General features: G+C 38.0%; 2 protein-coding genes and 3 non-coding genes across 5 annotated transcripts; 2 read left to right on the top strand and 3 right to left on the bottom strand.

Moving 5' to 3' along the window:
* The first annotated feature begins 7,963 nt into the window (after positions 1 to 7,963).
* On the top strand, positions 7,964 to 8,071 carry LOC148552809 (small nucleolar RNA R71). Its single transcript, XR_015893183.1, has one exon. It is a non-coding gene; the product is annotated as a small nucleolar RNA R71 (small nucleolar RNA).
* A 48,902-nt stretch (positions 8,072 to 56,973) lies between these two features.
* LOC107607326 (uncharacterized) lies at positions 56,974 to 57,345 on the bottom strand. Its single transcript, XM_016309294.1, has one exon. The coding sequence runs from the start codon at positions 57,343 to 57,345 to the stop codon at positions 56,974 to 56,976; it is 372 nt and encodes a 123-aa protein (XP_016164780.1).
* An 8,207-nt stretch (positions 57,346 to 65,552) lies between these two features.
* LOC107607327 (uncharacterized) lies at positions 65,553 to 135,461 on the bottom strand. Its single transcript, XM_016309295.2, has 2 exons — positions 134,972 to 135,461; positions 65,553 to 66,400 (listed from the first exon to the last, which is right to left on the bottom strand). Exons 1-2 carry the CDS (start codon positions 135,459 to 135,461, stop codon positions 65,553 to 65,555), a joined length of 1,338 nt encoding a protein of 445 aa, XP_016164781.2.
* LOC148552808 (small nucleolar RNA R71) lies at positions 101,061 to 101,164 on the top strand. The gene has a single exon (XR_015893615.1). It is a non-coding gene; the product is annotated as a small nucleolar RNA R71 (small nucleolar RNA).
* LOC148552807 (small nucleolar RNA R71) lies at positions 115,291 to 115,398 on the bottom strand. Its single transcript, XR_015893276.1, has one exon. It is a non-coding gene; the product is annotated as a small nucleolar RNA R71 (small nucleolar RNA).
* Positions 135,462 to 144,179: the final 8,718 nt, after the last annotated feature.

The raw sequence follows: 144,179 nt of genomic DNA, 5'->3' as shown, positions 1-144,179 counted from the left end.
GTTCTGTATGCCCACAGAGCATCATCCAGACTTCTTGCCCAATCCCTTCTACGGGTACTTACAGTACGTTCCAGGATTCGTTTTAGTTCTCTATTTGAGACTTCGGTCTGCCCATTTGTCTATGGATGATATGGAGTTGCCACTTTATGGTTAATTCCATATTGGACCAGAGCAGAGTTAAGCTGTTTATTACAGAAATGAGTGCCTCCAATACTGATCAGTATCCTAGGGACACCGAACCTGCTGAAGATATGCTTCTGGAGGAACTTCATCACTGTCTTAGTATCATTAGTGGATGTTGCAATTGCCTCTACCTATTTAGATACATAGTCTACTGCCACCAGAATATAAGTATTTGAGTATGATGGTGGGAATGGCCCCATGAAGTCATTACCGCATACATCAAACAACTCAATCTCTAAGATCCCTTGCTGAGGCATGGCATAACCGTGAGGCAGATTACCAGCTCTCTGGCAGCTGTCATAGTTACGTACAAACTCTCGGGAGTCTCTATAGAGGGTAGGCTAGTGGAAGCCGCATTGGAGAACCTTGGTGGCTGTTCGCTCACCTCCGAAATGTCCTCCATATTGTGATCCATGGCAATGCCATAGGATCTTCTGTGCCTCTTCCCTAGGCATACATCTATGGATTACTCCGTTTGCACACCTTTTAAAGAGATATGATTCATCCCACAAGTAGTACTTTGCATCAGAAATCAATTTTTTTGTTTGCTGCTTACTGTACTCTTTGGGTGTGAATCTCATAGCTTTATAGTTTGCAATGTCTGCAAACCACGGTACTTCCTGAATGGCAAAGAGTTCCTCATCTGGGAAGGTTTCAAAGATCTCAGTAGGAGGTAGGGACGCTCCTGCTATTGGTTCTATCCGGGACAGGTGATCAGCTACTTGGTTCTCTGTCCCTTTTCTGTCTCTTATTTCTATATCAAACTCTTGCAGAAGCAACACCCATCTTATGAGTCTAGATTTTGAATCCTGCTTTGTGAGGAGATATTTTAGAGCAGCATGGTCAGTGTACACAATCACTTTTGATCCTACTAAATAAGATCTGAACTTATTAATGGCATAAACTACTGCAAGCAACTCCTTTTCTGTGGTTGTGTAATTCTTCTGTGCATTATTTAAAACACGGCTAGCATAATAAATGACATGCAGAAGCTTGTTATGCCTCTGTCCCAATACTGCACCAATGGCATGATCACTGGCATCACACATTAGTTCGAATGGTAATGTCCAGTCTAGTGCAGAAATGACTGGTGCTGTGACCAGCTTAGCTTTCAGAGTCTCAAAAGCTTGCAAACACTCTGTGTCAAAGACAAATGGCGTGTCAGCAGCTAGCAAATTGCTCAGAGGTTTTGCAATTTTTGAAAAATCTTTTATAAACTTTCTATAGAATCCTGCATGCCCCAGAAAGCTTCTGATTGCCTTAACAATGGCAGGTGGTGGTAATTTTTCAATTACCTCTACCTTAGCTTGATCCATCTCTATTCCATTGTTCGAAATTTTGTGCCCAAGGACAATTCCTTCAGTCACCATGAAGTGACATTTCTCCCATTTTAAAACCAGGTTGGTCTCTTGGCACCTTTTCAGAATAAGTGCTAGATGATCAAGATAGGAGCTGAATGAGTCTCCAAATACTGAGAAGTCATCCATAAAGACTTCCAGAAATTTCTCTACCATATCAGAGAAGATAGAGAGCATGCACCTCTAAAAGGTTGCAGGTGCATTACACAGACCAAATGGCATCCTTCTGTAGGCAAATACTCCAGATAGACATGTGAATGCTGTTTTCTCTTGGTCCTGAGGATCTACTGCAATTTGGTTGTAACCTGAATAACCATCCAAAAAGCAATAGTATCCATGGCCTGCTAGTCTCTCTAGCATCTGGTCAATGAATGATAAAGGAAAATGATCCTTCCTGGTGGCTGTATTGAGCCTTCTGTAGTTAATACACATACGCCATCCTGTAACTGTTCTTGTAGGTACCAGTTCATTCTTTTCATTATGAACCACTGTCATGCCTCCCTTCTTAGGAATAACGTGGACAGGGCTCACCCAGAGGCTATCAGAAATAGGATAAATAAGCCCATCCTCTAGTAACTTAGTGACCTCTTTCTGCACCACCTCCTTCATGGCTGGATTTAGCCGCCTCTGTGGTTGAACCACTGGCTTAGCATCATCCTCCAATAGGATCTTGTGCTTGCATCTGGCTGGGCTAATACCCTTAAGATCACTTATGGATGGTGCATGAAATTGTGATGTCCAGGCTCAAACAATCCTTGGCAACGTGAGCAACTTGGTACGCGTAATCGTGATTACACTTTGATTATGTAAAATTCATGGCTCTTTCTTTCCCTGGCAATGGCGCCAAGAACATGGTGCCAATACCATAGTTCACAACTTCGATACAACTAACCAGCAAGTGCACTGGGTCGTCCAAGTAATACCTTACGTGAGTAAGGGTCGAATCCCACGGAGATTGTTGGTATGAAGCAAGCTATGGTCACCTTGCAAATCTCAGTTAGGCAGATATAAATTGATAATGATGTTTTCGAATAATAAATAATAGAATAGGGATAGAGGTACTTATGTAAATCATTGGTAGGAATTTCAGATAAGCGAATGGAGATGCTTTTCGTTCCTCTGAACCTCTGCTTTCCTGCTATCTTCATCCAGTCAGTCTTACTCCTTTCCATGGCTGGCTTTATGTGATACATCACCACTGTCAATGGCTACTTTCGGTCATCTCACGGGAAAATGATCCAATGCCCTGTCACGGCACGGCTAATCGTCTGGAGGCATCACCCTTGCCAATGGCTTCATCTTATCCTCTCAGTGAATAATATGCTCACGCATCCTGTCACGGCACGGCTATTCATCTGTCGGTTCTCGATCATGCTAGAATAGGATTTACTATCCTTTTGTGTCTGTCACTAACGCCCTGCAATCGCGAGTTTGGAGCTCGTCACAGTCATTCAATCATTGAATCCTACTCGGAATACCACAGACAAGGTTTAGACTTTTCGGATTCTCTTGAATGCCGCCATCATTCTAGCTTACGCCACAAAGATTCCCGTTAGGAGATCTAAGAGATATTCATTCTAGCTTATTTCATGTAGAACAGAAGTGTTTGTCAGGCACGCATTCATAAGGGAGAAGGATGATGAGCGTCACACATAATCATCACCTTCATCACGTTCTTGGGTGCGAATGAATATCTTAGAAGCGAAATAAGATGAATTGAATAGAAAACAGAAGTACTTTGCATTAATCTTTGAGGAACAGCAGAGCTCCACACCTTAATCAATGGAGTGTAGAAACTCTACCGTTGAAAATACATAAGTGAAAGGTCCAGGCGTGGCCGAGATGGCCAGCCCCCAAAATGTGATCAAAGGATCATAAGGTAATCCAAAGATGTCAAATACAATAGTAAGAGGTCCTATTTATAATAAACTAGCTACTAGGGTTTACATGAGTAAGTAATTGATGCATAAATCCACTTCCGGGGCCCACTTGGTGTGTGCTTGGGCTGGGCTTGAGTGTTGCACGTGTAGAGGTCCTTCTTGGAGTTGAACGCCAGTTTTTGTGCCAGTTTGGGCGTTCAACTCTGGTTTTGGCTCCTTTTTTGGCGCTGGACGCCAGATTTGGGTAAAAAGCTGGCGTTGAACGCCAGTTTATGTCATCTATTCTTGGCCAAAGTATAGACTATTATATATTGCTGGAAAGCCCTGGATGTCTACTTTCCAACGCAATTGGAAGCGCGCCATTTTGAGTTCTGTAGCTCCAGAAAATCCACTTTGAGTGCAGGGAGGTCAGAATCCAACAGCATCAGCAGTCCTTCTACAACCTCTGAATCTGATTTTTGCTCAGGTCCCTCAATTTCAGCCAGAAAATACCTGAAATCACAGAAAAACACACAAACTCATAGTAAAGTCCAGAAATGTGAATTTAACATAAAATCTATTAAAAACATCCCTAAAAGTAACTAGATTCTACTAAAAATATACTAAAAACAATGCCAAAAAGCGTATAAATTATCCGCTCATCACAACTCCAAACTTAAATTGTTGCTTGTCCCCAAGCAACTAAAAATCAAAATAGGATAAAAAGAATAGAATATACTATAAATTCCAAACTATCAATGAAACATAGCTTCAATCATATGAGCGGGACTTATAGCTTTTTGCCTCTTGAATAGTTTTGGCATCTCACTTTATCCATGGAGGTTCAGAATGATTGGCATCTATAGGAACTCAGAGTTCAGATAGTGTTATTGATTCTCCTAGTTCAGTATGATGATTCTTGAACACAACTATTTTATGAGTCTTGGCTGTGGCCCTAAGCACTTTGTTTTCCAGTATTACCACCGGATACATAAATACCACAGACACATAACTGGGTGAACCTTTTCAGATTGTGACTCAGCTTTGCTAAAGTCCCCAATTAGAGGTGTCCAGGGTTTCTAAGCACACTCTTTTTTTGCTTTGGACCTTGACTTTAACTGCTCAGTCTCAAGTTTTCACTTGACACCTTCACGCCACAAGCACATGGTTAGGGACAGCTTGGTTTAGCCGCTTAGACCAGGATTTTATTCCTTTAGGCCCTCCTATCCACTGATGCTCAAAGCCTTGGGATCCTTTTTATTTGCCCTTGCCTTTTGGTTTTAAGGGTTATTGGCTTTTTGCTCTTGCCTCTTGGTTTTAAGAGCTTTTGGCTTTTTCTGCTTGCTTTTTCTTTTTCTTTCTATTTTTTTTCGCCTTTTTTTTCTGCAAGCTTTGTTCATTGCTGCTTTTTCTTGCTTCAAGAATCATTTTTATGATTTTTCAGATTATCAAATAACATGTCTCCTAGTCATCATTCTTTCAAGAGCCAACATATTTAACATTCTTAAACAACAACTTTAAAAGACATATGCACTGTTCAAGCATACATTCAGAAAACAAGAAGCATTGTCACCACATCAATATAATTAAGCTAAGTTCAAGGATAAATTCGAAACTCATGTACTTCTTGTTCTTTTGAATTAAAACATTTTTCATTTAAGAGAGGTGATGGATTCATAGGACATTCATAACTTTAAGACATAGTTACTAACTACTAATGATCATGTGATGAAGACACAAACATAGATAAGCACATAACATAGAAAACGAAAAACAGAGAAAGTAAGAGCAAGGAATGAATCCACCTTAGTGATGGTGGCGTTTCCTTCTTGAGGAACCAATGATGTCCTTGAGCTCTTCTATGTCTCTTCCTTGTCTTTGTTGCTCCTCCTTCATTGCTTTTAGATCTTCTCTGATTTCATAAAAGATGATGGAGTGCTCTTGATGTTCCACCCTTAGTTGCTTCCAATAATTGTGTGGAAGAAATTGTATCCCTTGAGGTATCTCAGGGATCTCTTGATTTGCAGTCAAATGTTCTACCACTGAGCTATAGACCCTTGATGGAAGCTTTTGTCTTCCCTTTCCTCTTTTTAGAGGTTTCTCTGGCCTTAGGTGCCATCAATGGTTATGAAAAAAAAACAAAAAAGCTATGCTTTTACCACACCAAACTTAAAATGTTGCTCGCCCTCGAGCAAAAGAAGAAAGAATATAAGAAGAAGAAGAAGATATGGAGGAGATGGATGGAGGTGTGTATTCGGCCATATGGGTGGGATTGGGTGGGAGATAGTTGTTGAATTTTGAAGGTAGTGGGTGTATGGATGTGAGTAGTAGATGAAAAACAGAAGGGATGATCATGAATGGGAAGAGAGATGATGAGGTAGGTGGGGATCCTGTGGGGTCCACAGATCCTGAGATGATCTTGTGGGGTCCACAGATCCTGAGATGATCCTGTGGGGTCCACAGATCCTGAGGTGTCAAGGCATTTACATCCCTACACCAATTTAGGCATGTAAAATGCCCGTGTACACAACTCTGGGCGTTCAGCGCCAGGTTGGTGGCCATTTTGGGCGTTCAACGCCCATTTGCTGCCATTTCTGGCGTTGAACGCCAGAACCATGCTTGTTCTGGGCGTTCAGCGCCAGGGTGTTGCCCTTTTTGGGCGTTCAGCGCCAGAACCATGCTCTGTTCTGGCGTTGAACGCCAGGCAGATGCTCCTCCAGGGTGTGATTTTTCTTCTGCTGTTTTTGACTCTGTTTTCAATTTTTATATTTATTTTGTGACTCCACTTGATCATGAACCTAAGAAAACATGAAAAACAAGAATAATAGAGTTAGATAAATAAACATTGGGTTGCCTCCCAACAAGCGCTTCTTTAATGTCAATAGCTTGACAGTGGGCTCTCATGGAGCCTTACAGATGTTCAGAGCATTGTTGAAACTCTCCAACACCAAACTTAGAGTTTGGATATGGGAGTTCAACACCAAACTTAGAGTTTGACTGTGGGGGCTCTGGTTGACTCTGCTTTGAGAGAAGCTTTTTCTGCTTCCTCTCCATGGTTGCAGAGGGAGATCCTTGAGTTTTAAACATAAGGGAGTCCTCATTCCATTGAAGGACTATTTCACCTCTGTCAACATCAATCATAGCTCTTGCTATGGCCAGGAAAGGTCTTCCTAGGATGATGGATTCATCCTCTTCCTTTCCATTATCCAGGACTATGAAATCAGCAGGGATGTAAAGGCCTTCAACCTTTACTAACACGTCCTCTACTTGTCCATAAGCCTGTTTTCTTGAACTATCTGCCATCTCTAATGAGATTTTAGCAGCTTGCACCCCATAGATTCCCAGTTTCTCTATTACAGAGAGGGGCATGAGGTTTATTCCTGAACCAAGGTCACACAGAGCCTTAAAGAGCATGGTGCCTATGGTACAAGGTATTATGAACTTTCCAGGATCCTGTCTCTTCTGAGGCAATGTCAGTTGATCCAGATCACTTAGTTCATTGATGAACAAGGGAGGTTCAACTTTCCAAGTATCAATGCCAAATAATTTGGCATTCAGCTTCATGATTGCACCAAGAAACTTGGCAGTTTTCTCTTCAGTAACATCCTCATTCTCTTCAGAAGAGGAATACTCATCAGAGCTCATGAAGGGCATAAGGAGGTTCAATGGAATCTTTATGGTCTCTAGATGAGCCTCAGAGTCCTTTGGTTCCTCAGAGGGAAGCTCCTTATTGATCACTGGACGTCCCAGGAGGTCTTCCTCCTTGGGATTTGTGTCTTCCTCTCCCTCTTTGGGTTCGGCCATGGTGCTTATGTCAATGGCCTTGCACTCTCCTTTTGGGTTCTCTTCTGTATTGCTTGGGAGAGTACTGGGAGGGATTTCAGTGATCCTTTTACTCAGCTGGCCCACTTGTGCTTCCAAATTTCTAATGGAAGACCTTGTTTCATTCATGAAGCTCATAGTGGCCTTGGATAGATCAGAGACTAGATTTGCTAAATTAGAAGCATTTTGTTCAGAGTTCTCTGTCTGTTGCTGAGTGGATGATGGAAAAGGTTTATTATTGTTAAACCTGTTTCTTCCACCATTATTAAAGCCTTGTTGAGGCTTTTGATCCTTCCATGAGAAATTTGGATGATTTCTCCATGATGAGTTATAGGTGTTTCCATAAGGTTCACCTAAGTAATTCACCTCTGCTATTGTAGGGTTCTCAGGATCATAAGCTTCTTCTTCATAAGAAGCCTCTTGAGTACTGTTGGATGCAGCTTGCATTCCATGCAGACTCTGAGAGATCATATTGACTTGCTGAGTCAATATTTTATTCTGAGCCAATATGGCATTCAGAGTATCAACTTCAAGAACTCCCTTCTTCATAGGCGTCCCATTATTCACAGGATTCCTTTCAGAAGTGTACATGAACTGGTTATTAGCAACCATGTCAATGAGTTCTTGAGCTTCTGCAGGCGTTTTCTTTAGGTGAATGGATCCACCTGCAGAGGTATCCAATGACATCTTTGATAGCTCAGATAAACCATCATAGAATATGTCCAGGATGGTCCATTCTGAAAGCATGTCAGAAGGACACTTTTTGGTCAACTGTTTGTATCTTTCCCAAGCTTCATAGAGGGATTCACCTTCTTTCTGTCTGAAGGTTTGAACATCAGCTCTAAGCTTGCTCATCTTTTGAGGAGGAAAGTACTTGGCTAAGAAAGCCGTGACCAGCTTATCCCAAGAGTTTAGGCTGTCTTTGGGTTGAGAATCCAACCATAATCTAGCTCTGTCTCTTACAGCAAAAGGGAAAAGCATGAGCCTGTAGACTTCAGGATCTACTCCATTAGTCTTTACAGTATCACATATCTGCAAGAATTCAGTTAAGAATTGAAAAGGATCTTCAGATGGAAGTCCATGAAACTTGCAGTTCTGCTGCATCAGAGAAACTAATTGAGGTTTCAGCTCAAAGTTGTTTGCTCCAATGGCAGGAATGGAGATGCTTCTTCCATGTAGATTGGAATTAGGTGCAGTAAAGTCACCAAGCATCTTCCTTACATTATTATTATTTTCGGCTGCCATCTCCTCTTCCTGTTCGAAAATTTCTGAAAGGTTATCTCTGGATTGTTGTATTTTAGCTTCTCTTAATTTTCTCTTCAGAGTCCTTTTAGGTTCTGGATCTGCTTCCACAAGAATGTTCTTATCCTTGCTCCTGCTCATATGACAAAGAAGAAGGCACAGAAAAATAATAATAATAATAGAGATCCTTTATACCACAGTATAGGGATCCCTGTGTGAGTAGAAGAAGATGGGGAGACAAAGAATGTAATATAATGGAAGAAACACAACTGTGAGGATGGCAGAGATGTGAGATGAGATGTTAGGATATGAATGAATAAATAGAATAAGATGGGGGAGGGAAGTGAATTTTCGAAAACAATTTTTGAAAAAGAGTTAGTGATTTTCGAAAATAGTTTTTGAAAAAGGTTAGTATTTTTTTCGAAAAATTTTTAAAATCAAAAATAAAAATAATTAGTTAATAAAAAAGAAATTTTTGAAAAAGAGGGAAGATATTTTCGAAAATTAGAGAGAGAGAGAGAGTGAGTTAGGTAGTTTTGAAAAAGTTAAGAAACAAACAAAAAGTTAGTTAGTTAGTTGAAACAAATTTGAAAAGATAAGAAGTTGGGAAGTTAGAGAAGATATTTTGAAATCAAATTTTGAAAAAGATAAGATAAGAAGATATTTTTGAAAAGATATGATAGAAATTAGTTTTTGAAAAAGATTTGAATTTTTAAAATCACAATTAATGACTTGATTCACAAGAAATCACAAGATATGATGCTAGAACTTAAAGTTTGAATCTTTCTTAACAAGTAAGTAACAAACTTGAAATTTTTGAATCAAAACATTAATTGTTTATGTTATTTTCGAAAATTTGATATAAAAATAAGAAAAAGATTTTTGAAAAATATTTTTGGAATTTTCGAAAATAACTAAGAAATTTGAAAAAGATTTGATTTTTGAAAAAAGATTTTGAAAAAGATAAGATTTTCAAATTGAAAATTTAATTTGACTCATAAGAAACAACTTGATTTTAAAAACTTTTGAAAAAGTCAATCCAAATTTTCGAATTTGATGAGAGAAAAAGGGAAAGATATTTTTTTTGATTTTTTGAATTTTTATGATGAGAGAGAAAAACAAGAAAAATGATGCAATGCATGGCAATTTTAGATCAAAACTATGAATGTGTGCAAGAATGCTATGAATGTCAAGATGAACACCAAGAACACCGTGAATATCATGATGAACATCAAGAACATATTTTTGAAAAATTTTATATGCAGAGAAAACATGCAAGACACCAAACTTAGAAATCTTTCATGTTTAGACTCTAATAAATAAAAAATGTACATGTAAAACAAGAAAAGACACAAAACAAGGAAAACATCAAGATCAAACAAGAAGACTGACAAAGAACAACTTGAAGATCATGAAGAACACTATGAATGTATGAAATTTTCGAAAAATGCAAGATGCAGATGCAATTGACACCAAACTTATAACACGACACATGACTCAAGCAAGAGACACAAAAATATTTTTGATTTTTATGATTTTCTAATTTTTTTTGTATTTTTATTTTTATTATTTTTTTTTCAAAAATTATTTTGAAAAATAAAAATAAGGATTCCAAAATCTTTAATATGAATTCCAGGAATCTTGTCATGTTAGTCTTAAAGCTCCAATCAAAGGGTCAGGCATGGCTTAATAGCCAGCCAAGCTTTAATAAAAATATGAGTGTAATTCAGACATGACAAGCCTGACATACCCTATCCAGAAGGATTGGGCATGACTCCACTGAGGTGATTAGCCAATCCCAAAGCAGTTTGGGTATGGCTTTACAGCCAGATAGGCTTCAACATACTTCATGAATCACTAGAATTCATTCTTAAAAATTTTGAAGCCATAGAATAATTTATTTTTGAAAACATTATTTTTAGTAAAAAATTTTTTTTTTCGAAAACAAAAGAAAAATTTTTTTTTTGAAAGATTTTTGAAAAATTTTTGAAAAGAAAACAAAAAGAAAATTACCTAATCTGAGCAACAGGATGAACCGTCAGTTGTCCAAACTCAAACAATCCCTGGCAACAGCGCCAAAAACTTGGTGCACAAAATTGTGATGTCCAGGCTCAAACAATCCCTGGCAACGTGAGCAACTTGGTACGCGTAATCGTGATTACACTTTGATTATGTAAAATTCATGGCTCTTTCTTTCCCTGGCAATGGCGCCAAGAACATGGTGCCAATACCATGGTTCACAACTTCGATACAACTAACCAGCAAGTGCACTGGGTCGTCCAAGTAATACCTTACGTGAGTAAGGGTCGAATCCCACGGAGATTGTTGGTATGAAGCAAGCTATGGTCACCTTGCAAATCTCAGTTAGGCAGATATAAATTGATAATGATGTTTTCGAATAATAAATAATAGAATAGGGATAGAGGTACTTATGTAAATCATTGGTAGGAATTTCAGATAAGCGAATGGAGATGCTTTTCGTTCCTCTGAACCTCTGCTTTCCTGCAATCTTCATCCAGTCAGTCTTACTCCTTTCCATGGCTGGCTTTATGTGATACATCACCACTGTCAATGGCTACTTTCGGTCATCTCACGGGAAAATGATCCAATGCCCTGTCACGGCACGGCTAATCGTCTGGAGGCATCACCCTTGCTAATGGCTTTATCTTATCCTCTCAGTGAATAATATGCTCACGCACCCTGTCACGGCACGGCTATTCATCTGTCGGTTCTCGATCATGCTGGAATAGGATTTACTATCCTTTTGCGTCTGTCACTAACGCCCTGCAATCGCGAGTTTGGAGCTCGTCACAGTCATTCAATCATTGGATCCTACTCGGAATACCACAGACAAGGTTTAGACTTTCCGAATTCTCTTGAATGCCGCCATCATTCTAGCTTACGCCACGAAGATTCCGGTTAGGAGATCTAAGAGATATTCATTCTAGCTTATTTCATGTAGAACAGAAGTGTTTGTCAGGCACGCGTTCATAAGGGAGAAGGATGATGAGCGTCACACATAATCATCACCTTCATCACGTTCTTGGGTGCGAATGGATATCTTAGAAGCGAAATAAGATGAATTGAATAGAAAACAGAAGTACTTTGCATTAATCTTTGAGGAACAGCAGAGCTCCACACCTTAATCAATGGAGTGTAGAAACTCTACCGTTGAAAATACATAAGTGAAAGGTCCAGGCGTGGCTGAGATGGCCAGCCCCCAAAATGTGATCAAAGGATCATAAGGTAATCCAAAGATGTCAAATACAATAGTAAGAGGTCCTATTTATAATAAACTAGCTACTAGGGTTTACATGAGTAAGTAATTGATGCATAAATCCACTTTCGGGGCCCACTTGGTGTGTGCTTGGGCTGGGCTTGAGTGTTGCACGTGTAGAGGTCCTTCTTGGAGTTGAACGCCAGTTTTTGTGCTAGTTTGGGCGTTCAACTCTGGTTTTGGCTCCTTTTCTGGCGCTGGACGCCAGATTTGGGTAAAAAGCTGGCGTTGAACGCCAGTTTACGTCATCTATTCTTGGTCAAAGTATGAACTATTATATATTGCTGGAAAGCCCTGGATGTCTACTTTCCAACGCAATTAAAAGCGCGCCATTTTGAGTTCTGTAGCTCCAAAAAATTCACTTTGACTGCAGGGAGGTCAGAATCCAACAGCATCAGCAGTCCTTCTTCAACCTCTGAATCTGATTTTTGCTCAGGTCCCTCAATTTCAGCCAGAAAATACCTGAAATCACAGAAAAATACACAAACTCATAGTAAAGTTCAGAAATGTAAATTTAACATAAAATCTATTAAAAACATCCCTAAAAGTAACTAGATTCTACTAAAAATATACTAAAAACAATGCCAAAAGTGTATAAATTATCCGCTCATCAATGGACCACCCAAGAGCTGTCTTATGTGTCCTTAGCACCTGAATTAATGCTTTCTCTTCTTGTGGCTTTAAAGCAGAGCTTATGATCACGGGAAAAGTGTCATCTTCTCCCAGAAATGTATATTTCAAGGATGGTGGTAGTGGTTTGATCTCGGGTTTAGGAGGCTTCTCCTCTTCCTGAGGAGTTTTCAGAGGTTCTTCTGTTTTCTCTGGTTCCTCCAGATCAGGTTGAACATCTTTGAAAATGTCCTCTAGCTCTGATTCGAGACTCTCAGTCATATTGACCTCTTCCATCAGGGAGTCAATAATATCAGCGCTCAGGCAGTCTTTTGATGTGTCTAGATGCTGCATAGCTTTGACAGTATTCAACTTAAACTCATCCTCATTGACTCTCAGGGTTATCTCCCCTTTTTGGACATCAATGAGGGTTCGTCCAGTTTCTAAGAAAGGTCTTCCTAGAATGAGAGTTGCACTCTTGTGCTCCTCCATTTCCAGCACTACAAAGTCAGAAGGAAAGGCAAATAGCCCAACCTTGACAATCATGTCCTCAATTACGCCTGATGGAATTTTAATGGAGCCATCAGCAAGTTGGAGGCATATCCGGGTTGGTTTAACTTCATCAGTCAAACCAAGCTTTTTGATAGTGGATGCAGGTATTAGGTTGATACTTGCCCCAAGATCACGTATCGCTGTCTTGGTACAAGCATCCTCTAATGTGCATGGTATCATAAAGCTTCCAGGATCTTTAAGCTTCTCTGGTAAGCTTTTCAGAATGACTGCACTGTATTTTTTAGTGAGGAAAACTTTTTTAGTTTCTCTCCAATCCTTCTTATGACTTAAGATATCTTTCATGAACTTAGCATAAGAGGGTATTTGCTCAAGTGCCTATGCAAACGGAATGTTTATTTCAAGAGTCCTGAGATAGTCTACAAAGCGGGCAAATTGTTTATCCTGTTCCGCTTGGCGGAGTTTCTGAGGATAAGGCATCTTGGCTTTATATTCTTCAACCTTAGTTGCTGCAGGTTTACTTCCTACAGAAGTGGTTGGAAAAGCCTGCCTAAGGGGGTTGTTGTCAGCACTTGCAGGTGTCTGATCCCCCATTGGCATTTGAACGCCAAAATTGGGTGCTTTTTGGGCGTTTAACGCCAGATTGCCACCCTTTTCTAGTGTTTGGACGCCAGAATTGGCCATCCACTGGGCGTTTAACGCCAGTTTTTCACACTTTTCTGGCGTTTGAACGCTAGAATCATTCCTCTCTGGGCTCTTACTATCCTTAGAGGGATTTTGGACAGTGGTTTGGTCATCCTCTGTCAGTTGTTCCTTTCTTGGCTTTCTGCTGCCTTGAGTTGAGATATTCAATGTCTTCCCACTCCTTAAATGAACAGCTTGGCACTCTTCTGTTATCTGTTTAGATAACTGTTGTCTTATTTGATCTAATTGTGCTTCCATATTTTTGTTAGCATTTTTAGTGTCTTGTAGCATCTCTTTAAATTCTGCTAACTGTTTTGTTATAAAAAGCAATTGCTAATTGAGTTCAGCAACTTGTTCTGGAGGACTAAGTTCAGTGGATACTGTTTTAGCCTCTTCTTTCATGGAGGACTCACTACTTAAGTACAGATGCTGATTTCTAGCAACTGTATCAATGAGCTCTTAAGCCTCTTCAATTGTCTTTCTCATGTGTATAGATCCACCAGCTGAGTGGTCTAGAGACATCTGGGCCTTTTCTGTAAGCCCGTAGTAGAAGATATCTAACTGTACCCATTCTGAAAATATTTCAGAGGGACATTTTCTTAGCATCCCTCTGTACCTCTCCCAGGAATTATAAAGAGATTCATTATCCTCTTGTTTAAAGCCTTGGATATCTAGCCTTAGCTGTGTCATCTTTTTTGGAGGAAAAGATTGATTCAGGAATTTGTCTGATAACTGTTTTTATGTTCTTATACTTGCTGTGGGTTGGTTATTTAACCACCTCTTAGCTTGATCTTTTACAGCAAATGGAAACAGTAATAATCTGTAGACATCCTGATCTACTTTCTTATCACGTACTGTGTCAGCAATTTATAAGAACTATGCTAGAAACTCAGTAGGTTCTTCCTGTGGAAGCTAGAATACTGGCAATTTTGCTACACCATGATAATGAGCTGAGGGTTTAGCTCAAAACTGCTGGCTCTGATGGGAGGTATACAGATACTACTCCCATATGAAGCCGTAGTGGGGTTAGCATATGACCCTAGAGTCTTTCTGGACTGTTCATTTCCACTTAGGTCCATGATGGAAAAAAGGAGATGATGGGATTGTAAATAGAAATTTTATTTTATATAATTAAGGACAAACTGAATTTAAAAGAGAATAAAATAAAATACTTGGAAAATAGAATATAAGTTTCGAAAACTAAAAGGAAAAGAAATAAAAAAAATTCAAATACTAAAATGATTACTTAATTAAAAGGATTTGAAAAATTTTGGATATGATTTTCCAAAATTGAATAGAGAGAAAGTGGTTAGGAAGTTTTGAAAAAGATATGTCTTAAAATTAAAGATACTTGTAAGAGAATAAATAAAAGAAAAGATTTGAAAAAGATGTGATTTTAAAATTTGAAATTAGAAAAGATAAGATAAGTTAGGTAAGAGTAGATAAGTTTTTAAATTAAAAAGTTTTGAAATTTAAATTTTAAATTTGAAAATTGAATTTTGAAATTTGAAATTTGAAATTTAAAATTTGAATTTTGAATTTTGAATTTTGAAAAAGTCAACAATATAAGATAAAGATTTGAAAAAGATTTAAATTTTGAAAAGGTTTAATTTTTAAAATTTTAAATTTTAAATTTTGAAATTTGAATTTTGAATTTTGGAATTTAATTGAAATTTGAAATTTGAATTTGAAATAAGATAAGATATGATTTTGAAAAAGATATGATTTTTGAAAAAGATTTGAATTTTGAAATTTAAAACTAAGATAAGATAAGATAAAAATTTTAAAATAAAAATCTGAATTTTTAAATGCAAATTTCGAAAATTCAATTAAAATAAAGAGGAAAGATATTTTTTTAAATTTAATGAGGAAAGAGAAAAACAATAAAATAACACCAAACTTAGAATTTTTAGATCAAAACAAAGAAAACAAACAAGAAAACTTTGAATGTCAAGATGAACACCAAGAACACTTTGAAGATCAAGATGAACACCAAGAACAAATTTTGGAAATTTTTAAGAAAATAAAAACACAAAGGACACCAAACTTAAAAATTTTTATACTTTGGACACTAATAATTCGAAAATTCACAAGAAAAACAAGGAAAGACACAAAACAAGAAAAACTAAAGATTAAATAAGGAAAATAAACAAGAACAACTTGAAGATCAATGAAGAACACAATGCATATATTTTCGAAAATTAAAGAAAAATTAAAACATGCAATTGACACCAAACTTAAAGTATGAAACTAAACTCAAACAGAAAACTCAATTATTACTTTATTGGTTTTTTTTATCTATTTATTAAAAATTTTCAAAAAAAAATCTAGAAAAAGAAAACAAGGATTTTAAAATTTTAACAAAAACAATAATAGAAGACTCAATTTTAGTGACTCTAAACCAAAAAGATAAATTTTTTCTAATCTAAGCAACAAAATAAACCGTCAGTTGTCCAAACTCGAACAATCCTCGGCAACAGCGCCAAAAACTTGGTGCATGAAATTGTGATTACACTTTTCACAACTCCGCACAACTAACCAGCAAGTGCACTGTGTCGTCCAAGTAATACCTTACGTGAGTAAGGGTTGATCCCACGGAGATTGTCGGCTTGAAGCAAGCTATGGTTATCTTGTAAATCTTAGTCAGGAGATTAGTGATCAATATGATTTTTGTTTATGAAAAGTAAATAGCATGAATTAAATGTTACTTGTGATTAAGTGACGAGGAACAGGTTGAGGTTCCGGAGATGCTCTGTCATCTGAATATCTGCTTTCCTACTGTCTTCTTCTCCAAACACGCAAGGCTTCCTTCAATGGCAAGCTGTATGATCCTCTCGGATGAAAACTACTAGGTGCGATCTCTGCACGGCTAATCAACTGTCGGATTTCTCGTCTCGGATGAAAAATACCATGTACAGCTACCGCACGGCTAATCATCTATCGGTTCTCACTAGCGTCAGAATAGGACCCTTATCCTTTTGCACATTGTGACTGCGCCCAACATTCGTGAGTTTGAAGCTCATCACAGTCATCCCTTCTCAGATCCTACTCAGAATACCACAGATAAGGTTTATACTTTTCAGATCCTAGAAATGCTGCCAATTGGTTCTAGCCTCTACCACGAAGGTTCTAATCTCATAGACTCGGTCCGTGGATCATAGACCCAAGAGATACGCACTCAAGCTGTCGCCCAATGACTACGTTGATCTCAGATAGAATGGGAGTGGTTTTCAGGCACGCGTTCATAGAATTGAGAATAATGATGAGTGTCACGGATTATCAGATTTTCTATATTGAAGTACGAATGAGTATCTTAGAATAGAATCAAGCATGATTGAATTGAAAACAGTAGTAATTGCATTAATCTATTGAAACACAACAGAGCTCCTCACCCCCACCTATGGGGTTTGGAGACTCATGCCATAAAAGATACAATATGAAGTGTAAAAATGTCATGAGTTACAAAATGAATCCCTAAAAGTAGTTTTTATACTAGACTAGTAACTTAGGGTTATAGAAAATGAGTAACTAGGTGTAGATAGTGCAGAATTCTACTTTCGGGACCCACTTGGTGAGTGTTTGGGCTGAGCTTTCAAGCTTACACGTGCATATGCCTCAAGTTGGAGTTAAATGCCACCCTGGGTGCCAAAATGGGCGTTTAATGCCAAGAAATGTGCCAGTTCTGGTGTTTTACACCAGAAAGTTTTTGGCTGGCTTTTAATGCCAGTTTGGGCCATCAAATCTCAGGCAAAGTATGAACTATTATATATTTCTGGAAAGCCCAAGATGTCTACTTTCCAACGCAATTGAGAGGGTGCCAATTGGGCTTCTGTAGCTCCAGAAAATCTACTTCGAGTGCAGGAGGGTCAGAATCTAACAGCATCTGCAGTCCTTTCTCAGCCTCTGAATCAGATTTTTGCTCAGGTCCCTCAATTTCAGCCAGAAAATACCTGAAATTACAGAAAAACACACAAACTCATAGTAAAGTCCAGAATTATGATTTTTTAATAAAAATTAATAAAAATATAATAAAAAGTAAATAAAACATACTAAAAACTAACTAGAAACAATGTCAAAAATGGTATAAATTATCCGCTCATTAGATGCCTTGGCATCTTTAGTGATTTTTACATAACTTTTTAAGTAGTTTTCTTATATTTAATTTGAAGTTTTTATGTTTTAAATGAAGGTTTCATAGCTAATCATATATTTAGATTTTTAGAATTATTGAGAATTTAGGATTATTCTTTAAAGAAATAAGGTGAAGAGAAGCAAATAAGGAAGGCACAAAGTGAACTCTCAGAAAAATAGGCACCAAACACCCAGGATTTTATCGAAAAGGGTGTTGGAGAACAAAGGTTGGCGCCTAGTGCCAGAAAGAGGGCGCCAACGCCGTCGAGGGAACAAACAAGGCTGGTGCCGAACTTGAGAAGGTGTCGCCCAGTGCCAGAAATTCCACTACATGGGCACCTAATGCCTATGCTTGGTGCCCAACATCAAAGATCATTCCACTTCCCAAGGGTCTAAAATGCATTGGCATCTAGTGCCAAATGCCCAAGTCCAGCGCCAACACCCCAAGTTAAGCACCAGTGTCCTAAGTTCAACACCCAGAACATCAAGTTAGCCGCCTACATTCCAAGTACAGCGTCAAGCCCAAAATTCTCTTCCAGAAAGTTTTAATTTGGCCCAAACTTTTCATATTTAAATGATTAATTATTGGTTTCTTCTTCTAGAAGATAAGAGTTAGTTTAGTTCAATTTAAATTATTGTTTTACATATCTTATTCTTCTAGAAAAGAGTTAGTTTGATTTAAATTTAAATTATTATTTTAGTTATCTTATTCTTCGAGAAGATAATATTAGTTTTAGATTCGAAACTTAGGTTAGGAATTAAGGATACAATAAGCGAGAGATGGTTCACGAGGGAACCATCCAGTGTCTCATTCATTAGTTTTACTTTATTTTTCTATTTATAATGTGTCACTAATCCTCTTTCATTAGGGTTTGTGATGCCTAGACACCTTTAGTAGTTTTTATATTTATTTTTGTATTAGTTTTCTTAGGTTTTATCAAAATTTTTATATTTTTAATGAAGTTTTTATAACTAATCATAAATTTAGAGTTGTTTTAGAATTATTGTGGATTTTCAGGTTATATTTTCAAGAAAACTTACAACTAAAGAGTAAATTACAAATGTTGTCAATCCTTACCTTTTCATACTCAAGTGATCATAAATTAAGTTACAGAGGTCCAAGTGAGACAGTTCTAATGGCATTAGAAAGCTAATATCCAGAACTTTAGAATGATACGCATATGTCTATGGTAGACGTTTTAGTTTGAGCTACGGACGATCAACATCTTTTGGTTCTGAAAATCAGTGCCCAAACCACCAAAAACTTGAAGCCCAAGCCCATTCCTCCTTCCAGGAAGTTCTAAAATTCAATCGAAAGATTCAAGATTCAAATGATTAGTTGGAATTAACTTTTTTTAGATGGATAAGATTTGGTTTTTAAGATTTATTTCTAGATTAGATTTGAATCATTGTTAAGATTTGATTTGAATTTAAATAGGTAGTTATCTTATTTTTCTTAAAGATAATATTAGATTTAGTTTTTAAATTTAAATTCTAGATAGAACTTAGGATATAAATAAGTGAACAAGATTCACAAGGAAGCCAGCCGGGGGTGGAAGATCTTTGGATCCCTCATGCATCTCTCTTCTTCTTCTTTTTCATTGTTCTTTATGAGTTATCAACTCTTCTATCAAAGGGTTAGGAGCTCTGTTCATGTTTCTATGGATTATTAATCTAAGTTTTTTTATTTTAAAGTATTGTATTAATTTATTTCATGATTAAGTTATTCGTTCTTCATCCTTAAAGGATTACTAATATCGAAAGGTATGCTAATCTCGTTTTCAATTTGTTTATTTCTTCGACAGAAATAATATCCCAATTATGCTTGAAAACTCTTTCACGTGACTTTTTGAATTCGAGTAGACATAGTGTTTCAATTAGTGTGAGACAATACATGATTTTCAATCACTCTAATTTTGAATACGTGACATATAATTCGAATTAGATAATTTTTGGAAATTGTGTTTTCTCATAAGATTCAATCAGACAGGACTAGCTTTGATACATGACATATAATCTGACCTAAGAACTACTTTTGAGTCTTATGAATAACTGAATCGGATTTGTACTTAACCTCTTTGATGAGCGGATATTTTATATGCTTTTTGGCATCATTTTCATATTGTTTTAGTTATGTTTTGTTTTAGTTTTATTATGTTTTCATAGGTTTTAGTGCTAAATTCACATTTTTGGATTCTACTTTGAGTTGTGTTTTCTGGTGATTTTAGGTAATTTCTGGCTAAAATTGAGGAGCTTTGGCAAAGTTTGATTCAGAGGCAAGGAAAGCATAGCAGATGCTGTCAGATTCTGACCTCCGTGCACTGAAACGAGGATGGATTTTCACACCTCTAGTCTAGTTTGTCATACTTTTTGTACTTCTTAGTTATTAGATTAGTATTTAAAGGAGAAGATCACCCATTTTTAGGGGGACTAGATCTTCTAACTCATCTTTACCTTTTTCACGTTTTACATTACTTTCTGTAAAGCATGAGCAACTAAACCTCCTAAGTTAGGGTTAGGAGCTCTACTGATTCTCATGGATTAATAATATTACTGTTCTATCTCAACACATGTTTGATTCCATTTTCTTGTGCATTTTTGTTCTTCATCTCATGAATTGAGGATGACCTGTGACAATCATCCTTGTTCTACATGGGTTCCGTGTGAGTCCTGACCCAGATAGCATTGAACCACAGCTAGAGAGTGCACTGCAGATTCCAAGAGCGTGCCTGGGCGACTTTGGATATGTGACATATAATCCTGTTGACCGTGGGTTACTGAGGTTTCTGTGGCATTAAGGATAGAGTATGAGAAGCAGCGTTCCCTTATTCGGAAGATCCGACCTTGTCTGTGGCATTTTGAGTAGGATCGCGAAGGGAAGTGGATTGCTTAGGTCTTCACCTTCGACTATAGTGGGATGCCATGAGTTAACTTGATAAGGATGCTACATGAGTTTCTCGGATATGGTGGACTGCTATGGTTTAGAAGAGACTAACTTGATAAGGATGCTACATGAGTTAGTCAATTACGGCAGCCATTGAATGAGTCATTCGTTGTTGAAGTAAACAGTAAGAGAAGTTAATCCGGAAAGAATACGCATCTCCGAAGCCTTAACTAAATATCCATCACTATTTTTACACTAATCTAGTATTTCGTTCTTTACTATTTTGTTTATGCTTTCAAATAAACAACCATCTTTTCTAATCGCCTGACTAAGATCTACAAGATAGCCATTGCTTGTTCAATCTGAAAATCTCCGTGGGATTTGACCCTCACTCGCCTGAGGTATTACTTGGACGACCCAGTGCACTTGCCGGTTCAGTTGTGTGGAGTTCAATTTTGTGCACCACTCTTCATTTAATTGATTGATCAAGATATTGGCGATTGGTTAATAGAGGAGAAACTGAGGAACCAAGACATTGAAAATCAGTTAATTAAGGTTCGCCGTGAAAAGATCTCTGCATGCTTTAGAATAGGTAAACAATGTTTGATTTTCCTACGGCTTAAACATCTCCGAAGCCTTTGACACTCCCCATCCTTGATTTTTTCTTAATTGTTTAATCCTTCTCCCATTTATACACTACAATCTAAACTGCTAATCTTTTATTCCATAATCTAATTTTCTCTTTCCAAAGTTTGATTAGATCTAATTAGAGATTTAATTAGACGTTTCTTGCCTCAATCCGTTAATTCTTGTGGGAACGATATCCACTCACCATGGTATTAATTGAACGATCTGGTGCACTTACCAGTATTCTTGAGCTTCAATTTTTGCTCACCAGTTAGGAGCTCTGTTTAATTTTTATGGATTGGTAATTTTAATTGTTCATTTTATTTTGATTAATACATTGATACTTTTTCAAGAATCGAGTTTCATTCTTCATCTTAATGGTTAGAAGTATTGAAAAAATGTTCTAATTCTATTTTGGATCTCTTTATTCTATTGAAAAAGTTAATATCGGGATTAGCTTGAACCTCTTGCTCATAATTTTTCAAACTGACTAAGGATAGCTTTTGAAAAGTTGTACAACGTTAAATCGAAATTGTGCTTAACCTCTTTTTCTTAATTAATTGACCGAGAAATTGGTGATTAAATAAGATAAAGAGAAATTGAATTGCCAAGGAATTGAAGTTTGATTATATGTGATTTTTCGTGAAATTATCTTGCATGAATCAAAGTAAATAAACATGAACGTTACCTTTTCTAGAAATTAGACATCTCCGAAACCTTAACATCTCATTCCACTGTTTATTTCTCTAACTATATCATAAGCATTCATTCATACCAAATACTCTACTTTACTCTTACTCTTTCAGGATTCACATCCTTCCTCCTGCAAAGGTTTAGTTGATCTAAGTAGAAGATTCGATTAGAAGTTGCTTGCTCAATCCTTTAATCCTTGTGGGAACGCTATCCACTCACCGTGATATTTCTTGAAGAGATTTGGTGCACTTGCCAAGATTAGTGCCATCATGTTTTGGCCTATCATCCTCCTACAGATCCCAGCCAGATCTTATAGCACCGCAAGTTACTAAGATGTTGATTTATCCTCATGGCATGACTGGGTAAACATTAAACTTCTTAAATTCTTATATTCTATTTATATTTAGTTCCCATTTAATGTATATTTTTGAACAAGTGTAAATTATCCCATCATAGATTTGTACTGGATAGTAACGCTTGTACACATGAGTGTATAAGTATTATCAAATTGCTCTACGACCACCCTTGTCCTAGTTACAAGAAGGTTCTCGCTGAGGTAAGAAGGAGATGGTTTGAAAAGTTGGTGGTAAGTTAGTTATTCAACGTTAATTATTTTTCAATTATGGTTTTGATTACTTTTCCCTCATTTTTTAACCATCTATTATTTCACTGTGCAGGATAAATTCACGTTAGAGGACATGCGGATGAGGAGGGACTACTTGATAGTGTGGCTTTGACCCAACATTAAGAAGGCTCGAGAGAGAATAGAAAAGTTAACATCATAACTACAGTCTCATCCAAATCATTCCTGCTAGTAGTTGAGCAAACCACTTGAAAATCCTTCAAGTTCTTAATCGAATTCTCTCTCGGTGAACTATGGTGCTTAGGGAGCAAATTTATCAGCCCGGTCTTGAGCTTAAAATTCTCATCTAAGTTGGGGTAGCACACATGTAGTGGCTGGAGAGTAATATCCAAAGCTCCCATCTCCTTGAAAGTGATTCTTCTAGGTGTGGCCATGTCATCATTACCTATATCACTCAAAGAAGCGTCAGACGTACCAATAGAAGAGTATAAAGTTTCTTCATTGAATGTGGAGTTGGAGTCACAATTAGAAGGCTATGGTGAATCGGAGTCCTTGCCAAGAGGCACCGACTCACTATTCGCAAAAGCAAATCAACACTGAGCTTGCCTAATATGTCAAAGTTCTTTCAATTTCTGGATCAGAAGGGGCTAAACTTAGATCTGGTAGTGATCACGACTGATGGGGGGCAGAAGCTGGTGAATTAAAAATTATTAAAATGGTTACGTTGCAAGTATAGTTCTTAACTCACTGAAAATCTACCTATCAATTTAAAAGTATGTCACAGAGAATTTCAATTAAAATTACTGGGAGTTTTAAGTCCCAGGTCGTCTCCCAACGAGTTGCAGAAAAGTGTGCTATCTTATTAATCAGATGTTCCAAGAAGTTGAGCTAAGTAAATTGGGATGTAAATTGAGGAAATTTAAATAATATGAATAAAAGCCTTGACTGGGAGTTGATTGGTTGGAATTTCTACTATTGATGGTGCGATTGTAAGATTAATTTATAATTAATGGTTATTCTGTTTGGTTATCCTTTACTAGGTAAGGGAAAGTCAAACAAGTTGGAATGCCAGATCTGTTCACAAGTTGCAACCCACTTAGTTCAAAGGGATTGGCATCAGTGACAGGATAGCAATCCAACATTCAACCCAATTACAAATTTTCTTTCAATCCTTCCAACTCAAGAGTTCCTTTTAATCAACTCCCCATCAAGTAAGGAAACTACTCACGCATTATAAATAAAAAATCCATAGCACATGAAAGGGAATTAAAAGAAGACATGATTATTGGAATTGAAATTGAATTAAAAAGAAATAATCCTTGCATTAAATAATTATAAAGGTATCTGAATGACAAAATTGAACAAAACAAAGAACATGGAAGAATAAAACCAAGTTAAGAAAACAAACTAGAATGATGAAGTCTTGATGAGGAAATAACTCTTCTCAATGTTCTAATGCTAAGACCAATTGAAAAATAAAAATTCTAAAAACTAGAGAGAAAAACCTAAGAGAGTGAAAAACTAGATCTAAAACTACTGAATGAATGTGTGTGTTATTTCTGCATATTCTTTGACTCTAGTCTGCTATTCCGGGCAGAAAACTGGGCCGAAATAAGGTCCAAAATCGCCCCCAGCGAATTCTGTAGATTATGCAGATCGCACATGTCACGCGATCGCGTCATCCATGCGGACGCGTCGCTTGCGCTTTTTCCTCTCCACGCGTTCGCGTCGTCCACGCTACCGCGTCGCTTGCACTTTCCAATCCGTGCGGCCGTGTCACTGCGATTTGCGTTCCTTCGCGCGGTCGCGTGAGCCATGTGATCGCGTCACTTCTCGCTGGTTATCTCCTCAAATTCTTGTGTTCCTTCCATTTTTGCTAGCTTCCTCTCCAATCTCCATCTCATTCATGCCCTATAAAGCCTGAAACACTTGACACACAGATCACGGCATCGAATAGAATAAAAGAGAATTAAAATTAAATAATTAAAGTCTCTAGGAAGCAATTTTCAAACATGTACTAAATTTAGGAAGGAAATCTAAATGCATGCTAAATTGATGAATAAGCGGGTAAGGATCATGACAAAACCACACAATTAAACACAATATAAACTATAAAATAGTGGTTTATCAACCTCCCCACACTTAAACATTAGCATGTCCTCATGCTAAATTGAAGGAGACAAGGAAATAAGTATGAACATGTAGAAACTCATGAAATGCAATGCAATCCTACATATATAAATAAATGCAACTATATGATTATTGTCCACTTGATCAAAAGTAAATAAGCCCTTCAAAATAATTACAAATCAAATTCCACTAATTCTATCATTTTACAATAAAACCGATAAAAGTGCAAGAAGATAGCTTATGAAAGCAGGAAACATGAAAATTCAAGCATTGAACCCTCACTGATACTGTATGTACGCTCTAATCTCTAGTGTATAGGGTGATCACTCTATCCTTCTCTAATCATGCTTTCTAACTTTTGTTCTTCTCCTAACCAATCAACAACAATTAATATATCAATGCAAACATCATGAGGTCTTTTCAAGGTTGTAATGGGGCTAAGGTATAGGTAGGGATGTATATTTGGTCAAGTGAGCTAATAAATTGAATCTTTAATTAACCCAAGCTCTAACATAACTTGTGTACACTTAATGTAATCTTTAAAGTTCATACCTAGCTACCCAGAATTCCCTTTTTCAACACATACTCATATTTCAACTTTGTATTTTAATTCTATCATATGTGCACTGATCTTTGAATTTTGAATTTAACATTGGGGTAATTTTGTCCCCTTATTTATTGATTTTTCATTTTTTTTTGAATAAATAAAGCTTATCAATGCACATAGATTTTTTTTCATTCTTATATTTTCACATGAGTAGGTGTCCAAATTCCCCTTAAATTTTTATGACATATTCCCTTAACAACTTTTGTTCCCATAATTTCCCATACTTAACTAGAACACATAATTCTATCTTAAGCTAACCAAAGATTCAATTTGGGATATGCAATTGTTTTTTAGCTTAAGGTTAGTAATGCGGTAAAATATAGAACAAATGGGAATTAAAGGCTCAAAGTGGTTAACAAGGATAATTGAAAAGGGTAGGCTTGATTTGGATAAGTAAGTTTAAACAAATAATGGCCTCAATCATGTGCAAGCATGTAAATATAAGAAATATTGGACATATAAGATAAAACAAAATCTAGATTACAATCATAGAGAAGTAAACACACAAGAATAAAATAATTATGGTTAAATAATGTAACCATTCATAAAGGCTCAAATCTTCCACAGGTTGTGTGTTCTTTAACTCAAATATCATGTTCCAAATACAACTCAAGCAAATTTATCATAAGAATTTTTTTTGAAAAATTAGTGAAATTTTTTTCCAAAGATAGATTTTAAAAGAAACTTATTGTCTTTTCAATCAAGTAGAACATGCATGCAACTATCCTAACCTATGCAATTTATTCTATTCTATAAAGGAAAGAAAAATCTAACTAAAAAATATCCTAATTATTGGTGCTAGAGAAGAGAATTTACCTCCGGAAGTCAGGTACTGACCGACCTCCCCACACTTAAGGCTCTGCACCGTCCTCGGTGCCATCTGTCAGAAACAGGGGTGGGCTGGTAGCAGTATCTCCATCATCGGGACCGTCATGGCTCCCTGTGCTAGTAAAGGAAGTGGAGTCCGGGGTGTCTGAGTCTCTGAAGCGTCCCTTGAGTAGCTCCTTGAGGTGTTTGAATCGGCGTTCGTTACGGCGCTCTCTCATCTTTGCTTTCTGTTCTTGACGATCCAACCGTTCGATTATCTGCTGGAGTAATTTCTCAGTTGTAGATGCTTGTGGCGTTGAAGAAGGATTATCTTCAACTGGAGCAGTAGGAAGGCTTGTAGTGGCTGCTGAGAGTCTGAGGTATTTCCCGTTAGGGACATATTGATCATCCCGTGGAAGCATGGCTTTGGTGTTCCCAGCTCTGTAGGAGACTCCGGCTGCTGAGACAAGATCTGAGACCAAGGAGGGGAAAGGTAAGTTGCCCGCAATTTATACGTGTTCCATAGCATTCCGGATATGTCTTGAGAGATTCAGAGGTTGGTCTGTAAGGATGCACCATAGTAGAACAGCCATGTCTGCAGTGAAAGAGGACTCATGAGTGCTCGGAAAGACGTAATGGGACATGATCTGTGCCCATACGCGAGCCTCCAAGGTAAGTGCTGAAGCTAAGATTCCCTTAGGGCGGGTACGGTGGTAACCGTAGATCCAACGGCTGCTAGGTAATGCAATGACTCCGAGAACGGAGTCCCAGTCGAATTGGTATCTCTGGCACTGAAGGGCGGCTTCTTGAAAAGCGTTCATTCCTGCTGGAATAGGGGGAAGACTCAGAGCTTGCTGAATGGCCTCTTCTGTGATGGGAACTTGCTTCTGCCGGACATAAACAGACTGCAGGGTCGGTATGTAGAAGTTGGAGTAGAACTCAACTATCCAAGAAAGATTGACCTGCCTTGGCTGTTTCCGTAGGAAACCCCATTGTCTTTGCTCAATTTGCGGCTCAACAAAGGTGGCAATATTGGACGGGAGGATAAGAAGGTATTCATTGTTATAGTTCCTTTCTGTCAGGATAGGGAACATCTGCTCACAGTAGCGATTGGAAAATCGCGCAGCGTCCTTTGCTGGAAAGGCTTTCTCCTTTTCGTCAACCTTTATTATCCTGTTGACTCATTTTGTTGAGGGATTGACTGCGGTTGAAGAAGGCTCTACCACTAATGCTCTTTTAGTTCCTCTTCTTGCTGGTGGTCTGGAAGTTACTTTCTCCTTTCCTTTCTTGGTGGCCATCCTGAAAGAAGGGAAGAGAAAGAAAATTAAATTTAAAGAGAGATACAGCAAGGAAGGAAACGGAAAAGAGGGTGAATGATGCACAGTAAAATGTAGATGACATTAACACATGCTCTCGAGTACATATGAAAAGCCATCAATGGGAAATAGCTAGTGCATAAAAAGATAAGTGAATGTAAGGTGTTTATTGGCATGCTGGCAAAGGGCATGAGTAGCATAGACCAAGCATTACTTTGTAACAAACCATCACATTTGTATTGACAATTGAATTTAATTAATAAAATAATAAGGGAAAATTGTGAAAAGCAAGCATTGAATAGTATAGTAACATAGAGAAGTGCATAATGCCACATGGGCTTTTTCACAAACACATAGCATGCATGGTGAATAGAGTATAGAAAATATGAAGATGAACATGCAAGCAATCCCTTAAATGGGAGAAAAATAATTGTCAAATAATTTGCAATAATCCACAAGCATATAATGAGGGATGATGACTCAAAAGGTGTCTAACACCATGTAAAGAAAAGAAAAGAAGAAGAAAAAATAAAAATTTGAAAAGAAAAAGAAAAGAAAAAGAAAATAATAATATATACATAATATAATAAGAATGATAGAAAAGAGAAGAAGGAAGAAGAAGGTAAAACCTTGTTAATGATGGTGAGAGAGATAGAGAGTGAAAGGTGAGATAGAAAGGGGAAGGGGGAAGGAAGAAAGAAGGAGGGAAAAGAAAAATTAGGATTTGGAGGAGAAGAAGATAAGATATGTGGCAATTTTAGGTGGAGCTGTGCGGCGCATGCGACGCGGCTGCGTGGGGCACGCGTTCGCGTGGTTGCGCTCCAGGTAAGGTGACGCGATCGCGTCGGTCACGCGGTCGCGTGACCTATGTTGCGCTGCTGGCGCGAGTGCAGCCTCGCTCCAGCACAACTCTCTGTTCGATTCATTTTAATTGCCAAAATTGGGTGATGCGATCGCGTGGGTCACGCGATTGCATGAGTGTGCGTTATAAATGGGTGACGCGACCGCGTCAGCGACGTGGTCGCGTGACAAGGATTGTGCTTCCAGCACCAATCCAGCATCACTCTCGCACAGAATGCGACTGTGCACCCTTTTACGTTGAAAACTCAGGGCACGCGGCCGCGTGGGGCACGCGGTGATTTCCATGCGACGCGGTCGCGTCAGGGACGCGGTCGCGTGGGTCGATTTGTGCCATTGGCACGCCTCCAGCGCTGCTCCTGCGTAACTTTCTATTCATTTTTATTTTTTCTTTACTCCCCCTACCACGTGGACGCGTCGCTGGTGCGATCGCGTCGCGCGGCAAAATTTTTTTTTTTTAAGGAAAGATAAAGACATGTAATTGAAAGAGAACGAAAGCACTAATAAAGAGAAGAGTTATTAAAGAAGAAAAACTAAAAGTGAAGAAAAGAACGATCATACCGCGGTGGGTTGTCTCCCACCAAGCACTTTGCTTTTACGTCCGTAAGTTGGACGCTCCAATAGCTCAATCTGCTGCGATGTGGGGGTCTTCCAAGCGGAAGATCTCAAGCTCCTTATTTTTCTGCACCTTCTCACCATGGTATAGCTTCAGGCGTTGTCCATTAACCTTAATAAGTTCAGAGCTTGAAGGATGGCGTAGGTGATAAACTCCGTACGGTTCAGCCTTCTCTATTCTGTATGGACCTTCCCATTTTGATCTCAACTTACCGGGCATGAGCCTCAGTCGAGATTTGTAAAGGAGAACAAAATCTCCAGGTTGGAACTCTCTCTTCTTGATGTTTTGATCATGCACAGCTTTCATCTTTTCCTTGTATATTCTGGAGTTCTCATAAGCTTCCAGGAGAAGGTTCTCCAGTTCCTGCAGTTGCAACTTTCTTTCAGCTCCAGCATTCTCAATTCCCATGTTGCACTCCTTAACTTCCCAGAAGGCTCTGTGTTCTATTTCAACTGGGAGATGACAAGCTTTTCCATAAACCAAGCGGAAGGGACTCATCCCAATGGGTGTCTTGTATGCTGTTCTGTATGCCCACAGTGCATCTTGTAGTCTGGTGCTCCGGTCTTTTCTATGAGGCTTTACTATCTTTTGCAAGATATGCTTAATTTCTCTGTTTGACACCTCGGCTTGCCCATTAGTTTGGGGATGGTAAGCTGTTGCAACTTTATGGATTATCCCATGCTTCTTCATTAATCCTGTTAGTCTCCTGTTACAAAAATGGGTGCCTTGATCGCTCACGATCGCTCGTGGTGATCCAAAGCGGCATATAATATGGTTTCTCACAAAGAAAACAACAGTGTTAGCATCATCAGTGCGGGTAGGAATTGCTTCCACCCATTTGGAAACATAATCCACAGCTAACAATATATAAAAATATCCACTAGAATTTGGAAATGGACCCATGAAGTCAATGCCCCAAACATCAAAAATTTCATAGAAAAGCATATATTGTTGAGGCATCTCATCCCTCTTGGATATGTTACCAAATTTCTGGCATGGGTGACAAGATTTACAAAACTCAACAGCATCTCTAAAAAGAGTAGGCCACCAGAATCCGTAGTCTAAGATCTTTCTAGCTGTTCTTTGAGGGCCAAAGTGTCCTCCACTCTCAGATGAGTGACAGGCCTCTAAAATGGACTGGAATTCTGATTGAGGCACACAACGTCTAATTATCTGGTCAGCGCCACATCTCCATAAATATGGGTCATCCTATATATAATATTTAGACTCACTTTTCAGCTTGTCTCTTTGATGTTTAGAAAAATGTGGGGGAAATGTGCGGCTAACTAAATAATTAGCAACAGGTGCATACCAAGGGACTACCTCAGATACTGCCTGTAGGTTATCAAAAGGAAAATTATCATCTATAGGAGTAGAATCATCCTTAATATGTTCAAGGCGACTCAAGTGGTCTGCTACTAAATTCTGGTTACCACTCCTATCCTTTATTTCTAAATTAAATTCTTGTAGTAGCAGTATCCAACGTATAAGCCTTGGTTTGGATTTCTTTTTAGCTAATAGATACTTTAGAGCTGCATGGTCCGAATACACTACTACTCTAGTACCAAGTAAATAAGTCCAGAATTTATCCAGAGCAAAAATAATAGCAAGTAGCTCTTTTTCAGTAGTAGTATAATTGGACTGGGCAGTGTCTAAAGTCTTAGACGCATAGGCAATAACAAAAGGATCATTACCTTCCCGCTGAGCCAGCACTGCTCCTACTGCATGGTTGGAAGCATCGCACATGATTTCAAACGGTTGGCTCCAATCGGGTCCTCTCACAATTGGGGGCTTGAGTTAGAGCAGTCTTCAGCTTATCAAATGCTTGTTTGCAATCTTCACTGAACTCGAACTCAATGTCCTTCTGCAGTAATCTAGATAAGGGAAGTGCCACCTTACTAAAGTCTTTAATAAATCTCCTGTAGAAAACCTGCATGGCCAAGGAACGAACGGACTTCCCTCACAGAAGAGGGGTAAGGTAAACTAGAAATAACATTCACCTTTGCTGGGTCTACAGAAATGCCATTATTAGATGCCACATGTCCTAACACAATCCCTTGCTTTACCATAAAGTGGCATTTTTTGAAATTCAATACAAGGTTTGTATTAACACATCTATCTAATACTCTAGATAATCCATCTATGCAAAGGGTAAAAGAATCACCATAAACGCTGAAATCGTCCATAAAAACTTCCATACAGTCCTCAGTAAGATCAGAGAAAAGACTCATCATGCACCTTTGGAAAGTAGCTGGTGCATTGCACAAGCCAAAGGGCATTCTCTTATAAGCGTAAGTCCCAAAAGGACATGTAAAAGTAGTCTTTTCCTGATCCTCAGGAGCTATATGAATCTGAAAATAACCTATGTAACCATCTAGAAAGCAATAATGTGATTTACCTGACAGGCGATCCAGCATTTGATCAATGAATGGAAGTGGGTAGTGATCCTTACGAGTAGCTTGGTTGAGACGCCTGTAATCAATGCAAACTCTCCAAGCATTCTGAACTCTAGTTGCTATGAGCTCTCCATGCTCATTCTTCACGGTAGTGACTCCGGACTTCTTGGGCACCACTTGTACTGGGCTTATCCATTCACTGTCTGAAATGGGATATATGATACCGACCTCCAATAGTCTAGTCACCTCCTTCTTGACAACTTCCAAGATGGTGGGATTCAATCTTCTCTGGGGTTGACGGACAGGTCTTGCTCCCTCTTCCAAAAATATTCTGTGCTCGCATACTTGAGGGTTGATTCCCACTATGTCTGCCAAACTCCACCCAATTGCCTTCTTATGCTTCCTTAGCACATCAAGTAGCTGCTCTTCTTGTTGAGAAATCAGTTCTCTTGCAATAATAACCGGAAGCTTCTGCTCGTCCTCGAGATAAGCATATTTGAGGTATGGAAGAAGAGGTTTCAATTCTAACTTTTGATCATGAGCAGGCTCTGGATTATCTGGGGCTTGTGAAAATGGCGAAGTGTCCTCATTGTCAGTTAAGAGGATCCCCAAACTTGGACCTTGTCCAGTGTGCCTCTCTTCAAACTCTTCTTTTTGAACTTCAGCCACACTTTCGTCTATGCCATCACACTGGAAGATAGAACGATCTTCTGGGGGGTTGTTAATGACTCCATTCAGATTGAAGATTACTATGCGGCCATCTATTTTAAAGGAGTATGTTCCTGAAAAAGCATCCAATTTGAATTTTGATGTCTTCAGGAATGGTCTTCCAAGTAGGATCGATGATGGCTTATCTGAATCATTATGGGGCATCTCCAAGATATAAAAATCAGTGGGAAATGTGAGCCCTTTAATATTCACCAAAACATCTTCAGCAACTCTAGCCACTGTAATAATGCTTTTATCTGCTAACACAAAACGAGCTGCCGACCTTTTTAAGGGAGGGAGCCTTAAAACATCATATATAGACAAAGGCATTATACTGACACATGCTCCTAAATCACACATGCAATCATAAATTACTACACCACCAATAGTACAACTAACTATGCAAGGACCTGGATCACTACATTTTTCAGGTAATCCTCCCATTAAAGCAGATATAGAACTACCTAAAGGAATAGTTTCTAATTCATTAATCTTGTCTTTATAGATATATAAGTATTTTAGAAACTTTGCATATTTAGGTACCTGCTGAATAACATCAAAAAGGGGAACAGTTACCTCGACCTTTTTGAATATCTCTACCATTTTAGGATTAGGTTCTAGCTGCTTCCTGAGCTTCCTTGCAATCTGTGGAAATGGAATGGGAACAGTGGGTTCCGTGGTGCCTGCGCCTTTTGGTGCTTCTTCTTGTGGTTGAGCTATCTCTTCTTCAGCTATGTCCTGTATATCCTCTTCCTCTTCAACATCTTCGATTTCCACCACCTCTTCAGCTGAGGCGTATTCTGGTGAGCTTGGTTCCTCCTGATTCCTCTCCTGCAGTGTAGTTCCAGACCTCAGAGTGATGGCATTAATGCCTCCCTTTGGATTGGGTAATGGTTGAGAGGGGATTCCAGTGATGCTTGAAGGTTGGTTACTGGAATTTCGTGCTGAACCAAGCTGTGTCATAAAAGCTTGCAGAGTAGAGGTGAGACCATTCAGACTGGCGTCAATACTGTTCACGATGGTACTTTCTATGGCCAGTTGTCTTTTCTCAAAAGCTTGTAATTAATCTTCATTAGAAGATACAGAAGAATGAGTAAATTGAGAGGGTTGCTGTTGATTGTTCGGTGGTCCTTGGTTTTTCCTCAGGTAAGGTGCTCGGTAAGGTTGATTTTGCTGCCTGTTGTTGTTATTATTCCACCTCTGATTTCCCTGATTATCTCTGCCTCCCCTGTTATTGTTGTCCCTCCAATTCTGGTTTGAATTGTCTTGCCATCCATGGTTATTATTTCCACTTTGATTGTACCCTTGGTTGGGGCGGTCATAGAAGTTGTGAGTAGATGCCACCATGTTGTCTTCTTGTTGGAGCTGCGGGCATTCATCAGTGTAATGGCTGTAATTAGCACAAATTCCGCAAACTCTTTGTGGGACTAGTTGTTGGTTTTGCTACGGTTGAGTTTGCTGAGCTTGTTGATTCAACTGCATTTGCTTCAGCAGGTTGGTCATCTCACAGATGCTTTGAGTTAGAGCAGCAGTCTCTCTGCCAGAAGATACTTCTGCAACGGTTTTTGAACGGCCTTGCTTCTGTCTGTGGTTCCGAGTAGATTCAGCTAAATCACTAATCAATTGCCAAGCTTCATCAGTGGTCTTGTACTTCTTCATAGACCCATTACTGGCACTTTCCAATGTGGTCTTATCTTGGGGCCTCATACCTTGTGTGATATAGCTGAGTAGCACGATCTTGTCAATCATGTGGTGGAGGCATGCTTCCAGAAGATTATTAAAGCGCTCCCAGTATTCGAAGAGAGTCTCATTGTCATCCTGAACAATCGTAGATATATCCTTCCTCAGTTTATCAGTAACTTCAGATGGAAAGAATTTCTCCAGAAACTCCTTTCTGAGTGTATCCCAGTTGGATACATTTACTATAGGTTGAGTGTAGTACCACTCTCTTGCTTTTCCCTCAAGAGAGAATGGAAAAGCTTTCAGCAGAATTGAAGTTTCATCAGTGCCATCACGCTTGACAGTAGAACAGGCTGCCTGGAAATCTCTCAAGTGCTTGATAGGCTCTTGAGCAGGTAGGCCATGAAACTTGGGCATCAAATTTAACAGTGCAGTCTTTATTTCAAAATCTGTAGCTACCGCTGGATGATGCGCTTGAAACGGTTGCATTGTAAAATCAGGAGCTCCTTCCTCCTGGATGGTAACTCTTCTAGCTGCCATGTTTTCTGCACGTAAAACAACCGAATCAGTAGAACGGGGGCTGGTTTCTTTCTCAGATTCACTTTCAGATCCGCCCTCAGAGCGGGCTAACCTACGCTGTTCTCGCCTTATTCGTGAAATTGTTCTTTCAATTTCAGGATCGAATATTAGCAAGCGCGGATCAGGAAGTGAACACGTCATTTGACGGAAGAAACATGCAGCTCATAGTAGCAAAATTAAATAAAATGCAAATAAATAAATTCTAATTAATAAAATTAGCACTCTATTGCAACTCCCCGGCAACGGCGCCAAAAATTGATGGGGGACAGAAGCTGGTGAATTAAAAATTATTAAAATGGTTACGTTGCAAGTATAGTTCTTAACTCACCAAAAATCTGCCTATCAATTTAAAAGTATGTCACAGAGAATTTCAATTAAAATTACTGGGAGTTTTAAGTCCCAGGTCGTCTTCCAACGAGTTGCAGAAAAGTGTGCTATCTTATTAATCAGATGTTCCAAGAAGTTGAGCTAAGTAAATTGGGATGTAAATTGAGGAAATTTAAATAATATAAATAAAAGCCTTGACTGGGAGTTGATTGGTTGGAATTTCTACTATTGATGGTGTGATTGTAAGATTAATTTATAATTAATGGTTATTCTGTTTGGTTATCCTTTACTAGGTAAGGGAAAGTCAAACAAGTTGGAATGCCAGATCTGTTCACAAGTTGCAACCCACTTAGTTCAAAGGGATTGGCGTCGGTGACAGGATAGCAATCCAACATTCAACCCAATTACAAATTTTCTTTCAATCCTTCCAACTCAAGAGTTCCTTTTAATCAACTCCCCATCAAGTAAGAAAACTACTCACGCATTATAAATAAAAAATCCATAACACATGAAAGGGAATTAAAAGAAGACATGATTATTGGAATTGAAATTGAATTAAAAAGAAATAATCCTTGCATTAAATAATCATAAAGGTATCTGAATGACAAAATTGAACAAAACAAAGAACATGGAAGAATAAAACCAAGTTAAGAAAACAAACTAGAATGATGAAGTCTTGATGAGGAAATAACTCTTCTCAATGTTCTAATGCTAAGACCAATTGAAAAAAAAAATTCTAAAAACTAGAGAGAAAAACCTAAGAGAGTGAAAAACTAGATCTAAAACTACTGAATGAATGTGTGTGTTGTTTCTGCATATTCTCTGACTCTAGTCTACTGTTCCGGGCCGAAAACTGGGCCGAAATAAGGTCCAAAATCGCCCCCAGCGAATTCTGCAGATTATGCAGATCGCACATGTCACGCGATCGTGTCATCCATGCGGAAGCGTCGCTTGCGCTTTTTCCTCTCCACGCGTTCGCGTTGTCCACGCTACCGCGTCGCTTGCGCTTTCCAATCCGTGCAGCTGCGCGAGCCATGCGGCCGCGTCACTGCGATTTGCGCTCCTTCGCCACGCGACCGCGTCACTTCTCGCTGGTTATATCCTCAAATTCTTGTGTTCCTTCCATTTTTGCTAGCTTCCTCTCCAATCTCCATCTCATTCATGCCCTATAAAGCCTGAAACACTTGACACACAGATCACGGCATCGAATAGAATAAAAGAGAATTAAAATTAAATAATTAAAGTCTCTAGGAAGCAATTTTCAAACATGTTCTAAATTTAGGAAGGAAATCTAAATGCATGCTAAATTGATGAATAAGCGGGTAAGGATCATGACAAAACCACACAATTAAACACAATATAAACTATAAAATAGTGGTTTATCAACGATATTCAACTTAGAAAACATAAGGATCATGAAACTATTAGAAGCAAACAAGAAACTAACTAAAGGAAAGCAATCAACAACTAGCAACTACTAGAATTAGAAGTCCTAACTAAGAAGAACAACTAACAACTACTAAAAGCAAAAATTTTAACTACTAGCAAACTAAGAAAATAGGCAAAAATAAGCTATTTACACTATTCACATATTAACAATAACCAATGATAAACACGCATTGTGAAGTATCCGGTAATGGCCCCAAAACATGATGAGTGCTACGTACCGGTTTAGAAATTCACAAGTTTAAAGCTCAAGATTCATTGTAACAGCCCAGACCACCCGCTAGCACAATATTGTCCGCTTTGGCACACAAGGCCTCACAGTTTTTCCTTTGACGATAGGGATGATAGCCGAAGCCCTCGACACTCACTCGTCAAAACACGTCATGCTAGGGAGAGGTATCCACACCCTTATAAAGCATGCTTCGTTCCCCTCCCCAACCGATGTGGGACCTTACAATCCACCCCCTAAGGGAGCCCAGTGCCCTCGCTGGCACATTGATCCGGGCTCGGGCTCTGATACCATCTGTAACAGCTCAGACCACCCGCTAGCACGATATTGTCCGCTTTGGCACACAAGGCCTCACGGTTTTTGCCTTTGACAATAGGGATGATAGCCGAAGCCCCTCACACTCACTCGTCAAAATGCATCATGCTAGGGAGAGGTATCCACACCTTTATAAGGCATGCTTCGTTCCCCTCCCCAACCAATGTGGGACCTTATAATCCACCCCCTAAGGGAGCCCAGTGCCCTTGCTGGCACATCGATCTGGGCACCGGCTCTGATACCATCTATAACGGCCTAGACCACCCGCTAGCACAATATTGTCCGCTTTGGCACACAAGGCCTCACGGTTTTTCCTTTGACGATAGGAATGATAGCCGAAGCCCCCCACACTCACTCGTCAAAACGCGTCATGCTAGGGAGAGGTATCCACACCCTTATAAGGCATGCTTTGTTCCCCTTCCCAACCGATGTGGGACCTTACAATCCACTCCCTAAGAGAGCCCAGTGCCCTCACTGGCACATCGATCTGGTAATTCTGGCAGTTTTTAAAGTTTTTTTGTAATGATCAAAATACGCCACATCAGCATGCTTAGTGCTAGAATGCAATTCTTATAGAATAATATTAACACACAAATTCTAACTTTAATAATATATAAATATTATCTTTTCCATAATCATGTATTAATATCCATGATGTTTCCATAATATATGTTACTATATGTGTAAAGTATTATGTTAAACACATATTGAAAGCATTCGCTTTTTATACACATTTAGTATTATCAACAAAGAAATACTATTATTATTTTAAAAGATTTAATTTTAATATATTGATAGTAGGAAAGTATATTAAAATTACATGGCATACTATCATATTAGCCATATTTTTAACTTAATTACTTGGATATATTTGAATATAATAAAACACATAAATGATAAAAAAATGAAATTGAAAATAAAAAATTAAATACTTCTTATAATATTTAAATATAATTAGCATCCGGATCGATGAAAGCATCCCAGGATGGAACAATGGATTTAATACATTGTAAGTGATCGTGTAAAAGATGATTTCGTTGCAAGGACAAAAAATTGAATAAGAACACTCATTATATAATTTAAAAAATAAAAATAAAGTTGAATTTATAAAAGAATGGCAAAATTATAATTTATACCTTAAAAATAATCAATTTCAATAAAAAAGAAAAATACATTATCATTATATGAAATAATTAAGGAAGAGAAGAAAATTAAAAACAAAAACAAAAATAAAATACTTTAGCTCAATAAAAAATCGAGCTCCTCCCAAGAAAACTAGTTTTACCCACATTCTATTATGTTGGTCATAATATATGAATAGATTCCACCATTCTTCAATAAAATTGAGTTCATTGTCCCTTTCTTGAACTCTTACATCTATATAATTAGAATCTGGATTAGTAAATACAATTCGAGGTGGTATTTGACAGATGCAGTACATTGTAAACGATTGCGGTAAAAGACAATCACGTTGTAAGGTTAGATGACAAAATAAGTTTTAGTAAGAATAATCATCAAATTATTAAAAGAATAAGAGAATGACTACATCAATAAAAGATCATAAAAAAATCGTAACTTGTATATTAAAAGAATCAACTTCGATAAAAAGTAAAAGATACATTCTTATTTTATGAAGTAGTTAAGGAGGAATAACAAATTAAAAAATAAAAAAATACTTTGACTCTAAGACATAGACTCATGAACGATAAAAACACTATATATAACGTTTAATTGCATAAAGTTAATTATGAAAATGTTTAATCAATATATGTGTTATTACACTACAACATTTTTAGGTTGAGACAACATTTAAAAAGTATTGTCTAAAGGCTGAAAAAAAGTTACTTTTGATCTATGGCAACACTTCTGGACCTAAGGCAACGTTTTTGGAGGGCCTTGCAGATGCAGCCATTGACTTAGATCAAGGCAACACTTTTTTGCTTCAAAAGTAACGCTTTTGAGGGAAACACCTGGTAAGTGTTGCCTTTGGTTGAAAAACAACAACACTTCAAAGGTGTGTTTGAGACAACACTTTTGTAATGTTGTCTTTTCTCTTTTATTTTGGCCACTACTAAAAAGTGTTGCCTATTTGTAATAAAATGCAACCCCTTTTATGTGTTGCTTATAAGTTTGAATTTGCAATTCCTTGAAGTGTTGCCTATTAGTTTTGAATATGCAACCTTCTAAAAACATTGCCTTTTCTTTTGGATATGCAACCTATACAAGTGTTACCTTTTCTTTTGGATATGCAACCATACAAGTGTTGTCTAATATTCAAAATATGCAACTAATAGAAGGGTTGCCTTTTTGGCAAAAGTAAAAGTTACTTTTGTAATAAAAATATAAAAAAAATAAAATAAAATTTACAATAAAATTTTTTGTTCATACATGTGTAATTATTTTAATTAATAAATAAATTTATGCCCAATAGAAAAATTTATAAAAGAGATAAAATAACTAATAATAAAGTTCTAATTAAAATAGATATTAGAAGGTTCAATTAGTATTTCAAATACATATTTATCAATAATTCTCAACAAAATAAAAAAATTCTTGTCTGACAATAATTGTCATTACAAAATAGTAATTAATATTTGTCAAAAAGATGTCAATCTACTTGCATATTTTATATCCATGCTTGACTTGTCCCATATGCTAAATTTGTAAATAATACACAATAAAAAAGAAGCAACTTATTATTAAAACTGAAAACTTATAATAATAGAAGTTTCTTGATGATATTAAATACCATAGATATAAAAACAATAAATAGGTCTAAAAAACTCCTTCTAATGTGGCCAAGGTATAGGACGGTAGGATTCCATTGAAACAAAAGAGATATATTCAGAGACACAATCAATACGAAAAATGGAAGTTTAGTTATTGTCATGAGGCTACAGTCCAAAATTTAATCAATTTATTAGCAACAAATTCCACATCTAGCTACATATATATGTTATTGACAACATATAAACGTCATGAAAGCAAATGAATGGATAGATTGAATATGTCTGGGTCTTCTCATGAAAGCAAATTCAATCCCAAGCCATTACTACTATATAAGTAGTGAGCATTTCAAGTAATTAAATATACCAATAGCTCTGAATTCATTTAGAGAATAGAAAGAAAGAGTAATTAGTGAATTGGGATTAACAAGGTGTAGGAGCAACATGATTGGAGGACCTTTGTCCAGAGAAATTTTAGGTGGCAACAAACAAACACAATGCACACACTCAAACACAAAGTATATCCAAATCCAAAGCTACATCTATATATAAACTATTAAAAGATAACAATCTAATAGTAATGCCAATAATTCATAAAATTAAAATTGAAAGTCAGCCAAGGACATGGCCAGTCCTAACCTCTGGAAAAATACAACTGTGATGTGCCATGCATGTTATTAACTATGATGGCAGGCCCAGTGTCACACCATATTATCACAAAAAACCTTAATTGGAAGCATTAAGTCATACCAAAATTTGTCACATAAAAACTTTTTGACATAGAAGAGCATAGGCCAAAATTTTCATGTTAGAACATAGATTTGAACAAGATATGATTAACTTACCATCCATGTCTGCCACCTCAACCATGTCCTGGATCTCTTTATTAGTAAATCTTTCAGCTAGCTCTTTTGCAATGCGCTTGATGTTTGATACACATATCTTTCCCTGCACTTGCCCCAAAACCCAAGCAATGTGAATCAAGAAGATGATGCAGAAATGATGTACAAAAGCAAAAACACTTACATTTTTATCTTGATCAATAATCTGAAAAGCTTTCATGAGCTCTTCCTTAGTGTCCCTTTCTCCTATTTTGACCGTTATCATGAACTCAAATTCTTCATGGTCAATTGCACCACTACCATCCTTGTCCACATCTGCTATCATTTGATTTATTTGCTGGAATAACAGTGTACTATTTGTAAGCAATACAAACCGACTTCTAACAAAAAGAATGACAAGATGATGTCTCATACAACACTATAGACAAACCACTTTCTCTTACGAAACTCCATTCAACCATAAGTAAGGGACACAGAATTGAGCATATAGTTAGTAATACCTCTTCTGCCATCTTGAACCCTAGGGGACTGGAAACGATTATATTTTGTTATGAAGACTAGATAGCCAAGAAGTATTACTAAAAATTTTAATCTTGTGAAAGATAAAACATACCTCATGGCAACATTCAGCACCTTGGCATCAATAATACCTATAAATCATAGTATTAGCATTTTAAAATATACATTAAAGTATAGTCATTACTATTTTGATTATAGATAGAATGCAGAAAACTTGAGCCATCAGTGTCAAATAATTCAAAAGCTTCTTTAATCTCTTGCTTTTTCTGCTAGGTCAAATGATGGCGTCCTTTCGATTTGCTGTGCTTCCTGGATTCCCCTCTATATATAGATGACTGGAAAAACAAAAGAAGAGTTATTGTATAGGAAGCAGCATGCTATTCCTTTACCAATAAACAATGATTAATGATCGAAAGCATAGGTAAATTCTATGTTGAACAATCTATGTTGTACTCGCTGTGTCTCTCGCTCAAAGGATTAAAGACTTAAAGTAAACAAAATGGGAAAGAGGAGAAATTAGGGTTGGGTAATGAGAAATTTAGATTTGATTGAGAAAATTCGTAGAGAAGAACAATGAGTTAATGTATGTACTACATTAACAGCAAGTTATCAAATTGAACAGAAAAGCTAGTGATAAAGTGAAATCAAAATAAAAAATTGACCAAAGATAAGGGTAGGGATTCATTCTAAAACGAAATAGCAAGAGAGTGAAAAGAGGCAGGGGAGAGAACGCATCATATTTGTGTGAGATAAAGTATTGACAATGTTCCAGATATGGTGTATTAAATTATTAATTGATGATAAGAGAAAACAACACTTCACCGCCAAATTTAGAGTACAATTGTGAAATTGTAAAATAATATATAACCAATAGCTTTAGTAATGTAGCAAAAGAACTTGAAACTACAACTATATTCAGAAATTTGCAGCAATTTTTGTGCAACTTATTTTAAATTCAGCTACAATAATCAACCATAAGCTTCATATATTCTTATCATTCAAAGCTACAACTAAGTAGAGTCAGTTTTTTAAATAAGAAACTAAGGCAATATATTAAGTAAGAGAACCTGCAAGGTCAGGATGTGTCCGAGTAAGCTTATGCCAATCCATTTGACTATATCTTTTTTCAAAAGGAACTTTGGTCCAAGTTACCGGCTTCGCAACAAGACTCTTCAGTTATGGAGATCTCTGAATCGAATTCATCCCATCACTCATAACTGATTTCTTGTTCAATTCATTCGGCTGACGTGAAGTCACATTGGTTACGATGAAAGACAAAAAACCAACCTTGTCCTCCTTTATAGAGTTCGAATTATTTGCAAAACCATCTTTCCACAAGAAACCACCATCTTGATTACTACTAGTAGTGGGAGAACTCGAGGATTCTTCTTTTATGGAAATATTAGCAATATCCAAAGCAAGTTTCTTTGTTTCAACACCCTCTTGCGAACTAACCTATAAATCCAAGGCATCAAATTAGAAAAATAACACAAGATATACAAATTCTTATCAAATTATCAAGTAACTCAAATTCTTATCCTGTGGAAAATGCTTGGATTGTGTAAGAGAGATCATATAGATGGAGACAAAGAGATATAGCAATTGAGATAATGATACACAAAAATAGTTTCTGCAAGAGTCTAGTGAAGGCCATCATGATTTGTCTAAGAACAAAATTTTCAAAAGTAGAAACTAGCAAGCAACATAGCTAGGCTAAGAAATTGAACTGGCAAACCAAATTAATAACAACTGAATATATTTATTTATATCTACAACAATATATCATGTAGATAAAGTATTTCTCTTGTGATAGGCATAAGATTTTAAAGCTAGAGCATATCACTAATGTTGAAAAAAAGAACATTCTAAATTGAAGTTACTCACAAATCATCAATGTCGATCTTGAGCGGGTAGACCATGAAATTTTGGAAATAGATTGATCAACCCGGTCTTGAGATCAAAATTGGCATTTAAATCCGGATAACGCACTTGAAGTGGTTGGAGAGTAAAATCCGGAGCTGCCGCCTCCTTAAGAGTGACTCTTCTAGGAACGGCCACAGTATCGGTACCTAGATCAACGGAAGAGACATCAATAGAATTAGTGGAAGAGGAGTTGGTTTCTTCCTCAAATGACGCTTCGGATTCAACCTTGGGTAAGGTTGGTGAATTGGTGGAAACTCCTTCACCACCCTCGGAGGCTAACCGACACTGAGCTTGCCAAAGATGTAATAAAGTTCTTTCAATTTCCAGATCAAATGTGGCTAAGCTCAGATCCAGCAATGAATGCATCATTCAGTAAAAGAAACATAGAGCTCATGGAAACAAGATATATTAAGCAAAATAACTAATAAATACTACTAATAACCAACTAGCACATAAATAAAAGACGCAATTATTCAAGTATGAACATATTTACACCAACCAATAACATGGCACACATATGCAATTTCCTGGCAACGGTGCCAAAACTTGACAAGCGGATAAATGTCGGTCAAGAATTACCAAAAAGTTTTCTTCCAAATCAATGTCGCAAAGTATAGTCTCAACCGACAAGATTTCCGCTAGTCAAAGTTAAAATGTGTGTAACAAATAAAATCAATAACCGGGAGTAGAATCCCAGGTCGTTTTCCCTAGGAGTTGACATAAGATGCACATCATTGGTTAGGATTTCCTTGGGATTTTTGAAGTTGAGAGCAAGAAAAATAAATAACCAGAAATTAGAACAATAAACAACGAGCAAGAATTTACAATTGATCAATATAAAAGGTCTTGCTTAGGGGTGAGAATCAGAATTTCTATCCTCATTGTCTTTCCCAAGTGTGATGGTAAAGGCTCATTGCTCTCCCTTAGTTATTCTCTAACTGTTGAACGAAATTCAAGTGAACACAATTAACTTTAGCTCACAAGTCCTAGTCACTTCATGGAGAGAGACTAAAGTTGGTGAGGTTCAATCTAATTAGCAATCTTTAATTACCAATCAACACTTAAGTATAACAATTTAAGAGGCTCTAATTACTCAACCCCCAAACCAAGCAAGGAAATCTACCCCACGATCATAGATGACATTTTCTCAAACACTTGGTGCCCAAAGATAAAAGACATGATGAAAGTGAGAAAATAATCTAATTCAAGTTACCACTAACAATAATCAATAGTAACAAAGCAAGTAATAACAATGGATATGGAAATAACTCAATGCATTAACAAAATTCAAGATTAACGAAATCTAAATATCGGTTCAAGATATCCAAATTGAAAAAAAATACTAGAGGAATTAAAGAATAAAACTATAAGGAAAAATGACTAGGAGTGAAGGCAGTATCAATTTCTCTCAAGATCCAATTGAAAGTAAAATAAGGAAATTAAAACTCTAGAGAGAAGTAAGAGTTTCTCTCTCCAGAATTCCAAACTAATCCCAAAACTAAAACTAAAGTGTAAGTGTCTCTGTCTCAGCTCCATCTCCAGCCTCTTGTCTTCATTTTCAGGCTTGAAATTGGGCCAAAAGTAGCCTAGAAATCGCCCCCAGCATATTCCCTTTATTTCAGCACGTGATGCTCATCACGCATACACGTCAGCCACGCGTATGTGTCACTTGGAAGATGGCGTAATCACGCGTACGCTTCAGCCACGTGCACGCGTTGGTTCCATCTTCTCAAATCTTCAATTTCTTTGGTTCTTTCCACTTTAACATGCCTCCTCTTCATCCTCTATGCCATTCATACTCTATAAATCATGTAATCACTTAACAAACGCATCACGGTATCAAATGATAATAAGAGAGGATTAAATATTATTGTTTTTAAGGCCTAGGAAACATGTTCTTTGCTATAGCACAAAATTCGGAAGGGAACTTAAAAACATTCAAATTATATGGATAAGTGTGAGTAAAGTTGATAAAATCCACTCAATTCAATCCAAAATAAGTCATAAAATAGTGGCTCATCAAATCTCCCCACACTTAACATTAGCATGTCCTCATGCTAAGCTCAAGGGAACCGAAAGAGTGAATGAAAAATGGTAGGACTTATGCAATGCAACTTATCTATATGAATGCAAATATATGCTAAATGCTTCTACCTACTTGGTTAAAAGTAAATCAACCTCCAATAATATATGAAAAAGTAGGACTAAACCATGTGATGATTCATGAATTCGACTAATTCAAATCTCAAGAATGAAATTCAAATAGTACTGCAAGAAGAAAGCTCATGAAAGCTGGGAACACGGACTGAGTATCGAACCCTCATCGGAAATGGATGCACTCTAATCACTCTAGTGTTTGAGGGTTGATTCTCTCGGTTCTCTACTAATCCTGCTTTCTAAGGCTTGCTCTTCATCTACCAATCAACAAAAATTTAATGCATGAATACACATATCAAGAGGTCTTTTCAAGAGTTGTATTGGGGTTCGGGTCAAGGTAGGAATGTATTTGGTTAATTAGACTAAATTTCGAATTCTTGATTAACCTAGACTTTCCACATAACCTAAGACACTCCATGTAATTATAATGCAAAACCTAACTACCCATTGACTATCTTTCCACAAATTCATGCACCTCTATATTTTTTTTAATACAAATCATATGCATTGATATCATTACTTACCTTAGGGCATTTTGTCCTCTTTTTATTACTTTCTCTCTTTTTTTTATATGTATATATGGTAGAGAATACATAAACATACACAAGGAGTTAATGCATATGATTAAAGTGTTGGATGCATGAACAAGTGCCCAAACTATTTTCACATTTTCATATAAGAATATAAAATTCCCAATTCTTAAACCAAGTATTCCCCAAACCCAATTTTTCCACACTTAATTCATGTATACTCTCACTAGTCTAAGCTAACTGATGAATCCATATTTAACGATATATTTTGGTTGGATTTGAGTGGATTTCATCACTTAAATCCACATTCATTCATCCAAATAGGATACTTTTGTGTTCTCTCCCTTAATTGAGCTTAATTGTGAAAACATGCTATTTTGTGCTTAAATTAGTGATTTTAATCCCACTTTTATGCCATTCGATGCCATGACATGTTTGTTGAGTGATTTTAGGTCCTAGAGGCAAGTTTGGCAAGGCAAAAGTGGAAGGAAGCATGTACAAAGGGAGAAAACATGAAGAAAACAAAGGAGAAGCACTAATTGGAGTGTGCGTGCGCACAACCCCCTATGCGTACGCACAAGAAACACAAAGCCATGTGTGCGTGTGTATGACATCCTGTGCGCGCGCACAAGAGAAAAATCAGCATGTGTGCGTACGCACACGTCCCAGCACGTGACTCACTTAATGGAAATCGCTGGGGGTGATTTCTGGGCCTCTAGAGCCCAGTTTTTAGACTTTCTGAAGCTGATTCTTCCTATATTAAGCAAGGCTTCACTCCATTTGAAGGGGGGAGAAATTAGGGTTAGTTTAGCATTATGTAGGTGGTATTCTATAGAGAAAAGCTCCCCCTTCTCTCTAGAAGTAGGTTCTTTAGTTTAATTTCTTGTAATTTCTACTTTTAATTCTTGTTTCTATTTACTTTTCCTTGTCATTTATTGTTATTGCTTCTTTGTTCTTCTTAATTTCTCTTGTTATTTCCTTTATTTTGTCATTTTTATGTTTTATGACACTCTAGTTATTTTAATTTATAATTAATGCAAATTTTTGTTTTATGCTCATTTATTGCTTTCTTTAGTTGTTATTGCTATTTTATTGCTTTGGTAGCTTTAGAATTTATTTTATTACATTTTAATATTATTTTATCTTCATGCACACCAAGTGTTTGATAAAATGCTTAGCTTAGTTTTTGTTTAGTTTTTCTTCACTCTTGGCTTGAAATTGATGACTTTGGTGATCCTTGAGTCATTGATGTCCATTCTTGTTTGATATATTAGAGTAGTTAGTTGATTTGGTTTCCATCGACTCTATGTGACCCTTAGTGTTGACATAAGACTTATGGATTGAAATCAACTATGCCTATTTGACTTATCTTTGATGTAAGGTTGACTAAGTAGGATTAACTCTTCATAATCATCATATGTTTGTGGTCAATGGCTAGAATAGGTAACCTTAGCTCTCAATTACTTGCCAAGAGGTTTCTTGCATTTGAACTTTCCTTTCCTTGCGTTTAATTGCTTTGACTTCTACTGCTTTGACTTTTAATTCCTTGAATAATCATTTAATTTCTTGCTATTTACATTCCTTGCTTTCATTCCCTATTCCCCATGCTCTCTAATAGCCAATAACATAACACTTCATTTGTAACTCCTAGGGAAGATGATCCGGGAGTTCAATACTCTCGGTTAATATATTTGGTTGAATTGTGATAACATTTTATTGATGGTCAATTTTTTGGGTTAGGACTATGTTTACAATGCCAATTCCATTTTGATAATCAAATTCCTAACCTATGCAAAATTGGCCAACATCAAATTTGGCACCGTTGCCGGGGAGTTACAATGGTGTAAAGTTGTTGGCTATTGTATATATGTTAATATGTAAATAGCTTACTTTTTGGCTGTCTTTTGTTTTTGTTGATGGTTAGGATTGGGATCCTAGAGGACATTGCAAATTCTAGCATTGGTGGGGAAGTCAAGCACAAGCCACCGTAGCAAGGGCTCTCCCAATTGTCTAACTTAAAGACATTAAATAAAAGTACTTGGTAACATTATTCTAACTCTTCTCTTTCTGCATATATTCTGGCTTAATTGCATTTTTGTTTGATTGGTTAACTTAGAATTAGTTTAATTTTGAGTTTTGTTAGGTTAATTTTGGTTTGGATCATGAATTTATGGGTTCTTGCATGATTCGGTGTTGAGTTTTGATTGAACTAACACTTGGTACCTTAGAATTTTGAAGAAAAATTTTTGGAAAAAAAAACAGGGCATGTGCGTGCGCACACCTTTGTGTGCACGCACACAACAACGAAATTTCACCTTCTATGCGTACGCACCCACCTGTGCGTACGCACACAAGCCTTTATGCCCCCTGTTCGCAGCGCCAGCACGCTTTGTGCGCACGCTTCCCCTATGTTTTGCACCCTGTGCGTGCGCACGCTCCTGTGCGTACGCTCGTAGCCCTCTTTTTGCGCACCTTATGCGTACGCACCTGTCTGTGCGTACGCACACTACCTTTCACCCACTCTGGTGGGAGCGCTAGCACCCCTTCTGCGCGTGAACCCCTGCCCCTTTTCGATTCTGTGCTCACGCACAGACCTCTATGCAGGCGCACACATGATCCAACTCATTTTGAAAAAAAAAACCACACCTGTGCGTGCACATAGCTTTATGCGCATGCACAACCTTTGGAACCCCCTCTGCTCGCAGCACACGCACCTCTTGTGCGTGGGAATGCCCCTTCTCTTTTCCCCTTCTGTGCGCCCGCACACACCTTTGTGCATGCGCACAGGCCCTTATGTTCATTCTGTTCGCAGTGCCCGCACCCTGCTATGCACGCGCATAACCCCTTTTTCCGCCTAGTGTGCGTACGCACACGTACCTGTGCGTACGCACATGTACCTGTGCGTACGCACACCCCTGTTTTCACCCACCATACTTCTCTTCTTCTCTTCTCTCTACTCCTTCTCTTCTTTTCTCTTCCACTCCCCTCCACCCTTCTCTTCTCTTGCTTTTCCCTTGCATTTCTACTTGTTTTACTTAGTTTCCATTGCATCTCTTTTTCATTTTCGTAATTTTGTTACGTTTGGTTTAGTTATTTGTTAACTAAATAAATTGCAAGTGTTTGATTGATGTTGATTGGGTTGCTTCTTGCTTGAATTTGGTTTCAAGCTTGATGAATATGTGCACTAAGCATTAAATCTTTATTTAATTGCCTAGATGAATTGTGAGTGTGATTCATATGTTGTCGCGACCATATGTGTTAGACTTTATTCTTGTTTGGCATTTTGAATTGTACACTTTTAATTTAGTGAATTGAGTTGAACTACTCATTCATCATGATTTTTAAGTGAATATAATCACATAACAAGGTATTTGTTCCTTGTTAATGCTTTGTATTTTTTTGAGTCGACTTGACTTGATTCTTATCAAGACTTGTCACTTTTTGTAACAAGCACCTTATACATGTGATTATTTCCTTATTCCTAAGGGTGAATAAGTAGTCTCTTTTCATCATTGAATTGGTTGTTGTTGATTGTGCCATTTTCTATTCACCATGCACTTTCACTTGCACGATTTTGATAACCAATGTCTTATATACTCAATTCACTTTAGTTGTGGTTACCTAGGTTGTTTGTGTCTTAAGTTTTGCTTATCTATTACTTGCAACCTAGGACTACTTGATTGAGAAACTTGCTATTTCTTTTGATTGTGTAGTTTCTATTTTTAATTGACCAATGTGTTGTGTTCTAAACCATGCACATTTAGAATACGCACATTGCCTTTTTATCATACCACACAACTTACTTCTCCTCAATTGCTGTTTATTTGTTTATATAGCAACCCGAAGCCCTTGGAGCCCACCAGCTGAAGGTGGAGCCTCATAGTCCTTCATCCCCCGAATCATGTGTATGCACGGAGGACCATGCATTATTTAAGTGTGGGGGAGGATCGCCAACTTCAAGGGGGGTAAAATTCCTTTTCTTAGACACTTTGCAATACTTTTTTTAGTTCTTCTTCTTCAATTTTTGCAATTTTTGCTCTTATTTGCATTTTGTTTGGTTTGTTTGTATATATTTCTTTAGTGCTTATACTATTATGATAGTAAATACTTGCATGTTGCATGTTAGAGTAAATAAGTTTGGTAAAACAACAAAGAATTTTCATGAAATCTCTTTTAGGGCGTTCCATTGATTAGATTTAAAAACTTGTTTTTGAACTTGCTTGAAGTATTTTTTTTATGGAACATAGAAAAGAGCTTGAATAAAATACCTAGTGAGATTTGAGCTTTAATTGAGTGGTTTCACATTTTTCAACCACAAAATCTTGTTCTTGTGTGATAAACTCCTTTTATGATTGTAATCTTAGATTTGCTTTAATCTTTATGTCCTATATTTGTTGTTTTGAATGCATTTGGTATGAGTGAGGCCATTGTTGAAATAAAACTCACTTAACCCATATGGCCAACCCTTACATCTACCATTGTAAACTACTTTTTGAGCCTTTTAATTCCCCTTTGTTCTTATTTTAAGCACATCATTTTCCCTAAGTGAAAAACCATTAATGTCCTTGAATTGTATCTTTGATTAGCTTGGGTTTGAGTGTGTGTGTATTAATCAAGTGTGGGGAGAATTTGTAGGAAACATCGGTAGTTAGTTAGTTTGGGTGTTCTTTGAGAATATTTGGAAATTGGGTAAGCACTCATTCATCTATTAAGTAAGACATATGCATCTCTTTTTGTAGATAAAAGAAAAATTTTGGTGTATATACCTTTAGAAAAAAAAAGAAAAGAAAAAAGAAAAAGAAAAAAAAAGAAAAGAGATTTAATGATAATAAGAATGTAAATAAGAGATGCATATGTGGTTGAATTGAAAAAGAAGGATGCATGAGTGAATGTGAGAAAAGGGATAAATGGGTAGTTAGGTTGTTTTGTTATGTGTGTAGGATGATATAGGGTTAGGTGAGATACTTGAGCTAATCAAAGATTCAATCTTTAAGTCCACTTGACCATATTTATCTTACCTAAATCTTAGCCCTATTACAACCCTACAAAGACCTCATGATATTTGTTTTTCATGCATCAAATATTAGTTGATTGTTAGATGACTTGAAAATCTTTGAAAAACATGATTAAAGGATGATTGAGTGATCAAACCCTACACACTGAGCAATTAGAGTGTAAACACATCCGGTGTGGGGTTCAATTGCTCAATTCTATGTTCCCATTACTTATCTTGTATCTTCTTGCAAGTTGTTAAACTTAATTTTGAAAATTTCAAATCAAATCTTTGGACATTGATTACATTGATTATATTTTCTTGTCTTGGCCCTAAGTTCTATTTTGGATTGATTGAGATTCTTTTGTTTGTTTTTGCCAAACTCAATAGGAACCATAGTGTAGATATAGATAGATAGCATTTAGTATAGTTGCCTGCATATAAGTAGTTGCATTTAATAAATTGCTTGCCCTCCTTATCCTTCTCCTTTGATTGTGATTAGCATGAGGACATGCTATTGTTTAAGTGTGGGGGAATTGATGAATCCATATTTGACGATATATTTTGGTTTGATTTGAGTGGATTTCATCACTTAAACCCACATTTATTCATCCAAATAGCATACTTTTGTGTTCTCTCCCTTAATTGAGCTTAATTGTGAAAACATGCTATTTTGTGCTTAAATTAGTGATTTTAATCCCACTTTTATTCCATTCGATGCCATGACATGTTTGTTGAGTGATTTTAGGTCCTAGAGGCAAGTTTGGCAAGGGAAGCATGTACAAAGGGAGAAAACATGAAGAAAAGAAAGGAGAAGCACACATTGGAGTGTGCATGCGCACAATCCCCTGTGTGTACGCACAAGAAACACAGCCATGTGTGCGTGCACACGACATCCTGTGCGCACACACAAGAGGAAAATCAGCATGTGTACGTACGCACACACCTGTGCGTACACGCACTGATGAGTGACCAAAGTGGGGTTGGAATTTATCTTCAAAATAAGATCAGCGTTGCAAGTATAGTTCCAAACCCAACAATTGACCAATATCAAATTTCAATATGAAAATGTCACAATCAATACAAAATTTACTGGGAGTTTTAAGTCCCGGGTCGTTCTCCCTAGGAGTTGCAATTAAGTGTCATATTATTGGCTATGAGGAAGATGGGGGTCGGATGATAGCAATTGGCAAGAAATTAAAATGCAAGAAAGTAACTTGACATACAAGAAATTAAAAGTCAAAGCAAGTAAAAGCAATGCAAAGGGAATTTAAATGCTAAGAAGGTCTCTTGGTGAGAATTGGGTAATTAGGGCTTGCTATCCTAGTTGTGGACCACAAATATGGTAATTGTGTGTGGATTAATCCTAATTAGTCAACCCTACATCGAGGATAAGTCAACTAGGCATAATTGATCTCAATCCCTAAGTCCTAAGTCAACACTAGTGGGTCACTTAGAGTCAAGGGAAACCAAATTAATTAACAACCCTCACACAATGTGGAATGGACATCCACCACTCAAGTTCACCCAAACCACACAATTTCTCAACCAAGAGTGAGAAAAACTATGCAAAAGCCCAACCAAGCATTTTGTCAAATACTTGGTGGGTGTGAAAATAAAGCATGATAAAATGACAAGAAATAATAAATGCTACAACTACTAATCAAGGAAAATAAAGATAACAACTCAATAAAGCAATAGATGATATGAAACATAAAATTGCATTGAATGTAAATTAAAATTACAAGATTGTGCTTAAACATAAAAGGCAACAAAAGTGAGAAATTAACAAGATAAGCCAAGGAAATTAAGACAAGAAAACAAAGAAAGGTAGAAGGAACTAGATTAAAACAAGAGTTAAAAAGGAAAATTACAAAGAAAATAAACTAAAAACCCTAGGTTCTAGAGAGAATGGGGAGCTTCTCTCTCTAGAAAATGAACTACATGATGCAAAACTAGCCCTAATTGCTCCCCTCTTCACATGGAGTAAGGCCTTGTCTAATATAGGAAGAATCAGTTTCAGAAGGTCCAAAAACTGGACTCTGGAGGCCCAGAAATCGCCCCCAGCGATTTTCATTAAGTGAGTCACGTGCTGGGACGTGTGTGGATGCACAGACGTGTGCGGACGCACAGACGTGTGCGTCCGCACACATGCTGATTTTCCGCTTGTGCGTACGCACACATGGTTTTGCGGCTTTTGTGCGTACGCACAGGTGGTTGTGCGCACGCACACTCCAATGTATGCTTCTCCTTTGTTTTCTTCATGCTTTCTCCCTTTGTACATGCTTTTAATGCCAAGAGTGCACACAATTTTGGTTGTGGGAAACAAGGGGTGTTTTCAATAATAAGGAAGCAATAAAAATAAAGAGATAAAAGAACTAGACAAAATTGCAATTAATAAAGCAATAAAGGAATATAAAAACTATCTATGTTATATGGACAAGTAATGCTATAAAGTGATAAAAAGTAGTTCAAAACATAAATGAAAGCTTGACTTGGGATGAGTTATGGGATCCCTTCCTTGCCATAACCACAACTATGATAATTATCATGAGTTAATCTCGCTTAGTCAACCCCAACCATCGAGGAGTAAGTCAAGCAAGCATAATTGACCTTAATCCATAAGTCCTAACCAACTTACCAAACTAGTTGGTAAAAGGCTAGCTTTAATGGAAACAAGAATCAACTAACTCCCTAAGAATTACCACTAAATGTTGGACATTATGGCTCTAGTAATCCATAAACTCATTTTCCCAAGCCAAGGGGTGGAAATCTACCCCATAACTAAGCTTGGCATTTCATCAAACACATAAAGGGCATAAATATAAAATATGGCAAAATTGGGAAAATCATGAAAGCTGTGAAGCATAAATGATAGCAAGCAACATAAGCAACTCAGCAAACATAAAATAAGCATCAAACATAAAATTCATAAACCAAAACTCAAAATTGCAAAACTATGTAAATGTTGACAAGAGACATGAAAGTATAAGAAAGTGTAGAGAAAGCAATGTAATAAAAGAGAGAATTAAAGGAATACTTACAATAAAATTGCTATAATCCAAATCCAAACTTGAAGTATAAAATGCTACAAACCCTAAGAGAGAATTACCTAATCTACACTACTCCTACTCCTACTATGTAAAACTATGGAAAATAAAATCTAAGTTCTCCCCCTTCATATGTGGTGTTGCTCCCTTCATATAGCCCTTGATTTCAGCCTCAAGCCTTCAGAAATGGGCCAAGGAAGCCCCAAAATCACGAGTGCACGTGCAATTTTAATGAAGGCACGCACTGGGACCTGTGCAGACGCACAGATGTGTGCGTCCGCACACTTCGTTGAATTTCCACTTGTGCGTACGCACAGATGGTTGTGCGCACGCACACTTCGCGATGCTCTGGATTCGCTCTGCTTGGGTTCTTGTGCGTACGCACAAGTAGCTGTGCGCACGCACGCATGCTGATTTCCATTTTGTGCGTATGCATACATCCTTGTGTGTACGCATGCATGGCTGAGCTCTCCTCCTTTGTTTTCTTCATGCTTTCTCCCTTTTGCATGCTCCTCTTCCATTCCCACCAAGCCATTCCTACCTTATTCATCTGAAATCACTCACAAATAACATCAAGGTATCGAATGGAAGGTAAATTGAATAAAATTAGTCAAAATAAGTACAAAAGAGCATGTTTTCACATTTATATCTAAATGAGGAAGATAACACAAAAGTATGCTATTTGAGTGCTTAAGTGTGAGTTCATGTGCTAGAATCCATCCAATTTGAGTCAAAATACACCAACAAATATGGACTTATCACACACGTCCCAGCACGTGACTCACTTAATGAAAATCGCTGGGGGCGATTTCTGGGCCTCCAGAGCCCAGTTTTTGGACTTTCTGAAGCTGATTCTTCCTATATTAAGCAAGGCCTCACTCCATTTGAAGGGGGGAGAAATTAGGATTAGTTTAGCATTATGTAGGTGGTATTCTAGAGAGAGAAGCTTCCCCTTCTCTCTAGAATTAGGGTTCTTTAGTTTAATTTCTTGTAATTTCTACTTTTAATTCTTGTTTCTATTTACTTTTTCTTGTCATTTATTGTTATTGCTTCTTTGTTCTTCTTCATTTCTCTTGTTATTTCCTTTATTTTGTCATTTTATGTTTTATGACACTCTTGTTATTTTAATTTACAATTAATGCAAATTTATGTTTTATGCTCATTTATTGATTTCTTTAGTTGTTATTACTATTTTCTTGCTTTGGTAGCTTTAGAATTTATTTTATTGCATTTTAATATTATTTTATCTTCATGCACACCAAGTGTTTGATAAAATGCTTGGCTTAGTTTTTGTTTAGTTTTTCTTCACTCTTGGCTTGAAATTGATGACTTTGGTGATCCTTGAGTCATTGATGTCCATTCTTGTTTTCTATATTAGAGTAGTTAGTTGATTTGGTTTCCATCGACTCTATGTGACCCTTAGTGTTGACATAGGACTTATGGATTGAAATCAACTATGCCTATTTGACTTATCTTCGATGTAAGGTTGACTAAGTAGGATTAACTCTTCATAATCATCATATGTTTGTGGTCAATGGCTAGAATAGGTAACCTTAGCTCTCAATTACTTGCCAAGAGGTTTCTTGCATTTGAACATTCCTTTCTTTGCATTTAATTGCTTTGACTTCTATTGCTTTGACTTTTAATTCCTTGCATGATCATTTAATTTCTTACCATTTACATTCCTTGCTTTCATTCCCTATTCCCCATGCTCTCTAATAGCCAATAACATAACACTTCATTTACAACTCCTAGGGAAGATGACCCGGGATTTCAATACTCTCGGTTAATATATTTGGTTGAATTGTGATAACATTTGATTGATGGTCAATTTATTGGGTTAGGACTATATTTACAACACCAATTCCATTTTGATAATCAAATTCCTAACCTATGCAAAATTGGCCAACATCACTAACCAAGGATTCAAATTAAGGACATTTATTGTTTTCTGCTTAGAGTTAGTGATATGCTAATATAAAGAACAAATGGGATAAAATAGGCTCAACATTGGTTTACAAATGATGATGAAAGGGTAAGGCCATTTGGGCATGTAAGTTTAGTGAAACAAAGGCCTCAATCACATACACACATTCATACATCAAACAATGAAAATATAGAATCAAGCAAGACAAAGATCACAATCTTAGAGAGAACAACACACACCAAAACAAAATATATTGGTTGGTAAGATGCAACCAATCAAATAGGCTCAAAATCATACTAGGCTTGTGTGTTCTAGCTCTAAAACCTTGTTCCAAAATAAATTTCTTCAAGAAAGTTCAAAAATTTTAATTCAAATTAGTGAAATGCCCTAAAATAGTTTCTTGGAAAAGAATTCATTACTTCAACGAAGTAGTACCCACATGCAAGCAACTAACTACACATGCAAGTTATCCTACCTAACAAAAGAAAATTAAAATATTGGTGTTGAAGAAAAGGGTCGTTACCTACGGAAGTTGGTCACCCACCTCCCCACACTTAAAAATTTGCACGGTCCTCCGTGCTATTAGTGATGAGCAAAGCGGGATAGGAATCGTCACTTCCACTATCCGTCTCTTGATTGCTTTCGATGCTGTGATCTGAAGTGAACTCCAGAGTGTTGGGCTCCTCCATAGTGAACGCTTGTGCTGAAATGTCCTTAGGTTGAGTCCTGCTTTTCCCATGGATCCACTGGCTACCGGGTTGAGCAATGACCTGGAGGACGGAATCCCAGTCAAAATTGTATCTCTTGCGCAAAAAGTTGTGCTTCTTGGTAAGCATTCATCCCTTCTAGACAGGGTAAAACCCCAAGTATCCACTGAATAGTGTCCTTCGATATCAGAACTTGCAACAAACAAAACAGAGGTTAAAGAGTAAAAGAGAGTGATAAAAAAACCTTAAAAAGAAGGGGAAGAGAGGAGGGTAAATACAAGTAAGAATAAGATAAGAGGGATAAGGAGAGAGAAAAAAAGAGAGGATGTAGGACTGCCGGAGGTGGTGGTCGCCGGATAGGAGATGGAAGAGGGAAGAAAGAAGAAAGAAGAAGGATATCAGGATTAGAAGAAAGAAGAAGAATGAATTAAAAGAAAGATAGAAAGGATTAGCAGGGCAGCGCGCCGTTTAAATTGAATCGGCTCTGTCACGCGTGCGCGTCACCTACGCGTACGCGTGGGAGGCCTAAAAGAGAAGGTGATGCGTAAGCGTCGGTCACGCATGCGCGTGATAACCTTCCGTGCTAGATGCACAAAACCTGCATAGTTCCATCACAACTCTCCGATTTTTGTACCATGCAACATCAGCATTTTCATGAAACCAGTACGACGCATATACGTCGGTCACGCCCACGCGTGGGTGGCTGAAAAAAATAAGCTGACGTGTACGGGTCAGCGATGCGCATGCATGGGTTGGGTTGTGCGCCTAGCACCCCACCCACATGGTTCCAGTGCAAGTCTCTATTTTTTGTACCATGCTGCAGGAGAATTACAGCATTAGCATATAACGTGCGTGCGCTGACCACGTACACGTGCGGGTAGGGAAAATTGTTGGGTGACGCGTACGCGTCAGCGATGCGTACGGGTGGGGTGAGTTATGCGCCTCGCACCCCACACGCATGGTTCCATCACAACTCTCTGTTTTGGAACTATGCAGCAGCACCTTTCCCGCATTGTTCTCGCATTGTGGGTCTCGCATACGCGTCAGGGACGCATACGCGTGAGTTGCGCCCCTTTTTTTTATTTAAAGCAAAATCTATAAAATCAATTATACCACAAAACAATCAAAGCGAACTCAAGTGGACTACACCATATGGTTCAACCTTCTCCACCACATATGGTCCATCCCATCTTGACCTCAATCTAGAGTTATAGAGAAGGACTTGATCTCTAACTCTAAACTCTCTTCTCTTGATGTTCCGATCATGTACCGCCTTCACCATTTCTTTGTAGAGCCTTGAGTTTTCATAAGCTTCTAACCGAATGCAATCCAATACTTCCAGTTGCAATTTTCTTTCAACTCTAGCTCCTCCCAATCCTGAGTTATATTCCTTCACAGCCCAATAAGCCTTGTGTTCCACCTCTACCAGAAGGTGACAAGCTTTTTCGTAGACTAGCCGGAATAGACTCATGCCAATTGGTGTCTTGTAAGCCATCCGATAAGCCTATAGCGCATCTCCAAGCCTGGAGCTCCAATCCCTCCTATGAGGTTTAACCATCTTCTCGAGTATGCAATTAATTTGTCTATTAGACACTTTGGCCTGGTCATATGTTTGGGGATGATAAGCCGTAGCCACCTTGTGTATAATGCCATATTTCTTCATTAAACCTATCATTCTTTTGTTATAAAAATGGGAGCCTTGATCACTCACGATTGCTCATGGTGATCCAAAGCAGAATATGAGGTTATTTCGAACAAAAGAGACAACCACGTTAACATCATCAGTACGGGTAGGAATTGCTTCCACCCACTTAGAAACATAATCAACCGCTAACAAAATATATAAGAAACCATTCGAGTTTGGAAAGGGACCCATGAAGTCAATACCCCAAACATAAAAAATTTCACAAAACAACATGATTTTTTGGGGTATCTCATCCCTGTTGGATATGTTTCCAAACCTTTGGCATTGGTGGCAAGAGTTATAAAAAAGATTTGCATCCTTAAAGAGTGTGGGCCACCAAAATCCGCAGTCTAAAAATTTTTTTGCTGTTCTTTGAGGGCCAAAGTGGCCACCACTTTCAGAAGAGTGTCACGCCTGTAAGATAGACTGAATTTCGAATTGTGGAACACACCTCCTAATTATTTGGTCGACACCACATCTCCACAAATATGGGTCATCCCATATGTAATACTTGGACTCGCTCTTGAGCTTGTCCTTTTGATGTTTAGAGAAATGTGGAGGAAAGGTGTCACCAACCAAATAATTAGTGATGGAAGCATACCAAGGAACTACCTCGGATATTGCTTGCAAGCTATCAAGAGGAAATGCATTATTGATAGGAGTGGAGTCACTCTTTAAGTGCTCTAGGTGACTCAAGTGGTCCGCCACTAAATTTTGGGAACCACTCCTATCCTTGATCTCTAAATCAAACTCTTGCAATAGCAAAATCCAATGGATTAACCTTGGCTTTGATTCTTTCTTAGCTAGCAAGTACTTCAACGTCGTATGGTCCGAATATACTACCACTTTGGTTCCAAGTAAATAGGCCCGGAATTTATCCAAGGCAAAAACAATTGCTAAAAGCTCATTTTCAGCGGTAGTATAGCTAGACTGAGCACCATCTAATGTCTTAGAAGCATATGTTATGATATAGGGATCTTTACCTTCGTGTTAAGCGAGCGCCGCTCCTACCGTAGAGTTAGATGCGTCACACATAATCTCAAACGGCCTACTCCAATTAGGCCCTCTCACAATAGGGGCTTGGGTTAAGGCACTCTTCAACTTATCAAATGCTTCCATACAATCTTTACTCAAGTCAAAATATACATCTTTTTGCAACAGACGGGAAAGGGGTAATGCAACCTTACTGAAGTCCTTGATGAAACGCCAGTAGAAACCTGCATGACCAAGAAAAGAATAGACTTCCCTCACAGAAGAGGGGTAAGGTAAACCAGAAATAACATCAATCTTGGCAGGATCAGTAGATATACCAGTATAGGAAACAACATGACCTAAAATAATACCTTGCTTTACCATAAAGTGACATTTTTCAAAGTTAAGCATAAGGTTTGAACTAGCGCATCTTTCTAATACTCTAGCAAGATTATCCAAACAAAGGTCAAAAGAATCACCATAAACACTGAAATCATCAATGAATACTTCTATACAGTGCTCAAAAAGATCCGAAAAGATGCTCATCATGCACCTTTGAAATGTAGCCGGTGCATTACATAAACCAAAAGGCATACTTTTGTATGCATACGTTCCAAAAGGGCATGTGAAAGTGGTTTTCTCCTGGTCTTCCGGAGCAATATGGATTTCAAAATAACCGGTATAGCCATCTAAAAAGCAATAATGTGATTTACCGAACAAGCGATCATGTATTTGATCAATGAATGGTAGTGGATAATGATCCTTGCGAGTGGCCGAGTTCAAGCACCTGTAGTCGATGCAAAACTCTCCATAAATTCTGCACCCTTGTGGCCATGAGTTTCTCACTCTCATTCTTGACTATGGTGATGCCGGACTTATTCAGAACCACTTGTACTGGGCTAACCCAATCACTATCCGAGATTGGATAGATAATGTCAGCCTATAGTAGTCGGGTCACCTCTTTCTTCACAACTTCTAGAATTCTGAGGTTCAACCGCCTTTGAGGTTGACGGATAGGCTTGGCTCCCTCCTCTAGAAAAATGCGATGCTCACAAACTTGAAGGCTTATACCAACTATGTCCGCCAAACTCCACCCAATAGCTTTCTTATTTCATCGTAATACATTAAGTAATCTCTCCTCTTGTTGGAAGGTAAGCTCCTTTGCAATGATCACCGGGAGCTTTTGATTTTCTTCAAGATAGGCATACTTAAGGTGGGGGTGGAAGTGGCTTCAACTCCATATTTAGCTCATGGATTGGCACTTAATTATCCGGTAGCACCGGAGGTGGTAAGGTGTCTTCATCATATTCAGGGGGTTTCCCCACACTTGCACCTTGAACCATGTTCTTCTCATCAACTGTATCATGGTGGACTTCGGCCACAATATCATCAATCATATCACACCGAAAGATAGAATGGTCCTCCTGTGGATGCTTCATAGCCTCATTAAGATTAAAACTCACTGCTCTTCCATCAATTTCAAAGGAGTAGGTACCTGAAAAAGCATCCAATTTAAACTGGGAGGTTTTCAAGAATGGCCTCCCTAGCAAGATAGATGATAGTCTTCCGGAGTCATTAGGGGACATCTCAAGGATATAGAAGTAAATTGAAAATGTTAACCCCTTGGTGCTCACTAAGACATCCTCCGCAATGCCAACCACTGAGGGTAGAGTTAAGTGTGGTTTGAAGCTCCTTTTTCCATTGAAGAATAGTGCGAAGGGTATTGTCCACAGGAGCTTGGTTGGAGGAAGAAGAAGGGTAGGTAATTTGGAGGACTTGTGGTTGGGTGATTTGAGGTACTTGAGCTTGCCTTTGTTGAGGTGGTTGGTATCTTTGACCTTGGTTTTGTTGTTGGTAAAGAGGATTTTGTTGATACCGGTTTTGTTGGTAATTATTGTTCCACGTTTGGTTAGCACCATTGTCTCTTCCTCTTTGGTTGTAGTTGTCTCTCCATCCATGGTTGGGATTATCTTGCCAACCTTGGTTGTAGTTACCCCCTTGATTATAGTTACCTCTTTGTTAATAATACCCTTGATTTGAACGGTTGTAATAAGCAATGGTGGCTGCCAAAGTATTGTCCTCTTGGAGTTGTGGACATTCATCGGTATTGTGAGAATAACAAGTACAAATTCCACATACTCTTTAAGAGACTATCTGTTGGCATTGTTGTTGTGGAGGAGGTAGAGGTTATTGTTGGTTGAGGTGGATTTGCTTGAGAAGATTGGTCATCTCTCCCAAAGTCTTGGTGAGGGCGGACTCACTACTAGAAGAAACTTCCACAATAGCCTTGGGATGATTATTCCTTTGCGTTGCATGTTGGGTAGATTCGGCTAAATCAGTGATAAGTTACCACGCTTCTTTTGCCGTTTTGTACTTTCTCAAAGAGCCATTACTCGAAGTATCTAAAAGGATCTTATCTTGAGGCTTCATGCCTTGGCAAAAGTAACTAATTAACACCAACTCGTCAATCATGTGACGAGGGCACGAATCAAGGAGCTTCCTAAACCATTCCCAATACTCATAGAGAGTTTTCGATTCACCTTGAATGATGCAAGAGATTTCCTTCCTCAACCTATCTGTGACCTCCGGTGGAAAGAACTTATCCAAAAATTCCCTTCTAAGCAAATCCCAATTAGTGACAACATTTTTGGGTTGAGTGTAGAACCACTCCTTTGCCCTTCCCTCAAGAAAAAATGGGAAAGCAAATACCCAAATGGTGACTTCGTCTGAGCCATGCTGCCTAGTAGTTGAGCATGCACCTTGAAAGTCTCTAAGATGTTTGATGGGATCTTGAGCGGGTAGACCATGAAATTTTGGAAGTAGATTGATCAACCCAGTCTTGAGCTCAAAATCGGCATTTAAATCCGGATAACACACTTGAAGTGGTTGGAGAGTAAAATCCGGAGCTCCCGCCTCCTTTAGAGTGACTCTTCTAGGAGCGGCCAAAGTATCGGTACCTAGATCAACGGAAGAGATGTCAATAGAATTAGGGGAAGAGGAGTTGGTTTCTTCCTCAAATGATGCTTTGGATTAAACCTCGAGTAAGGTTGGTGAATTGGCGAAAACCCCTTCACCACCCTCGAAGGCTAACCGATGCCGAGCTTGCCTAAGTTGTAATAAAGTTCTTTCAATTTTTGGATCAAATGTGGCTAAGCTCAGATCCAGCAATGAACGCGTCATTCAGTAAAAGAAATATAGAGCTCATGGCAACAAGATATATTAAGTAAAATAACTAATAAATACTATTAATAACTAACTAGCACATAAATAAAAGATGCAAAAGTATGAACATATTTCCACCAACCAATAACATGGCACACATATGCAACTCCTCGGCAACGGCGCCAAAACTTGACAAGCGGATAAATGTTGGTCAAGAATTACAAAAAAGTTTTCTTCCAAATCAACGTCGCAAAGTATAGTCTCAACTGACGAGATTTTCGCTAGTCAAAGTTAAAATGTGTGTCACAAATAAAATCAATAACTGGGAGTAGAATACTGGGACGTTTTTCCTAGGAGTTGACATAAGATACACATTATTGATTAGGAATTCCTTCGGATTTTCGAAGTTGAAAGCAAAAAAAATAAATAACTAGAAATTAGAACAATAAACAACGAGCAAGAATTAACAATTAATCAATATAAAAGGTATTGGTGAGGGGTGAGAATCGAAATTTCTATCCTCATTGTCTTTCCCAAGTGTGATGGTAAAGGCTCATTGCTCTCACTTAGTTATTCTCTAACTGTTGAACGAAAGTCAAGTGAACACAATTAACTTTAGCTCACAAGTCCTAGTCACTTCATAGAGAGAGACTAAAGTTGGTGAGGTTCAAGCTAATTAGCAATCTTCAATTACCAATCAACACTTAAGTATAACAATTCAAGAGGCTCCAATTACTCAACCCCAAACCAAGCAAGGAAATCTACTCCATGATCATGGATGACATTTCCACAAACTCTTGGTAAGCAAAGATAAAAGACATGATGGAAGCGAGAAAATAATCTAATTCAAGTTACCACTAACAATAATCAACAATAAAATAGCAAGCAATAATAATGGATATGGAAATAACTCAATGCATTAATAAAATTCAAGATTAACAAGATCCAAATATGAGTTCAAGATAACCAAATTGAAAAAAAGTACTAAAGGAATTAAAGAAGAAAACTATAAGGAAAAATAACTAGGAGTGAAGGTAGTAGCAGTTTCTCTCAAGATCCAATTGAAAGTAAACTAAGGAAACCAAAACCCTAGAAAGAAGTAAGAGTTTCTCTCTCCAGAATTCCAAACTAATCCCAAAATTAAAACTAAAGTGTAAGTGTCTCTGTCCCAGCTCCATCCCCAGCTTCCTGTCTTCATTTTTAGGCTTGAAATTGGGCCAAAAGCAGCCCAAAAATCGCCTCCAGCGTATTCCCTTTACTGCAGCACGTGACGCTCATCACGCGTACACGACAGCCACACGTACGTATCGCTTGGAAGATGGCATGACCACGCGTACGCTTCAGCCACGCGCACGCGTCGGTTCTATCTTCTCAAATCTTCAATTTCTTGTGTTCCTTCCACTTTAACATGCTTCCTCTTCATTCTCTATGCCATTCCTACTCTATAAACACTGTAATCACTTAATAAACATGTCACGACATCAAATGATAATAAAAGAGGATTAAATATTAGTGTTTTTAAGGCCTAGGAAGCATGTTCTTAGCTATAGCACAAAATTCGGAAGGGAACTTAAAAACCTCCAAATTATATGGATAAGTGTGAGTAAAGTTGATTAAATCCAATCGATTCGATCCAAAATAAGTCATAAAATAGTGGTTTATCAAATCTCCCCACACTTAAACATTAGCATGTCCTCATGCTAAGCTCAAGCGAACCAAAAGACTGAATGAAAAATGGTAGGACTTATGCAATGCAACCAATCTATATGAACGCAACGACATGCTAAATGCTTCTACCTACTTGGTTAAAAGTAAATCAACCTCCAAGAATATATGAACAAGTAGGACTAGACCATGTGATGATTCATGAATTCCACTAATTCAAATCTCAAGAATGAAGTTCAAATAGTACTGCAAGAAGAAAGCTTATGAAAGCCGGAAACACGGATTGAGCATCGAACCCTCATTGGAAGTGTATGCACTCTAATCACTCTAGTGTTTGAGGGTTGATTCTCGCGGCTCTCTACTAATCCTGCTTTCTAAGGCTTGCTCTTCTTCTACTAATCAACAAAAATTTAATGCATGAATACACATATCAAGAGGTGTTTTCAAGCATTGTAATGGGGTTAGGGTCAAGGTAGGAATATGTTTGGTTAAGTGGACTAAAATTCAAATTCTTGATTAACCTAGACTTCCCACCTAACATAAGACACTCCATGTAATTACAATGCAAAATCTAACTACCCATTGACTATCTTTCCACAAATTCATGCACCTCGATATTTTTTTAATACAAATCATATGCATTGATATCATTACTTACCTTGGGGCATTTTGTCCCCTTTTTATTGCTTTCTCTATTTTTATTTTTGATATGTATATATGGTAGAGAATATATATATATATATATACACACACACACAAGGAGTTAATGCATATGATTAAAGTGTTGGATGCATGAACAAGTGCCCAAACTATTTTCACATTTTCATATAAGAATATAAAATACCCAATTCCTAAACCAAGTATTCCCCAAACCCAATTTTTCCACACTTAATTCATGTACACTCTCACTAGTCTAAGCTAACCAAGGATTCAAATTAAGGACGTTTATTGTTTTTCGCTTAGAGTTAGTGATGTGCTAAAATAATGAACAAATGGGGTAAAATAGGCTCAAAATCTCACTAGGCTTGTGTGTTCTAGCTCTAAAATCATGTTCCAAAATGAATTTCTTCAAGAAAGTTCAAAAATTTTAAATCAAATTAGTGAAATGCCCTAAAATAGTTTCTTGGATAAAACCCCAAGTATCCGCTGAATAGCGTCCTCCAATAAAGGAACTTGCAACAAATAAAAGAGGGGTTAAAGAGTAAAAGAGAGTAAGAAAAGAAACCTTGAAAAGAAAGAGAAGTGAGGAGGGTAAATGCAAGTAAGAATAAGATAAGAGGGATGAGGAGAGAGAGAAAAAAGAGAGGAGGTGGAACCGCCGGAGGTGGTGGTTGTCGGACAGGAGATGGAAGAGGGAAGAAAGAAGAAAGAAGAAAGATATAAGGATTAGAAGAAAGATAGAAAGGAATAGTAGGGAAGCGCGCCGTTTAAATTGAATCGGCTCTGTGACGTGTGTGCGTCACCCACGCGTACGCATGGGAAGCCCAAAAGAGAAGGTGACGCGTAAGCATCGGTCACACATGCGCATGATAACCTTCCGTGCTAGATGCACAAAACCTGCATAGTTTCATCACAACTCTTCGGTATTTGTATGATGCAGCATCAGCATTTTCATGAAACCAGTGCGATGCATATACGTTGGTCACGCCCACGCGTGGGTGGCCGAAAAAAATAAGCTGACGTGTACGCGTCAGTGATGCGCACTCGTGGATTTGGGTTGTACGCCTAGCACCCCACCCGCATGGTTCCAGCATAAGTCTCTGTTTTTTGTACCATGCAACAGGAGCATTGCAGCATTAGCATATGATGCATGCGCGCCGATCACGCACACACACGGGTAGGGAAACTTGTTGGGTGAGGCGTATGCGTCAGCGATGCGTACGCGTGGGGTGGGTTATGCGCCTCGCACCCCACACGCATGGTTCCATCACAACTCTCTGTTTTGGAACCATGTAGCAGCACCCTTCCCGCATCGTTCTCGCATGGTGGGTCATACGTACGCGTCAGGCAAGCATACGCGTGAGTTGCGCCCCTTTTTTATTTAAAGTAAAATCAATAAAAGCAATATAGGATAAAACAAACGAAGAGAACTCAAGAAAATCAATTAAAGATTCTAAAACTAAGTAAAAGAAGCTGTAGATATGGAAGATCATACCATGGTGGGGTGTCTCCCACCTAGCACTTTTCTTTAACGTCCTTAAGTTGGACGGTCTATGAGCTCAATCCTCTTCCTTGGCCGGGTCTTTCAAGAGAAAGATCTCCAACTCCTTATTTTTCTTCACTTTTTCACCATGATAAAGTTTTAAACGATGGCCATTGACCTTGAAGAATGTAAGGTTTGACGGATGGCTCAAATGGACTACACCGTAAAGTTCAACCTTCTCCACCACATGTGGTCCATCCCATCTTGACCTCAATTTGTCCAGCATCAGTCTCAATCTAGAGTTATAGAGAAGGACGTGATCTCCAACTCTAAACTCTCTTCTCTTGATGTTCCGATCATGTAACACCTTCACCTTTTCTTTGTAGAGCCTTGAGTTTTCATAAGTTTCTAACCGAATGCACTCCAATTCTTCTAGTTGCAATTTCCTTTCAACTCCAGCTCCTCCCAATCCTGAGTTACATTCCTTCACAGCCCAATAAGCCTTGTGTTCCACCTCTACCGGAAGGTGACAAGCTTTCTCGTAGACTAGCCGAAACAGACTCATGCCAATTGGTGTCTTGTAAGCCGTCCGATAAGCCCATAGCGCATCTCCAAGCCTGGAGCTCCAATCCCTCCTATGAGGTTTAACCATCTTCTCGATTATGCGCTTAATTTTTCTATTAGACACTTTGGCCTGGCCATTTGTTTGGTGATGATAAGCCATAGCCACCTTGTGAATTATGCCATATTTCTTCATCAAACCTGTCATTCTTTTGTTACAAAAATGAGAGCCTTGGTTACTCATGATTACTCGTGGTGATCCAAAGTAGCAAATGAGGTCATTCCGAACAAAAGAGACAACCATGTTAGCATCATCAGTACGGGTAGAAATTGCTTCCACCCACTTAGAAACATAATCAACCGCTAACATAATATATAAGAAACCATTCGAGTTTAGAAAGGGACCCATGAATTCAATACCCCAAACATAAAAAATTTCACAAAACATAAGTTATTGGGGCATCTCATCCCTCTTGGATATGTTTCCAAACCTTAGGCATTGGTGGCAAGAGTTACAGAAAAGATTTGCATCCTTAAAGAGTGTGGGCCACCAAAATTCGCAGTCTAAGATTTTTCTTGCAGTTCTTTGAGGGCCAAAGTGGCCACCACTTTCAGAAGAGTGGCACGCCTCTAAGATAGACTGAATTTTGGATTGTGGAATACACCTCCTAATTATTTGGTCGGCACCATATCTCGACAAATATGGGTCATCCCATATGTAATACTTGGACTTGCTCTTGAGCTTGTCCTTTTGATGTTTAGAGAAATGTGGAGGAAAGGTGTGACCAACCAAATAATTATCAATAGGAGCATACCATGGAACTATCTCGGATATTACTTGCAAGCTATGAAGAGCATACGCATCATTGATAGGAGTGGAGTCACTCTTTAAGTGCTCTTGGTGACTCAAGTGGCCTGCCACTAAATTTTGGGAACCACTCCTATCCTTGATCTCTAAATCAAACTCTTGCAATAGAAAAATCCGACGGATTAACCTTGGCTTTGATTATTTCTTAGCTAGCAAGCACTTCAACGCCGCATGGTCCGAATATACTACCACTTTGGTTCCAAGTAAATAGGCCTGGAATTTATGCAAGGCAAAAACAATTGCTAAAAGCTCCTTTTCAGTGATAGTATAGTTAGATTGGGCACCATCTAATGTCTTAGAAGTATAAGCTATGTAATGCATGAGCATCTATCCTATATTTTCCTAGTGAATTTGCATTAAAACTATTGCGTTTAATCAAGAATTAATCATCTTCTAGCTACTATGAATGCTACTTTGAGTTGTGTGCGATTCTGTTTATTTTAGGTAGCATTCAGATGGATTTGACGGAGTTTGTAGTAGAAAAGGGAGAAAGTGAATGATGCTATCAACCTTAACCTTCTTGCACTCCAACAAGAATAACTTGAGCTACAAAGATTCAATTGACGTGGTTTGAATGGCATTATAAAGCTAACTTTCAGAGCTTTCCAACGATATATAATAGTCTACACCTTTCATATGGAATTACTGCCTTGGTGAAGCCAAACTTGGTTCCCAAGTTTGGCGCCATGATCATCACAACGCCTTCCTTGCTTGCTGCCTTGGTGGTGTTGGTACACGGAATCGTGATCTCAACACTTCTTCACAACTCCACGTAACTAACCAGCAGTCACTGGGTCATCCAAGTAATAAACCTTACGTTAGTAAGGGTCGATCCCACGGATATTGTCAGCTTGAAGCAAGCTATGGTCATTCTTGTAAATCTCAGTCAGGCGGATTCAATTGATTATGAGGTTTTGATAATTAAAATATAAATAAAACATAAAATAAGATAAAGTTACTTATGTAATTCATTGGTGAAAATTTCAGATAAGCGTCTAGAGATGTTTTGTTGCTTCTGAACCTCTGATTTCCTATTGCCTTCTTCCAACCATGCGTTACCTCCTTCCATGGCAAGCTGTAAGATCCTCTCAGTGAAAATGGTCATCTACGGTTTCTGCACGGCTAATCAACTGTCGAATTTCTCGTCTCGGATGAAAAATACCAGGTACAGATACGCATGGCTAATCATCTATCGGTTCCCGCTAGCGACGGAATAGAATCCATTGATCCTTTTGCACACTGTCACTTGCGCCCAACATTCGCAGGTTTGAAGCTCCTCACAATCATTCCTTCCCGGATCCTACTCGGAATACCACAGACAAGGTTTAGACTTTCCAGATCCCAGGAATGGCTGCTAATAATTCTAGCCTATACCACGAAGATACTAATCTCACGGACTCGGTCAGTGTATTAGACATCCAAGATTGTATACTCCAGCTGTCGTCCAATGACTACGTTGAACATTATGTAGACCGCTTTGTGGTTGTCAAGCACGCAATCTTGGCTAAGCGAGTAACGAAGATTGGGTGATTGTCAGGGTCACCCATTCATTCTGACTTAACTGAATTAAGTACGAGAATATATCTTGGAGAAGAAGTAGGCGTGAATTGAATAGAAAACAGTAGTAATTGCATTAATTCATGAAGAACAGCAGAGCTCCACACCTTAATCTATGGGGTGTAGAAACTCCATCGTTGAAAATACATAAGTGAAAAGAGGTCTAGGCATGGCCGTGAGGCCAGCCCCCAAAACGTGAACAATGGTCTCTAAGATCAAAGTGATCAAAAGATATTCCAAAGATATAAAATAAATCTCTAAAAGTAGTTTTTATACTAAACTAGTAGCCTAGGGTTACAGAAAATGAGTAACTAAGTGCAGATAGTATAGAAATCCACTTCTGGGGCCCACTTGGTATGTGCTTGGGCTGAGCATTGAAGCTTTTTCGTGCATAGGCTGTTCCTGGAGTTAAACGCCAGCTTTGGTGCCAGTTTGGGCCTTTAACTCCAATTCTGGTGCCAGTTTGGGCATTTTATACCAAGATGTTTTAGGCTGACTATGAACGCCTGTTTGGGCCATCAAATCTTAGACAAAGTATGGACTATTATATATTGCTGGAAAGCCCAGGATGTCTACTTTCCAACGCAATTGAGAGAGCGCAGAAATCACAGAAAATACCTGAAATCACAGAAAAATACACAAACTCATAATAAAGTCCAGAAATGTGATTTTTGAATAAAAACTAATGAAAATATAATAAAAAGTGACTAAAACATACTAAAAACTATGTAAAAACAATGCCAAAAGGGTATAAATTATTCACTCATCACAACACCAAACTTAAATTATTGCTTGTCCCCAAGCAACTGAAAACAAAATAGGATAAAAAGAAGAGAATATACAATGAATTCCAAACTTATCAATGAAGATTAGCTTCAATTAGATGAGCGGGACTTGTAGCCTTTTTGCCTCTGAACAGTTTTGGCATCTCACTTTATCCTTTGAAGTTCAGAATGATTGGCATCTATAGGAACTCAGAATTCAGATAGTGTTATTGATTCTCTTAGTTCAGTATGTTCTTGAACATAGCTACTTTATGAGTCTTGGCCGTGACCCTAAGCATTTTTTTTCCAGTATTACCACCGGATACATAAATGCCACAGACACATAACTGGGTGAACCTTTTCAGATTGTGACTCAGCTTTGCTAGAGTCCCCAGTTAGAGGTGTCCAGAGCTCTTAAGCACACTCTTTTTGCTTTGGACCACGACTTTAACCGCTCAGTCTCAAGCTTTTTACTTGACACCTTCACGCCACAAGCACATGGTTAGGGACAGCTTGATTTAGCCGCTTAGGCCAGGATTTTATTCCTGTGGGCCCTCCTATCCATTAATGCTCAAAGCCTTGGATCCTTTTTCTACCCTTGCCTTTTAGTTTAAAGGGGTACTGGCTTTTTCTGCTTGCTTTTTCTTTTTCTTTCTTTTTTTCTATATTTTTTTTGCTATTTTTTTCTGCAAGCTTTGTGTTCACTGCTTTTTCTTGCTTCAAGAATGAATTTTATGATTTTTCAGATTATCAAATAACATTTCTCCTTTTTCTTTATTCTTTCAAGAGCCAACAATTTTAACATTCATAAACAACTAATTAAAAAATATGCATTGTTCAAGCATTCATTTAGAAAACAAAAAGCATTACCACCACATCAAAATAATTAAGCTAATTTTAAGATAAAATTCAAAATCCATGTACCTCTTGTTCTTTTGCAATTAAAAACATTTTTCATTTAAGAAAGGTGAAGGATTCATAGGACATTCATAGGTTTAAGACATAGACACTAATGATCATGTAATAAAGACACAAACATAGACAAAACATAAAGCATATTTTTTGAAAAACAGAAAAATAAAAACAAGGAAATTAAAGAACGGGTCCACCTTAATGATGGCGGCTAGTTCTTCCTCTTGAAGATCTTATGGAGTGCTTGAGCTCCTCTATGTCTCTTCCTTGCCTTTGTTGTTCCTCCCTCATGGCTCTTTGGTCTTCTCTAATTTCATGGAGGAGGATGGAATGCTTTTGGTGCTCCATCCTTAGTTGTCCCATGTTGGAACTTAATTCTCCTAGGGAGGTGTTGATTTACTCCTAATAGTTTTGTGAAGGAAAATGCATCCCTTGAGCCATCTCAGGGATTTCATGATGAGGAATTTCCTCATGCTCTTGTTGAGGTCCATGAGTGGGCTCTCTTGTTTGCTCCATCCTCTTCTTAGTGATGGGCTTATCTCTTTCAATGAGGATGTCTCCCTCTATGGCAATTCAAGCTGAATTGCATAGGGTACAAATAAGATGAGGGAAGGCTAACCTTGCCAAAGTAGAGGGCTTATATGCCACCTTGTAGAGTTCTAGAGATATGATCTCATGAACTTCTACTTCCTCTCCAATCATGATACTATGGATCATGATAGCCCAGTCTATTGTAACTTCAGACCGGTTGCTAGTAGGAATGATAGAGCATTGGATGAACTCCAACCATCCCCTAGCCACAGGCTTGAGGTTAAGCCTTCTTAGTTGAATCGGCTTGCCTCTTGAGTCTTTCTTCCATTGAGCTTTTTCCACACAAATGTCCCTAAGGACTTGGTCTAATCTTTGATCAAAGTTGACCTTTCTAGTGAAACGGTAAGGATCTCCTTGCATCATTGGCAAGTTGAATGCCAACCTCACATTTTTCGGACTAAAATCTAAGTAATTCCCCCTAAATATTGTGAGCTAATTCTTTGGGTTTGGGTTCATACTTTGATCATGGTTCCTAGTGATCCATGCATTGGCATAGAACTCTTGAACCATTAAGATTCTGACTTGTTGAATGGGGTTGGTGAGAGTTTTCCAACCTCTTCTTTGAATCTCATGTTGGATCTCTGGATATTCACTCTTTTTGAGCTTGAAGGGAACCTCGGGGATCACCTTTTTCTTGGCCACAACTTCATAGAAGTGGTCTTGGTGGACCTTTGAGATGAATCTCTCCATCTTCCATGACTCGGAGGTGGAAGCAATTGCCTTCCCTTTCCTCTTCTAGCGGTTTCTCCGGCCTTAGGTGCCATTAATGGTTATGGACAAACAAAAAGCTTTAGCTTTTCCCACACCAAACTTAGAATGGTTTCTCGTCCTCGAGCAAAAGAAGAAAGAAATGAGTAGAAGAAGAAGAAATGGAGGAGATGGAGGGAGATAAGTGGTTCGGCCAAGGGGGGAAGAAGTGTTTGTGATGTATGAAAGTTGAGGTAGTGAGGAGGGTTATTTATAGGGTAGGAGAAAGAGGGAATTCGGTCATGTAGGGGTAGGTTTGGGAGGGAAATGGTTTGAATTTGAATGGTGAGGTAGGTGGGGTTTATGATGGATGGATGTGAGTGGTGAAGAGAATATGGGGAAGAGGGTAAGATTTGATAGGTGAAGGGTATTTGGGGAAGAGTTATTGATGGGATTGGTCAAGGGTATTTGGGGAAGAGTGTTATGGAAAGGTGTGAAGAGGAGAGAAGAAGAGGTGGGGTAGGTAGGGATCCTGTGGGGTCCACAGATCCTGAGGTGTCAAGGAATTCTACTCCCTGCACCATTCTAGCATTCAAACGCCCATTGTGTGCCAATTCTGGCCTTTAACGCCAGCTCTGCTACCTTTTCTGGCGTTAAACAACAGCCTGCTGCCCATTTCTGGTGTTAAACGCCAGCCAGATGCCAATTTCTGGCGTTTAACGCCAGCCAGATGCCAGATAGCCCTTTTTGGTGTTAAACGCCCAGAGTGCTGCCCATTCTGGCATTTAACACCCAGAATATTGCCAGGCTGGGCGTTAAACGCCCATTCTGCTATCCTTACTGGCGTTTAAATGCCAATAAGCCTGTCTTCCAAGGTGTGCTATTTTTTGTTCTATTTTTTATTTTTCATTTGTTTTTGTGACTTCACATGATCATCAACCTAAAGAAAACATAAAATAACAATGGAAAATAAATAAATATGATTAAATAACATTGGGTTGCTGATAGCAAAAATCGTGTTGGTTAGGAATTTCTCTTATAGAAAGAAGAATTTCGTTGTAAGCATAGCTCCAAACCAACAAACAACTCTCACATCAAATTAAAATATGGTTTTGTCACAAGTACAAACCCCAATAAAAATTAACCGGAGTATTTAGAATCCGGGTCGTCTCACAAGGAATTACAACGAAGTGTATGCTTATTGGCTATGAAGGGATAAGGGGGTTTTTGATTGATAAGGGGCACTAAAATAAATGACAAGAAAAGTAAATTAGGCAAGTAATTAAAGAGGACAAGTAAATAAGAGAAAACAAATAATAAAGAGAGAGACATTCATGGCAAGGGTTGAGATCATAGGCTTTCTATCCTAGTCATGCATAGATCAATTCACCTTATTTAGTCAACCCCAACAAACGGAAGAAGGTATCATGTCATCTTCACATAGGAAGAAAGTCAAACAAGACTAATTAATCATGTCACAAATATAAACAAGAATTTATCTTATTACGTCATCTCCAACATTAGAAGAAGATATAGGTATCTTCCATGAGAGAAAGTCTAACAAGACTAGCTAATCTCAATCCAAAAGTCCTAATCAACTTACTAATTAAATTAGCAAAAGATTAGTGTCAATGGAAACAACATTAGCTAACAACTCTAGATCACCAACATGAGTTGGGTTTTTATAACTCAAGATTGCTGACGTGGCGGAAATTGGCTAATTAAGAATTGATATAAGTTGTGCATTGCAAGTATAGTTCTTAACCAACCAGAAATCCGCTTATCAATTTAGAAAGGTTGTCACAAAAATTAAAATTTAAAATACTGGGAGTATGAATCCGAGGTCGTCTCCCAACGAGTTGCAGAAAGGTGTGCTATTTTATTAATCAGATATTTTCAAAAAGAGTTTGAGTTGAATAAATAGGAAATTAAATTGGGGAAATTAAGTAATTTAAATAAAAGCCTTGACTGGGAGTAGATTAGTTAGAAGCCCTATTCTTGTTGCAGTACTCTCAAGATTAATTGATAATTGAAGGTCATTCTGTTTAGTTATCCCTTACTAAGTAAGGGAAAGTCAAACAAGTTGGAATGATGTTTCTACTCACAAGTCCCAATCCGCTTACTTGGAAGGACTGGCGTTAGTGACTAGAGAGCCATCCAACAGTAAACCCAATTACAATCTCTCTTTTGAGTATTCCAACTCAAGGGTTCCTTTCAATCAACTCCCCATCAAGTTAGGGAACTACTCGCTCATTGTGATTATGGAACACATAACATATAAAAGGGAACTAATGAAAGACACGATAAATAAAACTCAAAGGAATCAATTAAAAATAAAAGTAACTCTTGTATTAATAAATTCTAAAATAATCCAATAGTAAAATTGAGTAAATTAAAGGGCATGGAAGAGTAAAGCCAAGTAAAGAAAACGAACTAGAATGACGAAGTCTTGATGAGGTAATAACTATTCTCAATATCCCAATGCAAAGAGCAATCGAAATAAAAATCCTAAGAACTATGAATGTGTAGAGAGAAAAACCTAGAGGAGGAGTAAAACTAGATCTAAAAACTAAAAACTGTGTAGAATGAATGTTCTTTTTGGTTTCTGCATGTCCTCTGGCTCTAGTCTGCTTTTCCGAGCCGAAAACTGGGTCAAAACAGGGCCCAAAATCGCCCCCAGCGAATTCTGCAGATTATGCAGATCGCGCATGTCACGCGATCGCGTCATTCATGCGGACGCGTCATGCCGCGTTTTGCTTTGCCACGCGGGCGCATCGTCCACGCCTCCGCGTCACTTGTGCTATTCCAATCCGCGCGGTCGCGTGAGCCAGCGACCGCGTCACTGTGATTTCCTCTCTTCCGCGCGGTTGCGTTAGCCATGCGGCCGCGTCACTTCTCGCTGGTCATCTCCTTAATTTCTTGTGTTCCTTCCATTTTTTGCAAGCTTCCTTTCCAATCTCCAACTCATTCATGCCCTGTAAAGCCTGAAACACTTAACACACAGATCACGGCATCGAATGGAATAAAGGAGAATTAAAATACATAATTAAAAGTCTCTAGGAAGCAAGTTTTCAATCATGTAATAATTTTAGGAAGGAAATATAAATGCATGCTAATCATATCAATAAGTGGGTAAAGATCATGATAAAACCACACAATTAAATACATTATAAACCATAAAATAGTGGTTTATCAACCTCCCCACACTTAAACATTAGCATGTCCTCATGCTTAGTTGAAGGAGATAAAATAAATGAGTAGCAACATGTAAAACTCATGCAATGCAATGCAACCTATATATATGAATGCAACTATATGATTTTTTTGTCCACTTGTTCAATAATAAATAAGCTCTTCAAAACAATTACAAATCAAATTCCACTAATTCAATTCTCATGCAGTAAGAACAAATAAAAATTCAAGAAGGCAGCTCATGAAAGCAGGGAATATTGAATTTTAAGCATTGAACCCTCACTGATGATGTATGTACGCTCTAATCTCTCTAATGTAAAGGGCAATCACTCTATCCTTCCCTAATCATGCTTTCTAATTTTTGTTCTTCTCCTAATCAATCAACAACATTTAATATACCAATGCAGACATCATGAGGTCTTTTCAAGGTTGTAATGGGGCCAAGGTAATGGTAAGGATACATATATGGCTAAGTAAGCTTATAAATTGAATCTTTAATTAACCCAAGCTTTAACATAACCTATGTATATATTCTATATAACTTTAGAATTCATACCTAGCTACCCAGAATTTCTCTTTCACATTCCATACTCATGTATCAACTTTTATTTTAATTTTATCATACATGCATTGACCTTTGAATTCTTAACTTAACGTTGGGGTAATTTTGTCCCCTTATTTATTTATTGAATATTTTTTATTTTTTTTAATATAAGCATAAAAATAAACATAGCTTATCAATGCACATAAATTTTTAATTCTTATAGTTTCACATGAGTAGGTACCCAAATTCCCATTCTATTATCATGACACATTCCCTTATTATCTTTTGTTCCCACAATTTCCCATACTTAATTAGCACACACAATTCTATCTTAAGCTAACCAAAGATTCAGTTTGGGATATATAATTGTTTTTCCGCTTAAGGCTAGTAATGTGGTAAAATATGGAACAAATGGGATTTAAAGGCTCAAAGTGGCTAACAAAGGTAATTGAAAGGGTAGGCTTAATTTGGATAAGTGAGCTAAACAATTAATGGCCTCAATCATATGCAACATATAAATATAATAAATATTGGACATATAGGATGAAACAAAATATAGATTACAATGATAGGGAAGTAAACACACAAGAATAAAATAATTATGGTTAAATAATGTAACCATGCATAAAGGCTCAAATCTCACAGGTTGTGTGTTCTTTAGCTCAAAAATCATGTTCCAAGTACAACTTCAAGCAAATTTAACATAAAAATTTAATTAAAATTAGTGAAATTTTGTTCCAAAAATAGAGTCTTAGAAGAAACTTATTGTCTTTTCAATAAAGTAGAACATGCTTGCAACTAATCTATTACTATACAATTTATCCTATTCTATAAAAGAAAAACTAACTAAATATCCTAATTTATTAGTGTTTAGGGAAGAGAAATTATCTCCGAAACTCAGGTACTGACCGACCTCCCCACACTTAAGGCTTTGCACTGTCCTCGGTGCCATCTGTCAGGAACAGGGGTGAGCTGGTAGCAGTATCTCCACAGTCGGGACCATCATGGCTCCCTGTGCTGGTAAAAGAAGTGGAGTCCAGGGTGTCTGAGTCTTTGAATTTTCCCATAATCAGTTCCTTGAGGTATGTGAATCGGCGCTTGTTACGGCGCTCTCTCATCTTAGCTTTGTGTTCCTGCCGATCCAACCTTTCGAGTATCTGATGGAGCAGTAGGTCAGTGGTAGGTACTTGTGGTGTTGAAGGAGGAATATCTGCAGCCGGTTCAATAGGCTGGCCTGTAGTGGCTACTGAGGGTTTGATATATTTCCCATTAGGGACAAATTGATCATCCCATGGAAGTATGGATTGGGTGTCCCCAGCTCTGAAGGAGACTCCGGCTGCGAAGATGAGATTTGAGACCAAGGCAGGGAAAGGTAAGTTGCCCGCGATTTGTACGTGTCCCATGGCATTCCGGATGTGTCTTGGTAGGTTCAGAGGCTGGTCTGTAAGGATGCACCATAGTAGAACGGCCATGTTCGCAGTGAAGGAGGACTCGTGAGTGCTCGGAAAGACGTAATGGGACATGATCTATGCCCATACGCGAGCCTCCAAGGTAAGTGCTGAAGCCAAAATTCCCTTAGGGCGGGTACGATGGTATCTGTAGATCCATCGGCTGCCAGATAGTGCGATAACTCTGAGAACGGCGTCCCAGTCAAATTGGTACATTTGGCGCTTGAGTGCGGCTTCTTGAAAGGCGTCCAAACCTTCTGAAATAGGGGGAAGACCTAAAGCTTTTGAATGGCCTCTTCTGTAATGGAGACTTGCTTCTGATGGACAAAGACAGACTGTAGGGTTGGCAGGTGGAAGTTGGAGTAGAACTCGACTACCCAAGAAAGATTGACCTGCCTCGGCTGTCTCTGTAGGAAACCCCATTGTCTTTGTGCAATTTATGGCTCAACAAAGGTAGCAATATGGTTTGGGAGGAGAAGAAGGTATTCGTTGTTGTAGCTCCTTTCTGCAATGATGGGGAACATCTGCTCACAGTAGCGATTGGGAAATCGTGCAGTGTCCTTTGCTGGGAAGGCTTTTTCTTTATCATCAACCTTTATAATCCTCTTAAGTATATTTGTTGAGGGTTTAACCGTAGTTGAAGAGGGTTCTTCCACTAATGCTCTTTTTGTTCCTCTTCTTGCTGTGGATTTGAGAGTAGCTTTCTCTTTTCCTTTCTTGGTGGCCATTCTGAAAAAAGGAAGAGAAAGTAAATTAAATTCAAAGAGATAGAGCAAGGAAGAGAACGGAAAAGGGTGGTTATGAATGCACAGTAAAAGGTAAATGATGTTATCACATGGTCATGACTACATGTGAAAAGTCATCAATGGAAAATAGTTAGTGCATATGATGACAAGTAAATGCAAGGTGTTTATTGGCATGCTGGCAAAGGCATGAGTAGCATAGATCAAGCATCATTCGTAACAAACCATCACGTTTGTATTAACAATTATTTATGAAGAATAAAATATAAAAGGGTTTTTATGAAAAACGGGCATTTAATAGTAGAATAGAATAACGTAGAAAAGTGCAAAATGCTATATGGGCTTTTTCACAAATACATAGCATGCATGGTGAAATAATGTATGGAAGGTATTAAATTGAACATGCAAGCAACCCTTTAAAAAGTAATATATAATTGCCAAACAAGTTTAGAACAATCCACAAGCATATAATGAGAAATAATGACTCAAATAAATTTCTAACACCAAGTAAAAAGGAAGAAAATATGAATAATGAAAGTAAAAAGAAAAGAAAAGAAGATAACATAGAAAAATAAGAAGAAAAATAGAAAAGTAAGGAGAGAAGAAGAAAAAGAAAACCTTGTTAATGGGGGAGAGAGAGTGTGAGGGTGTAAAAAGTAAGAAAGAAGGAAGAAGGAGGAAGGAAGAAGGAGAAATAAGGAGGGAAAAGAGAAAATAGGATTTGAGGAGAAAAAGATAAAATAAGTGGCAAATCAGGGAAGTTGTGCGGCGTAATCGACGCGATCGCGTGGGGCACGCGGTCGCGCGACTTGTGCTGATACTGATTGACGCGGTCGCGTTGGTCATGCGGTCACGTGACCCATTTTATGCCACTGGCGCGAGGGCAGCCTTGCGCTTGCACAACTCTCTGTTCAAAATCATTAATTGCTAAATATTGGGTGACGCGATCGCGTGGGGCATGCGATGGCGTGAGTGGCCATTAGAAGGATATGACGCGGTCGCGTCGGTCACGCGGCCGTGTGGGAAGAATTGTGCGTTCAGCACCAATCCAGCACCACTCTAGCACAACTTTCGGTTGTGCGCCCTTTTGACGTCGAAATCTAGGGCACGCGGCCGCGTGGGAGGCCAATGTTCCCATGTGACGCGGATGCGTCGGCGACATGGTCGCGTGGGGCAATTTGTGCCATTGGCATGCCTCCAGTCACACTCCTGCGTGACTCTCTGTTTGTTTTTATTTTCTCCCATCTCCTTGCGACGCGGACGCGTCAATGATGCGGTCGCGTCGCGTAACATTTTTTTCAGTTAAAATTAAAAATAAAAGTATGTAAATGCAAATGCACAAAATGTACTAATAAAGAGAAGAGTTATTAAATAGAAAAAACTAAAAATAAAGAAAAGAACGATCATACCATGGTGAGTTGTCTCCCACCTAGCAGTTTGCTTTAACGTCTGTAAGTTGGACGCTCCATTAGCTCAATCTTCGGCTATGTGAGGATCTTCCAAGAGGAAGATCTCGAGCTCCTTGTTTTTCTGCATCTGCTCTCCATGGTACAGCTTTAAATGATGTCCATTAACTTTGATAAGTTCAGAGCTGGAAGGATGGCTTAGGTGATAAACTCCGTACGGTTCGGCCTTCTCTACTCTGTATGGACCTTCCCATCTTGATCTCAACTTGCCTGGCATGAGCCTCAATCGAGATTTGTAAAGGAGGACTAAGTCTCCAGGTTGAAACTCTTTTCTCTTAATGTGCTGATCATGTACAACCTTCATCTTCTCCTTGTATAGTCTTGAATTCTCATAAGCTTCTAGGCGAAGGCTTTCCAATTCTTGCAGTTGCAATTTCCTTTCAGCTCTGGCTTCCTCAATTCCCATGTTGCACTCCTTTACTGCCCAAAAGGCTTTGTGCTCGACTTCAACAGGGAGATGACAAGCCTTTCCATAGACTAAGCGGAAAGGACTCATCCCAATGGGTGTCTTGTATGCGGTTCTATACGCCCAAAGTGCATCTTGTAGCCTGGTGCTCCAATCTCTTCTATGAGGTTTGACTATCTTCTGCAAGATACGCTTTATCTCTCTGTTTGACACCTCAGCTTGCCCATTAGTCTGAGGATGGTAGGCTATTGCAACCTTATGAATTATTCCATGCTTCTTCATTAATCCTGTTAGTCTCCTGTTACAAAAATGGGTGCCTTGATCACTCACGATTGCTCGTGGTGATCCAAAGCAACAAACAATGTGGTTTCTCACAAAGGAAACAATAGTGTTAGCATCATCAGTGCGGGTAGGAATTGCTTCCACCCATTTGGAAACATAATCCATAGCTAACAATATATAAAAATAACCATTAGAATTTGGAAATGGACCCATGAAGTCAATGCCCCAAACGACAAAAATTTCACAGAAAAGCAAAATTTGTTGAGGCATCTCGTCCCTCCTGGATATATTACCAAATTTTTGGCATGGGAAACAAGATCTACAAAATTCAGCAGCGTCTCTAAAAAGTGTAGGCCACCAGAATCCACAGTCTAAGATTTTTCTAGCTGTTCTTTGAGGGCCAAAATGTCCTCCACTCTCAGATGAGTGACAGGCCTCTAAGATGGACTGGAATTCTGATTGAGGCACACACCGTCTAATTACCTGGTCAGCGCCACATCTCCATAAATAGAGTTAATCCCATATATAATATTTAGACTTGCTTTTTAGCTTGTCTCTTTGATGCTTAGAAAAGTTTGGAGAAAAGGTGCGGCTAACTAGATAATTAGCTACAGGTGCATACCAAGGGACTACCTCAGATACTGCTTGCAGGTTATCAAATGGGAAATTATCAGCTATAGGAGTGGGGTCATCTGAAATGTGCTCAAGGCAACTCAAGTGGTCTGCCACTAAATTCTGGTTACCACTCCTATCCTTAATTTCTAAATCAAATTCTTGTAATAGCAGTATCCAACGTATAAGCCTTGGTTTGGACTCCTTTTTAGCTAATAGATACTTTAGAACTGCGTGGTCTGAGTACACTACTACCTTCGTACCAAGTAAATAGGCTCGGAATTTATCCAGAGTAAAACAATAGCAAGAAGCTCTTTCTCAGTAGTAGTGTAATTGGACTGTGCTGCATCTAGAGTTTTAGACGCATAAGCAATAACAAAAGGGTCCTTACCTTCACGCTGAGCCAATGGTGCTCCTACTGCATGGTTGGAAGCGTCGCACATTATTTCGAATGGCTGGCTCCAGTCTGGTCCTCTCACAATTGGAGCTTGAGTCAGGGCAGTTTTCAGCTTATCAAATGCTTGTTTGCAATCTTCACTAAACTCGAACTCAATATCCTTCTACAGTAGTCTGGATAAGGGAAGTGCTACCTTACTGAACTCCTTAATGAATCTCCTGTAAAAACCTGCATGGCCAAGGAACGAGCGGACTTCCCTCACAGAAGAGGGGTAAGGTAAACTAGAAATAACATCCACCTTTGCTGGATCTACAGAAATTCCAGTATTAGACACAATATGTCCTAGTACAATCCCTTGTTTAACCATAAAGTGACATTTTTCAAAATTTAATACAAGGTTTGTACTAACACATCTATCTAATACTCTAGATAATTCATCTAAGCAAAGGCTAAAGAAATCACCATAAACACTAAAATCATCCATAAAAATTTCCATACAGTCCTCAATAAGATCAGAGAAAAGACTCATCATGCACCTTTGGAAGGTAGCTGGTGCATTGCACAAGCCAAAGGGCATTCTCTGGTAAGCATAAGTCCCAAAAGGACATGTAAAAGTAGTCTTTTCCTAATCCTCAGGAGCTATATGAATCTGGAAATAACCTGTGTAACCATCTAGAAAACAATAATGTGATTTACCTGACAGGCGATTCAGCATTTGATCAATGAATGGAAGAGGATAGTGATCCTTACGGGTTGCTTGGTTGAGGCGTCTGTAATCAATGCAAACCCGCCAAGCGTTCTATACTCTGGTTGCTATGAGCTCTCCATGCTCATTCTTTACTGTAGTGACTCCAGACTTCTTTGGTACTACTTGTACTGGGCTTACCCATTCACTGTCTGAGATGGGATAGATGATATCTGCCTCCAGTAGTCTGGTCACTTCCTTTTTGACAACCTCTAAGATAGTGGGGTTCAATCTTCTCTGGGGTTGACGAACGGGCATTGCTTCCTCTTCTAAAAATATTCTGTGCTCACATACTTGAGGGTTGATGCCTACTATATCTGCCAAACTCCACCCAATTGCCTTCTTATGCTTCCTCAGCACACTAAGTAACTGCTCTTCTTGTTGAGAGGTGAGTTCCCTTGCAATGATAACTGGACACTATTGCTTGTCCTCAAGGTAAGCTTATTTGAGGTGTGGAGGGAGGGGTTTCAATTCTAACTTCTGGTCATGGTCAGGCTCTGGGTTGTATGGAGCTGGAAACAATGGGAAAGCACTGTCATTGTCCTCTGAGAATGTCCCCACACTTGGACCTTGTCCTGTGTGCTTCTCTTCTAACTCCTCCTGGTGAACTTCAGCTATAGTTTCATCTATAATGTCACACTGGAAGATAGAATGATCTTCTGGAGGGTGCTTCATAACTCCATTCAGGTTGAAACTTACTAATCGGCCATCTATTTCAAAAGAGTATGTTCCTGAAAAAGCATCCAATTTGAACTTAGATGTCTTCAGGAAAGGTCTTCTAAGTAGGATTGATGATGGCTTCTCTGAGTCATTTTGGGGCATCTCCAGAATATAAAAATCAGTGGGGAATGTGAGTCCCCTAATGCCCACTAATACATCTTCAGCAACTCCAACCACTGTAATAATGCTCTTATCTGCTAACACAAAACGAGCTACCGACCTTTTTAAGGGAGGGAGCCTCAAAATATCATATATAGATAAAGGCATTATACTCACACATGCTCCTAAATCACACATGCAGTCAGAAATTATCACACCACCAATAGTACAATTAACCATACAAGGACCTAGGTCACTACACTTCTCAGGTAAACCACCCATTAAAGCAGATATGGAACTACCTAAAGGAATAGTTTCTAATTCATTAATTCTGTCTTTATGTATACATAAATCTTTTAGAAACTTTGCATATTTAGGTACCTGTTGAATAACATCAAAAAGAGGAACAGTTACCTCAACCTTTTTGAATATCTCTACCATTTTGGGATCAGGTTCTAGCTGCTTCCTGGGCTTCCTTGCAAGTTGTGGAAATGGAATAGGAGTGGTGTCTTCTGCAGTATCTGCGCCCTGTGGTGCTTCCTTCTGTGGTTGAACTTCTTCTTTTTCAGCTATATCCTGTATGTCCTCTTCCTCTTCAGCATCTTCTATTTCTACTACCTCTTCAGCTGAGGCGTGTTCTGGTAGGCTTGGCTCCTCCTGATTCCTCTCCTGCAATGTGGTTCTGGACCTCAGGGTGATGGCATTAATGCCACCCTTGGGATTGGGTAATGGATGAGAGGAAATTCCACTGGAGCTCAAAGGCTGGTTATTGGAGTTATTCATTGATCCAATCTGTGAGACAAGAGCTTGCAGAGTAGCATTCAGACCATTTAGAGTGGCATTAATGTTATTTTCCATGGTCTGTTGTCTCCGATCAATGGATTGTAGTAAATCATCATTAGAAGATGAGGAAGGATAAGTAATTTGAGAGGTCTGCTGTTGAGTATTCTGTGGTCCTTGGGACTGTCTCAGGTGAGGTGCTCTGTAAGGATGGTTCTGGTTCTGCTGCCTGTTGTTGTTATTATTCCACCTCTGATTTCCCTGATTGTCTCTGCCTCCTCTGTTGTTGTTGTTGTCCCTCCAATTCTGGTTAGAATTGTCCTGCCATCCATGGTTGTAGTTGCCACCTTGATTGTACACTTGGTTAGGGCGGTCATAAAAGTTATGAGTGGCTGCCACGGTGTTGTCTTCCTGCTGGAGCTGCGGACATTCATCAGTATAGTGGCTATAATTAGCATAGATTCCGCAAACTCTCTGTGGGACTAACTTTTGGCCTTGTTGTGGTGGAGAAGGTTGAGCTTGCTAAACTTGTTGTTGATTCAATTGCATCTGCTTCAGCAAGTTGGTCATTTCACAGATACTCTGAGTTAGAGCAGCAGTCTCTCTGCTAGAGGATACTTCTGCAATTGCTTTTGAACGGCCTTGTTTCTGCCTGTGATTCCAAGTAGATTCAGCTAAGTCGCTGATCAATTGCCATGCCTCGTCAGTGGTCTTGTACTTTTTCATAGACCATTGCTAGCACTTTCCAATGTGGTCTTATCTTGGGGCCTCATGCCCTGTGTGATGTAACCGAGTAACACTATCTTGTCAATCATATGGTGGGGGCATGCTTCCAGAAGATTATTGAAGCACTTCCAGTATTCATAGAGAGTCTCAAATTCATCCTGAACAATCATGGAAATGTCTTTCCTCAGTTTATCAGTAACTTCAGCTGGAAAGAATTTTTCCAAGAATTCTCTTCTTAGTGTATCCCAGTTGGATACAGTTGCTGCTGGTTGAGTGTAGTACCACTCTCTTACCTTCCCCTCAAGAGAAAACGGGAAAGCTTTCAGCAAAATTGAAGTTTCATTTGCACCATCATGCTTGACAGTAGAACAGGCTGCTTGAAAATCTCTCAGGTGCTTGATAGGCTCTTGAGCAGGAAAGCCATGAAACTTGGGCATCAAATTGAGCAGTGCAGTCTTTATTTCAAAGTCTGTAGCCACTGCTGGGTGATGCGCTTGAAATGGTTGCATTGTAAAATCAGGGACTCCAGCCTCCTGGATAGTAACTCTCCTAGCTGCTGCCATGTTACCTGTACGTAAATCAACTAAATTAGTAGAACGAGGGCTGGTTTCTTTCTCAAGTGACGTTTTAGATCCGCCCTCAGAGAGGACTAACCGACGTCGAGCTTGCCTTATTCGTGAAATAGTTCTTTCAATCTCAGGATCGAATACTAGCAAGTTTGGATCAGGAAGTGAACGCGTCATCTAACGAAAGAAACAAGCAGCTCATAGTAGCAAGATAAAATAAAATGCAAATAAATAAAATCCAATCAATAACTTTAGCACTCTATTGCAACTCCCCGGCAACGGCGCCAAAAATTGATGTGGCGGAAATTGGCTAATTAAGAATTGATATAAGTTGTGCGTTGCAAGTATAGTTCTTAACCAACCAGAAATCCGCTTATCAATTTAGAAAGGTGATGAGCGGATATTTTATACGCTTTTTGGGGATAATTTCATATAGTTTAGAGTATGTTTTAGTTAGTTTTTAGTCTATTCCTAGTAGTTTTTAGGAAAAATTCATAAATCTGGACTTTACTATGAGTTGTGTGTTTTTTTGTAATTTCAGGTATTTTTCTGGCTGAAATTGAAGGAGCTGAGCAAAATTCTGATTTAGGCTGAAAAAGGACTGCTGATGCTGTTGGATTCTGACCTCCCTGCACTCAAAGTAGATTTTCTGGAGCTACAGAACTCGAAATGGCATGCTTCCAATTGCGTTGGAAAGTCGACATCCAGGGCTTTCCAGCAATATATAATAGTCCATACTTTGCACAAGGATAGACGACGTAAACTGGTGTTCAACGCCAGTTCTCTGCCCAATTCTGGCGTCCAGCGCCAGAAAAGGATCAAAAACTGGAGTTGAACGCCCAAACTGGCATAAAAACTGGCGTTCAACTCCACAAATGGCCTCCGCACGTGAATTGCTTAAAGTCTCAGCCCCAGCACACACCAAGTGGGCCCCAGCACACCAAGTGGGCCCCAGAAGTGGATCTCTGCATCATCCATCATAGTCCACTCATATTTTGTAACCCTAGGCTACTAGTTTAGTATTTAAACAACTTTTAGAGACTTATTCTGTATCTCATGACATTTCAGATCTAAACTTTGTATTCTCTGACGGCATGAGTCTCTAAACCCCATTGTTGGGGGTGAGGAGCTCTGCTGTGTCTCGATGAATTAATGCAAGTATTTCTGTTTTCCATTCAAACACGCTTGTTCCTATCTAAGATGTTCATTCGCGCTTAACTGTGATGAAGGTGATGATCTGTGACATTCATCACCTTCCTCAAACCATGAACGTGTGCCTGACAACCACCTCCGTTCTATATCCGATTGAATGAGTATCTCTGAGATCTCTTAATCAGAATCTCCGTGGTATAAGCTAGAACTGATGGCGGCATTCATGAGAATCCGGAAAGTCTAAACCTTGTCCGTGGTATTCCGAGTAGGATTCAAGGATTGAATGACTGTGACGAGCTTCAAACTCCTGAAGGCTGGGCGTTAGTGACAGACGCAAAAGGATAGTAAATCCTATTCCAACCGAATCGAGAACCAACCGGTGATTAGCCGTGCTGTGACAGAGCGCGTGAGCGTAGTTTTCACTGGAAGGATGGAAGGTAGCCATTGACAACGGTGATCCACCAACACACAGCTTGCCATAGGAGGACGTGCGTGCGTGAATCAGAAGACAGAGGAAAGCAGAGATTCAGAAGATAAAGCATCTCCAAAACTCCAACATATTCTCCATTACTGCATAACAAGTAACCTTTAATCCATGCTCTATTGTTTATTTGCAATTCAACTGATAAACATAATTGACTTCCTGACTAAGATTTACAAGATAACCATAGATTGCTTCAAACCAACAATCTCTGTGGGATTCGACCCTTACTCACGTAAGGTATTACTTGGACGACCCAGTGCACTTGCTGGTCATATGTGCGAAATTGTAAGAGAGTCACAATTCGTGCACCAAGTTTTTGGCGCCGTTGCCGGGGATTGTTCGTGTTTGAACAACTGACGGATTATTTCGTTGCTTAGATTAGGAAAAAAAATCTTTCTTTTTGGTTTAGAGTCTTTTATTATTTATTCCTTGTTAAAACACTTTAAATTGATAACTCAGTTAGTTAGAACGTGGTGTTCATGTTCATGGTAATTGGCTATCATAATTTAAAAAAAAAAAAAAACCTTTTTCAAAAATAATTTTTCTGTTAAATCCTGTGCCAAACTTTAAGTTTGGTGTTTTCAAAAATAATCTTTCTTAAAATTTTCGAAAGTTCCATAACTCATTTGGCTAGAGCGTTAATTTGTGTTCTTGGTAATTGGGTTAGAATCTTTTATACTCTTTTCAAAACCTTCTTTTTCATAAATAATATTTTCTCTATTAAATTTTATGCCAAACTTTAAGTTTGGTGTTTTCTTGTTGATTTCCCTTTGGTTTTCGAAAATTTTGGTTTGGTTTTCTAAAAATTTTAAGTTTGGTGTTCTTTCTTCATGTTCTTGTGTTCTTGTGAGTCTTCAAAGTGTTCTTGAGTTTTCCTTGTGTCTTGATCTTAAAATTTTTAAGTTTGGTGTTCCTTGGTGTTTTCCCTCCAAAATTCTCAAAAACAAGGAGCATTAGATCTAAAAATTTTAAATCTTATACTATCTTATTGTTTTTCTCTCTCCTCACTAAATTCAAAAATATCTTTTCAAAATATCTCTTCTAACTTCCTAACTTCTTATCTTTTCAAAATTTGTTTTAACTAACCAACTAACTTTTTGTTTGTTTCTTAACTTTCTCAAAACTACCTAACTAACTCTCTCTCTCTCTAATTTTCGAAAATATCTTTCCTCTTTTTCAAAAATTTCTTTTTTATTAACTAATTAATTTTTATTTTTTTTATTTTATTTTTTTATACGAAAAAAAAAAGAAAAAAAAAATTTAACTTCAAAATTCAAATCCTTTTTAGTTATTTTATTTTATTTAAGTATTCACTTCTTATAAAATAAAATAAATAAAAAGGTAAATCAGTCCAAGTTATATCCATATATCCATCATGGACATAAGTGGAGATGGACAGTCCAGGAGGACTTTGGGGTCATATTCTAACCCCTCTACTGCTTCATATGGGAGTAGCATCTGCATACCCTCCATTGGAGTTAGTAGCTTTGAGTTGAATCCTCAGCTCATTATCATGGTGCAGCAAAGTTGTCAGTATTCTGGTCTTCCACAGGAAGAACCTACAGAGTTTCTAGCACAATTTTTACAAATTGCTGACACAGTACATGATAAGGAAATAGATCAGGATGTCTACAGACTATTACTGTTTCCATTTGCTGTAAAAGATCAAGCTAAGAGGTGGTTGAATAACCAGCCTAAGGCCAGCATAAGGACATGGAAACAGCTGACAGAAAAATTCCTGAATCAATACTTTCCTCCAAAAAGGATGACACAGCTAAGGCTGGACATCCAAGGCTTTAAACAGGGAGATAATGAATCCCTTTATGATGCCTGGGAGAGATACAGAGAGATGCTACGAAAATGCCCCTCTGAAATGTTTTCAGAGTGGGTCCAGTTAGACATCTTCTACTATGGGCTTGCAGAAGGAGCTCAGATGTCTCTAGATTACTCAGCTGGTGGATCTATCCACATGAGAAAGACAATTGAAGAGGCTCAAGAGCTCATTGATACAGTTGCCAGGAATCAGCATCTGTACCTAAGCAGCAACCCTTCCATGAATGAAGAGGTTAAAACAGTAACTGCTGAATTCAGTACTGTAAAACAAGCTGCTGAATTCAATCAGCAATTGGATTTTCTAACAAAGCAGCTAGCTGAATTCAAAGATAGGCTACAGGAGACAAGGATAGCTAATATACATATGGACGAACAGTTTAAGCAGACAAAGTAGCAGCTATCAAGGCAAATAGCAGAAGAATGCCAAGCAGTTCAATTAAGAAGTGGGAAAACATTAAAAACCCCACCTCAAGGCATCAAAAATTCAAGAAATGAGCGACCTACCAAAGATTCACCTGAGGACAGTAAGAGCCCAGGGAAAAATAATTCTGGCACTAAAACGCCAGAAAATGGGTGGAAGGCTGGCGCTGAACGCCCAGACCATGCCCAAAACTGGCGTTCAGCGCCAGAAACAAGGCAGGATTGGCGTTCAACGCCAGAAATGGGCAAGAATCTGGCGTTGAACGCCCAAATGCTACAGAATCCAGCGTTGAACGCCCAAAATGGGCACATTTCTGGCGTTCAGGCGCCAGGAACAGACAGTGAGTTGGCGTCTAACGTCACTCCAGCTTCTGACTCTGGTACTCAATTGCCAGTGAGGGATCAGACACACACAAGTGCTGATAACAACCCCTCTAAAAAGGCTTCTTTAACCACTAAGGTTGAGGAATATAAAGCCAAGATACCTTATCCTCAAAAACTCCAGAAAGAGGAGCAGGATAAGCAATTTGCTCGCTTTGCAGATTATCTGAGGACTCTTGAAATAAAGATTCCATTTGCAGAGGCACTTGAGCAAATACCTTCTTATGCCAAGTTCATGAAAGAGATCTTGAGTCATAAAAAGGAGTGGAGAGAAACAGAAAGAGTTCTCCTCACTGAAGAATGCAGTGCAGTCATTCTGAAAAGCTTTCCTGAAAAGCTTAAAGACCCTGGGAGTTTTCTGATACCATGCATATTAGAAGGTGATTGCACCAAGACAGCTTTATGCGATCTTGGGGCAAGCATCAACCTAATACCTGCATCCACTATCAGGAAACTTGGCTTAACTGAAGAGGTTAAACCAACCCGGATATGTCTCCAACTTGCTGATGGTTCCACTAAATACCCATCAGGCGTGATTGAAGACATGATTGTCAGAGTTGGGCCATTCGCCTTTCCCACTGACTTTGTTGTGCTGGAAATGGAGGAGCACAAGAGTGCTACTCTCATTCTAGGAAGACCCTTCCTAGCAACTGGACGATCCCTCATTGATGTCCAACAGGGGGAAATAACCCTGAGAGTCAATGATGATGAGTTTAAGTTGAACGCTGTCAAAGCCATGCAGCATCCAGACACATCAACAGACTGCATGAAAGTTGATCTCATTGACTCTTTGGTAGAAGAGATCAACATGGCTGAGAGTTTCGAATCAGAGTTGGAAAACATCTTTAAAGATGTTCAGCCTGATTTGGAGGATTCAGTGGACATGAAAGAGCCTCTGAACTTTCTTCTGAAAGAGGAAAAACCTCCTAAACCAGAGCTCAAGCCACTACCACCATCCTTGAAATATGCATTTCTGGGAGAAGGTGACACTTTTCCAGTGATCATAAGCTCTGCTTTAAATTCACAGGAAGAGGAAGCACTTCTTCAAGTGCTAAGGACACACAAGACTGCTCTTGGGTGGTCCATAGGTGACCTTAAGGGCATAAGCCCAGCTAGATGCATGCACAAAATTCTATTGGAGGACAATGCCAAACCAGTGGTTCAACCACAGAGACGGCTAAATCCAGCCATGAAGGAAGTGGTGCAGAAAGAGGTCACCAAGTTACTAGAGGCTGGGATTATTTATCCCATTTCTGATAGCCCCTGGGTGAGCCCTGTTCAAGTCATCCCAAAAAAGGGAGGCATGACAGTGATTCATAATGAAAAAAATGAACTGGTTCCTACAAGAACAGTTACAGGGTGGCGCATGTGTATTGACTATAGAAGGCTCAATACAGCCACCAGAAAGGATCATTTTCCTTTACCATTCATAGACCAGATGCTAGAGAGACTAGTAGGTCATGATTATTACTGCTTTTTGGATGGCTATTCAGGCTATAACCAGATTGCAGTGGATCCCCAGGATCAAGAGAAAACAGCATTCACATGTCCATCTGGAGTGTTTGCTTATAGAAGGATGCCATTTGGGCTATGTAATGCGCCTGCAACCTTCCAGAGATGCATGCTCTCTATTTTCTCTGACATGGTGGAAAAATTTCTGGAAGTCTTCATGGATGACTTCTCAGTATATGGAGACTCATTCAGCTCCTGTCTTGATCACCTGAAACTTGTTCTGAAAAGATGCCAAGAAACCAACCTAGTTTTAAACTGGGAAAAGTGTCACTTCATGGTGACTGAAGGAATTGTTCTTGGGCATAAAATCTCAAACAAGGGAATAGAGGTGGATCAAGCAAAAATAGAGGTAATTGAAAAATTACCACCACCTGCCAATGTTAAGGCAATCAGAAGCTTTCTGGGGCATGCAGGATTCTATAGGAGGTTTATAAAGGATTTTTCAAAAATCGCAAAACCTCTAAGCAATCTGCTAGCTGCTGACACGCCATTTGTGTTTGACACAGAGTGCCTACAGGCGTTTGAAACGCTGAAAGCTAAGCTGGTCACAGCACCAGTCATTTCTACACCAGACTGGACATTGCCATTTGAGTTAATGTGTGATGCCAGTGATCATGCCATTGGTGCAGTATTGGGACAGAGGCATGACAAGCTTCTGCATGTCATTTATTATGCCAGTCGCGTTCTAAATGATGCCCAGAAAAATTACACAACCACAGAAAAGGAATTACTTGCAGTGGTTTACGCCATTGACAAGTTCAGATCCTACTTAGTAGGATCAAAGGTGATTGTGTATACTCACCACGCTGCTCTTAAGTATCTACTCACAAAGCAGGATTCAAAACCCAGGCTCATCAGATGAGTATTGCTTCTGCAAGAGTTTGATATAGAAATAAGAGACAGAAAAGGGACAGAGAACCAAGTAGCTGATCATCTGTCCCGGATAGAGCCAATGGAAGGGACGTCCCTCCCCTTTCTTGAGATCTCTGAGACGTTCCCTGATGAGCATCTATTTGCCATTCAGGAAGCACCATGGTTTGCCGATATTGCAAACTATAAAGCTGCAAGGTTCATACCCAAAGAGTACAATAGAATACAAAAGAAGAAATTAGTTACTGATGCAAAGTACTACTTGTGGGATGAGCCCTATCTCTTTAAGAGATGTGCGGACGGAATTATCCGTAGGTGTGTCCCCAGAGAGGAAGCACAGAGAATCCTATGGCATTGCCATGGATCTCAATATGGAGGCCATTTCGGAGGTGAGCGAACAGCCACCAAGGTCCTCCAATGTGGCTTCTATTGGCCCACACTCTATAAAGATTCCCGAGAGTTTGTACGTAATTGTGACAGTTGCCAAAGAGCTGGTAATCTGCCTCATGGTTACGCCATGCCTCAACAAGGAATCTTGGAAATAGAGTTATTTGATGTATGGGGAATTGACTTCATGGGACCTTTCCCACCATCATACTCAAACACTTATATTCTGGTGGCAGTTGACTATGTATCAAAATGGGTTGAGGCTATTGCCACACCCACCAATGATACTAAAACAGTGCTGAAGTTCCTCCAGAAACATATCTTTAGCAGGTTTGGTGTCCCTAGAGTGTTAATCAGTGATGAGGGCACTCACTTCTGCAATAAACAGCTTTACTCTGCCATGGTTCGGTATGGCATTCGCCACAAAGTGGCCACACCATATCATCCACAAACCAATGGGCAAGCTGAAGTCTCTAACAGAGAATTAAAGAGAATCCTGGAACGGACAGTAAATACCCGTAGAAAGGATTGGGCAAGGAGCTTGGATGATGCTCTGTGGGCTTACAGAACAGCATTCAAGACCTCTATAGGAACCTCTCCATACCAACTCGTGTATGGTAAGGCATGCCACTTGCCCGTGGAACTGGAACATAAGGCCTACTGGGCAACCAGATTCCTAAACTTTGATGCCAAATTAGCAGGAGAAAAACGATTGCTCCAGCTAAATGAGCTAGAGGAATTCAGATTCACAGCTTTCGAAAATGCCAAGCTTTATAAAGAAAAATAAAAAAAATGGCATGACAGAAAGCTGTCATCTAGAATCTTTGAACCAGGACAGAAGGTCCTGTTGTTTAACTCTAGACTCAGGCTATTCCCCGGGAAACTGAAATCCCGGTGGAGGGGACCATACGTGATTACAAGTGTGTCACCATATGGTTATGTGGAGCTTCAAGATATTGATTCTGATAAGAAGTTCATTGTCAATGGACAGAGAATCAAGTATTATCTTGAAGGCAACATTGAGCAAGAATGCTCAAGGCTGAAGCTAGATTAAAAGCTCAGCAAGGTCCAGCTAAAGACAATAAAGAAGCGCTTGCTGGGAGGCAACCCAGCCATGGGGCATCAATCCTCTAAGCATTTTTGCCCTATTTTTATTTTTATTTGTTTATATAAAGTTCACTGACACTAAGGTACAAAATCATTTGTATAAGTTTACAGGGTTACAGAAGGAATCAGCACACAAAACAGAGTAAAAGAGCTCAATGGCAAGAAAACGCCAGTAAAGAGGCATTTTGGGCGTTCAGTGCCCAAAATGGGCATCCACTGGGCGCTGAACGCCAGTAATGGCAGCAATTGGGCGTTCAACGCCAGAAATGGCCACCCACTGGGCGTTGAACGCCAGGAATGGCAGCAACTGGGCGCTGAACGCCCAGGAGATCAGCATTTGGGCGCTGAACGCCCAAAACAGGCAGTGTTTGGGCGTTCAAACGCCAGGTGGACAAGGAGGAGCCAAATCCAGTAATCCCACACGTATTTCCATTTTAATTTCAAATTTTATGCTTCAATGCATGATTTTTACATGAACATATCAAGAACCCTGATTTCTAAAATCCTTAATTTCTAAAAATCCATCTTTCCAAATTCAATCCAACTCTTTTCAAAATCTTTTCTGAAAACAAATCTATCTTTTTCACTCAAAAATCTTTTCAACTAATCCATATCTTTTTCAAATATCCATATTATCTTTTTCAAAATTCAGAGTTATCTTTTTCAAAAATCTATCATATCTTTTCAAAATTAAACTCTATCTTCTATCTTATCTTTTTCAACTCAATCTTTTTATCTTATCTCTTCCAATTTTTCGAAAAAAACCACCCCCCACCCCTTTAAATTGGGTTCGGCCCCCCTCCTTCATCCACAAGTGCTACTCAATCTCCGTCTATCCCTCTCCTTTCTTTTCTTTTGCTTGAGGACAAGCAAACCTCTAAGTTTGGTGTGTTTATCCGAAATCACTACTAAGATTATGGCTCTCAAAGGAAAACAATCCACTCCAAGAGGCAAGAAAGAGAGCGTTCCAAAATCACTTTAGAATCAAGGGAAGTTCTTATCTAAAGAACATTCAGACCATTATCTTAAAGTAATGGGTCTGAGATCAGTGATCCCGGAAGTGAGATTCGATCTGAAAGAAGATGAATATCCGGAGATCCAGGAGCAAATTCGAATCAGGAACTGGGAAGTCCTAGCTAATCCTGAAACGAAAGTAGGAAGGAACATGGTCCAGGAGTTCTATGCTAACATGTGGCAGACTGACAAGCAAAGACTATCTGGAACTGCCTGCTATGAATTTCGGAGCATGGTCAGGGGAAAGATTGTTCATACCACCCCTGACAAGATCAGAGAGATATTAAAGCTACCTCAGTTAAAGGATGATCCAGACTCCTTCAACAGGAGGATGATGAGAGCAGACATTGGCCTGGATAAGATTCTAAAGGACATATGTATCCCTGGAGCCAGGTGGACCACCAACACCAAGGGCGTCCCAAATCAGCTCAAGAGAGAGGATCTCAAACCAGTTGCCAGAGGATGGCTGGACTTCATTGGGCGTTCTCTGTTGCCCACTAGCAACCATCCTGAAGTCACAGTTAAAAGAGCAGTGATGATTCATTGCATCATGACTTGGAAGGAAGTGGAGGTTCATCAGCTGATTTCCACTGAACTCTACAAGATAGCTAATAAAAATTCAAGAGAGGCCAGGTTGGCTTATCCAAGCGTGATTTCTCTGCTTTGCAAGGACGCTGGAGTCAAGATGGGAATAACTGAATATATCCTAATTGAAAAGTCAATCACCAAAGCATCAATGGAGAGACAACAAGCACAGGAGGATCCTATCAAGAAGAGAGCACAGGAATTCCTCCCAGAGATTCCTCAAGCAGAATATTGGGAATATCTTGAGACGTCTGTCACCAAGATACAGGAAGCTATGGAGCAAATAATAAAACAACAGAAGGAACACAGTCAAATGCTGACCCATATGTTTAAAGAACAAGAGGAGCAGGGACGTGACTTAAGGGAACTGAAGCGCCAGAAATCTTCTGTAATACCAAGCCTCCCAAGGATCAGAGGAACCCCCATACCCCCAGAATAAAGGTTGTTAATTTCCAATTTCTGCCTTAACTCTGTGACAGTGTCCTTATAAAAAGTCTACCTTAGAAGTCATATAATAGTAATTAGTATCTATTTGATTTTATCTCCAATTAAGCTATAGTTTATTTTTCTCATCATCATTAAACATGAATAAAATAGTAGATCTTTTGAATAAGAAGCAATAAAATTTCGAGTTTAAATAAAACAAATTCTAATTGGTTAAATGTGGTGGCAATGCTTTCTGTCTTCTGAATGAATGCTTGAACAGTGCATATGTCTTTTGAATTTGTTGTTTAAGACTGTTAAATATGTTGGCTCTTGAAAGAATAATGAACATGAGACATGTTATTGATAATCTGAAAAATCATAAAAATGATTCTTGAAGCAAGAAAAAGCAGCAAAGAACAAAGCTTGCAGAAAAAAAAAAAGCAAGCAGAAAAAGCCAATAACCCTTAAAACCAAAAGGCAAGGGCAATTAAAAAGGATCCCAAGGCTTTGAGCATCAGTGGATAGGAGGGCCTAAACGACTGAAATCCTGGTCTAAGCGGCTAAACCAAGCTGTCCCTAACCATGTGCTTGTGGCGTGCAGGTGTCAAGTGAAAACTTGAGACTGAGCGGTTAAAGTCAAGGTCCAAAGCAAAAAGAAGAGTGTGCTTAAGAACTCTGGACACCTCTAATTGGGGACTTTAGCAAAGCTGAGTCACAATCTGAAAAGGTTCACCCAGTTATGTGTCTGTGGCATTTATGTATCCGGTAGTAATACTGGAAAACAAAGTGCTTAGGGCCACGGCCAAGACTCATAAAGAAGCTGTGTTCAAGAATCATCACACTGAACTAAGAGAATCAATAACACTATCTGAATTCTGAGTTCCTATAGATGCCAATCACTCTAAGCTTCAATGGATAAAGTGAGATGCCAAAACTGTTCAGAAGCAAAAAGCTACTAGTCCCGCTCATCTAATTAGAATCTGAGCTTCAATCAAAAACTCTGAGATATTATTGCTTCTCAACCTATTAGTCTTCTATTTTATTTGTCTAGTTGCTTGAGGACAAGCAACAGTTTAAGTTTGGTGTTGTGATGAGCGGATATTTTATACGCTTTTTGGGGATAATTTCATATAGTTTAGAGTATGTTTTAGTTAGTTTTTAGTCTATTCCTAGTAGTTTTTAGGAAAAATTCATATTTCTGGACTTTACTATGAGTTGTGTGTTTTTCTGTAATTTCAGGTATTTTTCTGGCTGAAATTGAAGGCGCTGAGCAAAATTCTGATTTAGGCTGAAAAAGGACTGCTGATGCTGTTGGATTCTAACCTCCCTGCACTCAAAGTGGATTTTCTGGAGCTACAGAACTCGAAATGGCATGCTTCCAATTGCGTTGGAAAGTCGACATCCAGGGCTTTCCAGCAATATATAATAGTCCATACTTTGCACAAGGATAGACGACGTAAACTGGTGTTCAACGCCAGTTCTCTGCCCAATTCTGGCGTCCAGCGCCAGAAAAGGATCAAAAACTGGAGTTGAACGCCCAAACTGGCATAAAAACTGGCGTTCAACTCCACAAATGGCCTCCGCACGTGAATTGCTTAAAGTCTCAGCCCCAGCACACACCAAGTGGGCCCCAGCACACCAAGTGGGCCCCAGAAGTGGATCTCTGCATCATCCATCATAGTCCACTCATATTTTGTAACCCTAGGCTACTAGTTTAGTATTTAAACAACTTTTAGAGACTTATTCTGTATCTCATGACATTTTAGATCTAAACTTTGTATTCTCTGACGGCATGAGTCTCTAAACCCCATTGTTGGGGGTGAGGAGCTCTGCTGTGTCTCGATGAATTAATGCAAGTATTTCTGTTTTCCATTCAAACACGCTTGTTCCTATCTAAGATGTTCATTCGCGCTTAACTGTGATGAAGGTGATGATCTGTGACATTCATCACCTTCCTCAAACCATGAACGTGTGCCTGACAACCACCTCCGTTCTATATCCGATTGAATGAGTATCTCTGAGATCTCTTAATCAGAATCTCCGTGGTATAAGCTAGAACTGATGGCGGCATTCATGAGAATCCGGAAAGTCTAAACCTTGTCCGTGGTATTCCGAGTAGGATTCAAGGATTGAATGACTGTGACGAGCTTCAAACTCCTGAAGGCTGGGCGTTAGTGACAGACGCAAAAGGATAGTAAATCCTATTCCAACCGAATCGAGAACCAACCGGTGATTAGCCGTGCTGTGACAGAGCGCGTGAGCGTAGTTTTCACTGGAAGGATGGAAGGTAGCCATTGACAACGGTGATCCACCAACACACAGCTTGCCATAGGAGGACGTGCGTGCGTGAATCAGAAGACAGAGGAAAGCAGAGATTCAGAAGATAAAGCATCTCCAAAACTCCAACATATTCTCCATTACTGCATAACAAGTAACCTTTAATCCATGCTCTATTGTTTATTTGCAATTCAACTGATAAACATAATTGACTTCCTGACTAAGATTTACAAGATAACCATAGATTGCTTCAAACCAACAATCTCTGTGGGATTCGACCCTTACTCACGTAAGGTATTACTTGGACGACCCAGTGCACTTGCTGGTCATATGTGCGAAATTGTAAGAGAGTCACAATTCGTGCACCAAAAGGTTGTCACAAAAATTAAAATTTAAAATACTGGGAGTATGAATCCCAGGTCGTCTCCCAACGAGTTGTAGAAAGGTATGCTATTTTATTAATAAGATATTTTCAGAAAGAGTTTGAGTTGAATAAACAGGAAATTAAATTGGGGAAATTAAGTAATTTAAATAAAAGCCTTGACTGGGAGTAGATTAGTTGGAAGCCCTATTCTTGTTGCATTACTCTCAAGATTAATTGATAATTGAAGGTCATTCTGTTTAGTTATCCCTTACTAAGTAAAGAAAAGTCAAACAAGTTGGAATGATGTTTCTACTCACAAGTCCCAATCCGCTTACTTGGAAGGACTGGCGTTAGTGAATAGAGAGCCATCCAACAGTAAACCCAATTACAATCTCTCTTTTGAGTATTCCAACTCAAGGGTTCCTTTCAATCAACTCCCCATCAAGTTAGGGAACTACTCGCTCATTGTGATTATGGAACACATAACATATAAAAGGGAACTAATGAAAGACATGATAAATAAAACTCAAAGGAATCAATTAAAAATAAAAGTAACTCTTGTATTAAAAAATTCTAAAATAATCCAATAGTAAAATTGAGTAAATTAAAGGACATGGAAGAGTAAAGCCAAGTAAAGAAAACGAACTAGAATGACGAAATCTTGATGAGGTAATAACTCTTCTCAATATCCCAATGCAAAGAGCAATCGAAATAAAAATCCTAACAACTATGAATGTGTAGAGAGAAAAACCTAGAGGAGGAGTAAAACTAGATCTAAAAACTAAAAACTGTGTAGAATGAATGTTCTTTTGGGTTTCTGTATGTCCTCTGGCTCTAGTCTGCTTTTTCGGGCCGAAAATTGGGTCAAAACAGGGCCCAAAATCGCCCCCAGCGAATTCTGCAGATTATGCAGATCGCGCTTGTCACGCGATCGTGTCATTCATGCGGACGCGTCATGCGGCGTTTTTCTTTGCCACGCGGGCGCGTCGTCCACGCCTCCATGTCACTTGTACTATTCCAATCCGCGCGGTCGCGTGAGCTATGCGACCGCGTCACTGCGATTTCCTCTCTTCCGCGCGGTTGCGTGAGCCATGCGGCCGCGTCACTTCTCGCCGGTCATCTCCTTAATTTCTTGTGTTCCTTCCATTTTTTGCAAGCTTCCATCTCCAACTCATTCATGCCCTGTAAAGCCTGAAACACTTAACACACAGATCACGGCATCGAATGGAATAAAGGAGAATTAAAATACATAATTAAAAGTCTCTAGGAAGCAAGTTTTCAATCATGTAATAATTTTAGGAAGGAAATATAAATGCATGCTAATCATATGAATAAGTGGGTAAAGATCATGATAAAACCACACAATTAAACACATTATAAACCATAAAATAGTGGTTTATCAATTGCCTAATTACTCTTTCCAAGCCAAGAATGCTCAAAAATCTACTCTAAAATCCAACCAAGCATTTTTTCAAACACTTGGTGGGTACAAAGGGAAAGCATGGTAAATGAGCGAGAATAGTAAAATCTACCAACTACAAATTGCAAGGAAACAAGATCAACAACTCAAATCAACAATAAAGAAACATCAAACATTAAATTACATTAAAAGTAAATCAAATCCAACAAGAGCATCTATGAACATAAAAGAGAAATTAACATTACAAATCATAAGAAATCATAAAAGAAACAAGATAAAAACATGTAATTAAACCTAAATCTAAGATGGAAATTAACCTAACCTAATTCTAGAGAAAAGAGGGAGCTTCTCTCTCTAGAAACTAACCTACATGATGCTAATGCTACAAACAATTGCTCCCCCCTTGCCCAAGCTTGAATTCTGCATGAAATAGCATCAGAAATGAGTTGGGTTGGGCCCAAAGTGTTTCAGAAATCGCTGGCCACGATTTCTCTTTAGTAGACCCACGTGCTCCATCGGCACGTGCGTGTACATGGCCCGTGTGTGCCCCTATGCGTCAGGCAACATGGAAAATTTTATATCATTTCGAAGCCTCGGATGTTAGCTTTCCAACGAAACTAGAACCACCTCATTTGGACCTCTCTAGCTCAAGTTATGGTCGATTGAGTACGAAGAGGTCAGGCTTGACAGCTTTACAGTTCCTTCATTTCTTCATGAGTTCTTCCACTTTGCATGCTTTTCTCTTCACTTCTTCCATCCAATACTTGCCTTATGAACCTAAAATCACTCCACAAACATATCAAGGCATCGAATAGAATTAAAGTAAATTAAAATCACTAATTTTAGGGCATGAAAAGCATGTTTTCACATTTAAGCACAAATCAAGGGAGAATTGTAAAACCATGCTATTTCATTGAATAAATGTGAGAAAAGGTGATAAAATCCCCCAAATTAAATACAAGATAAACCACAAAATTGGGGTTTATCAGTTTCCTCCCAACAAGCGCTTCTTTAATGTCAATAGCTTGACAGTGAAGCTCTTAGAGAGCTTCACATAGACTCAGAGCTTAGTGGTGGCCTCCCAACACCAAACTAAGAAGTTAAGTGTGGGGGCTGTGTTTGACTCTGTATTGAGAGAAGCTTTTCATGCTTCCTTTCCATGGTTACAGAATAAGATCCTTGAGCCTTAAACACAAGGTAGTCCTCATTCAATTGAAGGACTAACTCTCCTCTGTCCACATCAATCACAGCTCTTACTGTGGCTAGGAAGCGTCTTCCAAGGATGATGGATTCATCTTCATCCTTCCCAGTGTCTAGGATTATGAAATCAGCAGGGATGTAAAAGCCTTCAACTTTCACTAAGACATCCTCTACAAGTCCATAAGCCTGTTTCCTTGAATTGTCTGCCATCTCTAGTGAGATTTTTGTAGTTTGTACCTCAAGGATCCCTAGTTTCTCCATTACAGAGAGTGGCATGAGGTTTATACTTGAACCAAGGTCACACAGAGCCTTCTTAAAGGTCATGGTGCCTATGATGTAAGATATTAAGAACTTTCGGGGATCTGGTTTCTTCTGAGGTAATTCCTGTTGAACCAAGGTTTTTAGTTCATTGATGAGCAATGGAGGTTGATCCTCTCAAGTCTCATTACCAAATAACTTGGCATTCAGCTTCATGATTGCTCCTAAATACTGAGCAACTTGTTCTTCAGTAATATCTTCATCTTCTTCAGAGGAAGAATACTCATCAGAGCTCATGAATGGCAACAGTAAGTTCAGTGGAATCTCTATGGTCTCTGTATGAGCCTCAGATTCCTTTAGTTCCTCATTAGGGAACTCCTTAGTGGCCAGTGGACTTCCATTGAGGTCTTCCTCACTGGAATTCACTGCCTCTTCCTCCTCTGTGCATTCGGCCATGTTGGGTATATTGATGGCCTTGCACTCTCTCTTTGGATTCTATTCTGTATTGCTTGGGAGAGTACTAAGAGGGATTTCAGTAACTCTTTTACTCAACTGACCCACTTGTGCCTCCAAATTTCTAATGGAGGACCTTGTTTCAGTCATGAAACTGTCAATGGTCTTACTTAGATCAAAGATTATGGTTGCTAAGTTAGAGAAAATCTGCTTAGAATTTTCTGTCTGTTGCTCAGAAGATGATGGAAAAGGCTTGCTATTGCCAAACCTATTTCTTCCACCATTATTTTTATTGAAGCCTTGATTAGGCTTCTGCTGATCCATCCATGAGAAATTTGGGTGATTTCTCCATGAATGATTATAGGTGTTTCCATAGGATTCTCCCATGTAATTCACCTCTTCCATTGTAGGATTCTCAGGGTCATAAGCTTCTTCTTCAGAGGAAGCTTCTTTAGTACTGCCGGATGCAGCTTGCATTCCAGTCAGACTCTGAGAAATCATATTGACTTGCTGAGTCAATATTTTATTCTGAGCCAATATGGTATTCAGAGTATCTATCTCAAGAACTCCTTTCTTCTGAGTTGTCCCATTATCCACAGGATTTCTTTCAGAATTGTACATGAACTGGTGATTTGCAACCATTTCAATGAGTTTCTGGGCTTCTGCAGGCGTCTTCTTCAGATGAAGAGATCCACCAGCAGTGTGATCCAATGACATCTTGGATAATTCAGACAGACCATCATAGAATATACATAGAATGCTCCATTCTGAAAGCATGTCAGAAGGACACCTTCTGATCAATTGCTTGTATCTTTCCCAAGCTTCATAGAGGGATTCACCTTCCTTCTGTCTGAAGGTTTGGACTTCCACTCTAAATTTGCTCAATTTTTGAGGTGGAAGGAATTTGACCAAGAAAGCATTGATCACCTTTTTCCAAGAGTTCAGGCTTTCTTTAGGTTGTGAGTCCAACCATGTCCTAGCTCTCTCTCTTACAGGGAAGGGAAAAGCATAAGTCTGTAGACCTCAGGATTAACCCCATTGGTCTTAACAGCATCACAGATTTGCAAGAATTCAGCTAAGAACTGATGAGTATCTTCCAATGGAAGTCCATGAAATTTTTAATTCTGTTGCATTAGAGAAACTAATTGAGGCTTAAGCTCAAAATTGTTTGCTCCAATTGCAGGAATTGAGATGCTTCTTCCATAGAAGTCAGAAGTGGGTGCAGTAAAGTCACCAAGCATCTTTCTTGCATCTCCACCATTGTTATTGGGTTCGGCCATCTCTTCTTCTTTGTCAAAAAATTCTGTCAGGTCCTCTCCAGGGTGTTGTGCTTTAGCTTCTCTTAGCTTCCTTTTTAGAGTCCTTTCAGGTTTTGGATCAGCTTCAACAAGAATGTTCTTATCCTTGCTCCTGCTCATATGAAAAAGAAGAGAACAAAAAAGAATAGGAATCCTCTATGTCACAGTATAGAGATTCCTTTATGTGAGTAGAAGAATAGAAGAATAGAATGAAAAAGGAAGAAGAAGAAGAAGAATTCGAACACAGAGAGAGGAAGAGGGTTCGAATTTTTAAGAAGAGGAGAAGTGTTAGTAAATAAATAAAATAAATAGAAAGAGATGAGAGAGAGAGTTTTCGAATTTTTAATTAAAAAGAAAAGAAAAATATTTTTGTTTTTATTTTAATTATTGGTTAGAATTCAAAAATGTTAAAAGAAATAAAATAAGATTAAAACTTAAAACAATTAGTTAATTAAAAAGAATTTTGAAAAAAGGGTTAGTTATTTTCGAAAATTGGAGAGAGAAAAGTAGTTAGGTGATTTTGAAAAAGATAAAAAATGGTAAAACAATCAAAAGGTCAAGTAGTTAATGGAAAAAGATTTGAAAATCAATTTTGAAAAGATAAGAAGTTAGAAAAAGATTTGAAATTAAGTTTTGAAAAACATATGATTGAAATCTATTTTGAAAAAGATTCGAAAAGAAAATTAAAAAGATTTGATTTTTGAAATTAAAGTTGATTACTTGACTAACAAGAAACTAAAAGATATGATTCTAGAATTTAAAGATTGATCCTTTCTTAATAGGCAAGTAACAACTTAAAATTTTTGAATCAAAATATTAAATGTTAGTAATAAATTCGAAAATATGAAATAAAAATAAGGAAAAGATTTTGAAACTCAATTTTAAAATTTTCAAAAAAAATAAAAAATAAAAAAGATTTGATTTTTGAAAAAGATAGAATTTTTTTTAAATTGAAATTTTGACTTGAATAATAAGAAACAACTAAATTTTGAAAATTTTTTACCAAATCAATTCAAAATTTCGAATTTTATGAGTAAAACAAGGGAAATATATTTTTTGATTTTTTGAATTTTAATGATGAGAGAGAAAAACACAAAAATGACACAAAACATAAAAGTTTAAGATCAAAACAACTAATGCATGCAAGAACACTTTGAATGTCAAGATGAACACCAAGAACACTTTGAAGATCATGATGAACACCAAGAACATGTTTTTGAAAATTTTTTAGAAAAGAAGAACATGCAAGACACCAAACTTAGAAATTTTTAATCTATAGATACTAATAATTCAAGAATGCATATGAAAAATAAGAAAAGACGTAAAACAAGAAAATGTAAAGATCAAACAAAGACAATCATCAAGAACAACTTGAAGATCAATGAAGAACACATGCATGAATTTTCAAAAATTAAAGAGCATGCAATTGACACCAAACTTAAAATTTGACACAAGACTCGAACAAGAAACACAAAATATTTTTGGTTTTTATGATTTTATTAATTTTTTTTGTATTTTTCGAAAATATTGTGGAAAAAGAAAATAAAAGAACTTCAAATTTTTTAATAAGAATTCCAGGAATCATGCAATGTTATTCTAAAGTTTCGGTCCAAAAATTTAGACATGGCTAAATAGCCAGCCAAGCTTTATGTGAAAGCTTCGGTCCAAAAATTTAGACATGGCCAAATGGCCAGCCAAGCTTCAGAATACAAATTCAGACATACAACAGCCAAATAGATGGGAATCCAAAGGCTCTTGCCATGATAAGTGGAAGCCTCAGTCCAAAAAATTAGACATGGCTTAGCAGCCAGCCAGGCTTCACATATCATCTGAAACTCTAGAATTCATTCTTAAAAATTCTGAAGAACAAAATTAAATTTTTTTTGAATTTTTTTTTCGAAATTAAAAATAAAAAGATTAAACATAAAATAAAATTACCTAATCTAAGCAACAAGATGAACCGTCAGTTGTCCAAACTTGAACAATCCCCGGCAACAGCGCCAAAAACTTGGTACACGGAATCGTGATCTTAACACTTCTTCACAACTCCGCGTAACTAACCAACAGTGCACTAGGTCGTCCAAGTAATAAACCTTACGTGAGTAAGGGTCGATCCCACGGAGATTGTCGACTTGAAGCAAGCTATGGTCATCCTTGTAAATCTCAGTCAGGCGGATTCAATTGATTATGAGGTTTTGATAATTAAAATATAAATAAAACATAAAATAAGATAAAGTTACTTATGTAATTCATTGGTGGAAATTTCAGATAAGCGTCTGGAGATGCTTTGTTGCTTCTGAACCTCTGCTTTCCTATTGCCTTCTTCCAACCATGCGTTACCTCCTTCCATGGCAAGCTGTAAGATCCTCTCAGTGAAAATGGTCCTCTACGGTTTCTGCACGGCTAATCAACTGTCAGATTTCTCGTCTCGGATGAAAAATACCAGGTACAGCTACCGCATGGCTAATCATCTGTCGGTTCCTGCTAGCGTCGGAATAGAATCCATTGATCCTTTTGCACACTATCACTTGCCCCCAACATTTGCAGATTTGAAGCTCCTCACAGTCATTCCTTCTTGGATCTTACTCGGAATACCACAGACAAGGTTTAGACTTTCCGGATCCCAGGAATGGCTGCCAATAATTCTAGCCTATACTACGAAGATACTAATCTCACAGACTCGGTCCGTGTATTAGATATCCAAGAGAGTATACTCCAGCTGTCGTCCAATGACTACGTTGAACATCATGTAGACCATTTTGTGGTTGTCAGGCACGCGATCTTGCCTAAGCGAGTAACGAAGATTGGGTGATTGTCATGGGTCACCCCTTCATTCTGACTTAACTGAATTAAGTACGAGAGTATATCTTAGAGAAGAAGTAGGCATGAATTGAATAGAAAATAGTAGTAATTGCATTAATTCATGAAGAACAGCAGAGCTCCACACCTTAATCTATGGGGTGTAGAAACTCCACCGTTGAAAATACATAAGTGAAAAGAGGTCTAGGCATGGCCGTGAGGCCAGTCCCCAAAATGTGAACAATGGTCTCTAAGATCAAAGTGATCAAAAGATATTCCAAAGATATAAAAGAAATCTCTAAAAGTAGTTTTTATACTAAACTAGAAGCCTAGGGTTACAGAAAATGAGTAACTAAGTGCAGATAGTGCAGAACTCCACTTCCGGGACCCACTTGGTGTGTGCTTGGGCTGAGCATTGAAGCTTTTTCGTGTATAGGCTGTTTCGGAAGTTAAACGCCAGCTTGGGTGCCAGTTTGGGCGTTTAACTCCAATTCTGGTGCCAGTTTGGGCGTTTCACACCAAGATGTTTTAGGCTGACTTTGAACGCCAGTTTGGGCCATCAAATCTCAAAAAAAGTATAGACTATTATATATTTCTGGAAAGCCCAGGATGTCTACTATCCAACACAATTGAGAGCACGCCAATTGGGCTTCTGTAGCTCCATAAAATCGACTCCAAGTACAGGAGGGTCAGAATCCAACAGCATCTGCAGTCCTTTTTCATCTTCTAGATCAGATTTTTTTCTCAGGTCCCTCAATTTCAGCCAGAAAATACCTAAAATCATAGAAAAACACACAAACTCATAGTAAAGTCCAAAAATATGATTTTTGAATAAAAACTAATAAAAATATAATAAAAAGTGACTAAAACATACTAAAAACTATGTAAAAACAATGCCAAAAAGGGTATAAATTATCCGCTCATCAGGCACCAAACTTGAGAAACTCTAAGTTTGGCACCAGCTTTGGAGTCTGCAGTGGTCCCCTTCTTGCTAACGAGCCAGCATGTGATTCCTTAATTATTTTGATTAAACTTTATTTTAATTACAAATAGGAAAATATATTATTTAGTTCTAAAAAATATATTTTACATTAAATAGGATTAGATATAAAAGGTAAAAGAATAAGCCCTTTGGAAAATCTCTTCTCTCATACCTCATTCCGCACTTTATAGTTTTACAGAATCCTAATTTTCTCTCTGAACCATGAGCAGCTAAACCTCCACTGTTAAGGTTAGGAGCTTTGCCTATTGTATGGATTGATACTATTATTTTTCTATTTTAATTCATGTACTGATTTTTATTTCAAGAATTGTTTTCGTTCTTTATCTTATGGATCTGGGTGGAACGGAAGTATGACCCTTGTTCTAATTGAGTTCTTGTATAACTTAGAAAAGCTCTTTACTTGAACAACAGCTTGAAAACAATTTCTCCTAAATTTCTAATTATCTGAACTTAACGGGATACGTGACATATAATCCTCTTATATTTGGGTAATTAGGGTTTCTGTGGCATATAAACTAGAATTGAACTTCACCCTCTAATTAGAATTCAGTGACCAAGGAATTGGCGGTTGATGAAGGTTAGAGGAGACTAAAAAGGTCTAAGGAATTAGGGTTTAGTCACATATAGTTTGCCATGAATTGAATCTTGCATGATTAAAATAGTTAGTAAGAAAAGTCAATCCAGAAGATAGATATCTCTGAAGCCTTAACTGTTTTCTCCTTATTATTTACACCAATTTACTGCTTGCTTTCTGATTCTCTGAATTACTGTTTGATGCATTTGAATTCTCAACACTCTTTTCTGTTTGTCTAACTAAGTAAATCACTTAACCATTGTTGCTTAGTCCATCAATCCTCGTGGGATCGACCCTCATTCACTTGAGGTACTACTTGGTACGACCCGGTGCACTTGCCGGTTAGTTTGTGGGTTATAAATTCCGCACCATGTATCTCCCAGCCCAAAGAGGCTGTCTAGATATGCCTTTATATCCTTTTCTTTCAACCCGAGTTTGTCGAAGGCGAGGATTGACTGTGATTAACAACTACTGGTTGTTTGATTTCTTAGATTAGGTGTTTTTACTTTGATTGCATTTAACTTATTTCTTTAAATTTAAAAAAAATATATTTTGATTTATTTTATTTAAGTTTTTTTCTTTTTTTCTTTTAATTTCTGAAATTAAGTTTGGTGTCCCCTTAGTTGTTTTATTCTTCCTAGTTATTTTATTTATTGAGTTTAAATTTTATACTCCTTTTTGCTTATTAGTTATTTTATTTTCTTAATTATTCAGTTTATTTTCTTTATTTTATTTTTCTTTTATTTTTGTTTTCTTTTATATTTTATTTTATTTTCCTTTATGTTCTTTCTTCTTTGCTTTCCTGTTTACCACATGGTACGTTTAATTCTGTTTGGTGCTTTGTGCTAAGAAAAAATAATGGAGAGAGATCACATGGGTTATTACTGATGTCATGAAAACTGCCTCTCAACAATTTTCTACCGGCAAGTGCACCGAATTGTCGTCAAGTAAAAACTCACTGTAGAGTGAGGTCGAATCCCACAGGGATTGGTTGGTTGATCAATGGTTCACAGAATTGCAATCACACCTTTGCAACTCTGCACAACTAACCAGCAAGTGCACTGGATCACCCAAGTAATACCTTACGTGAGTAAGGGTCGATCCCACGGAGATTGCCGGCTTGAAGCAAGTTATGGTTATCTTGTAAATCTTAGTCAGGAGATTAGTGACAAAAATGATTTTGTTTATGAAAAGTAAATAACATGAAATGAATGATACTTGTGATTCAGTAATGAGGAACAGGTTGAGGTTCCGGAGATGCTCTGTCGTCTGAATCTCTACTTTCCTACTGTCTTCTTCTCTAAACATGTATGGCTTCCTTCCATGGAAAGTTGTATGTTGGTGGATCACCGTTGTCAATGGCTACCATCCGTCCTCTCAGTGAAAATGGTCCAGGTACGGTTTCTGTACGGCTAATCAACTGTCGGATCTCTCGTCTCAGATGAAAAATACCAGGCACAGCTACCGCATGGCTAATCATTTGTCGGTTCTCACTTGTGTCAGAATAGGATCTCTCTATCCTTTTGCACACTGTCACTGTGCCCAACATTCATGAGTTTGAAGCTCGTCACGGTCATCCCGTCTCAGATCCTACTCGGAATACCACAAACAAGGTTTAGACTTTTCGGATCTCAGGAATGCTGCCAATTGGTTCTAGCCTCTACCACGAAGGTTCTAATCTAACGAATTTTGAATGCTCTGTTGTCAGGAGAGGCATGTCAAATCCGTGGATCAGAGACCCAAGAGATACACGCTCAAGCTGTCGCCCAATGACTATGTTGAGCTCAGATAGAATGGGAGTGGTTATAAAGCACGCGTTCATAAAGTTGAGAATGATGATGAGTGTCACAGATCATCATATTCTTTATACTGAAGTACGAGTGAGTATCTTAGAACAGAATCAAGCGTAATTGAAAAGAAAACAATAGTAATTGCATTAATCTATTGAGACACAGCAGAGCTCTTCACCCCTACCTATGGGGTTTAGAGACTCATGTTGTAGAAGATACAATATGAGATATAAAAAATGTCATAAGTGCTCAAATGAATCTCTAAAAGTAGTTTTTATACTAAACTAGTTACTTAGGTTTTCAGAAAATGAGTAACTAAGTGCAGATAGTGCAGAAATCCACTTCTGGGGTCCACTTGGTGAGTGTTTGGGCTGAGCTTTGAAGCTTTTACGTGCATAGTCCCTTCTTGGAGTTAAACACCAGCTTGGGTGCCAGTTTGGGCATTCAACTCCAGTTTTGGTGCTAGTTCCGGCGTTTTACGCCAGAAAAGGGTCTCTGGCTGGCGTTTGGACGCCAGTTTGGGCCATCAAATCTCGGGAAAAGTATAGACTATTATATATTGCTGGAAAGCCCAAGATGTCTACTTTCCAACGCAATTGAGAGCGCGCCAATTGGACTTCTATAGCTCCAGAAAATCCACTTCGAGTGCAGAAGAGTCAGAATCCAACAGCATCTGCAGTCCTCTCTAAGCCTCTGAATCAGATTTTTGCTCAGGTCCCTCAATTTTAGCCAAACAATACCTAAAATTACAGAAAAACACACAAACTCATAGTAAATTTCAGAAATATGATTTTTGCATAAAAACTAATAAAAATATAATAAAAAGTAACTAAAACATACTAAAAACTACCTAAAAATAATGCCAAAAAGCGTATAAATTATCTGCTCATCACAACACCAAACTTAAATTGTTGCTTGTCCCCAAGCAACCAAAAACAAAATAGGATAAAAAGAAGAGAATATACAATAAATTTCAAAATATCAGTGAAGCTTAGTTCCAATTAGATGAGCGGGACTAGTAGCTTTTTGCTTCTAAACAGTTTTGGCATCTCACTTTATCCTTTGAAGTTCAGAATTGTTGGCCTCTTTAGGAACTCAGAAATATAGATAATGTTATTGATTTTCCTAGTTAAGTTCTTTTTTATTCCTGAACACAGCTACTTTATGAGTCTTGGCCGTGACCCTAAGCACTTTGTTTTCCGGTATTACCACCGGATACATAAATGCCACGGACACATAACTGGGTGAACTTTTTCAGATTGTGACTCAGCTTTGCTAGAGTCCCCAGTTAGAGGTGCCCAGAGTTTTTAAGCACACTCTTTTGCTTTGGATCACGACTTTAACCACTCAGCCCCAAGCTTTTCGCTTGGACCTTCATGACACAAGCACATGGTTAGGGACATCTTGATTTAGCCGCTTAGGCCAGGATTTTATTCCGTTGGGCCCTCCTATCCATTAATGCTCAAAGCCTTGGATCCTTTTTACCCTTGCCTTTTGGTTTAAAGAGCTATTGGCTTTTTCTGCTTGCTTTTTTTTTTTTGCAAGCTTTTGCTTTTTCACTACTTTTTCTTGCTTCAAGAATCAATTTTATGATTTTTTTTAGATCACCAATAACATGTCTCCTTTTTCATTATTCTTTCAAGAGCCAACTTTTCTTAATTCCAATTTCAAATATGCACTATTTAAGCATACATTCAGAAAACAAAAAGTATTGCCACCACATCAAAATAATTAAACTATTTTCAAGATAAAATTCAAAATATATGTACTTCTTTTTCTTTTGCAAATAAAAGTATTTTTCATTTAAGAAAGGTGAGAGATTCATGGGATCATTCATAGCTTTAAGACATAGACTCTAAACACTAATGATCATGTAATAAAATCAAGACTTAGACAGAAAATAAACATAAAAACAAACAATTAACAATAAAAGAAAGGAAATTAAGGAGCGGGTCCACCTTAGTGACGGCGGCTACTAATACATATGGAATAATAATTAAAGACATAAAAATAAATGACTCTAATACTAATGCTCATGTAACTCTTAAAATAGGTTTCTAATAACAAAAGTTATCACAGAGTTAGGACTCAACAACCTTTATTTTGAGAGATAAGTGCTCCTTCAATCTGTGGGACGTCTGGCGCTTCAGGGGACAGCTTCTGGCGCTTCAGCTCCTATAGATCACGCCCCTGCTTCTCCTGTTCCTTGAGCAGTTTGCAGAGCATGCTATTTTGATTTTGTTACTCTTCTTTGAGTTGATCCATAGCTTCTTGTAGCTTGGTGACAAAAGCTTCTAAGCGGGTCCAGAATTCAAATTGAGGAATTTATGGGAGGAGCTCGTGCGCCCTCCTCTTGATGGGGTTGTCTTGAACTTGAGTTCCATCCATCACCTTTTTGGTGATTGGGCGTTCAACTGGGATATATTCATCCACACCCATCTTTACCGCCGCATCTTTACATAACAGACTAATCAAGCTTGGGTAAGCCAATTTGGCATCGGTGGATTCCTTGTATGCAAATATGTAAATTAAATGGGAATGGGGAAATTGAGCATCAAATTAAGACAGAATGTAAAAGAATAGGTAGATCAGAGATGGGAAAAGCTCATTGGGGTCAGGAGATGTTATTATTCTCCGGATCAAATTCATTTTCATCTCTTCCTCAATCAATGCATTCATTAATCTCCTTGGCAATCTTAGGTGATTGGATCCCGATTCCTTGGCAATCCAATCTCTCTAAGTATGAACAATTGCCCAATTCCTTGATTTAAGTGCTCATGGAAAGAGATGAGGTATGGTCACTGATTATACCACACATATTCATAGATCAAAGTGTTGGTAGGATTACATGTCACGATATCCATCCAAACCCCAATCTAATCCAACGTGAGAAAGCATTTCTAGCATGATCTCCTCATTCCTCTTCCAAGGTTCAGAGGAGATCCAATTATGAATAGCTTATTTTCCAAGACAACTATCCAATTGGATGAAGAACGAAAGCTTTCTAGTTAGATCAAGAGAAAAGAAAGAAGAAGAAGAATGAAAACTAATATTGATCCATTGAATTACACAAAGCTCCTTAACCCAATGAAAGGGGTTTAGTTGTTTATATGTCTAAAAATGGAAAATGAAAATGAAAAGTACATTGCAAAATTGAAAAGTTGCAGAGAAAGTAAAATTGGGCAGAGTTTCAGTACTCTCTATAATCCCCCCTAACTTAAATTCTAAGCTATTTATACACTTTCTTCAATGGATCTCTCAGGCTTGGATGTGGGCCTTGGCCTTTTGTTGAAGCAGATTCAACTGGCTCACCATGGTGTTAAATAAGGACGTTGGCTAATTAACGATTCTGCCTAAATTCTGAAGTTGCTGGTAGTGACGTTTGCCTCAACGTTGGAGAGCCAACGTTACATTCAACGCTGCTGACTTGTGCATGCGCATACTGCCGTGTCCGTGTGCACACCTTTGAGTTTTTCTGCCTGTGCGTATGATGAGCGGATAATTTATATGCTTTTTGGCATTGTTTTTAGTATGTTTTTAGTAGAATCTAGTTACTTTTAGGGATGTTTTCATTAGTTTTTATGTTAAATTCACATTTCTGGACTATACTATGAGTTTGTGTGTTTTTCTGTGACTTCAGGTATTTTCTGGCTGAAATTGAGGGACTTGAGCAAAAATCAGATTCAGAGGTTGAAGAAGGACTGCTGATGCTGTTGGATTCTGACCTCCCTGCACTCAAAATAGATTTTCTGGAGCTACAGAACTCAAAATGGCGCGCTTCCAATTGCGTTGGAAAGTAGACATCCAGGGCTTTCCAGAAATATATAATAGTCCATACTTTGTCTAAGTTTAGATGACGCAAACCGGCGTTCAACACCAGCTCTCTGCCCAATTCTGGCGTCCAGCGCCAGAAACAAGTTGCAAAGTGGAGTTCAACGCCCAAACTGGCACCAAAACTGGCGTTCAACTCCAGGAATGACCTCTACATGTGTAACACTCAAGCTCAGCCCAAGCACACACCAAGTGGGTCCCGGAAGTGGATTTATGCATCAATTACTTACTTCTGTAAACCCTAGTAGCTAGTTTATTATAAATAGGACTTTTTACTATTGTATTAGACATCTTTGGATCATCCTGGATTGTATTCTGATCCTGTGATCACGTTTTAGGGGGCTGGCCATTCGGCCATGCCTGGACCTTTCACTTATGTATTTTTAACGGTAGAGTTTCTACACTCCATAGATTAAGGTGTGGAGCTCTGCTGTTCCTCAAAGATTAATGCAAAGTACTACTGTTTTCTATTCAATTCATCTTATTTCGCTTCTAAGATATTCATTTGTACTTCAACCTGAATGTGATGAACGTGACAATCATCATCATTCCTTATGAACGTGTGCCTGACAACCACTTCCGTTCTACCTTAGATTGAATGAGTATCTCTTTGATCTCTTAATCGGAATCTTCGTGGTGTAAGCTAGAATGATAGCGGCATTCAAGAGAATCCGGAAAGTCTAAACCTTGTCTGTGGTATTTCGAGTAGGATTCAATGATTGAATGACTGTGACGAGCTTCAAACTCGCGAGTGCTGGGCGTAGTGACAGACGCAAAAGGAGGGTGAATCCTATTCCAGCATGATCGGGAACCTCAGATGATTAGCCGTGCCGTGACAGGGCATCTTGGACCATTTTCACAAGAGGAGGGGATGTAGCCACTGACAACGGTGATGCCCTTACATAAAGCCAGCCATGGATAGGAGTAAGACTGATTGGATGAAGACAGCAGGAAAGCAGAGATTCAGAGGAACGAAAGCATCTCTACACGCTTATCTGAAATTCTCACCAATAATTTACATAAGTATTTCTATCCTTCTTTTATTACTACATTTCGAAAACTACATAACTATTTTATATCCGCCTGACTGAGATTTACAAGGTGACCATAGCTTGCTTCATACCAACAATCTTCGTGGGATTCGACCCTTACTCACGTAAGGTATTACTTGGACGACCCAGTGCACTTGCTGGTTAGTTATGCGAAGTTGTGAAGATATGTTTAGACCATGGTTCTGTGCATCCATTTTTGGTGCCATCGCCAGGGAATCAATTTCGAACAATAATTCACAACCTGAGTAACAATTTCGCATACCAAGTTTTTGGCGCCGTTGCCGGGGATTGTTCGAGTTTGGACAACTGACGGTTCATCTTTTTGCTCAGATTAGGTAATTTTCTTTTTGTTTTATTTTCAAAAATTTTTCAAAATTCTTTCAAAAAATTTCTCCTTTGTTTTCGAAAAAAAAAATTTTTAAAATAAAAATGTTTTCAAAAATATATTTTTCTTCAGAATTTTTAAGAATGAATTCTAGTGTTTCATGAAGCATGTGGAAACCTGGCTGGCTGTAAAGCCATGTCTAATTCTTCTGTGTAGGGCATGTCAGGCGTGTCATGTCTGAGTTACATACTAAAGCTTGGCTGGCTATTAAGCCATGCATGACCCTTTGATTGGAGCTTTAGGCTAAAGAACATAAGATTCCTGGAATTCATATTAAAAATTTTGGAATCCTTATTTTTCTTTTTCAAAATAATTTTTGAAAAAATTAAAAGAAAATACAAAAAAATCATAAAATCATAAAAATCAAAAATATTTTTCATGTTTCTTGTTTGAGTCTTGAGTCATGTTATAAGTTTGGTGTCAATTGCATGTTCATCTTGCATTTTTCGAAAAAATTCATGCATTCATAGTGTTCTTCATGATCTTCAAGTTGTTCTTGGTAAGTCTTCTTGTTTGATCTTTGCATTTGCATGTTTTGTGTCTTTTCTTGTTTTTCATATGCATTCCTGAATTCTTTATGTCTAAGCATTAAAGAATTCTAAGTTTGGTGTCTTGCATGTTTTCTTTGCATTAAAAATTTTTTCAAAAATGTGTTCTTGATGTTTATCATGATCTTCATAGTGTTCTTGGTGTTCATCTTGACATTCATAGCATTCTTGCATGCATTCATTGTTTTGATCCATGACTTTCATGCATTGCATAATTTTTCTTGTTTTTCTCTCTCATAAAAAAAATTCAAAAAATCAAAAAAAAAATATCTTCTCCTTTTTCTTCTCATAAACTCGAAAATTAGATTTGACTTTTTCAAAAATTTTTAAAAATCAAGTTGTTTCTTATGAGTCAAATCAAATTTTCAATTTAAAAATCTTATCTTTTTCAAAATCTTTTTCAAAAATCAAATCTTTTTCATTTTTCTTAGTTATTGTCGAAAATTTTAAAAATATTTTTCAAAAATCTTTTTCTTATTTTTATATCAAATTTTCGAAAATAACAATAACAATTAATGTTTTGATTCAAAAATTTTAAGTTTGTTACTTGCTTGTTAAGAAAGATTCAAACTTTGAGTTCTAGAATCATATCTTGTGATTTCTTGTGAATCAAGTCATTAATTGTGATTTTAAAAATCAAATCTTTTTCAAAAACTAACTTCAATCATATCTTTTCAAAAATATCTTCTTATCTTATCTTTTTCAAAAATTTGATTTCAAAATATCTTTTCTAACTTCCTAACTTCTTATCTTTTCAAAATTTGTTTCAACTAACTAACTAACTTTTTGTTTGTTTCTTATCTTTTTCAAAACCACCTAACTAACTCTCTCTCTCTCTCTCTCTCTAATTTTCAAAAATATCTCCCCCCTTTTTTTCAAAATTTCTTTTTAATTAACTAATTATTTTAATTTTCGAAAACTACTAACCTTTTTCAAAAACTATTTTCGAAAATTACTAACTCTTTTTCAAAAATAATTTTCGAAAATTCTCTTTCTCTCTCATCTCCTTCTATTTCATCTACTAACACTTCTCTTCATCTCATATCTCTGCTTTTCTCACCCTTGTGCTTCTTTCCTTACATTACATTCTTTGTCCCCTTCCTTTCTTCCACTCACACAGGGACCTCTATACTGTGGTATAAAGGATCCCTATTATTATTATTATTATTTCTGTGCCCTCTTCTTTGTCATATGAGCAGGAGCAAGGACAAGAATATTCTTGTTGAAGCAGATCCAGAACCTGAAAGGACTCTGAAGAAGAAACTAAGAGAAGCTAAATTACAACAATTCAGAGATAACCTTTCAGAAATTTTCGAACAGGAAGAGGAGATGGCAGCCAAAAATAATAATAATGCAAGGAGGATGCTTGGTGACTTTACTGCACCTAATTCCAATTTACATGGAAGAAGCATCTCTATTCCTGCCATTGGAGCAAACAATTTTGAGCTGAAACCTCAATTAGTTTCTCTGATGCAGCAGAACTGCAAGTTTCATGGACTTCCATCTGAAGATCCTTTTCAGTTCTTAATTGAATTCTTGCAGATATGTGATACTGTTAAGACTAATGGAGTAGATCCTGAAGTCTACAGGCTCATGCTTTTCCCTTTTGCTGTAAGAGACAGAGCTAGAGTATGGTTGGACTCTCAACCCAGAGATAGCCTGAACTCTTGGGATAAGCTGGTCACGGCTTTCTTAGCCAAGTTCTTTCCTCCTCAAAAGCTGAGCAAGCTTAGAGCTGATGTTCAAACCTTCAGACAGAAAGAAGGTGAATCCCTCTATGAAGCTTGGGAAAGATACAAGCAGCTGACCAAAAAGTGTCCTTCTAACATGCTTTCAGAATGGACCATCCTGGATATATTCTATGATGGTTTATCTGAGCTATCAAAGATGTCATTGGATACTTCTGCAGGTGGATCCATTCACCTAAAGAAAATGCCTGCAGAAGCTCAAGAACTCATTGACATGGTTGCTAATAACCAGTTCATGTACACTTCTGATAGGAATCCTGTGAGTAATGGGACGCCTGTGAAGAAGGGAGTTCTTGAAGTTGATACTCTGAATGCCATATTGGCTCAGAATAAAATATTGACTCAGTAAGTCAATATGATCTCTCAGAGTTTGAATGGAATGCAAGCTGTATCCAACAGTACTCAAGAGGCATCTTCTGAAGAAGAAGCTTATAATCCTGAAAACCCTGCAATAGTAGAAGTAAATTATATGGGTGAACCTTATGGAAACACATATAATCCATCATGGAGAAATCACCCAAATCTCTCATGGAAGGATCAAAAGCCTCAACAAGGCTTTAATAATGGTGGAAGAAATAGGTTTAGCAATAGCAAGCCTTTTCCATCATCCACTTAGCAACAGACAGAGAACTCTGAACAAAATACTTTTAATTTAGCAAACTTAGTCTCTGATCTATCCAAGGCCACTGCAAGTTTCATGAATGAAACAAGGTCTTCCATTAGAAATTTGGAAGCACAAGTGGGCCAGCTGAGTAAAAGGATCACTGAAATCCCTCCTAGTACTCTCCCAAGCAACACAGAAGAGAATCCAAAAGGAGAGTGCAAGGCCATTGACATAAGCACCATGGCCGAACCTATAAGGGAAGGAGAGGACGTGAATCCCAAGGAGGAAGACCTCCTGGGACGTCCAATGATCAATAAGGAGCTTCCCTCTGAGGAACCTAAGGAATCTAAGACTTATCTAGAAACCATAGAGATTCCATTGAACCTCCTTATGCCATTCATGAGCTCTGATGAGTATTCCTCTTCTGAAGAGAATGAGGATGTTACTGAAGAGCAAGCTGCCAAGTTCCTTGGTGCAATCATGAAGCTAAATGCCAAATTATTTGGTATTGAGACTTGGGAAGATGAACCTCCCTTGTTCACCAATGAACTAAGTGATCTGGATCAACTGACATTGCCTCAGAAGAGACAGGATCCTGGAAAGTTCATAATACCTTGTACCATAGGCACCATGATCTTCAAGGCTCTGTGTGACCTTGGTTCAGGGATAAACCTCATGCCCCTCTCTGTAATAGAGAAACTGGGAATCTATGGGGTGCAAGCTGCTAAAATCTCATTAGAGATGGCAGACAATTCAAGAAAACAGGTTTATGGACAAGTAGAGGACGTGTTAGTGAAGGTTGAAGGCCTTTACATCCCTACTGATTTCATAGTCTTGGATACTGGAAAGGAAGAGGATGAATCCATCATCCTAGGAAGACCTTTCTTAGCCACAGCAAGAGCTGTGATTGATGTGGACAGAGGAGAATTGATCCTTCAAATAAATGAGGACAACCTTGTGTTTACAACTCAAGGATCTCTCTCTGCATCCATGGAGAGGAAGCATAAAAAGCTTCTCTCAAAGCAGAGTCACACAAAACCCCCACAGTCAAACTCTAAGTTTGGTGTTGGGAAGCCACAATCAAACTCTAAGTTTGGTGTCAAACCCCCATATCTAAACTCTAAGTTTGGTGTTGGGAGGTTTCAACAAAGCTCTGCACATCTGTGAGGCTCCATGAGAGCCCACTGTCAAGCTATTGACATTAAAGAAGCGCTTGTTGGGAGACAACCCAATGTTTATTTATCTAATTTTCATTTTTTTCATGTTTTATTAGGTTCATGATCATGTGGAATCACAAAATAAATATAAAAATTGAAAACAGAATCAAAAATAGCAGAAGAAAAATCACACCCTGGAGGAAGACCTTACTGGCGTTTAAACGCCAGTAAGAAGCATGTTTTGGGCGTTCAACGCCAGAACAGAGCATGGTTCTGGCGCTGAACGCCAGAATTGGGCAACATCTGGGCGTTTGAATGCCAGAAATGCACCCTGGAGAAGAGATGGCGCTGAACGCTCAGAACAAGCATGGTTCTGGCGTTCAACGCCCGAAATGGGCTACAAATGGGCGTTCAACACCCAGAACAAGCACCAATCTGGCGCTGAACGCCCAGAGTTGTGTGCAAGGGCATTTTGCATGCCCAATTTGGTGCAAGGTTGTAAATCCTTAAACTCCTCAGGATCTGTGGACCCCACAGGATCACCTCAGGATCTGTGGACCCCACAGGATCCCCACCTACCTCCACTCACTTCTTCTCACCCCTCTTTCACACAATCCCATAAACACTCTTCCCCAAAACCCTTCACCAATCACCTCAATCTCTCTTCCCCATCACCTCTTCACCACTCACATCCATCAACTCTTCCCCATAAACCTACCTCATAAACTCCACTTACCTTCAAAATTCAAAATCAATTTCCCACCCAAACCCACCCTATATGGCCGAAACTTACCCCCCTCCCTTCCCTATATAAAGCCTTCCATTCTTCCTCATTTTCACACAACACAACCCTCTCTTTCTCTTCTTGGCCGAAACACACCTCCCCCCCCCCTCCTCTCCATATTTTCTTCTTCTTCTTCATCTATTCTTTCTTCTCTTGCTCGAGGGCGAGCAAAATTCTAAGTTTGGTGTGGTAAAAGCATAAGCTTTTCGTTTTTCCATTACCATTGATGGCACCTAAGACCGGAGAATCCTCTAGAAAAGGGAAAGGAAAGACAAAAGCTTCCACCTCCGAGTCATGGGAGATGGAAAGATTCATCTCCAAAGCTCATCAAGACCACTTCTATGATGTTGTGGCCAAGAAGAAGGTGATCCCCGAGGTCCCTTTTAAACTCAAGAGAAATGAGTATCCGGAGATCCGACATGAAATTCAAAGAAGAGGTTGGGAAGTTCTAACAAACCCCATCCAACAAGTCGGCATCCTAATGGTTCAAGAGTTCTATGCTAATGCATGGATCACTAGGAACCATGATCAAAGTAAGAACCCGAACCCAAAGAATTATCTCACCATGGTTCGGGGGAAATACTTAGATTTTAATCCGGAAAATGTGAGGTTGGCGTTCAACTTGCCAAACATGGAAGAGAACGCACGGCCCTACACAAGGAGAGTCAACTTTGATCAAAGGTTGGACCAAGTCCTCATGGACATATGTGTAGAAGGAGCTCAATGGAAGATTGACTCCAAAGGCAAACCGGTTCAACTAAGAAGACTGGACCTTAAGCCTGTAGCTAGAGGATGGTTGGAGTTCATTCAATGCTCAATCATTCCCACTAGCAACCGGTCTGAAGTTACTATAGACCGGGCCATCATGATCCATAGCATCATGATTGGAGAAGAGGTGGAAGTTCATGAGATTATACCTCAAGAACTCTACAAGATGGCTGACAAGTCCTCCACTATGGCAAGGTTAGCCTTTCCTCACCTCATTTGCCACCTATGCAATTCGGCTGGGATTGACATAGAGGGAGATATCCTCATTGAAGAGGACAAGCCCATCACTAAGAAAAAGATGGAGCAATCAAGAGAACATAGAGAAGCTCATCATCAAGAAATCCCTGAGATTCCTCAAGGGATGCACTTCCCTCCACAGAACTATTGGGAGTAAATCAACACTTCCCTAGGAGAATTAAGTTCCAACATGGGACAACTAAGGGTGGAACATCAAGAGCACTCCATCATCCTTTATGAAATAAGAGAAGATCAAAAAGCAATGAGGGAGGAGCAACAAAGACAAGGAAGAGACATAGAAGAGCTTAAGGACATCATTGGTTCCTCAAGAAGAAAACGCCACCATCACTAAGGTGGACTCATTCCTTGCTCTTACATTCTCTGTTTTTTGTTTTCTATGTTAAGTGCTTATCTATGTTTGTGTCTTCATTACATGATCATTAGTAGTTAGTAACTTTGTCTTAAAGATATGAATGTCCTATGAATCCATCACCTCTCTTAAATAAAAACTGTTTTAATTTAAAAGAACAAGAAGTACATGAGTTTCGAATTTATCCTTGAACTTAGTTTAATTATATTGATGTGGTGACAATGCTTCTTGTTTTCTGAATGAATGCTTGAACAGTGCATATGTCTTTTGAAGTTGTTGTTTAAGAATGTTAAATATGTTAGCTCTTGAAAGAATGATGACAAGGAGACATGTTATTTGATAATCTGAAAAATCATAAAAATGATTCTTGAAGCAAGAAAAAGCAGCAAAGAACAAAGCTTGCAGAAAAAAAATAGAAAGAAAGAGAAAAAGCAAGTAGAAAAAGCCAAAAGCTCTTAAAACCAAGAGGCAAGAGCAAAAAGCCAATAACCCTTAAAACCAAAAGGCAAGGGCAAATAAAAAATATCCCAAGGCTTTGAGCATCAGTGGATAGGAGGGCCTAAAGGAATAAAATCCTGGCCTAAGCGGCTAAACCAAGCTGTCCCTAACCATGTGCTTGTGGCGTGAAGGTGTCAAGTGAAAACTTGAGACTGAGCGGTTAAAGTCAAGGTCCAAAGCAAAAGAAGAGTGTGCTTAAGAACCCTGGACACCTCTAATTGGGGACTTTAGCAAAGCTGAGTCACAATCTGAAAAGGTTCACCCAATTATATGTCTGTGGCATTTATGTATCCGCTGGTAATACTAGAAAACAAAGTGCTTAGGGCCACGGCCAAGACTCATAAAGAAGCTGTGTTCAAGAATCATCATACTGAACTAGGAGAATCAATAACACTATCTGAACTCTGAGTTCCTATAGATGCCAATCATTCTGAACTTCAATGGATAAAGTGAGATGCCAAAACTATTCAAGAGGCAAAAAGCTACAAGTCCTGCTCATCTGATTGAAGCTATGTTTCATTGATAGTTTGGAATTTATAGTATATTCTCTTCTTTTTATCTTATTTGATTTTCAGTTGCTTGGGGACAAGCAACAATTTAAGTTTGGTGTTGTGATGAGCGGATAATTTATACGCTTTTTGGCATTGTTTTTAGTATGTTTTTAGTAGAATCTAGTTACTTTTAGGGATGTTTTCATTAGTTTTTATATTAAATTCACATTTCTGGATTTTACTATGAGTTTGTGTGTTTTTCTGTGATTTCAGGTATTTTTTGGCTGAAATTGAGGGACGTGAGCAAAAATCAAATTCAGAGGTTGAAGAAGGACTGCTGATGCTGTTGGATTCTGACCTCCCTGCACTCAAAATGGATTTTCTGGAGCTACAGAACTCAAAATGGCGCGCCCAAACTGGCACCAAAACTGGCGTTCAACTCCAGGAATGACCTCTACACGTGTAACACTCAAGCTCAGCCCAAGCATACACCAAGTGGGCCCCGGAAGTGGATTTATGCATCAATTACTTACTTCTATAAACCCTAGTAGCTAGTTTATTATAAATAGGACTTTTTACTATTGTATTAGACATCTTTGGATCATCCTGGATTGTATTCTGATCCTGTGATCACGTTTTAGGGGGTTGGCCATTCGGCCATGCCTGGACCTTTCACTTATGTATTTTTAACGGTAGAGTTTCTACACTCCATAGATTAAGGTATGGAGCTCTGCTGTTCCTCAAAGATTAATGCAAAGTACTACTGTTTTCTATTCAATTCATCTTATTTTGCTTCTAAGATATTCATTCGTACTTCAACCTGAATGTGATGAACGTGACAATCATCATCATTCCTTATGAACGTGTGCCTGACAACCACTTCCGTTCTACCTTAGATTGAATGAGTATCTCTTAGATCTCTTAATCGGAATCTTCGTGGTGTAAGCTAGAATGATGGCGGCATTCAAGAGAATCCGGAAAGTCTAAACCTTGTCTGTGGTATTCCGAGTAGGATTCAATGATTGAATGACTGTGACGAGCTTCAAACTCGCGAGTGCTGGGCGTAGTGACAGACGCAAAAGGAGGGTGAATCCTATTCCAGCATGATCGGGAACCTCAGATGATTATCCGTGCCGTGACAGGGCATCTTGGACCATTTTCACAAGAGGAGGGGATGTAGCCACTGACAACGGTGATGCCCTTGCATAAAGCCAGCCATGGAAAGGAGTAAGACTGATTGGATGAAGACAGCAGAAAAGCAGAGATTCAGAGGAACAAAAGCATCTCTACACGCTTATCTGAAATTCTCACCAATGATTTACATAAGTATTTCTATCCTTCTTTTATTACTACATTTCGAAAACTACATAACTATTTTATATCCGCCTGACTGAGATTTACAAGGTGACCATAGCTTGCTTCATACCAACAATCTCCGTGGGATTCGACCCTTACTCACGTAAGGTATTACTTGGACGACCCAGTGCACTTGCTGGTTAGTTATGCGAAGTTGTGAAGATATGTTTAGACCATGGTTCTGTGCATCCGTTTTTGGTGCCATCGCTAGGGAATCAATTTCGAACAATAATTCACAACCTGAGTAACAATTTCACATACCAGCGTACGCACAACACACTATGCTTTTTGGGCAGCTTCAATTTTGAAGAGCAATCGAAGATGTTGGACCAAGCGTTGGGGTGCAAATGTTACTACAAACGCTGGGACTTGTGCGTACGCACGCTGCTCTGTGCGTGCACACACTTTCTTTTTTTCTCCTTGTGCGGACGCACACCATGCCATGCGTACACACGTATAGCAGAACTCCCAGCTCCACATTTTGATCATCTGTCGCGGACGTTTGACCCAGCATTGGCCTGGCAACGCTGCTTCCAATGTTGCTGCTCGTGCGTGCGCACACTGCCTTGTGCGTGCGCACACTGCCTTGTGCGTGCGCACACTTCTGAATTTCTCTTCTTATGCATACGCACACTATGCCGTGCGTACGTACACTAGGTGATTTTCACAAGCCCAGAATTGAGCACCCTTAAAGACGTTGGAGGTAACGTTGGTGATCCAACGCTCTCTCCAACGTTGGCACCAGCAAGTTCAGATGTTGTAGTCCTTCTCCCCACGTTTGAGGCAACATTGGTAAGCCAACTTAGCCACCAACGTTGCTTCCTTTTCTTCATTCCATGGCCATTTTTCTTTGATTTTCCATGCTTCTCTTCACGTGTCATCAATACATATATGCATCAAAGCTTTGCTAAAGTCATGGAAAATTTCATCATTCTTAGCATACAAGTAGTTTTGGCCAAAATCTCATGAAAATACATCAAATTAAACATATTTGAATGATTCAAGGTATGTATGAAACTCCCATCCTAATGCTTGCTTATAGCTCAAGAAAGTGCATAAAACCTAATGAAATCAAAAGAAAATGGCTAGTGAAACTAGCCTAAGATGCCTTGGCATCAATTACTCACACCCAATGAGTATTATTATTATTGTGGATGGAGGAACTACCCCAATTTTGGTTGGCAAAGTCTAAACAAAAGAAACTTCAATGCTCCATGTTCCAACTATCAAGAACCACCATCTCCATACTCATACCAAGAACCACCACCTCTCTATCCATATCAAGAACCATCATCTTTCTACCCATATCAAGAACCACCATCTCCCTATCCATACCAAGAACCATCCTCTTTTTACACTTATCAAGAACCATCATCTCCTTTTTATTCATATTAAAAACCACCCTCCTCTCCTTATTCATATCAAGAACCATCAGGTCTTGAGCTTCTCATGAAAGAATTCATACATGATATGAATATGAGTGTAAAAAATATAGAGAAATATATGGAGTTGATTATCAAGCCCCAGGAAGAGGAATAAGCAAATTCCTTCCCAAAAGATACAATGCAAGATCCTATGAAAGAAAGTGAGAAAATCAATCAAAGGAGTTCATACTCCAGTGAATTAGAGAACTCTCCACCCTCACACATGGAAGAAGAGGAAGATGCAAAAACAAAGGAGGATGATACACAAACAAAGGAGGAAGCCATGCACACTCCATGCTTGCACATTCCAATAATTTTGGAGGAAGCCATTCAAGTCCCTATAATTCTATGCATGCAAGCTCCTAAGAAGAAAAATCTGAATGCACTGCCCACATTTGAATTGAAGTCTTCTCCCCCAACACTTGAATATGCTTTCCTTGGTCCTAATGAAGCAGAGAGTGGTATAGAGGGTGAGTTTATTAAACCACCAATTCAAGAAATTCTTGATGAAGGGTACACTCCAACCATCACACAACACCCAAATTTTGAAATCAAAGAAGTGAAGGCAACTAAGAAAAGCATTTAAAAGGGGATTTTGACCAAGAAACAGAAGAAAATATTCATGAAAAATAGAAGGTCAGCAAAAAACAATCCAACCTCTACCCCAACAAGCAAGGTGAATCAAGTTAACCAAAATAAAAGAAAGCTTGTTAGGAGGAATTTATATCAGGGGGCACTAATTTTCACCTATCCCCCCTTGGAGACATTTCTTTTAACCAACTGGAAGAAGTGGAAGAAAATTCAACAATCAAGTGTCAAGCTAGTGACATTAAAGAAGTGCTTGTTGGGAGGCAACCCAACTATTAGTATCCTTGTTTTTGTAGTTACTTTGGTTTTAATTTTATAGTTATTTTGATTTTAGCATTATAGTTATTTTAGTTCTGGTTTTCAATTACTTTATCTCAATTTTTTTTAGAATTTTTCTTATTTTACATGTGCTTTGATCATGCAGAGTGTATAAAACAGGAACAATTTCTCTTTGCTTGGGGACAAACAAACTTTTAAGTTTGGTGTTGTAGAGTGCGCCCTCTGTTTAGCTTATCATTAGTGGCACCATGGGGAGATGAATGTTCTTCATGGACGAGCACAGCCAGAGGAATGAGATGGCCACCAGTATAACTGAGGTGGTTGAGTTCCTTTCATTCTATATCCCCTTCCGTTCTTATTTTGTTGTCTTCTATTTTTTGTTGTCTTGATTTCCTGCATGATCTTTAGTACTTTCAGTTCTTAGATTTAGTATTATTCTGTTATTTGCTTTTAGTTAAGAAAAAATATTTATCTCATGTACTGATATACCCCATTTTTAGGGTTAATCTTGTGCTTAATTTAGATGGATTTCATCCACTTTACCCATATTTATCCAAGAAAATAGCATGGTTTCATGATTGTCTCCTAATTTGTGCTTAAGTGTGAAAACATGCTTTTTAGGTCCTTAATTGCTAAGTTTGATTCACCTTTGATTCCACTAGATGCCTTGATATGTTTGTTAGTGATTCTAGGTTGGAAAGGCTAGGAATGGATCAAAGGAATGGAGAGAAAAGCATGCAAAGTGGAGAAATCATGAAAAAGCAAGGATTTGGGATAAGATCAACGACGCGCACGGGCAGCAGACGCGCACGCATGGATTGTGAGGTCGCATGGCGACACGTACACGTACATGACGCGTACGTGTGGATAGAAATTTGTCAAGCAACGCGTACCCATGACGCACGCGTACATGTCGATACTCGCACGTGACTCACTTAAAGATAATCCGCTGGGGTGATTTTTGGGCTTTCCAGGCCCAAATCCAACTCATTTCTGATGCTATTTAACCCAAGGAATGAAGAGGAATCAACACACAAGTCACACTAGTTTAGTTTAGTTTAGTTTTGGAGGGAAAGTTAGTTTTAGAGAGAGAAGCTCTCACTTCTCTCTAGAATTAGGATTAGGATTAGGTTTTAGTTCTCTTCTCTTAGATCTAGATCTCCTTCTTCTCTTGCTTCATTTTTCCTTTTGCTTTATGAATTCTCATGTAAGTTTCCATTTCTTTTTCAATGCAATTTATGAATTTCATGTTTGATTTGGTTTTCTATTATGAATCTTTTGCCTTTGTAGTTAGATCTCTCTTTAATTCTTACAATTCATGTTGTTTACTTTTATTGCCTTTTATGTGTTTGATGAAATGCTTCTTTTAGTTATGAGTTGGATTTTGTTCCTCTTAGCTTTGGTAGAGTAATTAGTGACTCTTGAGTTATCTAATTCCTTTGATTGATTGATAATTAGAAGTTGCTAATTAACTTGAATGCCACTAAAGCTAGTCTTTCCTTTAGAATTTGGCTAGGACTTGTAGAATCAAGTTAATCCATCCACTTGACTTTCCTTCATAGTTGGAGGTTAACTAAGTGGGAGCAATGGACAATTCTCATCACAATTGATAAGGATAGCTAGGATAGGACTTCTAGTTCTCATACCTTGCCAAGAGCTTTTGTTAGTTGTTAGTTTATTTCTTTTGCAATTTACAATTCTTGTTTCTTATTCCAAAAATCCCAAAACATACATCTAACCAATAACAAGAACACTTTATTGCAATTCCTAGGGAGAACGACCTGAGGTTTGAATACTTCGGTTATTAATATTATGGGTTTTTACTTGTGACAAACAAATTTTTGTATGAAGGGATTATTGTTGGTTTAGAAACTATACTTGCAACGAGATTTCATTTGTGAAATTCTAAACCGTCAAAGATCCATTCATCAAAATGCCGCCGTTGCCGGGGAATTGCAATGGTGTTGTGTTATTGGTTATTGTATACATGTGAATATTGTGAATAGCTTGATTTTTGGATTGCTTGTTAGTTTTTGCTAGTTTTAGGACTTTGTTTCATTTTTTCTTATTAGCTTTTGTTTCTATTTTCTCTTTGCATTATGAATTCTCATTTTGGCTTTGAGTTTGGTTCTAACTATGTTGTAGGAAATGAGGGCTACAATGAGGATGTGTATCAAGGATGGGATAATCAAATGTGGGAGGAGCCATATGCATATGATCAATCTTCATGGCAACAACCCCACCAATACACTATGAACAAGAGCCATTCTATGATGCATACCAATCAAATGGCTATGGTGAATTCCCTTGTGTCTTTCAAGAACCACTACCATTTGCTTATGAGCCATATCCTCAACATAATCCTCAACCACACTCACAAGTCCCTTTCCACCAAACACCTCCATATGACCCTAACTCATATACACCATACCAACCACCTTTTGAGCCATATGAGCCACATATAGAACCACCACCATTCCAACCTCAATATTTCCAAGAACCACCTCCAATGTACGAAAATTTTTGACCACAAGATGAATTCTACCTTCCACCACAACCTCCCATGGATGAATATTCATGTCCATTGATTCAAGAGCCATATGATCCTAAATGTTATCCAAGCAGAACAAGAGTCAAGGGATCATCTCAAGGAAGCATTGGATCAACTTCAAGCAACCATGGAGTGCGTTGTGCAACAAGTGGAAAAAGTGGAAAGTGTTGAACCACCACATCCTTACCAAGAAGAACCACCTTCCTATTATGAACCCTTTCTCCAAAATGATGAACCCTTCCATCCACCCCAACCTCCAATAGATGATATCCTTGATGTTCTTGTTCAAGGGAAAGGAGAAATGCAAAGGGAGGTGCTAGAATTCACGGCTGCCTTAGATAAGGTAGCAAATCGATTAGCCTCCCAATGCTTGGACACTCAAGGAACTCCCATGGAAACATGTGGAGAATCAAATGAAGAGCATAGATTGGAAACTCTGGTGGGAAATGAGGAAAGTTGCTTTGTATTTGAACAATTTGAGTAAGCTACCATTGATGAAGAAAAGGAAGAAGTGGTTGAAGACTTAAGAGATGCGGAACTCCCTTAGGAGTCTAGAATTAAAGAAAGTCCCTCCAATAAGATTAAAGTTAATGTTGAGGAGGAATGTGTACATCCTCCAAAGCATAGTATATATGAAGAATTGGACGGGATAGAGCAAGAATTGAGTTCTCTTGGTGATGAAGATCAAGCATCAAGTCTTAGTGGTGAAGAATCCTTTGAGCATGAAGAAACTTTCCCCGGTAGATTTGAAAGCGTTGTGGAGGTAAATTTCTCTCACCCTCCCATTTATAGTTGGAGTAAGGGAAAAAGCTTAGATAAAATTGTTGAACAAAGGATTTCATTTAAGGAATCTTGTGAAGAGGAGGAAGTCCCTAGAAATAGAAGGACGGGAATTGGGTACGCTTTGTCAAGATCCTTGGAAGCCTGTTTACCTAGGTTGTCGTCTACTCCTTCACTTGAGTGGGTAAAATTCATCTCTATTAGCTTTATTGTCTCACTTGAGTATGGCTTGCTTGAAACAGATGGTCAACTTAGGATGCTTTGCGGGATGAAGCATAAGAAAAAGATGTTTCGTGGTTGGCGTTGCAAATCAAGGCTCATTGTGGTTGATACATCAAACATGAAATTTAAAGGTGGGAATAGTGCTCAATTAGATGGGTCTAGGAGGATTGTTGGGCACTTCATTGAGAATTCATCTTGCTTGCCACCCGGTTGGAAAAATAATGATCAACTTCAAGACGGGTGTGAAAATAAAGTGTGGGATCCCAGATTACAAGAAGATGATCGACTTTGGGAGTCCCAAGCTTGTGAAGAACTCCATCAAAACTTGGTGCAACTCATGAAGAATCTTGGGGGACAATGGAGGACCAAGCATTGGTGGGAGTTCCAAGAGAAATTTAAGCACAAGCCACCTTGACAAGGAGCTCCCCATAAGTCCAACTTAAGGACAATAAAAAAAAGTGCTAGGTGGGAGACACCCCACCATGGTAAAATCTTTCCTTTTCCTCTTTTGTAAATATTGGTAAAAAATTAGTTTAATTTCAAGTTTGATTGATTTGTTGAGTTTATTTGGTAGTTTAATATGTTGAATAAGGTTTTATGGCATTTTGGTAGCTGTTTGGGGGTTTGGAATGCTTGGTTTAGTGCAAGAACATGAAAAATTTTTGAAAAATCGAGTACCATCTACGCGTATGCGCACCTCATGCGTATGCGTGCATCAAGCATTTTCGATCATCCATACGCACGCGTCATGTACGCGTACGCGTGGATCCCAAAATTCTACCTTCCAACCACAAACCCGAGACTTACGCCTGCACTGCGCGCGCATTGTGCCTGAGGCACAAAATTCAACCTACGCGTATACGTACATGATGCGTACGTGTCCCCTCTCTGGTTTGCCGTGTACGCGTACGCGTGACCCACGCGTATGCGTCTCTCCCATCTCACCACCACCCACGCGCACGCGTAACGCGTGGATGCCCTTCCTTTGCTACACTTCTTCTCTTCTCCTCTTTCCATTTCTTTCCTTCCCCTTTCTTCTTTCCTTCTCCTACCCTTCATCCAACACTTCCAAACATCATTGATAACCATTCCCTTTAGTTAGTTAGATGTCTAGTTAGTTTCATTTTTGTTTAATTTTTATTTTCATTATAAGTATTGGATTATTAGTTTTGTTTACTATCTCATGCTGCTAATTGTTTCCATTATTGAAGATACAAGTAATTACTTGGTTTTTGAGCCTTCTCATGCTCAACTTTGTGAGTACCAAGTGAATGAGAATTGCCTTCAAGCTTCTTAATTCTTTTGAATTGCATGATTTGGCCACCATGTGATTTGAATTCTTTTCTTTGATTAGGCAATTTCTTAATGGATATTGTGCATTTATCTTAATGCGTTGTGTTTGATGATCATATGCATCCATATGATATATATTTGCTTGAATGCTTTCATGCTTCTTTATCGCTTGTTTGGTTGTCTTAGCCTACAAGTTTAGAGTATTTCAAGTACACTAAGATGAGTGACGTGCATGCCTCATTTGTGACATCGCCTTTTATGATAGTGTGTTCTAAATCGCGCACAACTTAGAATGCACACTTACTTTAACCCACGTCACACTAATTCACTCACTCAATTCTAGTGATTTACCTCATACCAACAATGTCTGCTTCCATGCTTTTGTATTTTCTCGTCTTACGGTGTTACTTTCTATCTTTCATGAACAAAAACACGGAAGTGGAAGAAAGAACACGCAGCAACCAGTTGACCTACCAGCTGAGGGTAGCAACTCGGAGAGTCGCCGTACCCCCTTGCTCATCTTTGAATGCACCGAGGATGGTGCAAACTTTTAAGTGTGGGGAGGTCGTCCGACCAGTCGGTGTTTTTAGGTGACAAGTTTCTAATCCCAACACTTTTGCATATTATTTTAGTTTCTTTTAGCATTTTTAGTTTCATTTTTCTTAATTTCGCATATGTATATATAATAAGCTTAGTCAAAATAATGAAAATTTTTCAAGATTTCTATCTATATGGCACCCCAATTGATTTGAGTAAAAATCTTTCATTTGAACTTGCTTGAATTATTGTGGAACATGCTTTGAGCTAAGAACACAAACTTGTGAGTTTTGAGCCTAATGGTGTGGTTACATCTTATAACCACTTATTTTCCTTCTTGTGTACATTATTCTCTTTTTATGATTGTAATCTTTGATTTGTTTGATTCTTTATGTCCATTATTTTGTGTATTCATGCATTTATATGATTGGGTCCATCATTTCACTTAGCTCACTTACCCAAATAGCCTTACCTTTTATCAACCTTTGTTAGCCAATTTGAGCCTATGATTAACCCACTTTATTCTTAATTTTAGCACATTACAAGCCTTGAAGTGAAAAACAATAAATATCCTTAATTTGGATCTTTGATTGGCTCAGGCTAGTGTGTGTGTCATTCAAGTGTAGAAAACTTGGGACATTGGTTGAGAAAAAGGGTAGTTTTGTATCTTTGTTAAAAATATTGGGAATCGGGTACATACTCATGTGTTAATCAAATGTAAAACCATATGTATTGATACTTTTGCATATACTTTATTGCAAAAGAAAAAGGAATAAAATGAATGAAATGAGAAAATAAAAAGAAAAAAGATATACGAAAAGAAAAAAATAGAAAAATAAAGAAAAAGAAAAAGAAAAGAAATAAAAAGGGGACAAAATGCCCCAAAGTGAAGACTAATAATAATCAATGCATATGAGTTGTGATAAAAAGAGAATGCATGAGTATTTGAAAAAGTGAAAAATGGGTAGTTAGGTTAGCTTTGAAATTGTATAGGATGTCATAGGAAGAGGAACAAGCAAATTCCTTCCCAAGAGATACAATGTAAGATCCTATGGAAGAAAGTGAGAAAATCAATCAAAGGAGTTCATACTCCAGTGAATTAGAGAACTCTCCACCCTCACACATGGAAGAAGAGGAAGATGCAAAAACAAAGGAGGATGATACACAAACAAAGGAGGAAGCCATGCACACTCCATGCTTGCACATTCCAATAATTTTGGAGGAAGCCATTCAAGTCCCTATAATTCTATGCATGCAAGCTCCTAAGAAGAAAAATCTGAATGCACTGCCCACATTTGAATTGAAGTCTTCTCCCCCAACACTTGAATATGCTTTCCTTGGTCCTAATGAAGCAGAGAGTGGTATAGAGGGTGAGTTTATTAAACCACCAATTCAAGAAATTCTTGATGAAGGGTACACTCCAACCATCACACAACACCCAAATTTTGAAATCAAAGAAGTGAAGGCAACTAAGAAAAGCATTTAAAAGGGGATTTTGACCAAGAAACAGAAGAAAATATTCATGAAAAATAGAAGGTCAGCAAAAAACAATCCAACCTCTACCCCAACAAGCAAGGTGAATCAAGTTAACCAAAATAAAAGAAAGCTTGTTAGGAGGAATTTATATCAGGGGGCACTAATTTTCACCTCTCCCCCCTTGGAGACATTTTTTTAAACCAACTGGAAGAAGAGGAAGAAAATTCAACAATCAAGTGTCAAGCTAGTGACATTAAAGAAGCGCTTGTGGGGAGGCAACCCAACTACTAGTATCCTTGTTTTTGCAGTTACTTTGGTTTTAATTTTATAGTTATTTTGATTTTAGCATTATAGTTATTTTAGTTCTGGTTTTAAATTACTTTATCTCAATTTTTTTTTTAGAATTTTTCTTATTTTACATGTGCTTTGATAATGCAGAGTGTGTAAAACAGGAACAATTTTTCTTTGCTTAGGGACAAACAAACTTTTAAGTTTGGTGTTGTAGAGTGCGCCCTCTGTTTAGCTTATCATTAGTGGCAACATGGGGAGATGAATGTTCTTCATGGAAGAGCACAGCCAGAGGAATGAGATGGCTACCAGTATAACTGAGGTAGTTGAGTTCCTTTCATTCTATATCTCCTTCCGTTCTTATTTTGTTGTTTTCTGTTTTCTGTTGTTTTGATTTCCACTATGATCTTTAAAACTTTCAGTTCTTAGATTTAGTATTATTCTGTTATTTGCTTTTAGTTAAAAAAAATTGTCTCATGTACTGATAAACCCCATTTTTAGGGTTTATCTTGTGCTTAATTTAGGTGGATTTCATCCACTTTACCCACATTTATCCAAGGAAATAGCATGGTTTCATGATTGTCTCCTAATTTGTGCTTAAGTGTGAAAACATGCTTTTTAGGTCCGTAATTGCTAAGTTTGAATCACCTTTGATTCCACTAGATGCCTTGATATGTTTGTTAGTGATTCCAGGTTGGAAAGGCCAGGAATGGATGAAAGGAATGGAGAGAAAAGCATGCAAAGTGGAGAAATCATGGAAAAGCAAGGATTTGGGATAAGATCAACGACGCGCACGCGTGGATTGTGAGGTCGCATGGCGACGCGTACGCGTACATGACGCGTACGTGTGGATGGAAATTTGTCAAGCGATGCGTATGCGTCGATGCTTGCACTGACTCACTTAAAGGCAATCCACTGAGGGCAATTTTTGGGCTTCCCAGGTCCAAATCCAACTCATTTCTGATGCTATTTAACCCAAGGAATGAAGAGGAATCAACACACAAGTCACACTAGTTTAGTTTAGTTTACTTTTGGAATTAGGATTAGGATTAGGTTTTCGTTCTCCTAGAATTAGGATTAGGATTAGGTTTTCGTTCTCCTCTCTTAGATCTAGATCTCCTTCTTCTCTTGTTTCATTTTTCCTTTTGCTTTATGAATTTTCATGTAAGTTTCCATTTATTTTTCAATGCAATTTATGAATTTCATGTTTGATTTGGTTTTCTATTATGAATCTCTTGCCTTTGTAGTTAGATCTCTCTTTAATTCTTACAATTCATGTTGTTTACTTTTATTGCCTTTTATGTGTTTGATGAAATGCTTCTTTTAGTTATGAGTTGGATTTTGTTCCTCTTAGCTTTGGTAGAGTAATTAGTGACTCTTGAGTTATCTAATTCCTTTAATTGATTGATAATTAGAAGTTGCTAATTAACTTGAATGCCACTAAAGCTAGTCTTTCCTTTAGGATTTAGCTAGGACTTGTGGAATCAAGTTAATCCATCCACTTGACTTTTCTTCATAGTTAGAGGTTAACTAAGTGGGAGCAATGGACAATTCTCATCACAATTGATAAGGATAGCTAGGATAGGACTTCTAGTTCTCATACCTTGCCAAGAGCTTTTGTTAGTTGTTAGTTTATTTCTTTTGTAATTTACAATTCTTGTTTCTTATTCCAAAAACCCCAAAATATACCTCTAACGAATAACAAGAACACTTTATTGCAATTCCTAGGGAGAACGACCCAATGTTTGAATACTTCTATTATTAATATTAGGGGTTTGTACTTGTGACAAACAAATTTTTGTATGAAGGGATTATTGTTGGTTTAGAAACTATACTTGAAACAAGATTTCATTTATGAAATTCTAAACCGTCAAAGATCCATTCGTCATGTACCACTCACTGAGCTTGAATCTAAAAAGAAAAGAAAAGAAGTGATGTATTGCATGAGAAAAGAGTAGTCTTATTTACTTAAATGTGGTGGTGTTATCTATGATTTTGAATGCATGATATGAACAGTGCATAGTTGAATTTAAATCAAAGGATGTTAGTGCATAAGGAATAGGAATTTAGAAAACTATTGTGAATTCTCTGAAGTAAACAAAACCTTAATCCTTGAAGCAAAAGAAACAGCAAAAGAAAAATAAAAGCAATGTCCAAGGCTCTGAGCATCAATGACTAGGGAGGTCAGACATGATTAAAATCTCAAAGAGTTGTTTTCCTAGTCATATGCTTGTGGTATAAATATGTCAAGTAATCCTTGAGACAAAGCACTAAGAGTCGAGATCGAGTATATTTAACAGAGTATGCCAAAGGCTTTGAGCACCACTGTCTAGGAGTAATTGAAAGAAAATATCAGAACCAAAAGAGGGTTCCCCAGTCAAGTGCTTGTGGTGTTTTTGTGTCAAGTAAAGCTTGAGACAAAGCATTTAAAGTCACGGCTAGGCTCAAGGTGCAAAGCGCCAAAGAAAAGAGAATGAAAGAAAATTTGCTGTGTTCAAGGATTAAACTGAAGTATAAAAGATTGGAGAATTCATAATATTATCCGGATTCTAATTCTGAATGATAGTGCCATTTCTCTGATTCAAAGGAGAGTGAGTTGCCAAAACTATTCAGGATTGCAGTATGTAAACCCCACTTTAAGAGGAGACATGAGCTTAATTAAACACTCACTTCTCATGCAAATTCACATCCTAAGCCTATATTAGTTTTGGTTGCTTGAGGACAAGCAACAATTCAAGTTTGGTGTTGTGATGCGTGAGCATCTATCCTATCTTTTCCTAGTGAATTTGCATTCAAATTATTGAGTTTAATCAAGAATTAATCATCTTCTAGCCCTATGGTGGCGCCAAACTTGGGAAATCCCAAGTTTGGCGCCATGATCATCACAGCGCCTTCCTTGCTTGCTGCCTTGGTGGCGCCAAACTTGAGAAACTCCAAGTTGGCACCGGCTTTGGAGTCTACAGTGGTCCCCTTCTTGCTAACGAGCCAGCACATGATTCCTTAATTATTTTGATTAAACTTTATTTTAATTACAAATAGGAAAAGATATTATTTAGTTTTAGAATATATATTTTACATTAATTAGGATTAGATATAAAAGGAAAAAGAATTAGCTCTTCGGAAAATCTCTTCTCTCATACCTCATTCCGCACTTTACAGTTTTACAGAATCTTAGTTTTCTCTCTGAACCATGAGCAGCTAAACCTCCACTGTAAAGGTTAGGAGCTCTGTCTATTGTATGGATTGATACTATTATTTTTCTATTTTAATTAATGTACTGATTTCTCTTTCAAGAATTGTTTTTGTTTTTTATCTTATGAATCTGGGTGGAACAGAAGTATGACCCTTGTTCTAATTGAGTTCTTGTATAACTTGGAAAAGCTCTTTACTTGAACAACAGCTTGAAAATAATTTTTCCTAAATTTCTAATTATCTGAACTTAACGGAATACGTGACATATAATCCTCTTATATTTAGGTAATTAGGATTTCTGTGGCATATAAACTAGAATTGAACTTCACCCTCTAATTGGAATTAAGTGACCAAGGAATTGGAGGTTGATGAAGGTTAGAGGAGACTAAAAAGGTTTAAGGAATTAGGGTTTAATCACATATAGTTTGCCATGAATTGAATCTTGCATGATTAAAATAGTTAGTAAGAAAAGTCAATCCGGAAGATAGATATCTCTGAAGCCTTAACTGTTTTCTCTATATTATTCACACCAATTTACTTCTTGCTTTCTGATTCTCTGAATTACTGTTTGATGCATTTGAATTCTCAACACTCTTTTTTGTTTGTCTAACTAAGTAAATCATTTAACCATTGTTGCTTAGTCCATCAATCCTCGTGGGTTCGACCCTCATTCACTTGAGGTACTACTTGGAACGACCCGGTGCACTTGCCGGTTAGTTTGTGGGTTATAAATTCTGCACCACTATGATATAGGGATCCTTACCTTCGTGCTGAGCAAATGCCGCTCCTACCGCAGAGTTAGATGCGTCACACATAATCTTAAATGGCCTACTCCAATCAGGCCCTCTCACAATAGGGGCTTGGGTTAAGGCACTCTTCAACTTATCAAATGCTTCCATACAATCTTCACTCATGTCAAACTCTACATCTTTTTGCAATAGACGGGAAAGGGGTAATGCAACCTTACTGAAGTCCTTGATGAAACGCCGGTAGAAACCTGTATGACCAAAAAAAGAACGGACTTCCCTCACAGAAGAGGGGTAAGGTAAACCAGAAATAACATCAACATTGGCAAGATCAATAGATATACCAGTATAAGAAACAACATGACCTAAAATAATACCTTGCTTTACCTTAAAATGACATTTATCAAAGTTAAGTGCAAGGTTTGAACTAGCGCATCTTTCTAATACTCTAGCAAGATTATCCAAACAAAGGTCAAAAGAATCACCATAAACACTGAAATCATCCATGAATACTTTCATACAGTGCTCAAGAAGATCCAAAAAGATGCTCATTATGCACCTTTGAAACGTAGCCGGTGCATTACATAAACCAAAAGGCATCCTTTTCTATGCATATGTTCCAAAAGGGCATGTGAAAGTGGTTTTCTCCTGGTCTTCCAGAGCAATATGAATTTCAAAATAACCGGTATAGCCATCTAAAAAGTAATAATGTGATTTACCGAACAAGTGATCAAGCATTTGATCGATGAATGGTAGTGGATAGTGATCCTTGCGAGTGGCCAAGTTCAAGCGCCTGTAGTCGATGCAAACTCTCCATGAATTCTGCACCCTTGTGGCCATGAGTTCTCCACTCTCATTCTTGACTATGGTGACGTCAGACTTCTTCGGAACCACTTGTATCGGGATAACCCAGTCAGTATCCGAGATTGGATAGACAATGTCGGCCTCTAGTAGTCAGGTCACCTCTTTCTTTACAACATCTAGAATTGTGGGGTTCAACCGCCTTTGAGGTTGACGGATAGGCTTAGCTCCCTCCTCTAGAAAAATGCGATGCTCACAAACTTGAGGGCTTATACCAACTATGTCCGCCAAACTCCACCCAATAGCTTTCTTATTTCTTCGCAATACATTAAGCAATCTCTCCTCTTGTTGGGAGGTAAGCTCCTTTGCAATGATCACCGGGAACTTTTGATTTTCTTCAGGATAGGCATACTTAAGGTGGGGTGGAAGTGGCTTCAACTTCATATTTAGCTCATGGATTGGCACTTGATTATCCGGTAGCACCGGAGATGGTAAGGTGTCTTCATCATATTCAAGGGGTTTTCACACACTTGCACCTTGAACCATGTTCTTCTCATCAACTGTATCATGGTGGACTTCGGCCACAATATCATCAATCAAATCACACTGAAAGATAGAATGGACCTCTGGTGGATGCTTCATAGCCTTATCAAGATTAAAACTCACTGCTCTTCTATCAATTACAAAGGAGTAGGTACCTGAAAAAGTATCCAATTTAAACCGGGAGGTTTTCAAGAATGGCCTCTCTAGCAAGATAGATGATGGTCTTCAAGAGTCATTAGGGGACATCTCAAGAATATAGAAGTCAATTGGAAAAGTTAACCCCCTGATGCTCACTAAGACATCCTCAGCAATGCCAATTACCGAGATTATACTTTTATCCGCCAAAATAAAATGGGCCGCCGACCTTTTCAACGGTGGAAGCTTCAATGCATCATAAACAGATAAAGGCATAATACTAACACAAGCACCTAGGTCACACATGCAATCAACAAATTGAATACCACCTATAGTGCAAGTAACTAGAAAAGGACCAGGATCACCATATTTATCTGGTATAGCACCCATCAAAGCAGAGACTGAGCACCCAAAGAAATAGTTTCTAGATCATGAATTTTCTCCTTGTTTATGCATAAATCTTTTAGAAACCTAGCATACTTAGGAACTTGGCGAATAGCATCAAAAGGGGGGAATAGTTACCTCGACCTTTTCAAAGATATCCACTATCTTGGGATCTTGCTCCACTTGCTTTTTTGTCCTCCTGGCTAGGTGTGGAAAAGGAATTGGAATAGCCTTTTTCAAAACATTTTTTTCCTTAGAAACTCCACCCCTTGGTTTAGCAACTTCTTCTTCAACTGCCTCTTATACCTCATCCTCATCTTCGACATCTTCTACCTCAACAACATCTTCATCTTGAGTGACTTCTCTTGAGCTTGGCTCCTTAGGACTCCTCTCTTGTAATGTAGTACCGGACCTCAAGGTGATGGCATTGATACCACCCTTTGGGGTTAGGTAATGGTTGAGAGGGAAATGCACTAGAGCTTGAAGGTTGAGTATTGGAGGTAGAGGGTGGGGGCATACGAGATATAAGGTCCTGGAGAGCAGAGGTAAGACCGGTGAGGGTAGAGTTAAGTGTGGTTTGAAGCTCCTTTTGTCCTTGAAGAATTGTGCGAACGGTATTGTCCACGAGAGCTTGGTTGGAGGAAGAAGAATGGTAGGTAATTTGGGGGACTTGTGTTTGGGTGATTTGAGGTACTTGAGCTTGCCTTTGGTGAGGTGGTTGGTATCTTTGACTTTGGTTTTGTTGTTGGTAAGGAGGGTTTTGTTGATACCGATTTTGTTGATAATTATTATTCCACGTTTGGTTTGCACCATTGTCTCTTCCTCCTTGGTTGTAGTTGTCTCTCCATCCTTGGTTGGGATTATCTTGCCAACCTTGGTTGAAGTTACCCCCTTGATTATAGTTACCTCCTTATAGATAATACTCTTGATTTAGACGGTTGTAATAAGCATTGGTGGCCGCCAAAGTATTGTCCTCTTGGAGTTGTGGACATTCATCGATATAGTGAGAATAACAAGCACAAATTCCACATACTCTTTGAAGGACTATCTGTTGGCATTGTTGTTGTGGAGGAGGTGGAGGTTGTTGTTAGTTGAGGTGGATTTTCTTGAGGAGATTGGTCATCTCTCCCAAAATCTTGGTAAGGGTGGACTCACTACTAGAAGAAACTTCCGCAATAGCCTTGGTATGATTATTCCTTTGCCTTGCATGTTGGGTAGATTCGGCTAAATCAGTGATAAGTTGCCACACTTCTTCTGCCGTTTTGTACTTTGTCAAAGAGCCACTACTCGAAGCATCCAAAAGGATCTTATCTTGAGGCTTCATACCTTGGCAAAAGTAACTAATTAACACCAACTCGTCAATCATGTGATGAGGGCACAAATTAAGGAGCTTCGTAAAACGTTTCCAATACTCATAGAGAGTTTTCGATTCACCTTGAATAATGCAAGAGATTTCCTTCCTCAACCAATCCGTGACCTCCAGTGGAAAGAACTTATCCAAAAATTCCCTTCTAAGCAAATCCAAATTAGTGACAACATTTTCAGGTTGAGTATAGAACCACTCCTTTGTCCTTCCCTCAAGAGAAAATGGGAAAGCAAATACCCAAAAAGTGACTTCGTCTGAGCCATGCCGCCTAGTAGTTGAGCAAGCACCTTGAAAGTCTCTAAGATGTTTGATGGAATCTTGAGCGGGTAGACCATGAAATTTTGGAAGTAGATTGATTAACTCGGTCTTGAGCTCAAAATCGGCATTTAAATCTGGATAACGCACTTGAAGTGGTTGCAGAGTAAAATTCGAAACTCTCGCCTCCTTAAGAGTGACTCTTCTAGGAGCGGCCATAGTATTGGTACCTAGATCAACGGAAGAGACGTCAATAGAATTTGTGGAAGCGGAGTTGGTTTCTTTTTCAAATGACGCTTCGGATTCAACCTCGGGTAAGGTTGGTGAATTGGCGGAAACCCCTTCACCACCCTCGGAGGCTAACTAACGCCGAGCTTGTCTAAGATGTAATAAAGTTCTTTCAATTTCCGGATCAAATGTGGCTAAGCTCGGATCCGGCAATGAACACGTCATTTAGTAAAAGAAACATAGAGCTCATGGCAACAAGATATATTAAGCAAAGTATCTAATAAATACTACTAATAACCAACTAGCACATAAATAAAAGACTTAATTATTCAAGGATGAACATATTTACACCAACCAATAACATGACACACATATGCAGCTCCCCGGTAACGGCGCCAAAACTTGACAAGCGGATAAATGTCGGTCAAGAATTACCAAAAAGTTTTCTCCCAAATCAACGTCGCAAAGTATAGTCTCAACCGACGAGATTTCCGCTAGTCAAAGTTAAAATGCGTGTCACAAATAAAATCAATAACTGGGAGTAGAATCCCGAGTCATTTTTCCTAGGAGTTGACATAATAGATGCACATCATTGGTTAGGATTTCCTTGGGATTTTCGAAGTTGAGAGCAAGAAAAATAAATAACTAGAAATTAGAACAATAAACAACGAGCAAGAATTAACAATTAATCAATATAAAAGGTCTTGGTTAGGGGTAAGAATCGGAATTTCTATCCTCATTGTCTTTCCCAAGTGTGATAGTAAAGGCTCATTGCTCTCACTTAGTTATCCTCTAACAGTTGAAGGAAAATCAAGTAAACGCAATTAACTTTAGCTCACAAGTCCTAGTCACCTCATGGAGAGAGACTAAAGTTGGTGAGGTTCAAGCTAATTAGCAATATTCAATTACCAATCAACACTTAGGTATCGTTTGTTTTGAGGTACTGAGACAGAGACTGGAAGACTAAGACTCAATATCATGTTTGTTGGTTCAGAGACTGGTACTAAAATTTCTGTCTCTATCCCCAAAATTTCAGTATTTCAGTACCTCCAAAAAGTAAGGACATAGGAGACTAAAATTTTTAGAGATAGAGAATGAAACTTTAATAACATTTTATACCTAAAATACCTTCATTTCAATTAATTAATTTCAATTTTACCCTTTGTACAAATTAAATTAGAATTTTATTCTTGTTTTAATTTCTGTCTCCCACTTTGCACCAAACAGAATACTAAAATTTATTTCAATTTCTGTCTCTATCTCTCAGTCTCAGTTTTTTTGTCTCTGTCTCTTCACCAAACGCTACCTTAAGTATAACAACTCAAGAGGCTCCAATTACTCAACCCCCAAACCAAGCAAGGAAATCTACTCCATGATCAAGGATGACATTTCCTCAAACACTTGGTGAGCAAAGATAAAAGACATGATGAAAGCGAGAAAATAATCTAATTCAAGTTACCACTAATCAACAATAACAAAGCAAGCAATAACAATGGATATGGAAATAACTCAATGCATTAACAAAATTCAAGAATAACGAGATCCAAATATGAGTTCAAGATAACCAAATTGAAAAAAAGTACTAAAGGAATTAATGAAGAAAACTATAAGGAAAAATGACTAGGAGTGAAGATAGTAGCATATTCTTTCAAGACCCAATTGAAAGTAAACTAAGGAAACCAAAACTCTAGAGAGAAGTAAGAGTTTCTTTCTCCAGAATTCCAAACTAATCCCAAAACTAAAACTAAAGTGTAAGTGTCTCTGTCCCAGCTCCATCCCCAGCCTCTTGTCTTCATTTTCGGGCTTGAAATTGGGCCAAAAGCAGCCCAGAAAACGCCCCCAGCATATTCCCTTTATTGCAGCACGTGATGCTCGTCACGCGTACACGTCAGCCACGCGTACATGTCGCTTGGACGAAGCTCCTGGTCACGCGTACGCGTCGGTTGGAAGATGGCATGAACACGCGTACACTTCAGCCACGCGCACGCATCGGTTCCATCTTCTCAAATTTTCAATTTCTCGTGTTCCTTCCACTTTAACATGCTGTCTCTTCATCCTCTATGTCATTCTTGCTCTATAAACCCTATAATCACTTAACAAACGCGTCACGACATCGAATGATAATAAGAGAGGATTAAATATTAGTGTTTTTAAGGCCTAAGAAACATGTTTGATATGGATAATTGTGAGTAAAGTTGATAAAATTCACTCGATTCGATCCAAAATAAATCATAAAATAGTGGTTTATCAATAAGGCAACACTTAATAAGTGTCTTTTAATTTATCAAAGGCATCACTTATAGTGTGTTAATAAAAAATATTTATTATAGTTTTATTTTTTGTGTCTAGTATAAAACATTATGTATATATATTTTAGGTAACTTTTTTAAAGTGTTGTCTTGAACATAAGTTGCAATAAATAAAAAATATTGTAGTGTTAACTGTTAACACACATATGCATAACAAAGTTATAAATGTAAATATAATATAAATATTAATTATGTAAGATTGACAATTATATTAGAACGATTGATAATTAGTATAATTAGATTTAGAATGATTTATAATTGAAAGTACAATTATTCATTAAATGCTCATTTTTATGTAATTATAAAAAAGATACTTCCTAAAACAAGTTGACAAGAGAGAGATATGCATATTAGAATCAAAATGCGCCACGTCAGTATTATTGCCGTCAGAATGCAACCCATTGAAGATAGATATTAAAGTTTATGTTTGTGATCTTTCAAGTTGCGTTTATTTATAAAGATAGAACATTGATACATAGATTTAGAGATACAAAATCGTACTTGACAGATAAGATATAAACAGAAATATTGTATCTTAAAATACTAAATTAGTATATTTTGTGTCTTTTCCGACACAAATAACACAAAGGCACTGAACAAAATCTCAATTTATTTTTTTATTATTTTATTTTTTATATAAAAAATAAAATAAATTAAATTTTTTATTAAATTTATTACTAAATAAAATATAAAATACTAATTTTTATATTTCTAATTTTTTATCTTATTTTTAATTTTTTTATTGTTCTATTTTCAAAACCAAACACAACTTTATACTTTATATTGATTTATTAGGGCAGTAAAGTTGGAGAAAAAGTTCCCTTTGCTCATCTGTTCTTGAGCATAATAACTGATTTAAGTTCCGTTTGTTTATTGGTATTGCAAAACCAATAATTAAGATAATTAAGATTAAATTTTGTCCATATTATTATTGGAATGAACATGTACAGAAAAGTTATAAATAGTTGTGAAACCAAACAATCAGAGTCGTGTTTATTTAATTTCTAGATATACATACAGCACAACTTGTGTATAAATAATTCATGTATTATTGATTAATACATGAATTAGCACAACATTGCAATCCAATAATATACAATAATAAACGGTAAAATATTATTAGTAGGCTCTACATTCAACGTCAGCACGCACGCACACAATGCAAGGCATTTTCATTCTTTTTGTTTTCTGATAAACAAACAAACCACTTCTTTTAATCAGTTGCGTCCATTTAACACTAATATTCTTTATCAACATACATTGCTGCGTGCGGCGTATTATTCTGCTTCTGCACTTCCCACTAATAAACAAATCTAACGTGATTCCTTTCATAATTTGACAATATTTTCTATCTTTCCTATTCATTCTTTTTTATTCTTTTTGTTTCTATGTGCAATAATTGCAGGGATTTCAACTAAACCATGTGATAATATAATTGGTCCCGTTGCCCCATATATGATAGAGTGTTCAAAAGAAAAAATAATATAAAAAATAAACTATTAATGTTGTGTTTGGTTTAGCGTTAGAAAAAAGAGAAGTCCGTTTGAATATATTGAACCTTTTTTCTCTATATTTGAATATTTTTTGCTCTAAATATCAAAGTAAGTTTACGTTTTTAACGTGTGCTTTTATAAGAAGTTAGAAATTGTTTTCTTATTAATTCTACCCTTCATTTTCTTACTTGTAGTATCTTTAGTACTCAAATATTTTAAATATATAATTATATTTTTTATAAAATTTTTATTTTTTATTTTGTATAAAAAAATTTATTTTTTGTTTGACTTTATTAAAATTTGTGAGTATAATTCTTCTATTTTAATTTTTATTATAATTTTATTATAATATAAATTATTGATCTCATTAAAAAGAATAAAATAAATAAAAAATTAATTATAACTAATAATAGAGTCATAAATAATTAAAAATTATAGTTTAAAATAGTATTAAATAAAAGAGTATTGAAAATACTAAAAAAATTATAAGTAATATAATTTAATAAAGTATATTTTGATATATTGTTCATATATTATTTTTGCTTTTGATATAAAAATATATTTTGTCAATTTTTATATGTTATTTTTATTTTAATAAGTAAATATTAATTTTATTATAAAATTAATTAATAAGATTTATTTAAATGTCTAAATTAAAATGATAGAATAATATAAAAAAATTATTTAAGTTGATGTCTATTTTAGTAATTTTTTATCTAAAAGTAATTTTGAATAGTGTAATCCAAACAATATTTATTTTATTATAATCCATTTTAATATAAAGATTACCAAACATAAATCATTTTAACATAAACTTACATTTTATCAAAATCAAATTTGTAAAATCAATTTTATATAAATTTCCGTTTATAAACTGTAATCCAAACACACACTTACACAATATCAAAAAATTTATACTACTGATCAAAATAATTCTTAAACATAAACATAAAAAATAAATCCATGAATGTTTGAAAAAGCAGCAAAGATGATGAATAAATATTATATTTTTATAACTAAAATGTAATTTTTATATTTAATAAATGACTTATTCATTCAACTATTTAAATTTTTGTGACAATATATATTTAAATAACTATTTAAAAAATACGCATAAAAATTTGAGTAATATTTGACCTCAAGAATTCTTTTGTACTTTCCAAAAAAAAAAAATGCATCATTTGTAATAATTCTTTTAAAAGAATATACTTGACATAAAATTACCAAATTTTAAAAGATAAAAAAATTAATCTTTTCTATACGTATAAGACTTTTTATAATTAAGTTCAATCAAATTAATACAATTCTAATAACAAAAGAAAAAACGCGCACATGCATATAAATTTTTGCAGATACTACATAAGTTATCGATATAGCACATAAATTTTTATACATAGCACATAAATTTTTACATATATATAACAAAAGTTTTTGTATGTGAATGTATTTTGTTAGTTGGGTAATTCAATATTCTAAATATGTAATTTTTTAAAAATTTATGTGTTATGTGTATTTTGTTAGTGTACAAGATGTCTCTGGTACGGGTTGAGAGATAGATCGGGAACCTGCGGGTCGAGGCGGATGCCGGATCGCTTGACTGGAGCAATGGGGGGAGGTACCTGCAAAGACACTCCGACGCTCAAGTCAGAATGGATCTGAGAGGTATAAGGTGTGAGGAATGAATGAATACCTGGAGGGATTTGGATCCTCT

This window comes from Arachis ipaensis, chromosome B7 (assembly GCF_059453495.1).
Source record: "Arachis ipaensis isolate K30076 ecotype BB chromosome B7, ASM5945349v1, whole genome shotgun sequence".
In the NCBI taxonomy this organism is placed as follows: domain Eukaryota; kingdom Viridiplantae; phylum Streptophyta; class Magnoliopsida; order Fabales; family Fabaceae; genus Arachis; species Arachis ipaensis.
The sequence above is the reverse complement of the archived record's forward strand: the minus strand, read 5'-3'. Positions and strand labels throughout refer to the sequence as shown.

Coding starts and splice junctions, on each gene's coding strand:
- LOC107607326 (XM_016309294.1), bottom strand. CDS start 57,345: ATGGCTTACAAGACACCAATTGGCATGAGTCTATTCCGGCTAGTCTAC.
- LOC107607327 (XM_016309295.2), bottom strand. CDS start 135,461: ATGGATGATTTCAGTGTTTATGGTGATTCTTTTGACCTTTGTTTGGAT. Junction 66,401..134,971: donor GGCATTTGCTCAGCACGAAG/GTAAGGATCCCT, acceptor ATATTATGTTAG/CGGTTGATTATGTTTCTAAG.